The 144,179-nt window shown below is 37.7% G+C and overlaps 1 protein-coding gene, 1 long non-coding RNA gene and 1 pseudogene across 4 annotated transcripts; 1 reads left to right on the plus strand and 2 right to left on the minus strand.

The window, feature by feature from the left end:
• Nucleotides 1-23,498: 23,498 nt before the first annotated feature.
• Nucleotides 23,499-49,046, minus strand: LOC132522339 (uncharacterized). The gene is made up of 3 exons (XR_009541171.1): nucleotides 48,898-49,046; nucleotides 45,748-45,834; nucleotides 23,499-23,672 (listed from the first exon to the last, which is right to left on the minus strand). It is a non-coding gene; the product is annotated as an uncharacterized LOC132522339 (long non-coding RNA).
• A 222-nt stretch (nucleotides 49,047-49,268) lies between these two features.
• On the plus strand, nucleotides 49,269-116,020 carry SLC38A11 (solute carrier family 38 member 11). 3 transcript variants are annotated; one of them, XM_060152746.1, is made up of 13 exons: nucleotides 49,269-49,496; nucleotides 49,979-50,096; nucleotides 51,854-51,928; nucleotides 58,120-58,281; nucleotides 59,127-59,192; nucleotides 62,650-62,756; nucleotides 64,759-64,838; nucleotides 85,325-85,395; nucleotides 86,414-86,575; nucleotides 89,608-89,720; nucleotides 93,305-93,436; nucleotides 101,591-101,880; nucleotides 115,506-116,020. In XM_060152746.1, exons 1-13 carry the CDS (start codon nucleotides 49,458-49,460, stop codon nucleotides 115,546-115,548), a joined length of 1,458 nt encoding a protein of 485 aa, XP_060008729.1. In that variant the 5' UTR covers nucleotides 49,269-49,457; the 3' UTR covers nucleotides 115,549-116,020. The 3 variants fall into 3 exon arrangements, with proteins under 3 accessions (XP_060008729.1, XP_060008730.1, XP_060008731.1); XM_060152747.1 differs by lacking the exon at nucleotides 115,506-116,020 and having other exon boundaries at nucleotides 49,275-49,496; nucleotides 101,591-101,990; XM_060152748.1 differs by lacking the exon at nucleotides 115,506-116,020 and having other exon boundaries at nucleotides 49,277-49,496; nucleotides 58,120-58,254; nucleotides 101,591-101,990.
• On the minus strand, nucleotides 110,806-110,999 carry LOC132522338 (NADH dehydrogenase [ubiquinone] 1 beta subcomplex subunit 1-like; annotated as a pseudogene).
• Nucleotides 116,021-144,179: the final 28,159 nt, after the last annotated feature.

Below are 144,179 nucleotides of genomic sequence, written 5' to 3' on the forward strand. Positions count from 1 at the left end.
ATACTACTTCAGAGAAATTATGAAGAGTGTGTATGGAATGTCTCACTTTCCTTTATGCTGATTGTTCAGAAGTTAAATTGTTAGTTAGGCTGTGTTAATATCTTTGCTTCACAAAACTTTTGGCTTCCTGATATTAAAGACATGGACACTATCAATTCAAACATTTGTTATTAGAACAGCATTATTCTTACAGAATGGCAGAGACTATTCAGGGAATAGCTTTGAAAAAACAATTGTTACCAGAATACACCTTGACCCTAGATTATGCAAAATAATTATTCATCATATAAAAATCTCAGTGGAATCCAGAAGTTTTAATTGGTCAAGGCAAAGGAGAAAAATAAATGAGGCAACATTTCCTAGATAAGAGTCCTGGGACTTGCTTGCAGGATAATTAACTTTTAATTAAACAAAAGGCAAAAGAAGTGCTATTGAAATCAAACTGGGTGAATAGGGAAAGGGATCTAAAATATACATTTATGCTGACATATATATGGTCTTGGAAAATGGGCGAATTATGAGTGGGTCGTTTTGTATAGTCAGTGATGTAGATATTTCATAAATAAATAACGTTTTATCAGTCTCAGTGGAATGGACCTAGCTAGAAGTCATTTTCACTCTCTCATCGTATCCCAAATGAAGCATTAATGTCTACAACTCTGTGCTTATAATAAAATTTGCATGGGTTTAGCCCCATATTTGAACAATCTAAAACTTTCCCTGTAGGTTTAATTTCCTTAGCTCCCCGTTTTAAAGACTTTTTTCAGTAAAGAGAATTATGGTGGTATGAATTGTCTTCATTTGGCTTGTTATTATTCATTTTTCCCACAAAATTGCTTTGTGAGAATTCTCTGGTGCTTAGAGCTTTCTTAGAATAAATAAGCATGCTCCTTTTTATTCTGCCCTATATGCTTTTTAAGACGGAAGTAAAATTTGAAAAAATTTTATTCTAGCAAATGTAATATCCCTCCACATTCTTTTTAGCATGCTAAAACAATTTGATTTAAATAAGCCACATATTAAAATCTTAAAGATCAGATAATCTGCCTTCTATTTAAACTATTCCATACAACAGAAAAAATAAATTCCCCCAATTAATTTTATGAAGATATGATGAGCAAAATTTTTAAATCCTGATAACATAGTTTTTATTTTATTTTATTGGAGTAAAATTGCTTTACAATGTTGTGTTAGTTTCTGCTGTACAATGAAGCGAATCAGCTATGTATACCTATAGCCCCTCCCTCTTGGACCTCCCTCCCACTCCACTATCCCACCCGTCTAGGTCATCACAGAGCACCAAGCTGAGCTCCCTGTACTAATACAGCAGGTTCCCACTAAATATCTATTTTACACATGGTAGTGTATCTATATCAAACCTAATCTCCCAATTCATCCCACCCTCCCCATCCCTGCCATGTCCACATGTCTGTTCTCTACATCTATGTCTCTATTACTGCCCTACAAATAGGTTCATCTGTACCATTTTTCTACATTCCACACATAAGTATTAATATACTATATTTGTTTTTCCCTTTCTGGCTCACTTCACTCTGTATGACAGACTCCAGGTACATCGACATCCCTACAAATGACGCAATTTCGTTCCTTTTTATGGCTGAGTAATATTCCATTGTATTTACGTACCACATCTTCTTTACCCATTCATCTATCATTGGACATTTAGGTAGTTTCCATGTCCTGGCTATTGTAAATAGTGCTGCAATGAACACTGGGGTACATGCGTCTTTTTGAATTATGGTTTTCTCAGGGTATATGCCAAGTAGTGGGATTGCTGGGTGATATGGTAGTTCTATTTTTAGTTTTTTAAGAAATTTCCATACTGTTCTCCATAGTGGCTGTATCAATTTACATTCCCACCAACAGTGCAAAAGGGTTCCCTTTTCTCCACACTCTCTCCAGCATTTATTGTTTGTAGATTTTTTGATGATGGTCATTCTGACTGGTGTGAGGTGATACCTCATGGTAGTTTTGATTTGCATTTCTTTAATAATTAGTGATGTTGAGCATCTTTTCATGTGCCTCTTGGCCATCTGTATGTCTTTGGTGAAATGTTTATTTAGGTCTTCCCCCACTTTTTTTTTTTTGCGGTACGCAGGCCTCTCACTGTTGTGGCCTCTCCCGTTGCAGAGCACAGGCTCCAGACGTGCAGGCCCAGCAGCCATGGCTCACAGGCCCAGCTGCTCCGCGGCATGCGGGATCTTCCCGGACTGGGGCACGAACCCATGTCCCCTGCATCAGCAGGCGGACTCTCAACCACTGCACCACCAGGGAAGCCCCCCCCCCATTTTTTAATTGGGTTGTTTGTTTTTTGATATTGAGCTTCATGAGCTGCTTGTATATTTTGGAGATTGGAGATTGTCAGTTGCTTCATTTGCAATTATTTTCTCCAATTCTGAGAGTTGTCTTTTCATCTTAAGTTTTTCTTTGCTGTGCAAAAGCTTTTAAGTTTAATGGATCCCATTTGTTTATTTTTGTTTTTATTTTCATTACTCTAGGAGGTGGGTCAAAAAATATCTTGCTGTGGTTTATGTCAAAGAGTGTTTTTGCTATGTTTTTCTCTGAGAGTTTTATAGTGTCTGGTCTTACATTTAGGTCTTTAATCCATTTGGAGTTTATTTTTGTATATGGTGTTAGGTAGTGTTCTAATTTCATTCTTTTACATGTAGCTGTCCAGTTTTCTCAGCACCACTTATTGAAGAGGCTGTCTTTTCTCCATTGTCTGTTCTTGCCTCGTTTGTCATAAATTAGGTGACCATATGTGCATGGGTTTGTCTCTGGGCTTTCTATCCTGTACCATGGATCTATATTTCTGTTTTTATGCCAGTACCATACTGTCTTGATTACTGTAGCTTTGTGGTATAGTTTGAAGTCAGGCAGCCTGATTCCTCCAACTCCGTTTTTCTTTCTCAAGATTGCTTTGGTTATTCGGGGTCTTTTGTGTTTCCATACGAATTGTAAGATTTTTTGTTCTAATTCTGTGAAGAATGTCGTTGGTAGTTTGATAGGGATTGTATTGAATCTGTAGATTGCTTTGGGTAGTATAGTCATTTTCACAATATTGATTCTTCCAATCCAATACTGTGGTCTATTTCTCCACCTGTTTGTGTCATCTTTGATTTCTTTCATCAGTGTTTCATAGTTTTCTGAGTACAAATATTTTGCCTCCTTAGGTAGGTTTATTTCTAGGTATTTTATTCTTTTTGTTGTGATGGTAAATAGGATTGTTTCCTTAATTTCTCTTTCTGATTTTTTGTTGTTAGTGTATAGGAATGCAAGAGATTTCTGTGCATTAATTTTGTATCCTGCAACCTTACCAAATTCATTGATTAATTCTAATAGTTTTCTAATGGCATCTTTAGGATTCTCTATGTATAGTATCATCATCTGCAAACAGTGACAGTTTTACTTCTTCTTTTCTAATTTGGATTCCTTTTACTTCTTTCTTTTTTTTTTTTTTTTTTTTTAATTTTTGGCTGCACTGGGTCTTCGCTGCTGAGCACGGGCTTTCTCTCATTGCGGTGACCGGGGCCTACTCTTCGTTGTGATGTGAGGGCTTCTCATTGCAGTGGCTCATTTGTTGCAGAGCACGGGCTCTAGGCTTGCGGGCTTCAGTAGTTGTGGCTCATGGGCTCTAAAGCGCAGGCTCAGTAGTTGTGGGGCATGGACTTAGTTACTCTGCAGCATGTGTGATCTTCCCGGACTAGGGCTTGAACCCGTGTCCCCTGCATTTGCAGGAGGATTCTTAACCACCGCACCACCAGGGAAGCCCGGATTCCTTTTATTTCTTTTTCTTCTCTGATTGCCGTGGCTAGGACTTCCAAAACTATGTTGAACAAGAGTGGCAAGAGTGGACATCCTTGTCTCATTCCTGATCTTAGTGGAAATTATTTCAGTTTTTCACCATTGAGAATGATGTTTGCTGTGGGTTTGCTGTTATTATGTTTCCCATTTTCTGGAGAGTTTTTTAACATAATAGGGTGTTGAATCTTGTCAAAAGCTTTTTCTGCATCTATTGAGATGATAATATGGTTTTTATTCCTTAATTTGTTAATATGGTGTGTCACATTGATTGATTTGTGCATATTGAAGAATCCTTGCATTCCTGGGATAAATGCCACTTGATCATGGTGTATGATCTTTTTAATGTGTTGCTGAATTCTACTAGTATTTTGTTCAGGATTTTTGCATCTCTGTTCATCAGTGATATTGGTCTGTAATTTTCCTTTTTTGTGACATATTTTTCTGGTTTTGATATCAGGGTGATGGTTACCTCATAGAACGAATTTGGGAGTGTTCCTCCCTCTGCAATTTTTTGGAAGAGTTTGAGAAGCATCAGTGTTAGCTCTTTTCTAAATGTTTGATAGAATTCGCCTGTGAAGCCGTCTGGTCCTAGACTTCTGTTTGTTGGAAGGTTTTTAATTACAGTTTCAATATCATTATGTGTGATAGGTCTGTTTATATTTTCTAATTCTTCCTGGTTCAGTCTTGAAAATCGTACATTTCCAAGAATTTTTCCATTTCTTTTTGGTTGTCCATTTTATTGGCATATAGTTGTTTGTAGTAGTCTCTTATAATCCTTTTTATTTCTGCAGTGTCAGTTGTGATTTCTCCTTTTTCATTTCTAATTTTATTGATTTGTGTCTTCTACCTTTTTTTACTTGACGAGTCTGGCTAAAGGTTTATTAATTTTGTTTATCTTCTCAAAGAACCAACTTTTAGTTTTATTGGTCTTTACTATTGTTTTCTTCATTTCTATTTCTGCTCTGACCTTTATGATTTCTTTCCTTCTACTGATTTTGGGTTTTCTTTGTTCTTCTTTTTCTAGTTGCTTTAAGTGTAAGGTTAGATTGCTTATTTGAGATTTTTCTTGTTTCTTGAGGTGAGATTGAATTGCTATAAACTTCCCTCTTAGAACTGCTTTTGCTGTGTCCCATAGATTTTGGGTCATTGTGTTTTCATTGTTATTTGTTTCTATGTATTTTTTTTTCTTCTCCGATTTCTTCAGTGATCTCTTGGTTATTTAGTAGCACACTGTTTAGCTTTCATGTATTTGTGGGTTTTACAGTTTTTTTCCTGTAATTGATTTCCAAACTCATAGTGTTGTGGTCAGAAAAGATGCTTAATAAGATTTCAATTTTCTTAAATTTTCCGAGGCTTGATTTGTGACCCAAGATGTGATCTATCCTGGAGCATGGTCCATGTGCACTTGAGAAGATAGTGTATTCTGCCACTGCAGGTGGAATGTCCTATAAATATCAATTAAATCTATCTGGTCTATTGTGTCATTTAAAGTTTGTGTTTCCTTATTTAATTTCTGTTTGGATGATCTGTCCATTGGTGTAAGTGGGGTGTTAAAGTCCCCTACTATTATTGTGTTACTGTCAATTTCCCCTTTTATGGTTGTTAGCATTTGCCTTATGTATTGTGGTGCTCCTATGCTGGATGCATAAATATTTATAATTGTTATATCTTCTTCTTGGATTGACCCCTTGATAATTATGTAGTGTTCTTCCTTATCTCTTGTAATAGTTTTTATTTTAAAGTCTATTTTATCTTATATGAGTATTGCTAGTACTCCAGCTTTCTTTTGATTTCCATTTGCATGGAATATCTTTTTCCATCCCTTCACTTTCAGTCTGTATGTGTCCCTAGGTCTGAAGTAGGTCTCTTGTAGACAGCATATATATGGGTCTTGTTTTTGTATCCATTCAGCCAGTCTGTGTCTTTTGTTGGAGCATTTAATCCATTTACATTCAAGGTTATTATCTATATGTATGTTACTATTACTATTTTCTTAATTTTTTGGGGTTTGTTTTTGTGGGTCTTTTTCTTCTCTTGTGTTTCCTGCCTAGAGAAGTTCCTTTAGCATTTGTTGTAAAGCTGGTTTGGTGGTGCTGAATTCGCTTAGCTTTTGCTTGTTTGTAAAGCTTTTGATTTCTTTGTCAAATCTGAATGAGCTCTTTATTGGGTAGAGTAATCTTGGTTGTAGGTTTTTCTCTTTCATCACTTTAAGTATATCCTGCCACTCCCTTCTGGCCTGCAGAGTTTCTGCTGAAAAATCAGCTGATAACCTTATCAGGATTCCTTTGTATGTTATTTTTTGCTTTTCCCTTACTTTTAATATTTTTTCTTGAATTTTTGTTAGTTTGATTAATATGTATCTTAATCAAAGGTGTGTCTCCTAGGGTTTCTTCTGAATGGGATACTCTGCGCTTCCTGGACTTGAGTGACTATTTCCTTTCTCATATTAGGGAAATTTTCCACTATAATCTCTTTGAATATTTTCTCAGATCCTTTCTTTAACTTCTTCTGGGACCCCTATAATTCGAATGTTGGTGCATTTAGTGTTGTCCCAGAGGTCTCTGAGATTGTCTTTATTTCTTTTCATTCTTTTTCTTTATTCTGCTCCTCAGCAGTTATTTCCACCATTCTGTCTTCCAGCTCACTTATTCATTCTTCTGCCTCAGTTATTCTGTTATTGATTCCTTCTAGTGTATTTTTCATTTCAGTTATAGTGTTGTTTATCTCTGTTTGTTCTTTAGTTCTTCTAGATCTTTGTTAAACATTTCTTGTATTTTTCTCAATCCGTGCCTCCATTCTATTTCTGAGATTCTCGATCATCTTTACTATCATTACTCTGAATTCTTTCTCAGGTAAGTTGCCTATTTCCTCTGCCTTTATTTGGTCTTGTAGGTTTTTACCTTACTCCTTCATCTGTGACATATTCTTTTTGTCATCTCATTTTTTTTTTTTTTTGATGGGTGGGATTGTGTTCCTGTCTTACTGGTGGTTTGACCTGAGGCTTCTAGGACTGGACTTTGTAGGCTGTTGGGTAGAGCTGGTTCTTGCTGCCGAGATGAGGACCTCTGGGAGACCTTATTCCAAAGAATATTCCCTGGGGTCTGAGGTTCTCTGTTAGTCCAATGGTTCGGACTCAGAGCTCCTACTGCAGGAGCTCAGGCCTGACCCCTGGCTCAGGAACCAAGATCCCACAAGCTGCATGGGCCAGCAAAAAACAAAAAAAAGACAAAGAAAAAAAGGAGCAGAACAATAACAAAGAGTAAAAAATAAAATAAGATTAGAAAACTAACAGATATGTTAGAAAGAATAAAAAATAAAAATACAGATGAAACAACAACCAGAAGGTAAAACAGAACCACAATAGTAAAAAAAAAGGAGAAAAAAGCCAGAAAAGGCCTTGGCTGTGGAGGGCGGGGCTTAGGCAGAGACTGGGTTTAGGTGGTGGTTGGGGCCTATGCTTAGGACCCACAGGGTTGGAAAAGGCCCTGGAGGGTTGGGGAGCGGGACTTAGGCTCAACACAGCAGGAGGGGCCCAGGAGTACCTCTGGCCTTGGAGGGCTGAGGACCAGGTCCAGGATCACAGCAGGCTCACTGGGCCCAAGTGGGCAGGGGAAAAGCTAAGCGTGTTCTCCCTTGATCCTCCACCCTGGAGGGCCCCACCCCGCTGGCCTCTCTTCTTCCCCCCCCCACCCATGCCCCCCTATGTCCCTAGGACCCATGCAGCCGGAGGGGGCCCTGGAAGGCAGGGGACCAGACCTGGAAGCCCAACAGGCTTCCTGGGGCTGTGGGTGGGGGCTTCCCCTGATCCCTTGGTCCTGGAGGTCCCCCCCCACCGTCAGCCTCTCCTCCTCTTCCCCCCCTCCTCCCTCCCTCCTATGCCCCTAGGACCCCTGCAGCCAGGTGGCGGGGGGGGGCCTCAGAGGGCCGAGGACCAAGCCCAGGAGCTCAGCAGGCTTCCCAGGGCCCAAGTGGATGGGGGAAACACCCGCCGCACCTCCCCTGACCCTCCAGTCCTGGAGGGTCCCCCCCACCGTTTGCCTCTCCTCCTCTCCCCCCTTCCTCTCTCCCTCCCATGCCCCTAAGGCTCACGAGGCTGGAGAGGGCCCCGGAGAACAGAGGACCAGGCCCAGGAGCCCAGCAGGCTTCCCAGGGCCCAACTGGGCAGGGGAAATGCTAGGCACGCTTCCCCCCGATCCCCCAAGTCCCCAAGGGTCCCTCCAGGCATGGGAACCCCTCCCCACTCCCAGCCACCCCTCAGGGGTGGGTGCCAGTCCTGTCCAGCCTCCACTTCTCCTCCCCGCTCACTCCCCACCACGTCCTACCCAGTTGCTCAGGGTTCCTCCCATCTCCTTGGGCGCCAAGGTCCCCCCCAGCATCTGGCAAAAGCCCTAGTTGTGAGGAGACACAAACTCCGTGTCCTTCCCCCACCGCCATCTAAATCCTGATAACATATGGGTTGATCGATATCTCTTACAAATTTGGATGCAAAATTATAAATGAAGTAATAACAAGTCAATTCAACAGTACATTAAAAGCCTGATATGATGATAAAGTAGAATTTCTATTAGCGATAAAACTATTGTTCATAAATGGAATATGTAACATCACATATACAAATACAAGCAAAAGGTATATGACCTATATTCCAGCTCAACTGGAAATTCCTACAGTTATTCCTGTGTAAAGAACTCTAAGTAAAATATGATTAAGAAGAAATTAAATATGCTAAAGACTAAAAGAAACAGAGAGAAAAAAGTAAAATCCTGAAACCATTTTTATTAAAGTCCAGAATAATGTTGGAATACTTACTAGGACTATGATTATTTAAAATTTGTTTGAAATTTCTAACAATTGCAATAGTATAAAAAAGTAAAATATTTGCTATGAATGTTGGAAGAAACAAAATCATCTATACGTGCAGATGAGATGTAGCTAGCCAAGAAAGTCTATTGAAAAGCATTAGAATTAATAAGAAAATTTGATAAGGGGCATACAAAATAAATATGCTACAATCAATAGTTTTACTATTTTATCATTAATACAGATAGAAATGAAAATTAAATCAAAACATTCTCATAACAACAGAAGCGTGAAGTTCCTAGGAAGGTACAAGGGCTATATAAAGAAAACAATAATATATTACATATTATATCCATATTATAACCATTCCAAATTAATAAATACATGTACCGTAATTCCACAAACATTAAAATTTACTATGAAGCTACTGAACAGAAACTCTCCATTTCTCCTCAGTAGAATTCATTTTTGTCATTCCATGTCAGTAAAATTTTAAAAAATTCAAACTAAACAAAAACAGCATCATTTTTCAGTCTTCACATTCTCAATTTAAAAAGGAAAAAGAAAAAGGTAACCCCAGTGCTGGCAAGGATGCGGGGAAACCAACACTCTTTTACATCAATGCTGGGAGTCTAAGTTATCACAAACATTTTAGAAAGAAATCAAGAATTATCTATTAAAATTAAAACTTCACAGGACTTCCCTGGTGGTCCAGTGGTTAAGAAACCACCTTCCAATGCAGGGGACACGGGTTTGATCCCTGGTTGGGGAACTAATATCCCACACGCGGCGGGGTAACTAAGCACGCGCACCTCAACTAGAGAGAAGCCTGCATGCTGCAACAAAAGATCTTGCGTGCAGCAACGAAGATCCCTCAAGGAGCAACTAAGACCCGACTCAGCCAAAAATAAAATTAAATAAATTTTTTTTAAGTTTAAAAAAAATTTTTAAATTTCACATACTTTTGACCCCCAAATTCTATTTTTTTAAATGTATCTGACAGAAAGAAAAAAAAAGGCATTATTATGTAGTGGTATTTCTATAATGAGTTTACTGAAGTATTATTTATGGTGATAAAAATTAAAACTGAAGATATTTATATGTCTATAAGCTAGGAAATACATCTTAGTGATGTGTTTTTCTACTATTTTTTTTCAGGCAAAGAAACATATATTTATATATGTTTATATATGTTTATGTGTACCAAGAACAATGCTGGAAGGATATACAGCATATATTAAGTTGATTACCTCAGGAGGTGGGGAGGTAAGACTGGAGACACTAGAGTGGGGGATGCTACTGTTTTTCCTTTATTTATCCTGGAAATCTTCCACTTGTTAAAAGAACATGGTAGGACTTCCCTGGTGGCGCAGTGGTTAAGAATCCGCCTGCCAGTGCAGGGGACACGGGTTCAACCTCTGGTCCGGGAAAATTCCACATGCCCTGGAGCAACTAAGCCTGTGCGCCACAACTACTGAGCCTGCACTCCAGAGCCCACGAGCCACAACTACTGAGCCCGTGTACCACAACTACTGAAGCCCATGTACCCTAGAGCCGTGCTCCACAAGAGAAGCCACCACTCACCGCAACTAGAGAAAGCCCGTGTGCAGCACAAAGACGCAACACAGCCAAAAATAAAATTAAACTTAAAAAAAAAATTTTTTAAGGTGATATTAAAAAAAAAAAAGAACGTGATAATAAATCATGAAAATTTTTGGCCAGAATAGAGTTTAAAGTTATCTTGTCCATTCACCTTATTTTACAAATGGGTAAGTAAAGCTCAATGTTCAGGTTCCCCAGGTTATACAGCCATGGCTCAAAAGGAGAGTTTTGACTCTCAGATCAGCACTCTAACTCAAAATATAAAATCAAATTCTGAAAATAAGTTTCAGCTAACTCTATAGCAAACTCTTTTATGAGCCATTGCATGATACTACTAATTGCTTGTCTTCTGATCTGCCTATGTGATTTACACACGACACACACACATTCTTTCCCTAGCGTATAATGTGTTAAAATTCCAATAAGTTAATTTAAAAATCAATACTCCCTTAGATAAATGAAGTTATCTCTGTTGTCAGAAGATAAAAGACAAAGGTGATATTCAAAATATTTATCAGTAGGTATAACACAGCCTTGAACAATCAGCCCTTAGACACCAGCCCAGTCAAAACAGGTACCAAAGGTCCAGGTGTAAACATCTGTTAGAAACAGCAATATCAGACCTGCTTAATGCTTAAATATGCTGACACATTATATCTTTAAAAGGATTAGGATATTTTACTTGAAAATCTCATACCATACTAAATCAATTTTCCTACTAAAGCACCATTTTTTTTAAAGAACCATTTCTTTTAATTAATTAATTTTATTTATTTATTTATTTTGGCTGCACTGCGTCTTCATTGCGGTACGCAGGCTTCTCAATGTGGTGGCTTCTCTTGTTGCAGAGCAGGGCTCTAGGTGCGCGGACTTCAGTAGTTGTGGCGCACGGGCTTAGCTGCTCCGCGGCATGTGGGATCTTCCCGGACCAGTGCTCGAACCCATGTCCCGGGCATTGGCAGGTGGATTCTTAAGCACTGCGCCACCAGGGAAGTCCCTAAAGAACCATTCTGACAAACATTTTGGTTGTCACTAAGAGCCAAGCTGCTAATGGATATGGCTTCGTAATACTATTTGACATAAATAACACTAATAGTAGAATTTAACTGATTTACCTAACAAGGTTTTCATGTATAGAACAAGAAATATAAATATTCACTCCACAAATATTTACTGAATGTATCCCATTTCCCAGGTCCTCCCCTAGGTACCGGGCATGCTGCAGAACAGATTTGATTATTGCCTTCATGGGGTTTACGGTCTATGAGCAAGACAGTCATTGATCAAGTAAACAAATAGGTGAGTATACAATTCCAAATATGAACAGGGTGCCATGAAATAGAGTAATGAGGAAGGGGGTTCATTATGTAGATTAGGTGGTCAGGAATGGCCTGTCTGGGAAAATGACATTTCATCCATTAGAGTTAAGAAGTCAACCTTATGAAAGTAGGGAACAAGTTCTCCAGCCAAGGCAAGTGGTCTGCTTTTTACTTATGAGACTGGCTTATTTTTTTTTAATGAATCACAATGCCTAACTGGTACTTCACTGGTGCTCAATATATATTTACTTATTGAATCTAACTATTGGATCCTGTGCACTATTCCATCCTCTTAGCAAAGGGCTGTTTATATGTTGAACTATGGTACGATGGGGCACTTTAAGAAGAAATAAAATATTTTGAAAGTACTATAAGTTTCACATGTTTATTTGCCACTTACACACTGACAGTAAAAGACCTAAAGCATATATACAAATAATAACATAATCAAACATATATACAATTAACCCTTTATATAGTTCTGTCTTTGTGGTTCTCATCCTTTTTCCCCAATGTCCATAATATTCACAGTTCAATACCTCCCCTTCGGTATTATCTAATTACATGGAATGATTCCCATCTGGGAAAAGGAGTTAAGAGGGGTCACAGAGGTCTGCATCACAATGAGTGAGGATCCTGTGCAGTTTGAAAAGAATTCCTTGGATACTGTGTTATGCTGTCTTCTAGGGAGTGTATCCTTCTGCTCCTTCCCATTTAAGAATAACTGTGGTGTATTATGACTATCTCAGTTCAGAGCATTGATTGCTTACCTATCACATGCTTAGCACTGTGCTTGGCTCTGTGGAGAACCCCAAAGCATGTTCATGCCTCAGCTCACTACAGGCCATGTTCAACCCCTATGGCTCTTTTGAACAGGGCCTTCTAGCTGCATAATGCAAGTCTTACCTATCTTCTCAGACCTACTATTAACTGAGCTCTTTTGACCACACCCTCCTCTTGAATCTATATTCTCCCTTGGCATCCATGACAACAGTCAGGGACCCTTTGCTTTCCTGGCTCATCTTCCTTTCCTTGCCCCATGGAATGCTGGTTTTCCCTGAAGTTTCACAATTAGTCCATTAATGTCGGCAATCTCTTACCCACTTGGAGCTTCTACCATCACACACACACTGGTGGGTCCCAACTCTGCATCTGTGGCCCAGATCTCTCTCCATATTCTACATTCTGACCTCCTGTGCCCTCCTGACATCTCCACTTAGATGTCTCACAGATAGTTCATGATAAACGCAGACTCTTTTACTTTGCCCTGGATCTATGCTTCCTCCTCTAACCCCTACACTTATAATGGCTCCTTAGACCATTCAAGAATCTGGAAGTTATCCTAGTCTCTTCCCTCCTTCTCGCCTTCCATATTCAATTGATCACTTGATCCTGAGAGTCTTGCCCTCTTAAAATTCCTTTATGCTTTTCTTCTTTTCCTTGGTTAGGCTCTTAAAGTGAATTTCCTTGGAGAAATTCAACAGTAATTTTAAACTAGTCTCTGCCTTCCTAATTACCTTCTCCAACTACAAGTCATCCAATGTATCTTCCATAAGACCACCAAAGGGACTGTATTAGAATATGAAAGTACAGTATCAAGTTAAACTTAGTGTTTAGTGGCAATATTAAGGGTTAGAAAATTCAGGAAAGAGAAAACTACATCCACTTTCCTCATCATGGACTCCCTCCAACAGGATTAGGTTTCTAAGAAACAATGTCACCTGAAATACCTCGCTTGTGAACTCTACAGGAACTCTGACCAAGAAATTTCCATCATTGGGCTTCCCTGGTGGCGCAGTGGTTGAGTCCGTCTGCCGATGCAGGGGACGCGGGTTCGTGCCCCGGTCCGGGAAGATCCCACATGCCAAGAGCGGCTGGGCCCATGAGCCATGGCCGTTGAGCCTGCGCGTCTGGAGCCTGTGCTCCACAATGGGAGAGCCCACAACAGTGAGAGGCCCGCGTACCGCAAAAAAAAAAAAAAAAAAAGAAATTTCCATCATTAAGATTGGCTATGGAGACTTCCCTAGTGGCACAGTGGTTAAGAATCCGCCAACCAATGCAGGGGACATGGGTTCGATCCCTGGTCCAGGAAGATCCCACATGCCGTGGAGCAACTAAGCCCGTGCGCCACAACTACTGAGCCCGTGCACCTAGAGCCCATGTTCCACAACAAGAGAAGCCACCACAGTGAGAAGCCTGCGCACCACAAGGTTTTCATGTATAGAACAAGAAATATAAACATTCACTCCACAAATATTTACTGAATGTATCCCATTTCCCAGGTCCTCCCCTAGGTACCGGTCATGCTGCAGAACAGATTTGATTCTTGCCTTCATGGGGTTCACGGTCTATGAACAAGACAGTCATTGATCAAGTAAACAAAGAGGTGAGTATACAATTCCAAATATGAACAGGGTGCCATGAAATAGAGTAATGAGGAAGGGGGTACGAAGAGTAGCCCCTTCTTGCCACAACTAGAGAAAGTCCGCAGGCAGCAACAAAGACCCAACACAGCCAAAAATAAATTAATTTAAAAAAAGAAAAAATATTGGCTATGTGTAAGGACAAAGAAAATGGAGTATAGGACATTGCTTTAGTAATTTACAAGAAATCATGCAGTTATGTTTCAGGGACTAGTCTCCACATTAATGCTCTGATTTGTGTCCTGATGAAATGAGACAAAAAACAGGAAAATTGGAAAGTGATATAGAGATGCAAGAACAGGCTCTAGGAATGAAATTGAAGGTCTACTATATAATTATAGGTCCCAAAGATGCCCTTCAGGTAATTCCCCGTCTAACTTTTTGCTTGTCTTGCTGATATCACCCTTCTTTTCACTTCATTCAGGAGATTTTCATTGAGCATGTCTTCTGTGCCTTATCCTGAACACTGTAGGGTATCAAAGGGAAATATAAAACATAGTTCCCATCCTCAAGGAGCTTACAATCTAATTGAGGAGATAACACATACAAGGCAAACACACATGAAAATATACTAAATGAGGAGTTACAAAAGTAAGTGGTAACAGAGGGCTTCCCTGGTGGCGCAGTGGTTGAGAGTCTGCCTGCCAATGCAGGGGACGCGGGTTCGTGCCCCGGTCCGGGAGGGTCCTGCGTGCCGTGGAGCGGCTGGGCCCGTGAGCCATGGCCGCTGAGCCTGCGCGTCCGGAGCCTGTGCTCCGCAACGGGAGAGGCCACAGCAGTGAGAGGCCCGCGTACCGCAAAACCAAAAACAAACAAACAAAAATCAAAAAATAATAATAAGTGGTAACAGAAAGTAGACAAGCATAGTAAGGATGACAGAAGAAGCAGCTCGCATGTGGGGTCCACCAGCAAGGCATGGTGAAAGGGAAATGGAACCTGCACTGGTGTCACTGCCAAGAGATTTTGTGATATGTACACATTTTTGTATGTAGCATATTTGAAGGGGGGCATTTAGAAGGTCCCCCACCCCAGAGGGTGATGATATAGACCAGAAAAAGTACATCAAAAAATGTACTTCAAAAGCAAATCATCTTGATGGGACTCTGTAATTATGAATTTCAATTTTAAATGTCATGATAACTTCTCAAACATGAAGACTAACAACTTGGTCTAATTATTTGGTTTTCTGCCTAAGTATTGGTAAAAGTCACATAGAATTATTTCTTCTGCTCTTTGAATATCAATCAGGGAGTGGTGGGTTTCATCTGAAGATCTTCCACACCACAAAGCCCTCCAGATACAGCTCTGCATTTTGTAGAGCAAATCTTAAAAGAAGTAAAATGCTACCCTCTAGTGGTCAATGTACAAAACTGATGAAAACTTTCATTGACCCTTACTCATTATTCATAGCGGCTGAGGCCTAGGCACAGAACAGTATTCAGGTTTTAAAAGGGTTTGCAATTTAAAGGACTAGAGCACTTTGATGTGATACAAGTAAACCCTTCAAGAAATGAAATTCTGAATCAGATCGGATTAAAGTGTTTCAAAATGGGGCCCAACACTCTAATTACCATGACAGCGTATAAAGAGATTTTTCCTGCAAGGAGTTCAAAATTTGACTTAAAATCCAATTATCTTAATTTATGATCCAATCCTTACCATACAGAGAACTATTTAGACTAACTGTTCAATAGAAAATGTATCAGAACCTATCTCTTGTTGTTCCCAGCCAGATGTGTTCTTTCCCTGATCCGAATTCCAGTCAGACTTGATTCAACATTTGTACAGGTCTTGTGTCCTGTTGGCAAGGAATATTTTTAGTCTTTTTGTGCCCTCTAGGATGGGCATGGCGCTTGGGGAGTACTTAATAAATGTTTGAATGAATGAGGAATGGACAGATGGATATGTGATCGAGGGTAGAACAATCACCCTTATTTAAGGAGAGAAAAAAATACTATTCAGTGCACAAATACAAATACTGGCTCAGAGGCCACAGTGCACAGCTTTTTTTAAAAAATCAGAAAGGCAAGAACAACTCCAAATCAAGCCTAGGATCACTACTGTACTCCGTTGACAGCAGAAATGGACACTGGCTCTGCCTGCTACTTCTGTAGGCCCTACAAGGATTATGCAGGTGCTTGAGCACAAAAGCAGAGGAGTAGAAAACTTGAGAAGGTTGCAACAGGTTCCTCACCCTACTACCGTTAGCTCAGGCACTGTTTCTGGTTCAGGTCTCTGTGAATGATCGGTGATGTTGGTGGTTGTGATGCAATAACATGTAACAATATTAAAAGCCTGCCTGCTTCAGACTGTTTACATGACCCCTGCTTGCCCTTGAAGGAGCCAGCTGGGAAAGTGTGGAGTCTACAGCAGGCATTTAGACTTGGCTCCAGGCTTCTCCACACAAGACCCCACTTGTTCCCTCCACTGCGGGTTGTTTGAAGCTTCCTGCTCTTCGGTCCCATTCCTCTAAGCTCAACTCCCATTTTCTGGAAAGCTATAGATAACTTGACTGGGTCATAGTACAACAGACTCCAGGGTAGTTTTTTGTATCTACCTCTGCCTTTCAGCACCACGGTGTGAATAAAAAACTCAGTGTTGTGCTCTGCTTGGGCAGTGTGACAACTAGACAACAGGCTTGCCTTTCAGCCAGGATTCCAGTTCCCTAGAGATCAGGAGGTACTGGAAGAGATAGGGCATAAGAGGCAAAAATGAACAAACTAAGGGAACGTGCCCCCCCCTCACACAGAACATATACAGCACAATCAACACACACACACACACACACACACACACACACACACACGTGCAATTCCAACTGCCAAACTCTCTTCTAAAGGATGTTTGAGACCAGCACCATTTTCTTACCGTCTACTAATTCCTTGACTTCCTTTTACCACAATACACAGACCTCTCTCTTAAGGAACTCTGGTGATCTTGGTGAATACCATGATCTTTTCTCAGTTCTTATTCTCTTTGGTGTCTCTTCAACATTGGACACTTCTGATATCTTTGATCACCCATTCCCAGAACAGTCTCATGATTTTCCTCCCAAGATAATCATTGGTTAGCAGGAGTCCAAACCACTTCCATTTTTTAATAGTCCAAACAATTTGGTATGTTTTAAATGTGTGCTGTTATTAAATTCAAAGTTTTAATACATACTCACAAAATACTGTGGTGTGATCTCACTTGGAGATCACATCATAAATCTAAACCTGAAGTCATGATGACTGTGAAGGCCCACCATGAAAGGACAGTGACAAGCGTGTCCTGCTTTTCTATCTGGCTTCTGCCTCTCCTTCAGTAACTCTTCTTCCTCTTTTTTGCTGCAAGATTCAGTCCTCAGTCCCAATATCAATTCACTTACATTCTGTTGGCCTACTGCTCCTGCCTTCTAATGCCAATGATCATTTCCTACTAATGACTACACAATTGATTTCCCAAACCTAACCTCTCACCTAAGCCTGGATTCCAATACCTCCACAGTTCCCTGCAGGACATCTAAACCTTTCTATCTGCAAACTGAACACATCACCCTCCTTCTGAGGAGCAAACTAGCTTTCCTATTTCTCCTGTCTTAAATCTCAACTCAGCAAAAGCCAAGGGTTCCGTATATGGCTACTTACCTGTCCTATTTGATGAGAAAATAGGATGCTGAGATAGAGAAATACAACTGAAGGAGCTTGAAGCAGAGAAATCTATCTGAAGGAAATTGGTAGATAAAGCTATTTATAATGTGATGGAAGGAAGTTGTTATACCATTCCAGAAAAAGAAAGCCCACAAAATAAAAGACAGAACTCTCAACTTTTATAAGGACACTGGGGCATAGGTTATGGGTAGAGAGGGAACTATTAAGGTTGTCCAAACAGTTTAGGTATCTCTTAACAAAGTAGGAAGCTATCTCCTTCATGCCATAGATCCAAGTCCTATTCCTTAATTACACACATGTCATGGTAATAAGCTGAAAAATACAATTTTAAAATTACACTTAACTTTTGTTTATCCCTCCATAAATTATTCATTCTGTGGATTTTTGTAGGCAATTTTTAATCCCAGTATTAAAATAATCTCTCAGGAAATCTCATTATAGTGTAAGGTCATCCAGCAGCACCATGTACAATCTGTCCTCCTCAAAGATGCACCAGAGTCAATCTTAAGCAAGTTATTGCAGCCACGAGTGTCTTCACTGAAGACACACTATGCATATTACCACAAGGAAGGAGATCATGTGATGTTGGCAACTTCCCTGTGAAAAACCCTTCTAAGATGAGAGATTATGATTTCTTGCTTTCTTTTTTTTTTTTTTAGATGTAAACACTTTTAACAATGTATGGGAACATGCCTCACAAAATGTGTTAGTAAATGAGGGTTTTTTAAATTTTTGTTAACTCTCAAAGGCCACTCACTGACACAATAAACAAGATTATCAGAGCAACTTTAGTACCATTCCTGAGCAGGTGAAAAATGCCTGGTATCAGCGCTATTTTAACATAGTAGGGAAAGTCCTAGCCTATATTGTTAGATATTAAAAACAAACTCAGAAGTATGTATCTAAAGAGAAAACAATTTTTCAAATTTACAGAATATATCTGTACATTGAAATCGCAAAGGAATCCACTATTAGACTTTAGCATGGTGTCCATATAAATAAAAAGCAATCGGGGAAACAAAGGCCTAAAAACAGAATTGACTGAATGGACCACCACCTCAAGGATGAGCAGGCTTTTCAATATTGGAGAATCCCTACAAAGGGTCTAGGAAACTGGATAGGTGGTGGGAAAGCATCCTATGGGGTAGACTCTCAACCCCAGTCTTGCCCTTCCAGCCTCTAAACCCCGCCCTGGGCCTGGTCCCGCAGCCCCGCCCCTGGGTGTGGGCAGGGTCTTCGGCCGGTAGCCCCGTATACAACACTGTTTCTAGCCTCTACCTCGTCCCTTTGGCCCGAACCTGTCCCCAGTTGCCGCGCTTAGCCGAGCCAAAGGCCCATCCGCATCCACTCCAGAGGGAGTACAACTTGTGTGAAGTGGTCTAACCTGGCTGATGCCCGAAGCCCCGCCCCTACTCTCCGAGGCAGGGAACGGAAGTGACGCAAGCAGTTCAGTCTCTTTCTGGCACCGAGTCTGTGTCTCCCAGAGCGATTCCACTTTCGTGGGGGTCAGTCCCATCCCGGCTTGGTGAGGCCCGCGCGAACGAGAGGGTCCTGAGCTGGATGAGGGCGTCCAAGAACAAGTTTATCCCAGGAGGCTTCAGGGGCCTCCTTGGGGCGGCCTGGCCCGCTCTGCTCGCGTGTGCTGGGACCGCGGGTCCTCCAGGTCCAGCTGTGACCTAGAGATCGCTCCTGTGATCGGCAGAACCGAGTTGGGAGATGCACCCAGAGAGCGTCCACCAGGTCTTTCCACCCGTTCTCTACCTCTGTTCAGAAGTCTTCAGAGTCAGGTTTGTTCATTTTTTTACGAACACGGCACGATCAGTACCTTCATGATAACCAGAAGGCGCAGGGGCCTGAGCAACCTGGCTGGAACAGCGGATATTTATGTCCTCATGGGCTAAAGGCACAGGCTTCCGAACAGGGAAGCACGTGCCTGACAGAACCCGTAGACGCCTCTTGCCGCACCTACGACCTCGCTGAAGGCGGGGGCTCAGGTCCGGGCAAACGTGAGAGGAGGGGCCAGGCCTGACCAAGGAGACCCCTCTGAAAGCCCGAGCCAAACCTGTCCTTTAATGCGCTCCGTACATCCCAGAGCACTCCCTTAACGCGGGCCTCACCAAGGACACGCTGCAACGCAGGATGACCAAAGCGACTCCCTCGTTCTTGCTTTCTGAAGTTTGCATCAAACAGAAAAATGAGCTTCTTAGAGTCACAATGAGTATTACCTTGACCTACCCTAAATGAGGTAAGATAATCGTGACTGGATATCATCATTGGACCACAATTTCTGTCCTGAGAAAAGTAATAAGGATTGAAACTTCCCCTTTAGAAGAGCCACCCATTCTTATTTCAGAAACCTGGCTGTAGGAAGTGGACCCTCTCTGCTTAAAAATCTGGAGTGGCCTAGGCTACTCAACCAATTTTAGGGATCTAGATTATTCAGATAACTGGAGATTCCTAACTTCACAGAAAACGCAGGAGCAGTGCATGAAATACCTGAGTATGGCAGGGCGTTGCATTTTGTAGGAAAGAAGGGGAAACTGAAACCCTTTGTACAGTCTCTTCCTCAGTGCACTGTACTTTCTCTTTTGTTGTAATAAGAAGGTCTGGCCCAGAGGAAAAAAAGCATCCCAAATGTTGGCATTTCCTAAGACACCTGGCCTGAAATTCCATAGCCATCCAGGGCTACATCATAAAAAAACACAAAAACTTTTAAGTATGAGCAAGATATAATTATGAAGGAGAATTTCCTTTTATATATAACAAATCAGTATGTATATGTTTCAAAACTAAAGGTAAGTTATTTTTAAATTATCCATTTTTAAATGCTCTGTACAAATATTCCTGTAGGACAGGATTTCTAAATATAAACTGTTAATTCTATTTACAAATGAAATATAATAGTGTATTGAACAAATATGTTTAATATGCAGGAATGTGAACTGAAGTTCAACTTTTACTTTGGGACAACAGCTATTTTTCCAAGAGATTTATCAAGATTATAGAGAAGGCTATGTGGCTGGATTCCTCCAGCAAATGGTGGCCTACCTCTATAAATTTCTATCACAGAGTTTTTTTGTCCTTATTCTAACCTGAACAAATTAATAACTCAATTTCCATCACAAATAACTCAGAAAGAAGCTTTGGTGAATTTACCTTGTAAGAGGAAAACTTGAAAAAAGAAAATAACACAATATTACATAATGTGTAACAACATTCACCAGGAAAATTCTACAATTAATATAAACCAAATATATTTAGTAAAATAAGAGTTTATTATTTATCATTCAGCTATCAGTTCTAATATATTTTCTTCACTCTTCTAATTTTTTTCTATTTTTAATACACCTATTCCTACAAACATGCCCAAGTCTCCATGAGCCAACGTGAGATGGTTGCTTGATGCTATCTTAAATTATAGTTTCATCTTCATCAGTCTCATCACATGCAAATATTTGCAAAGATACTGACTCTAAACATCTTTCCTCAATTTCCATAGTTCCCTTACTCCCTGGTTTCCATTCCTACAACTCTTTTGAAACTTGCTCATGAAGACTGTTACTAATAATCTAACTCTTGAGTCCAATAACATTTTCTCCATCTTCATCTCAGTCAATTTTAATCAATATTTGACCCCACTAATGTCTTCCTTTTCCTTGAAACTTATTTTTCAGCAGTTTTAATCTGGCTGATCCCCTGCATTTCTTTAATGGTAGTTCCCTTTCATTCCCTACCTCTCCCACTCACTGGTTCTCACTTCTCCTCTCATATACAACCCCTAGTTCATACAGCCCCATTTTGTATCTCCGCTCTCTCATTTTCCTAGGCTTAAACACTTGCAGAAATTTTCTCTTACCGCTCCCCTAAAATATGAGTTTACCTAATGGAGATTTAATAGAGCAAATGCTTTCTCCACAAAGATATCCTTGGACCTCTAAAAATTCAACACTGTTCTCAAATAAATTCTCTCCCTTTGTATTATTAATGGAAGGTAAACATACAATTCTCCAAAATGACAGTTCCCCTCCCAGAATTGCTTAAGAAAATCAGCCCATATAGTCAGCTGAGATCTAAGGGATGTTTAATAACAGAAATATCAATGCATCTCTGTGCTCCTTTTGGATATTGGCAGCAACTTTCATTTGGGGTCAGGGTAGATGCTTAAACATTTTAGCAAGATGATCTTTTTTTCATTGGCCAGGACTGATGCAGACTCTGCCCACTTCTTCCCTAAATTCACCCACATAATACTGAACTAACACTGTGATAAAGCAGGAATATACAAAAGCATACACCTAATAATTAAGATCCCAGCAAAGCTTTGGTGGTATAACTTGAAGGGAAACCCAGTCATTTAACAAGATTAGAGAGAAAAAAGTAGATTATAGTCAACCACAGATCTATTCTTAGTTTCAGTTCTATGCCATCAACAGTCCTGAAACCCAGAAGCAAAGGTTACGTGCCTGACCCTACCTGAAAACTTCAGTGTAGTCCAGTCTTAATGCAATCTTGAATTCATCCAAAATTAGCAACAATGGTCCCCCTCTTAAATAGGCTTTTATTGTCATTGTCATTTCCCCCTAAAGTCATTGCATTCACCCATTGTGTGTTTCATTTGGGAAGTCCTTGCCTGGGCTATGAATCTCTTTCCTCACTCCCAGTAGTTTTTTTGTTTTTTTTTTTCTTCAAACCTTCAAGTGTTCACTTGGGACTTGAGTAACTTCATGCTCAGGATATGTACAACGTGAAGGTAACTGCTGGACAAAGGATGGGTTCCAGGGATCCCGAAAGTTTGTGGGAGACCTTACCAAAGTTTAGTCCTAAAAGTCATGATGACCAAACATTTTATAGCTAAACAATTGGTGTTCCTACACCATAAGATCATCTTCTTGGTAGGTGACACTTTGACCAATATAAGTTATTATTTAATTCCATGAGCTCCTACAACTCATGCTTTCAGACTAGAACTTCTGGTTCCAGATCATTTGTAGAGATTCACGATTTATGCTCTTGTGATGGTTAATTTATCTTTAGCATATTTCCATCAGAAAAAAATGCTCTAAATCTACATTTTAAAATGACTCTATCATTGCAGCATTATTCACAATGGATAAAAGGTGGAAGCAACCCAAATGTTCATCAATGGATGAATGAATTAAAAAATGTGGTCTATACATACAATAGAATATTACTCAGCCTTAACAAGTAAGAGAATTCTGACACATACTGCAACATGGATGAAACTTTAGCACATTGTGTACAGTGAAATAAGCCAATCACGAAAAGAAGTTACTGTATGATTTTACAATACTTATATGACTTACCTGGAGTAGTCAAATTTATAGAGACATTAAGAGTGGTGGTTGCCAGGGGCTGGGGGAGAGGAGAATGGGGAGTTATTGTTTAAAGGGTAAGAGTTTCAGTTTTGTAAAATGAAAAATGTTCTGAAGATGAATGGTGGTGATGTTTGCAGAACAATATGAATGTGCTTAATACCACTGAACTGTACACTTTAAAATGGTAAAGATGGTAAATTTTATGTTATGTGTATTTTAAAACAATGAAAAAATTTGGGGGGGAAATGACTCTGGTGCCATATCACTATCCTAGGACAAGTGTGTACTTTTTCTTCCCAATGCAATGTTTTCTCATAAAGTACTCATCCTCTCAGACACCCCTATTCACACTGCATACATCCAGGTTCTGATTTCAAATATAATCATTCCAGTCATGGATTATATATAGTTAATTCTGAGTGGTACAGGTTGAAGAATGACTTACCAAACCTTCAGATAACAAAAGACAAGCAACAGAGTTTTAAAAAACCTAGGTGGTGATCACTTGCCCACCTGGTGTTTGTATTTACTCACCTCACTGAGTAGCCATCTCTCTTTTGTCTAGTGAACTTCAGTCTCATTAACCCACTTAGCAGCAAATACGAGCACAGCTGGCTCTGATCAAAAGGTGTTCCAACTTTAACGAGGGACTTTGGATTTGTACAGAGAAGTCTGAGTCCAGAGCCATGCTTTTAAGCCGCTCCACTATATTGCCTGGATGAAACATAAAAACACTTTAAAAATTATAATTTATATTATCAGCAATGTAGTCATATTAATTATAATCATTACAAAGATTTGAGTCATTAAATCTATGTAAAGAGAAAAATCTGAGATCATTAAGAGTAGTTTCATAAGGGCAAAAATGTGCATGTCAAATTTAGAAAGCCCACAGAAACAAAAAACAGTAAATTAACTCCTTTAAAATAGGGAGAAAGGGATAATTTATAATATCAACTTTGGAAATTTTTCCAGAACTAAAAGGAAAAGAAAATGTATTAATAGTTGAAGATAATAAAGAAATTAAGAGACTTGCTAAACAAATTGTGGAACATCCACACCCAGGAATACTACTCGGTAATGAAAAGGAATGAACTGTTGATACATACAACAACTTAGATGGATCCCAAGGGCTTTATGATGAGTGAAGCCAATCTCAAAAAGTCACATACTATTTGATTTCACTTATTCTCAAATTACAAAATTATAGCTATTGAGATCAGGCTAACAGTTTCCAGGGACTAGGGATAGTAAGGGGTAAGGAGTGTGACTATAAAGGGAAGGAGATCTTTGTGTAGGTGGACTAGTTCTATATCTTGATTGTGATTGTGCTTACACAAATCTATGTATGTGATAAAATGGCATTTAACACGGTATTAGATTCCTGGTTTGATATTGTAATATAGTTATGTAAGGTGTAACCATTGAGGGAATATGGATGAAGCACACAGAAGATTTCTCTCTACTATTTTTGCGATATACTGTGAATCTGTAATTACCTCAAAATAAAAAGTTTTAAAAAATGATAGATGTGCTCACTAAATTGAAGAGATCCGATACACATACATGAAGGAATGTGTCACATACATGAATCAAGAAGAAATAGAGGAAAATTATGCTAAGCCAAAGAAATACCTGTTTCTATTTTAAAAGGGCCAATCAGGCAAAATCAATGTAATGTAACCCACAGCTACAAATATATTTGATATTTACAGATTTCAAGGATAATGAAAATTCCTACAGGCAGAAACTACAAACAATACACAAAGGGAAAAATAATTCAAGTTGACATTACACTTTCTTTTTATAACACTAAATTTCAGTAGTGACTAGAGCAAATTCTACGCAAATAGCTTTTAAAATTTGAAATTACTTTGAAACCTTATTTAAAATACAGATTCCTGGACCGTATTTTTGTAGATTCTGAGGCAGATGGCCCAAGAATCATTATTTGAATAATACTGTTCTACTGAGTTTTGCAGAGAAATGATTTATATTAAAAAAAAAAAAAACCTGAAGCTAGTTAAATTTTTATTAGAAACCAGGAAAGCAAGGATCCTTTGACACTGCTTGGAAAAAAAAAAGTACTTGATACTTGAAAAACTACTACAGCTGACTAAAAGAACAAATAAAAATTATAAAATCTCAAGAGGTTATATATTTAAAAATTGGTAACATGTAATTCACCCATTAAAATTAGCATTAATATGTAATCAGTAGTTTTTAACACAACTGTGTTACATAATTATAAAAATATTTCTTGGGAAAGAGAATACATGATATTAAAAAAAGAAATTCTTAATGTCAAAGAATTTGATCTAAATAAAATCATTAATACATGTTTTTGTGGCTTTTTTTGGTGTTTTTATTTTATTTTTTTATTTATTTTATTTATTTTTTAACATCTTTATTGGAGTATTTACATTGTTGTGTTAGTTGCTGCTGTATAACAGTGAATCAGCTATATGTATACATATATCCCCATGTGCCCTCCCTCTTGTGTCTCCCTCCCACCTTCCCTATCCCAACCCTCTAGGTGGTCACAAAGCAGGAGCTGATCTCCCTGTGCTATGCGGCTGCTTCCCACTAGCTATCTATTTTACATTTGGTAGTGTAATACGTGTTTTGAGGGAGGAAAAAAGGGGAAAGTAAGAACTTTATGAGTCTTGTGTTATACAGGAGAATTAAGAGTAATCTTATATTCTTGTCATTGGTTTAAAATTACATATATATTAAGCTGTTTATATATAAAAATTATACATTTATGTAATATGTAGAAAATATATGTAAATTATAAAGCTAACACCATAGAACAGAAATGGGACAAACGCACATTCTACAAATACTTGTAGGAAAAAATAAGTAATAGGAAAAAGATAATTTTCAGTGACACATAATACACAGGTGAGAAGAAACAATAAGTAAAAACCATAAATTATAAAATAAAATGGCAATGGGAATTCCCTAGTGGTCCAATGGTTAGGACTCAGCGCTGTCACTGCCATGGCCTGGGTTTAATCCGTGGTCGGGGAACTAAGATCCTGCACGCCATGTGGCATGGCCAATAAATAAATAAATAAATAAAATGGCAAAATAAAACCATAAATCATTTGCCATAGTAAATGTAAATGGCTTAAGAGGAAAATACCGTCAGATTGGATCAAAAGGTAAAATTGAAGTCATTGTTAATTACAGGAAGCATACATATAAACAAATTGAGAAAGAAATGTTGGAAATTTCCCTGGGGTTCAAAGAGGTTCAGAAAGTTTCTTCAGTCAAAATAAATATTTAAAAGTCAGAGAAGCAGAGAAGTAAAAACATTAGAATCAAAGTGTCATGTATCATGGCCAAAAATATGAAATGGGAAAAAATTATTATTATATATCTATAAAAGTTATAGTGCACAATAAAAATATAGTAATTGTGAGTAATACATATAGCATAGAAATACATAAAATATAAACTATTAAGAAAGAAATCAAAATTTACTTAAAATTTAACATAACTTTTAACAAGTAGATCAAGGAGATGAAACAATTTCAAGAAGAATTATAAGAATTACAAGAAGAATTACAAAATATCAGTGATAGGCATAATTAAACTTGACATTATAAAGAATGCACACTTTTCCACAACATGCACAGAACAAATATTAAAATGCCTCTATCAGTTTTAATAAAGTAGCATTTTTATTCATCCACCCCAAAGGGTATATTATTTTCATATCCATCATGAAACTCAGGATGTTTAGAAGTAATCAGTATTCTCCAATCCTTAAAAGATCTTAGCCCTAAAGATAGGAGTTATCCCCGATTTGGTTGCTGTCTCATAAGACTCTTAGAGACCGCATGTAAATAAGTCACACCAGCCTCTTTACACACTTTCCCTGACTATACTAGACTGAATAAAGGCCTCCAAATTTGTCCCAATCCTAATACCCCGAAACTGTGAGTGTTACCATACATGGCAAAAAGTTCTATGCAGAAGTGATAAAGGATCTTGAGATGTAAAGATTATCCTGGATTATTCAGGTGGACCCTAAATATGATCACAAGTCTTTTTTATAAGAGGAAGGCAGAAGGAAATTTTACCGCGCAAGAGGAGAAAGCAATGGGACCCTAGGGCAGAGACTGAAGTGGTAAGGCCACAAGCCTAGGAATGCCAGCAGCCACTAGAGCTAGAAAAGTTAAGGAATAAATTCTCCCCTTTGGCCTCCAAAGAGAATGTGGCCCTGCTGACAGCTTGGTTTAAGTCCAGTGATACTGATTTCAGACTTCTGGCCTCCAGAATTGTGAATTAATAAATCTGTGCTGCTTTTCTACAAATGTTAGGACATTCAGACAAGTTTGAACAAGGAGATTCAAGCATTAAATTCAACCCTCTCTCCACATATATGAAATAAGAGGAGCTTAGTGATTTATCATACTCCGTATTTTATTGTACTGTCATTTTTTGTATATTAAGTTTGGTTAATACAATCTTGACAGCAGGGTGGAATGTAATTTAAATTTTAATATTTTCAGCTACAACAACAGCAATGTATTATTTCTGCATATGGAAAGATACCAGTTCTCTGATTGACTGATATAGCAGAGGGGACCAATATATACCCTCAGGTTACTTTTTAAAAATAGAAGTGAAAGATCATCTCTCCATGTCACCGATATCATGACATAATAGTTGGTTTGAATTATTCACTAAATTTCTTGGTGCCAAAGATCCCATCAAGTTTTAGAATATATATTTAGATATTTAAAATGGGGCTATAGCACAGGAAATATAGCCAATATTTTATAATAATTTTAAACAGAATATAATCTCTTTTTATAATAATATAAAAATATTGAATCACTATGTTATACACCTGAAACTAGTATAATATTGTAAATCAACTATACTTCACTAAAAAATAATTATTTAATTTTCAAAAAATATAAAAAATAAATCTGTGCCGTTTTAAGCCATCAAGTGTGTGTTTTAAGTCACCTGCCACAGGAAACAAATACACTGACCTTCTCACTGGGTATCTACCTAGTTCCTCTCTATGAGATTCTCAATGTATCAGCAATGATACCATTATTTTCCTTGTCATCCAATCACCATGAATGTCTCTTCTTCTTATCTCTATATCCAAAGTTGGGGTGGGGGGGAGAAATAGAGTGAATTTTTATCCCATCCCCTTCTTTTTTGGTGAATAAATTAAATTTTTAAAAATCTCCACAAGAGACAACTACATATCATTTAAAAGTGAAATCACCTCAGTTTGTATTCTTGTCCTCTCCTGGTGAAACTGCCAGAAATGAAGAAAGTATCTTAGCAACCTAAAGACAGTGGAGATAAAATAGATGCAAGAAAAGTACAGTGCTTAGCCAAGTCTTTAAAACAGTTTCTTACATCTCTTTCTTTTACCAAAACATTAGGTTGCTAATACACTTATCACTATAATTTTATTTTTCATTAATACTTTTGGTGGAAAAGTGACATGTTTAAGAGATGTAGAAGCTATAATAAAGCCATTTGCCCTAAGAACCAAGAAGCACACAATCTAATGTAGTACTTTTTTTAAAATTTTATTTATTTTTGGCTGTGTTGGATCTTCGTTGTTGCATGCAGGCTTTCTGTAGTTGTGGCGAGCGGGGGCTACTCTTCATTGCGGTGCACAGGCTTCTCATTGCGTTGGCTCCTCTTGTTGAGGAGCTCGAGCTCTAGGTGCGCGGGCTTCAGTAGTTGCGGCTTAAGGGCTCTAGAGCACAGGCTCAGTAGTTGTGGTGCATGGGCTTAGTTGCTTCGTGGCATGTGGAATCTTCCTGGACCAGGGCTCAAACTCGTGTCCCCTGCATTGGCAGGCAGATTCTTAACCACTGTGCCACCAGAGAAGTCCTCTAATGTAGTACTTCTTTAAAGATTTCCCGCACCTTGATTTACTTGGGACTTAACTTTCAAAAGATTCAAGTTGGCGGCTTCAATAAAAAAGTGGATCCTGTATTTCCTTCAATACTCAACCAAAAGGGACATAAAACAAACATTTTTTTGATGCCAGTATCCACGGTAAGAACTAGTTTGGGTCAGCTCAGTGAATGTATCCATGCTTATATTTTTCTTCCTGAATTGTTGAAAGCACTTTCACTGCTCTAAAGTAAATAGGAAGTAAACACTGCGGATTAGTCACAGTTTAACCAGAAAAACAGAAACAACTTCCAGTGTTCACAGAAGAAGGAATGGAAAATACACAGGTTCATGGAGAATGGTGAGGCTGAGAGTTTAACAGGGCACTATAAAATAACCCTGGCGACGGGCAATAGCAGAAAGTTTTATCTTTCTTAAGCTAGACGGATAATGGGAAAATAGGCAATTCCTGGAACCAAGAGGCCAGGATGACCCTATGGAAACTAGAAACTGTGGTGGGTCTGGATGCAGTGGAGGCTGGAGCAGTGAAGGAGATAAAAACCATGAGAGAAGCCATCTGAGGCTGAGAAGAGGAGGGGGTGATCTTGATTTCTTTCTCCTCCAAACTCAGTCTTTACCCGGCCCTCCAGTCTTCCACCATTGACTTAAGCCAGCCTCTCCCTGACTTAATCCTGCCAGATGTCAGCTAACACTGGAGCCTGGAAAAGTCACCTGGAGGGGATCATCTGCACCCTCGGAGTATATAGGAGAGGAGGATTGAACGTAGGGCAGTTGGGCCCAGGACCAGAACACCTCTGGTAAAATGATTTTATAATGTTAGATAACATAAAATACCATATAATTCAACCCTTTCGTTTCACAGAGAGGAAATGAGGTCCAGGGAGATTAAATCATTTACCCAAAGGCAAGCTTTTAAGTCCCAGCACACAGCGTGCTTTTATTAGGATCTACTATTTACCATGAAACGTTTTCTGTTTAATTGAAGCCACATGGTGAAGTGCTTGGGAGCTGGGCCCATTTCCTATTCATCCCTAGTATCTGTTTCAGCAGCTGATGCACAGAAAACACTCAACAAAATATTTATCAAACTAACACAAATTAAAAGAGAAAACATAGCCCATTGGCTGATTTAAGGTAGTTTGAAATATTTTCAAATTAATATGAAGTCCTGCGCAATTAAACAAAAGAGACTGCCAAAGCTATACCTCTTAAATGTTTTAAAGCAGTGGTCCCCAACCTTTTTGGTACCAGGGACCGGTTTCATGGAAGACAATTTTTCCACGGACCAGGGTGGGGCTGGTGATTTGAGAGGCCACTTCTCAATGTACACTAAAATTCAATGAAGAAAAAAAGCATACACAAAGCAAGTACTTCAGAATAAGAAAAAATCAGACTTAAAATGAGCTGTCCATGTAATGTGCCATGTTAGAGAGGAATAATAATTAAAATATGCCTCAAAGGCTAAGTGATTTTTTCTGTTAAAGAATACTACAAAGGAGGAGGTTTGGGGTAAACAATTCCATCAAAATGGCCAAATCAACATGCTTAACAGGAGTTTCCTGTTCTTGACATCTGAGCCTTATTAGAATGCTCTATTTCCTGTATTTCCTTGCCTAAATAGAATCTTACTTCAGGCAACTTTTTGTCTGAACTTCTGTGTGTAAAAATCAGGGACTTTTATCAAATCTTTTCTCACTGGCTACTTAATGTTAACAAAGCACTGAAATGGACTGATGCCCTGGGGTGTGCAATGGAGTGTCCCAGCCTATCAGTTAGCTGCACATAGCACAAATACAGCTCATCTGAGGCAACGCTAAATGCAATTACAGAACTGAGGGGTAATACACAGAGCACTGTCTTTTTAGGCAATTCACCTCTGAAATGCTTATGAAATAATTGCTTAAAAAATAATAAGGTAGGAAACAAAGATACTACCTAATATGTAGGTCTCTCCAAATAAACACACATTTAAAGGTTCATTTTTTAATAAGTTATCTGAAACCTGAAATACATTTTCATGAAGGGCAATAAATTCTGAGTGATGGTTAAGTTTTTATCACAGAGCTAAAGAAATAACTGTGGCAAAATAGTAATTGAATAAAACATAAATTCAATAAAATGGTATAAATATCAATGTTTTTAAATTAATTTTCATTGGAGTATAGTTGCTTTACAAAAAAAATCCATGTTTTAAATTTATCTTGATTTAAATATAAAGAGAATTAAATTGAGAATGAGCGGCTTTTAACCTTCATTCTGGCACTACCTATGTGGCCTTGAGCAATTGCCTGGAGATCATACTTGACAGACAGAAGAGAACATACAATTTCTTTTAAATTCTTGAGAATTAGTTTTAGCTCCCTCCTTTCATAACTTGCTCAATGACTCATAAATACCAGAGAATGCTTTAAACTTTACTCAATTCCTGAGATGAGTGACATTTTCTATATCCAGTTAATACAAGCTCAACAAAAATTTATTGAGGGTCTTTTGAATTGTGGGTACTGTGTCTGAACAAACTATTTTAAAAGATACTTCATAAAAGTCATCAGTAAAATGCAAATTAAAATCAAATGAGGTTTCACTAATATCTACTAGGTTGTCTAATATTTTAAAGCTGCCAATATCAAATATTGGGAAGGATGTAGAGCAACCGGAACACTCATACACTGCTGATGGGAGAGCAAAACTGTACATCACTTATGAAGCTAAACATACATTTACCATGTTACTCAAAAATACCACTAAGTGTTCACCAAGTGAAAACAACTGTCCATACAAAGACTTGTACACGAATGGTCACAATAGCTTTATTCATAATAGCTGAAAACGCGAAACAACTCAAATATACAAGTAAATTGATAAACAAATTATGCTGTATCAATTAGTGGAATACTACTGAACAATAAAAAGGAATGAACTAATGATACACTCATTGACATGAATGAATCTCAAAATCATTATCCTAAGTTAGCGAAGCCAGACACAAATGAATACATACTATATGATTTCATTTGCATGAAATTTTACAGTGGAAAATCTCATCTATAATGACAGAAAGCAGATTAGAGGTTGCCTGAGCTCAGGGCTGGAGGAGGATTGACCATAAAAATGTACCAGGAAACTCACTGGGGTGATGGAGATATTCTATATCCTGATTGGCAAGATCGTTACACAGATGTATGGCTTTTTCAAAACTCAGAGCATACACTTAAAATGAGGACTGCCAAATTGCCAGGAGCTTCTGAGGGAGTAAACAACCTTGGTGGAAAAGTTCTGAGACCATAAGAGTCTATTACCTAATTGTCATAGGGGCTATTGGAAATACCATTTGGTAATGAGGGAACATTTTCCTACTGAATAAATTTGAAGCGGAGAAGCAAGAAACAAAAATGAAGTTGTGTTTTAATTACAGTGTTTGCTACGCCAATGCAACTTTGAAACAAGCAAGGTAACACCATGACCATCCCCTGGCCTCCAGTCACCTCCTCACTGGTTCCAATCAGATTGCCTAGAAAATGAAGCTTCCATCAGTTACGACTGAGACCAGAGTTGTTTTGCTAAAATGTAGATGCTGCTGTTCCTTTCTTTAAAATGTGTGTAGCTATTAAAAACTAAAATGGTAGAGAGAGGATCTTAAAAAGAGCATATGGAAACTGTGCACATGATTTAGACTGTAAGTAGCAGCTGACAGTGTTAAGAAGAGTTAGCCTTTTCTTGTTCTACTGTGCACAATAAGAAGCACCTAAGTTCTTCTGCGTGGAGACAGTAAAGAGTCCACATCACTACACCCAGACTGGAACCTAGCCTCTGGGAAGAAAGAGGAAGGAAGAATGGATTGAGGCAATTGGTAGAGGGAAGAAATTTTTTAAAATAAAAAAAAAGAGGGAAAAAAAGGAGAATTCCAAGATTCCTGAGGTAGACTCTATTAGGGCTGGCTGGTGACATGATGATAAAAGTTTTTAAATATTTGTACCATCCTCTGGACCCCAAATGTAACTCTCTAGAGATGCTGTGTAGCCAAACTGACTACATAGAAGTCTAGATGATCAGATGTCCCCACAATATTGATCCCAGGACCTGGGCTTCCTACTTCTTTAAGGACTAAATCACTGGATCTTGCAAAATGAATTATGAATCATTTAACCACCAAAGACCATGTTTCTCTGACTGTTAATATTTTTATTATCACTGGAATCAGTGAAGGGGTTGCCTCCCTTGAATCTTAGCAGCAGACACATCATACATAAAAAGATGTCAGTCGGGCTTCCCTGGTGGCGCAGTGGTTGAGAATCTGACTGCCAATGCAGGGGACACGGGTTCGAGCCCTGGTCTGGGAAGATCCCACATGCCGCGGAGCAACTAGGCCCGTGAGCTACAACCATTGAGCCTGCGCATCTGGAGCCTGTGCTCCGCAACAAGAGAGGCCGCGATAGTGAGAGACCTGCACACGATGAAGAGTGGCCCCCTCTTGCCTCAACTAGAGAAAGCCCTCGCACAGAAACGAAGACCCAACACAGCCAAAAATAAATATAAAAATTAATTAATTAATTTTAAAAGAAAAGATGTCAGTGGCTTATCAGAAAAGTGACTAGAGGTCATTTGAATCAAAACAGAAACCTATCACAAATGGATTATGGCATAATAATAATTTCAGAGTTTGGTGCATTTTACATTTCATTTTTTAACATCATTTTTAATCCTACCTTTACCCATAAATAATTGGGAAGTTGATAAATGAGACTTACATAAAACAAGTATATATAGTCACATAATGCTTAAAAGAGAAAATTATTTCAAAAGGAATTTCTAAAAGGGAAATATATCTTCAAGTAGGGTACAGAAAAATGGACAAATGACAAAAAAATGCTGTTGTTTTTCCCTCTAGCTGAATCAGTGAAGAGTTATGGGTTAGGTTCCAATCCCTCCTCCAGTCAATGGCCAGACCATTGGACTAGCTACTATGGCTTCCCTGCCAAACACTGGGGAATATGGCTGAGGAAAACAGTTTGAGCTAAAGGGGGCCCTGAGCCATGGCCTGAACCATAACCAGTATACATGGAAACACTACATAGTTTTCAGTTTCCTCTGGAACCTATAATTCCCCAAATCCTGATGCAAGGTAGGTTTGGAGGTGGACCTTGATCATTAAAAGTAAGATAAGGGTGTGGTTATGGCAATTCCCCATATGGGAAATAAGACAGAAAAGAGCAAAAGTGTACATGATTTATTTTCATTTTCTTCATTTAATTTGGGGTGTGTGTGTGTGTGTGTGTGTGTGTGTTTGGGGAAAGGGATGCATTAAACTTATCAGATTGCTCGTATTTTTCCCTAGAAGTCACCCGTGGGGAAAATTTATAGACTTTTTGATAGGACATACTCCATACCAAAAAAATTCTCTGATTTTTACATTAAATTTTAAAACACACACACACACACACACACACACACACACACACACACATACAGACACAGTCTTATGTCTACTTACTCTGGTTGTTGCTACTATTCCACATTTCCAATCATTAAGTCCATGGGTTCTTCCCTTTAGATAATTTACTTTTTAATTGCAGTATGTTTTACATTATTAAATTACCATTTTTTCTGCCTTTGTAGTAGGGACACTTAAGGCCAGGACAGCATTATGCATACAGAGACTCAGTAAGGGCTTTGCTGTCCTGTGTTTCCCACCACATCTGGGTCAGGTCCCTGCAAAGCAAGGTCGTGAGAATGTGACCGCCTTCTGCGTTGCTCTTTTTCTGGCCCTTAGGGAAATGCAGGTCCTTTTGGACATTAAGCTGAAGAAGGTAGTAGTATTTAGAACAAATATGCATGGATTCTTATCATTCTTGCCTGTACTATTTTAAAACTTCTTTTTATAATTGGGCTGAGTTCCTGACTGGCTATGTGGTAAGAGGACACTTTGTTTACACTGACATTTTTCTAGAAAACATCATAGAGTCTCATATTGAGAAAGAGATAGGTTGTAATAACTGTGGGAAAAAAAACACAGCTGAGGAAGGGAAAATTAAAGCAAAATGAACTAAAATTTAAAACAAATGCCTTTTTTAAAAAAAAGAAAGGATCAAGTAAAAAATGCTTTGTTTCATTCTTGCTTTCACTCCATTTTCCCACATGACTTTTAATGTAGAGAAATCAGCCACTAATAAGAATGAAGCCACTTACTACAACATATGATTTTAACTTTATGAAATATTCATAGTGTTTCATATTTTTAAAAAATATTTTACATCTCGACAAATTGAGTACCTTCTCTACTTTTTGTTTAGTAGTATATACATGGTACCTCCACAGTTAACAGGAGGAAAGTATATAGTAAAGGTCAATATTACAAACTGAAAAATAATGAGAAATAATAATAAAACTAACTAAAATCTGCTTTTCTCTCATTCCAAACACACTTTTTATTTTTATATTATTTACCCCAATAATACATGTTTCCACCTTATTTTTCATATCAGGAATTGCCATAACCTCCCCTTATCTTACTTTTAATGATCAAGGTCCAACTCCAATCCTACCTTGCATCACAGAATTGGGAAATTACAAGTTCCAGAGGAAACTGAAAAATATGTAGTGTTTCCATTTATACTGGCCATGGTTCAGGCCATGGCCCAGGCCCACCTTTAGCTCAAACTGTTTTCCTCAGCCATATTACCCAGTGTTTGGCAGGGAAGCCATAGTACTTAGTCCAATGGTCTGGCCACTGACTGGATAAGAGATTGGAACCTAACCCAAAGAAAACTCATCTCTAGGCTGGCAACTTCCCAGGAGGAGGTACAGCTCAAAAGGCTGTGCTCAATGGAGGTGAAGGTATTTAGCTGAACCTGTCAAATTCACTTCCTCCAGAATTTGCCCAGGAAAATTGAGTGACTAGCTGGCCAGTTGCAAGAGAGGAATGGATAGATCCACAGAAAGAAGCCAAATTTCCATGAAATAAAGATCACTATGGCCATGATAAACACAGAAAGCAAACAGTCATGGCTATCTGGAACACTGCCAAGTTTCTAGTCCTAAATCCACTATGTAAATTCTTCTAATAACCACCTCTCCTCATTCCTAAGAAAGCTCAAGTACGTTTCTGTTACTTGCAAGCAAAGAACACCCAGCATCCTTCCTATCCTTCATCATTCCTCACACACTCTAACATGCAACATCCCTGCCCATGGTCATACCCATGTTTAAACATCTGCAGCAGAAATTTACCACTCAAGTTATCCGAGTATATCTCTAGGTAATTAGATTATAAAGCCATTTCCTATGTTGAGTAAATCTTTACTTCCCTACTTCCCTGAATCTTATATTCTCCAGCTATTTAAAGCTTCATGAGACCATTCATCATTCTGATTACTCTCTTCTGAAAATGTCACAGCATATTTGTAAATTTCCCAAATCATGGCTTCCAGAGCTGAAAACATTTGTCCATGTGTGGTATGACCAACACAGATGGCCTGGACTACCACTTTTGTTGTTCTGTGTAGTATGTTTCAAGTACTGTTGGTTAAAACTGTTTTCAATGACGTTGTTGAAACATTTTAAACTTACTGTTAACCAAAAGCACTAACAGCTCATTTTGAAATGAGTTTCAGATAACCTACATGTCCCCCCGCCATGGACCTATGTAGTTGGGTTTTAGATCCAAGATCAGGATATTTAGTTTATGAGTTAAATTTTGTCTTTGCTGGGCTAAATTTTATCAGTTTCCAGTCTTCCATCAAATGTCCCTGACCATCCACCCCAGCCTTTCATGATCACTTGATCCTCTATATTGCTGTAGCAAATGCATCTATTGCATTCATTTGGTGCATCATTTATACAACTTAGTCAAGTTATTTATCCTTTAGTGAAGGTTGACTTCAAAGTGCAGAGCTGATGTATCTTATTTTTGGAACCTAGAGAGTGCTATACTCAAAAACTTTATTTGTAACTAGTAATCGAAAAATGAATATTGTAAGCATATCCAGTGGGTCCTACACTGTTTTTCTGGTCAATGCCTGTGAGCTTACAGATATGTGACAGGAGTGGCCTTATGCAATGGAGCCTTGTACATTCTTTCTCATTATGGAGGATGAGTGGATAATCCTCTTGAAACATGAATGGATTTTTGCCTTCAACTGTTAGTATTTTGGATGTCCTTTGCATCTATTTAAAATATTTCTAGCAAACATTTGTAAAACAGCACCTGTCATAGGTAGTTGAAAGGGTCATTTGGCTTGAGTCTTCAAGGTTTGAAAATTCTCAGAATTAGACATTAACTCTAAATGAAGTTGTACATACAGCTACAGAGATACAGTATAGAGGTTAAATTATGTCACTCACAATAAATTTTAAAATCATGTCTCATTAAAACGCCACTTCATTTTCATGCATTAGGAATAAATATATTAAATATTAATATATCCTATAATTATTGTATGAATCACAGAATGACAATGCACTGTATTTTGCAGTTAAAGACAAAGCATTAGTTTGTTAAATGGAAATATTTAAGATTACATCACAACTTTGTATCACCCTGTTCCATAATTTCTTTATTTTTTCCAATATTCTGGTTGCACTAATAAATGGAGATGAGCCAGCACTTTCTCAGTTTCACAGAGGCCCTCGAGGCAAATGAGCATCATAATCTCATTACTGAAGTATTCTCCTGATGGTCCTTATTTCTGGCCACATTAAACTTATTCTCACCTAACAACAAGGCTTTTTACAAGCTGATTCCTCTCAAGATTGTTTCTTCCATTTGGTACATTTTTAATGAGCAGCAGCAATTGTATGAATCACTGTGCTAGGTTCAGTGAAGAAAAAAAAACATCATCATCAATAGATCAAAATAAATGTGATCCTTTCCTTTCCCTCAAGGAGCTTATCATGCCCACTGATAAGTTCCAATTACCAACAGCACAAAGTAAAGCACTGGGTATTGTATTTTAGGAATAAATAAAATGTCCTGAGACCAGAGAGAAGGAGACATAAATCAGATTAGGAGATTTGGGAAAAGTTGGCCGGCTCCATATTTCTATACTATGGGCAATCCTGGCTCTAGTCATAAAGTTCTTTTTTGTGCCTTTGCTCCCACTTCCTGATTTTAACCCCACTTGCCATTCTTGGCGAGAAAGAATATTTCTGGTGCACATCATGCAGGAGGCTATGCCCCAGCTGGGAGAGGATACAGAGTCACAGTTGTCGCTAACAATTCTGCTGCCGAAATTCCACCCTACTCTTTGCTCCAGGACTGCAAGTTCTTGAACTGATATAGTTGAGAGTACTATCTTGCAGGGTCTCTGATCTTCCTATCCACCCACTTGAGGGGTACACAATATCCTTTCTCTCAGTTTAATTCAACTGACATGGGGCTAAAATATTGCAAATGAAACTTCATGAAAACAAAAGGAGAAGAAATATCACCATAGGTGAATGAGCCCTTACTTATTTTAGTGCAACCTTCATAGATGACCTTGACTGGAAAAGCACTAAAGGGCACACACACCCAATTTCATTTCTTCAACCCTGTCAATGTGAGTGTGCTTCCTCATCCAAAACTGTGAGCATATTTATTAATAAGTGATAAAAACTGGTACTCTTTGATTATAAATCTCAGCTTGCCCACCTTTGTCATGAATTATGTTATTCTCATTGCGGTGGACATGAAGGGACTGAGCTGTAACAGCCATTCACATCCAGCTTCTGGAGCTTGGGAAATGGTTCTGATTTTACAAAGTAAATATTGTGAGCTGCAAACATGAAGGATCAAATTTGAGTTTGAATTCCCAATAAAAAGATTTATTTCCATGCAACATTGTAAATCAACTATACTCCAATAAAATTCTTTTAAAGATGCAAGGAAGACTTATCAATTAAAAAAAGAGGAATATTTGTTTCCATAGAGACTTAAAATTGCATTCTCTATCACAGATGCAGAGATGACAGGCAGTAGAGCAGAATAAGCTGAGCATACACTCAAGTCAAAGTCAGAGCTGCTGTTTTGCTGGGTCAGTTCTCGGGATAATGATTAAAGACTAAGAATCTGTGTGATGAGTGAAGCAGACCCTGAAACAAGACATTGACAACCAGTACTTTCCAGGGCCCTAAGGATCTAAGGAAAGGACCAACACAGGACACACAGAAGAGGACCAACATCGTATTGAAGAGAGCATATTCCCAGCCATATTAGCCAAGGTTTCTTACCAGTTCATTAGTAAGGCAAAACTAAAAATATCAAAATCTAACAATTTATAGTTTATTTTATATGCTTGTAATTGTAAACTGTATATATATATTAATACAGAGTTTAATTAAGCACAATAAATCCTCCTATCACTTCCACAAGGAATTCGGTTAAAGGACCACATTAGGTGTTGTAATAGAGAAATATCCAGATTGAATGAATCTTATCTGACTATCAGAATGATAGTCTTGGTACCCAGAGGTTGTGTATTAATGAGGATTAGATTTGTCTATAAGTGACAAATCCCAAATAAAAGTACTTTAAACACGATCAAAGTTTTATTTTCATCTCACATCACCTGAACAATCCAGATCTGGCATAACCAGCAGGGACCCAGATCCTTTCTATCTTGTTACTCAGCCTTGTTTCCAACAGGTGGCTGGCTCAGGATAAAGCTCCAGTTTCATCCATTGTGTCTCTGTACTCCAGCCGGCAGGAAGGAGCAAAAGAGAGGTAAAGGTATTACCCTTTCCTTTAAGAACTTATATTCTGCCTACATTCTTGATCCTAACTTAGCCACAACCAGCTGCAAGTGAAAAGGTGAATTTTATTCCTCTTTCTAAGTGGCCATGGTCCAGACAAAAATCCTCTGTCATGGTGGAAGAATAAAGACGGTTTCTGCTGCAGTAGCCAAAATTCCCTCTACCATATATAATTTTAGCCTAACAAATTATTTTTCTGTTTGGATATAGCAGGAGCAAACATTTATTGAGAGCATATTCTGTGCCAAGCAATTAACTAAAACCTTTAAAAATACTGTTATAGGCTGAATTCTGTCCTCCAATTAAGATATGTTGGATTCTAACTCAAATACCTTAGAACGTGACCTTATTTGGAAATAAAGACCCTTATTGGGTCTTTATTTGGGTCTTTCCAGGTGTAGTCAAGTTAAGATGAGGTCATTAAGGCGGACCCTAATCCAATATGGTTAGTGTCCTTATAAAAAGGTGAACTTGGACACAGACCTACACAGAGGGAAGAGTAAGTGAAGAGTCACAGAGAGAATACCATATGAAGATGGAGTAATGAAGTGATGCATCTACCACCAGAAGCTAGGAAGAGGTAAGAAAGGATTCCCCTACGTGTTTCAGAGGGAGCATGGCACTGATGATACCTTGATCTGGCTAGACTTCTAGCCTCCAGAACTGTGAAAATAAATTTCTGTTATTTTAAGTCACCCAGTTTATGGTACTTTGTTACAGCAGCTGTAGGAAACTAACACTAATAGGTTATTTCATTTAATCCCACAACTACTCGTATGAAAGAAGTAGTTATTTTTCCTTTTTTACAAATAAGGAAATTAACTCAAAAAGTGAAGCAACTAGCAAAGATCCCTTGAGCTTTGAATGACCCCTAGGTTTTTCTGATTCCAGTCCCTCAACTCCTAATCTGCTATACTAACTAAAGAATTAACAAAGATCCTTGTTTTTTAAATCTTCCATCCCTTCTCAGCTTGGACACCACTGGAAGAAAAACTATGAATTGCTATGCAAATATTTCGATATTATTATCCGCCAGGTGTCTCTGTAGCATGATGTTGTAACTGATCCTCAAAACTGGGACACTTTGGAGAATGCGATTATGCGATTCATAATTACAGTGGCACAAGAAGCCTAAACCAGGACTATCTTGGGCAAACCAGGTTTTACAGTTACACTAATTTTAACTCATTCCTGAGTGCCCCGTCCACTCTGACTCCTAACCAAAAATATCATTATAGTGGCTTACAGAATTCTAATAATTAGGTTAGAAAACATCAAAATACCTTAACTATGCAATAATAATAACATAGTACCACAAGAATAAGATATTCCTGGATCATGAGTAATATAGAGATCACAGAATATAGTTACAAGAATGATTTTTTAAGATGATAAATCCATTTTAAAAAGAACATACTTTGATTATTTAGCCAAAAGTATCTGAGCAGTCCTTCCAGACCTCTAAAGACTGAGGACCCCACCTTTGGAAGGTTAAAAGAAGCAAAAAAGAAAGGTTTATCTTGTTTCAGACTCTGCATATTAAGGCTCTACTAATGCTAGTAGAATTAATAATCTAATACTGTGGAGCATAACAAGCATTCATTTTTACAAAAAACAAAATTACTCCTCTTCTAGACTCCTTTCCAAAGTTGAGGAAAAAGTAACTTCCCTGGGGATGTGGGTTGAAAATTGTTGTCTTTAGTCTCATCCAAACTTGAACCTTAATGTCAGAAAGAAGTCAGGTTAGCTATCAGGGAGAGCTTTGTAAATTCACACTTCTGCCAAGATACAGCCTTCCCTGATTATTTCTAAAACAGCCAGGTGCTCTTAGAGGTCACCTAGTCTGGACTGTAACCAAATAATGAAGAAAAGTAATAATTCTACCTAAGCATAGTATACTACTTACATAATTATACAATCTGATAAAAAGCTCAAATTTAGGCTCTCTAACATTCCTGAAAGTCTGGCTTCCATGGCCTTTATCTGGGGCTAAGACAGGCTCAAAAACTGTTTACCTGCATGTGAACATTCACTTATCCTCTACTTCAAACACTGTATAATCTGAGTAAAATGCAAGGCTCTAAATGCTCACTGTGTTTACCTCTGCATGGAAGGATTTCCAGTGACTATGTGTTCTATTCTTTCTTCCTCATGTTTTTTCATTGAATAGAGTACTTTTGAAATTAAACAAATAATATTTTCAAGCTAGAAAAAAAAGATCTCTAAGAAAGATCATTAAAATAAGTATAAAGAAATTTTGGTTTCTGATCCAGCATATGAGAAGCTGGAATATGTCACTCTGTCTTGAAAAAACAAGTAAAAATCTACCCAAACTGAAAAATCAACAACTCTTCTGAGACCCTTCAGAGAAGTAAGGCCACAGGGCAAACCACTGCCCCCAAAATTAGACAGACCAACAGACAAATACAAGGAATCACAAACCTCCAGGGGAACCAGCACCAGACAGGGAAACCTGAGCTGTAACTGAAGAATTTCTGGAGACTTAACATTACAAGTCTGAGAGATTAAAAAGTCCAGGGGTACCTAGTCATAAGGGGCCCCCACACTTTTGTGAATTTTACTTCCAAGAGCTCAACCAAGTTCTCACAGTAAATACTGGAGAAAAATCTCCTCTTGCTTCCTGCAGGAGAAGGGGAAAGGAGCTATTTTGAAACACTCCAGAGCATTCTGTACTTCTTAACAAAGTCTGCCCTCAGGATAAACTATTTAACTAGAGCCTAACCTGCTGGGGTTTTATCAGAGTTTAACTGACCTGGGGGAAGAAAATACACATCTCCAGCCTACTATAATCATCCTGTTCCAACTACGGGGGAGGAGAGTATTGAGAAGCACGCATGGAATTCACAGTCCAGAGGTACAGGCTTACTAAAAGACTGAGACCTAGTCATAGGACCATAGAATGCTTCCTCTCCCTCATCTTCACCATCATGTTACTAAAGGTCTATTTACAGCAGTTCCTTTTACCCAGTACATCATGTCCGGCTATCAAAAAAAAAAATTATGACATACTAAAAGCTAAAAAAACAGTCTGAAGAGACAGAGCAAGCATTAGAACCAGACTCTGATTTGGGAGGGATGCTGGAATTATCAGACCAGGAATTTTTAAACTACAATTAAGATGCTAATTATTCTAATAGATAAAGTAGACAACATGCAAGATGGGCAGTGTAAGCAGACAGACGGAAATCTTAAGAAAGAACCAAAATGAAATAATACAAGTAAAAAACACTGTCACAGAAATGAAGACTGCCTTGATGGGCTTATTTGTAGACCAGATGTGGCTGAAGAAAGAATCACTGAGCTTGAGGATATCTAAACAGAAACCTCTAAAAATGAAACGAAAAAAAAAAAGACTGAAACAAAAAATACCATCCCAGAACAGAATATCCAAAAACTGTGGGACAACTACAAAAGGTGTAACAGGGCTTCCCTGGTGGCACAGTGGTTGAGAGTCTGCCTGCCAATGCAGAGGACACAGGTTCGTGTCCCGGTCCAGGAAGATCCCACATGCCACGGAGCGGCTGGGCCCGTGAGCCATGGCCGCTGAGCCTGCGCGTCCAGAGCCTGTGCTCCGCGTCGGGAGAGGCCACAACAGTGAGAGGCCCGCGAACCGAAAAAAAAAAAAAAAAAAGGTGTAACAGTTGGACAATAGAAATACCAGAAGAAGAAGAGAGAGGAACAGAAGAAATATTTGAGAAAACAATGACTGAAAATTTCCCAAATTAATATCAGACACCAAACCACAGATCCAGGAAGTTCAGAAAACACCAAAGAGGATAAATACAAAAAAATACTACACTTAAATATCATTTTCAAACTACAGAAAACCAAAGATAAAGAAAAAATTCTGAAAAAAAACAGGGGAAAAAACAACCACCTGACTTATAGAGGAACAAAGGTAAGAATTATATCCAACTTCTCCTCAGAGACAACATAGTCAAGACGAAAGTGAAGTGAAATCTTTAACGTGCTGAGAGGAAAAAAACCTATCAACCTAGAATTCTGTACCCTGCAAAAGTATCCTTCAAAAGTGAAGGAGAAATAAAGACATTCTCAGACAAACAAAAGCTGACAGAATTTGTTACCAGTAAACCTGCCTTGCAAAATTTTAAAATAAGTTATTTAGAGAGAAGGAAAATGATATGCCAGAAACTTGGATCTACATAAACAAGAGAGGAGCATTGCAGGAGTGAGTGAAGGTAAAATAAAAACTTTTATTCTTTTCTTTTTTAATTTTAATTTTCTTTTTATTATTTATTTTTGGCTGCACTGGGTCTTCGTTGCTGTGCACGGGCTTTCTCTAGTTGAGCAGGGGCTACTCTTTGTTGCAGTGTGCAGGCTTCTCATTGCAGTGGCTTCTCTTGTTGTGGAGCACAGGCTCTAGGCATGTGGGCTTCAGTAGTTGCAGCAGGCGGGCTCAGTAGTTGTAGCACGCAGGCCCTAGAGCATGCAGGCTTCAGTAGTTGTGGTGCGTGGGCTTAGTCGCTCCGCAGCATGTGGGATCTTCCTGGACCAGGGATTGAACCCATGTCCCCTGCATTGGCAGGCGGATTCTTAACCACTGCACCACCAGGGAAGTCCCTTTCTTTTATTCTTAATTGATCTAACAGATAACAGTTTGTTCAAAATAATAATAGCAACGATGTATTCAATCATATGTGCTTATGTGTATACTATTAGAATGGTGAAAATGTAGAACACTGACAACACCAAATGCTGGCAGGAACTCTCATTCATTCATTGTACCATTCAATATAAAAGCCACTTTGAAAGACAGTTTGGTGGTTTCTTACAAAGGTAAACATAAGCTTACCATAGGATCCAGCAACTGTACTCCTTGGTATTTACCCAAAGGAGATGAAAACCTATGTCTACACAAAAACCCACACACCGATGTTTATAGCATCAATATTCAAAATTGCCAAAACTTGGAAGGAACCAAGATGTCCTTCAGTGGGTGAGCGGATAAATAAACTGTGGTACATAGACAATGGAACATTATTTAGTGCTAAAAAGAAATGAGAGGGGCTTCCCTGGTGGTGCAGTGGTTAAGAATCCACCTGCCAACGCAGTGGACATGGGTTCAAGCCCTGGTCCAGGAAGATCCCACATGCCGTGAAGCAACTAAGCCTGTGCACCACAACTACTGAGCCTATGCTCTAGAGCCCGTGAGCCACAACTACTGAAGCCCAGGAACCTAGAGCCTGTGCTTTGCAACAAGAGAAGCCACTGCAATGAAGCCCGCACATCACTACAAAGAGCAGCCCCCACTTGCTGCATCTAGAGAAAGCCCGTGTGCAGCAAAAAAGACCCAATGCAGCCAAAAATAAATAAAATAAAATAAATAAATTTATTTTAAAAAAAGAAATGAGTTACCAAGCCATGAAAAAAAAAGGGAGGAAATTTACATGCATATTACTAAGTGAAATAAGCCAATCTGAAAAGGCTACATGTTGTATGATCCCAACTATACGACATTCTAGAAAAGGGTAAACTCTGGAGATAGTAAAAATATTAGTGGTTGCCAGGGATTTAGGGGAGGGAGGACAGGGATAAATCAGCTGAGCACAGAGGATTTTTAAGGCAGTGAAACTATTCTGTATGATACTATAATGGTGGATACATATCATTATACATTTGTCCAAACCCATAGAATGTACAACACCAAGAGTAAACTTTAATGTAAACTACGAACTGTGGGTGATGATATGTCAATGTAGGTTCATCAGTTGTAACAAATATACAACTCTGGTGGGGAATGTTCTTCATAGGGGAGGCTATGGATGTTTGGAGACAAAGCATATATGGTAAATCTCTGTACCTTCTGCTCAGTGTTGCAGTGAACCTAAAACTGTTCAAAATAAAATAAATTCAAAAATGCAAATTAATTAACAAAAACTAACCACCAAAAAAAAAAATAGTATAGAAATCCTATCTTAGTTTTCTATCATCATGCAACAAATAGACCCCAACTGGTGGTCTAAAACAACAGTAAACATTTTTGTGGATGAGGAAGGAGGAAGCAGGTTGGTTGAGTGGCCCTGGCTCAGGTTGCATCTGGGATGTTGGCTGGGGCCAACATCTGAAGGGTTGAGTGGGGCTAAGGGATCATTTTTCAACATGACTTACTCACATAGCATTGGCAGAGGGTTCAGTTTCTTCTATGAGACCCTTGAATGTCCTCATGACATTGCAGCTGGCTTTTCCCAGAGGGAGTGATCTGAAAGAGAACAAAGCAGAAACCACAATGACTTTTATGACTTAGTATCAGAGATGACACATGTCACTTCCATCATACGCAGTTTATTAGAAACAAGTCACTGAGTCCAGCCCACACCCAGGGAAGGGAAATGAAACTCCACTTCTTGATGGGAGGAGTATCAAGAATTTGTAAACATGTTTTAAACCACCCAGAGAGCCCTATTCACAAAAAGGAAGTCACCACTGTCACATACACAGACAAATATTTAATATATTGAAAAAATTTATAAAGTTATCACTGAAAGTAGAAATACAAAATTTATTAAAAATTCTCCATTTTACTTTACTTTCTAGTTTTAAAAATCAAATATAGTTCTTTGGTAGATTAAAAAAAGGAAACTTTTACAAGCTGTATAAATTTACACCATAGGTGTTTGTGGTCAATATGGTGAAACTAATAGTTTTTAATCAATAAATCAACTTGGACAGAATTGATATCTTTGGAATATTTAGTCTACTTATCCATGAATTTGGTATTTCTCTCCATTTATTCAAGCCTTATTTAATGTCTTTTGATTGTTACAGTTTTCTCTGAAGAGTTTGCGTGTCTTTAGTTGAATTTATTCCTAAGTATTTGGTATTCTTTGACACTATTATAAATTAGCTTCTTTTTTCATTATTATATCTAGTTGTTTGTTGCTGCTGTAAAAATTAATATATTTTCAGGCAAATCTTATATCTATTAAGCTCCCTAAATTCTCTTATTGCTTCTAATATTTTCCTTTAAAGTCTGTTGAATTTTTCTTTTTAAACAATTTCATCATCCCAAAATGACAGCTTTATTTCTACGTTTCCAATTCTCATACCTATAAATTCTTTTCCTCTTCTTATTGCTTTAGGCTACGGACTCCAACATCATGTAAAATAAGGGTCATTATCATGTGCATTTTTGTTTCATTTCTTAGTTAAATGGAAATGCTTCCAAAATTTCCCCATTAATGAAGATATCTGCTATAGTTTATCAGTTTAAGGAAGTTGTCTTCTGTTTCTAATTTACAAAGAGGTTTTCTCCAATCATGAATTCAACATTATCAAATGTTTTATTCTATATCTAGTAAAACAATTACATCGTTTTCTCTTGTAATCTGTTAATGTGGGAAATTACAGTTTTTGGGGGGTTAACCCATCCTTTCATACTTGGGGTATACTCAACTTGGTCATGATATTGTTAGCTTTTTCATACACTGTTAGCTTCAATCTACTAACATTTTATTCAGGATTTTAAATCTATATTTTTTAGTGAAAGGGCTATAATTTTCTTTCTTTTAATGTACTTGTATCAGGATTAAGATTACTAATTTTAAATATTTCAAAACTGTAAACTTTGCATGAAAAAAATAGCACAATTTTAGAAGAAAGAAGCTGGAAGAAGATATGTACAAAATATGTAACTGACATACAGTTGGCCCCCCACATATATAAATAACTCTTACAGATGAATAAGAAAAAGACTAACAATCAAATCAAATGGGCAAAGGATAAAAAAAAATGAAATTAACAAAGAGGATAACCAAAATATTTAATTATATTCATTAAACATTATAAAAAGATCCTCAACATCACTATAGATTAAGAAAATACAAATCTATACAATATTTATATACCATTTTAAAACTCATCACAACGTCAAAACTTAAAAAGAAACTAAGTCCTGATGTTAACAGTGCAGAGCAGGAATTCCATCCCTGCTGGTGGAAAAATAATTGGGGCTATCAATTTGTAGACCAGTTTGGAAATATTTAGTGAAGTTGAAAATATGCATGAACTACTTCCTCATAATTCTACTTCTAGAGAAACTGTCATTTAATATGCTCCAGAAGAGTACAAAATTAGAAAAAATCTTAATGTCTTTCTGTAGGAGGATGGCTAACTGAACAGTGACACAGATAAAATGAATATACTGTGTATCTGCATGAATCTATATAATACATCTTGAAAACAGTACACTGGGTAAACAATAATGCTAGGAGGAAAATAGTGCAGTATGGGACCATCTTTGTAAATCTTGAAAATACTCAAATCATTGTTATATATCATTTATGGCTACAAATGAATGAATTAAAATATAAAGCATGAATACAAAAGATATACACAAACTTCATGAATTGGATGAGTCTAGCGACGTAGGGAAAGGAATTCGGAAGGGTAAAGGGGTTTCTGTTGTGATATTAAATGTTTATTTTCGCAATTTGAAGAAAATATGACAAAATATTAGTATTTGTTCCTTTGATAGTGGAGAGTATATGAAGTTTATAGTTCTCTTTAGGTTTTTCTATGTTTTTTAAATGCTTCATAATTTTATATAAATGTTTATGAAAAAAGAACCACTTGAATTATTTGAGAAGTAGATGTTGCGTTATATTACCGCTCTAACTATCCTTGAAATTGTTCTCTACGTATTGTCTCTTTGTGATTGAATATTCTCTGGGCCTGCTTCCTCACCTGTAATGTAAGAGGGGTGAACAGATGGTCATTTCAGATTCTTTGTAGCTCAGATACTCTAAGTGCCTTTCCTTCCCCATCCGCTGACACCCCGTCCCGCCACCATTTTTTTTTTTTTTTTTTTTTTTTTTTTTTTGCGGTACGCGGGCCTCTCACTGTTGGGGCCCCTCCCGCCGCGGAGCACAGGCTCCGGAAGCGCAGGCCCAGCAGCCATGGCTCACGGGCCCAGCTGCTCCGCGGCATGTGGGATCCTCCCGGACCGGGTCACGAACCCGTGTCCCCTGCATCGGCAGGCGGACTCTCAACCACTGCGCCACCAGGGAAGCCCCCGCCACCTTTTTAAGGTTCGTTACCTGACTCCATCTTTCTTTCCATTCTCCAAGTCTCCTTTTCTGAAAAGTCACCCGGAAACACTTGACCAAAGAATGCTCAGTAATCAAATTTGCTAAAACTCGACAAAAGCTTTTTAACAGTTCCACATTTTCATCTGTCAGCTCTGACGGAAATTGGTGTAGGGAGCAGCAGGAGGAAGCAATAGAAAAGACGCTCCCTGGGAACAGGTGTGCTAGTGCGTTCTTACCTGGACGTCAGACTCCAGACAAGGAGCAGATAATTTGGGAATGGACTATAAGGCCAGCTTAACTCTGTACAATCCGAGCAAGTCAGCGTGGACGCAACATATTGTACTTTGCAGCAGTTGGTTGGGTGGGAGGCGAGGGGAGAGAGGCCGCAGCTGGAGGTTTAAAAAAAAAAAAAAAGGAAAAAAAGGCGAGGTGCTGGGAGAGAGGTCTGCCCGAATCAGAAACACCCTGTAGCGTCTCCGCCTCAGGAGGAAGGCGTATTTCGCAACCTCCGAGGGAAATCGCCTCGGCCGCGGCGTCCAAGTGAGCTGCGGCCGCAGCCCGCGCAGCCCGCGCAGCCCGCGCAGCCCGCGCAGCCCGCGCAGCCCGCGCAGCCCGCGCAGCCCGCGCAGCCCGCGCAGCCCGCGCAGCCCGCGCAGCCCGCGCAGCCCGCGCAGCCCGCGCCCAACTCGCCCGCCGCGCGCTGACCCCGGGCTTGGAGGTCGCGGAGGAGGGTGTTCTGGCGAGTCGAGTACCCGCGCCTGCGAACCTTCCACCTGCAGAGGACCCGGGTGCAGCCATGGGCTACCAGGGGCAGCGGCCCGTCGTCCCGCCACAGGTAACGAGACTGGGGCTGGTTCTGAAGGCAGGTCATTCGTTCGTTCACCCTGCAACAGCGTTTAGCTACCTTCACCCAGCGTCTTGATGTAGCACCACAGAAGGTTCTCCAGGAGAAAAAAGAAATTTTGCCTTGATCTTTTTTTTTCATAGTGGGCACTTTTCAATATAACCCCTTTAATTTCACAAAAATCACATCCTTTGCTTCCTAAGAGATTCTAAAGTACTAGGATTTCATGCAGTAGTCCACGAACTTGGTGCAGCTGTAATCAGGACATTTGAGGATGGAGTTTGTTCACAAGCTCTGTTTGAATTACTAGATATTGTTGTTACTCTATTATTATCCTCATTTTCTTATCGTTATTGGCATTACTTATTACTAATATCATGTTAGTCTCCTAAATTGCATATTTGTCTTACCGTTTTCTGAATTTTTGAGCTAGTTAAATATTTTTTTAATTGCACTTTTATATACTAAAATAGAGCCATCTAGATGACAGAGAAACCCTCGTTTCTGAACATAAGGACAAAGGGAAAACTTGTCGTCAGTCTGCTGCTGTTTTTAATGTTGTCAACTCGATTATAGGATCTGGTATAATAGGTAAGGTTTTTTTTTTTTAATTTTCAGTGAAAAGGCCAAATTTAAGACACTTATTATGTTGCTAGTATTCATAGGTTAATTTTAAAGGAAAAAATCTTAAATGATAAAATTGGTAATTGTTTTTTCATAAAAGCCTTCCCTTTTTTCCAACGTAACAATGTACACACATCAGTCTCTCTTATACTAAAAATGGGGTGGTGATTCACACTCTTTCCACATTTGAGAGCATCCTCCATGTGTGATAGATTAAGGTGGAGCTGCAGATGGGAGATTGCTGAATTTTTTTTTTCATAGGCTGCATGGTCAAGTGATAATGTTACCTAATTTACTTTTTTCCCTGTTCCTGGAGTAGCCAACCGTTACTTGAATCACCTTTCCATAACCTTCTAGAGGTGTAGAACCTCCAGATACTTGCAAATATTGGAGATACAAAAGTTTAATGTGAAAACATAACAATCGTGAAGAATCAAATCCACGTAATATTTCCTTACCCATTTATAGAGTATTAAATTTTAAAGTACAAACTTATTATGATATATCAGTTGTAAATATAATTTAATCAATAAATAGAAATGGGTTTTTAAATGATTTTTTAAAACAAAGGAGCCAAATAATCAGAATTGAAAGAAATGAGCCTCTCATATTTTCCCAATTTGAAGCAAAGGAAAAGTTCAGAAAAAATTAAGTGCGTTGCGTTATAATAATAAAGGCAGTTATTTTTTCAGCGCTTTTGTTATTTGAAACATCCAATTTAAGAAAAAGCAAGGACAAAACAAAATCCTGCAAATACTCATTGAGAATATTACTTTTTCCTGTAAAGTTATGACATTTTAGTCTCAGTCATCTGGATTGAGTTACTTTTCTTAACTTTCACAAGTTGATGTATTTCTTGATTTTACTTTCCATATACAGACAGTTTTTTTTTCAAATGGTAAATAAACTGTAGGAACCTGAGGCAAAGTAGTAGCAAGTAGGCGTAAAGACTTTTTTGAAATTCAGCCTCCATGTACCATAGAGGTGTAGGCCGAATTCCAGAGTTAATTCCTGATATGAACACTTTAAGCTGATTCATGTCAACTTAAAAAGTACTTCTTAATTAGGCTCAGCAGATTTTTGAAAGGGGAAAGTTTTCAGAGAATAAATATTCTGGGTGGAATTATTTTAAGTACATTTTATTTTAAATGTTTCATTGTCCATAATCTAAAATTGCCCATTTCCAAAAAAGATTCATAAGAAATAACATTACATACTCCTTTCAGCTTTATAAAAAATACTTTTGCCTTCTCATTTTCCTCTCCTTTTCCTACAGAGTTGCCCATTTTGACCCCAGGGTTGGTCTTTCCTCAAATCTCATAACCCTTCTATACTCTTGTTATCATCTCTGTTTTCCCGGCCAGCACATAAGGAGAGCTCTGGGTCATTACTCTCCACATATTCTAGGTCATATGTCCCCCTCACCCTGAAGGGAACATTATTTGTGTGAACTGTCATCTGTTTTTCATTTGATGCTCTCTTACTCTTATTTTTCCACCTCATAAACTTGCTCACTTGACATGCCCTTAACTTACAACATTTTATTCTGAAATAGGTGTTAATATGCTAACATTTAATTTTAATATTCATATACACTGTTTAAAACTATGTCATATAAATATGTCAATTTACTTAGCCTATTATATACAGAAATTGGGGGAAAACTTCCGTGTTTCCATATGTTTTATTAATGTGATGGGTGGGACATTTTATGTTTTTTCCAGGATTGCCTTATTCAATGAAGCAAGCTGGCTTTCCTCTGGGAATATTGCTTTTATTCTGGGTTTCATATGTTACAGGTAAAATGCTATGTAATTGATTATTCCTGCAATTTAAATTGTGCAATGACTGTTTTACACAAACACACACACACACACACACACACACACACACGCCCTGTAATTGAATTTCCTAATTAAAAAGTGCATCAAAGAATCCTAAAGAATTTAAACATTTGTATCTGAGGAGATTTACTTTCCTTGCTAATCCTCTGAACAGATTAGAAAAGCATTATATATTACCAAGCCTAAATCCTTTTCACGTGCCTTTTCACTTTATGCCAAACGTGGTAGATAGAGGAGTCACTTTAAAGACTGATTAAGGCCAAGACCGTACTCTGAAAATGCAGACATCAGGGATTCCTTTCCCACAAAAACCTCGGGCAGGTGCACACAGATGAACAACCTTTTTGAGCTCTGTTTGTGCAGGTGGCACCAAGAACCCCGGTGCTCAACCAGCAGGGATCCCCACTCCCTCCCCACCTTACCCCGCCTGCCCAGCCTCCTGCCTGCCACTGTCTTCAAGGGCAGCAATAAGGTGCTTCTGTATCGCTTCTTCTGTTCTGCTTCCCGCTTTCCGTGTAACATGTCCATTCACACCCATTCCCCTGTCTAAGTGCAGGCTTCACAACTCCTAATCACCTTCTCTTCCTGTTGTTCTCACCCCTGCCCTGTTGTCCCCCCAGTTCACCTCAAGGCAAACACAAGGTCTTTCCTCTACCTTAGTATCACTGTGAAAGAGGCAGCAATCACAAACAGACACCCACTGCAGTGGTTGCTGCTAGGGGGCTGCTATGTGTGATCACCTAGATGCCCTTTACCAGGTAATACAAAACACCTCAGCTGTCCCCTGCTCCAGAGTGGCGACCTGGGCCTTAACAGTATCGCCTTCCTGTGAGGTTATGAACCCCAGCCACCATTTCCCCAAAGACTGAGTAACAGAAACCCCAAAGCTGTCCTCCTTGCCTCTGGGAGGGACCAATGTGCAGGGCAGTTGGAGCTCCAGAGCGCCACCACTGCAGGGCTTGGGCTTGCAGCTGCTCTCCCCCGAGATCGAGTCCTGGTGAGCTGTTCCCCTGCCCTATCTTTTCACTCCCCTTCTCCTAAGAGCACTCCCTCAAATCTCTTGCCCAAGAATCTCTGTCTCAGCTCTACTTCTAGAGACTCTGACTAAGATGCCATCCCTCATAAAATCTCAGGCTTCCAAAACCAGCCTGTAACTCAGCTGTTTTTCCTCAGGCTCAGGAAGAAAGTAAAGCATGCAGCAGGTACCAAAGTCAGAGCTGCAGAGGCCCTCAACTCCCTTCCTCCCTGCTTCTCACCACCCACCACTCCCTAAACCTAAGATGCTTTTAGCTTCTACAGCTCTTAATTTGTAGCTTAAGATCCATAATTTAGTAATGTGGAATCTGTGACTTTGTGCTTATTCAGAGTTGCTGATGTTTAAAAAGTGTATTTTATTTATGAGCACATTTATCACACTCAAAAACCCTATTCAAGGATTTACCCTTGTCGTTTTTAATTTCCTGTTTTCCAGTCAATCAGTACTGACAAATAATTAATTTCCTCCCAGGCATAATAACCAAGGCTTGTTTAAGTGCATTATGAATATGTACACACATTGTAAACCAGTAGACAGAAAGCATTTAAAAATATATATCACCTAAGGATTCAATCAATAATTAAGGAGAATGAATAGTTTCTTAAAGCCAAGTCACGTTATACATACATAGATCATAATGTGAATAACTCTCTCAACTGATGCTATACGTAAACCTACAGCAATGTCTGTGAGCAGTCCTTTGCAAAGTCATATGTTGCAACTAATCAGCAGAAATTAGTTACTCAGTAATTTGGCTGCATGATGAAAATCCTTAAATAATTTTGATAAATTAAGGATGACCACACAGACACAAAAAATAATTATAGACTGTGATTCATTTTGTTCCTTAATTAGGATTTTAAGAGCAAAATCTATAAGTAGGGTTATAATATTGAATTGTTCTTTAAATTGACACTAATTATACAGTTGTTTGTCTCTACAATTATTCTTTTGTCTTTTTAAGGCCTTTGTCTTTTCAATGAGTTATGTCCAGTTCAACAAGTAGTGTTTCTAAGTTCTGTTTTCATGTTTGTGAAATGTTGGAGAACAAGAAAGAATTGTAAATATTTACAACAAATGATTTTATTTTAATTTACTTTAAGGTTCTCATATTTGTTGATTAGAGTAAAATAATTTTTATTGTCCAAGTATACATAATGATGTAAAAGAAAATTTTCCTGTTAAATAACGTACACTCATTCATGGATTATCTAAAATTTGCATACAGTACATTTAAAGGGAGATCAAAATGTTATAGTGATATTTGAGATTCCTAAAACTTTTGAGAGCTTTATCTATAGCCCGTATAGCATTTGTTATTGACTAAATTCTTAGCAAATTGTTACTTTTAAGCAGTACATTTTGAACTGTTGTACAATTCAGCAGTCTCATCCCAAGCATACAGTTCTTCACCAAAACTTTACAACATCTGTGAAACTGGTTACCTCCTGTTACTCCAGTTCTCACTGATTCTCTTCCTTGGCCAATAAGTTGCTTTTCAGTTTTCCTGCCTTTAGCATCTGTCTTTTGCTTTCTGATCCGTCCTCCATATTACTGCAAAAGTTATCTTTACGAAACCTCAGCCTGATCTGATATTCCCCCAGTCAAAACGTTCCAAGACTCTATAATGACAACAGAAAAAAATTTATTGCATTTAAATTCTTTCATGGTTCGGCCACAGTCTGCATTTCTGGTCTTATCTCCCACTAATATGACCTCTCTTTCACCCTGTCACCGACACTGCCCTGTGTGGGACTTATGTTTTAGCCATTCTGGACTATTCCATTACCCACATGTAGAATATACCTTCACACTGACTTCCCATAGATAGTCCCCCTGCTTGACATTTTTTTTTTCTTCTCTACCTGGTGAAATCCTGTTTATCCTTCAAGGCACTACTCAGCTCTTCTATGAAGCTTTTCCTAGTTTTAAACAAAGGATATAGGATGAATTACTATGTCATTTGTGCTTGCAGAATATTTTAAAATATATTTATTAAGTCATTTATCATATTACATTTGAATCAGATATATAGACACCTAGCAATCCTGCTTTATTGATCACTGATTCATTCAACAGATATTTACTGACACTGCTGCCATTATAACAATGATAGCAATGATAGCTATAGCAATGATAGCATTATTCCTGCCCACATGAAGCTCACAATGTAGTACATTCGGCAGAAAAAAACACACATAATTATAATACTTCATGAAAAATACCATAATACAAATATGTGCATGACAATAGGGATACTGGCATTTAATCCAGCCTTAAAGGAGCAGACATGTTTTGGGGAGGAAAAGACAGCTTCACTGACTGTTTATGAAAAAATGTGAGAGAGCAAAGAAAATGGAAGGGTACTCCAAGCAGACGGTAATGTGGAAATGCAAGAGAGAACTATGTAAGTGATTCAGCCTGGCTAAAGTATAGGGTTGATGTTGGTAAGTGGAAAGAGATGAAGTTAGAGAGGTTTGCAGAGGCATTTTTGAAGGCTCCCATGTAATGATAATCATTACCATTTCCTGAAGACTGGCTAGATGCCAAGCATAATGCAGCCACTATACTTAATCCTTCTGACTCCATAAAGTAGGTATTCATGTTCTACTTTTTATGGAGGAGGAAATTGAGACCAGTAGGTTAACATGATGTGCCCAAGGTCTGCAGTTACTGGCAACAGAGTTGAGATTTTGGTTAAATGCATGGATTCTGGAGCTAGACTACCAGGGTCTGAGTCCTGTCTCTCCTTTATTCTGTGAAATTTAACAATTTACTTAAGCTTCTGTGCCTCACTTTTCTCATCTATCAAATGGAGGATCATAATGGCACCTACTTAGGGCTGTTGTGATGATGAAACACGTTAATATACATAAAGCATTTAGAAAAAGGTCTGGCAGACAGAAAGTGTTGTGAAGTATTTGCTAGTGTTTTTGTGGTTTTTATCATCGTTACCATCATTATCATCAGACTCCAAATACAATGTTTTTCCACCTCAACACACAGCCTATAGAAGATAACTAAAAATAGCATGAGTTCTCATTCATTTAGCCTCCATAGTGTGCCAAGCATTGTGGTAGGCATTTAAACATCATCATCCTCATAGACTCTTCAAGGTTGGGGTATTGCCTTACTTTACAGATGAAACTCAGAGTCCTTCATCCAAGATCCCACAGCTAATAAATAGTTTTTTTCTGAAAAAAAATTATGAAAAAGTGTTGTTTTTTATCCAAAGGCATCAAAGTATTCCCCTGGAGGATTTTAAGCAGAAAACATGGTCAAATTTATGCTGTGGTCAGATTCATCTAGTACAGGGGGGAGGTCAAGAAAGTCTTAGTAGGGAGGGGATAGTGGATGAGAGAACTAATAGGAGTTTTTGCAGTAATCCAAGCAAGAAGTGATAAACGCCTAAGCCCTAAAGTAAAACAGGTTAGAGACTAGAAGTGAGGAGGTATAGTTGAATAATTTATGATGCAGTAGTTAATGGACTTAGTGACCTAAGGAAAATAGAAGGTGATGGATAATGAGAAGTCTAGTGTGATTCTCAAGTTTATCTTGATATTATTCACAGTTTGGAGAAATGTGAATGCAGAAGCAGGTTCCAAAACAAATATATAAATTCTAATTTGGATATCTAAAATCAAGATGCCTATGAGGTCTTCAAGGTAAAATGTTTATTAGGCAGCTAGATATAGAAATCTGGAGTTTTGGAAGAAATCTGGGCTGGAAGTACAAATTTGGGAGTTACTAACATCTTTATGAAAATTGAAAGCATGACCATGAATAGGATCACATTAGGACATCTTGAAGAGTGAGGAAAAAGTCCAAGAATCCAGGGTTTGAAGAGAATTAAAGAAACGTGAAAAACTAAATGGCCCAAAAGATAGGAGGAAATCCAAGAGAAAGTGATGTCAGAAAGGCCAAGGGAGGATGGTTGAGAAACAAGGGAATGGTAAACAGGGAGAAAATGCTACTGAAAAAGCAAATATGATTAATATTTAGGAGGTATCAATTGGATTTATCCACTTGGAGCTCATTGATGAACTTGTTAAAAGAAGTTTCAGTGAACTGGGGGTGGGGAATCAAGGTGGAAACAACATTGCAATGATTTGTATTTTCTTCTTTGTATTCTAGTACATTTCCAAATAACTTGATAAAAAATTCACCTGTGATGGAAGCATGAGCAAGAAAAAAGAAAAAGCAAGAATCACACCCTCTGTGTAGCTGTGTACCCAATACAACTGCAGGGTCATTCACTAGGTGTTCAAAAAACATTGGGTTAAATGAAAGAGACTTTTAGTTATATATTTTCTGTATATTTGTGTCTTCAATTTCAACACTAAAAGTGGAACTTGGGAATTCTCTGGCGTTCCAGTGGTTAGGACTCCGAGCTCTTACTGCCAAGGGCACGGTTCAATCCCTGGTCAGTTTACTAAGACCCCACAAGCCACACGATGCGGCCAAATAAATAAATAAACAAAAAGAAAATTGGCCATCTCTGTTTTTTAAAAAAAAAAAAGTGGAACTTAAATCTCTAAAATGTAAATTTCAAAAAAAATTCTTAGAGTGCTCTCTTAACTATAATAATAATATAGTAAAGTAAACCATAATAACTATAAAGTTACTAGTTGTACTTTGTTATAAAACAAATGATCTGATTCTCCTAAATCTATTTTTTCTTCTGAATGCTTCCAGCACGTTTTATTCTCGGTCTTCACACGTTGAACGCCTATGAGATATTGGATTACCTACATTCTGTTGCTTGGACAATTGAGCCACATCCTGTTAATAGTCATCGCACTGGTTAGGTTAAGGAAGTAAAATGGAAAATTGAAGCTTTAACTCTAGTCTGCATACCCTCATCTGTCCAGTTCATTGCATGGATATATGAAGTCTGTTTGCATCTCGATTGAAAAATATATAACTGGAAACAGTACAGTTTTATGAAAGATAAAGTTTTATGAAAAGAAAGTAAGACTTGCCATGCTGATTTACTGTAGCATTAAACTCTTCTTTAAAGTTCTTTTTTTCTTTAAGTCAAAACACTAAAAAAAAAAAAAATTGTACTAAATGTAATCTGACATTTGTTTAATGGTTATTTTTGCCACAGACTTTTCCCTTGTTTTATTGATAAAAGGAGGGGCCCTCTCTGGGACAGACACTTACCAGTCTTTGGTCAATAAAACTTTTGGCTTTCCAGGATATCTCCTACTGTCTGTTCTACAATTTTTGTATCCTTTCATAGGTAAGGATGAATATGAAATTGAATATTGTAAGTATTTTCATAAACGGCCATTTCTGAATAAAATAGTTTTAATAGTCATTAAAGAATACTAGTAGTTGAAATATTTTCCACATTAAGTGTTTATCTTTAGCCATTTTTCCCTTGTTTTCTGTTCCTTCTGGTCAGTTTTCTGAGTATTTCATTGAAATAAAGTGAGCGTGATTCTGAGTTAATGCTTGTGATTCCCTAGCTTGATGAAAAATAGAACGATAGATTTCTTCTAAGGCTAAAATTTTTTTGAAAACCTAAGGATTTGTGGAAGTCATGTCCAAGGCCAACGTGCTGTTTAAAGTTTGCACCCAGCACTTCTTAAATAAGCAAAATGTTAACATTCATCAATGGCCAAATTGACTTCATTTTCAAAATAAGTAATACAGAAGCTATTGTTCAAACTAGTTTCTTATGTCTCTTCAGAAAGCTAAGAACATATTTCTCCAAAATTTTACTTTTTCAAATGAGGTGATATTTTGGAGCCTTGACAGTTTTCTATTATTGTTCCTCACTTTGAGCAAAATATGTGTTCCTAAAGAGTATTTGGAAACTGAACTTTAATAACAAAACAAATTGCGTTTTAAATGACTACCAAAACTCACTATTATTTAAAGATGTTCTGGAAAGAATCAATTTGTGAAGTGAAAATCTTTTTGTAATACAAACTGATATTCTCCCACAAATCTGCTGTCTAGTTATTTTTAAAGTTGTACATATTTGTAATCACAATATATATTTGAAAGTAGACTATCTGGGAAGTGATAACTGATTACTTTCAAAATATTCAAGATGCAATATGTGATGGCTTGTTGGTGACTGTATTGTTTTAATTATGTGTTTAGCTATGATAAGTTACAACATAATAACTGGAGATACTTTGAGCAAAGTTTTCCAAAGAATCCCTGGAGGTAAGTCAGTATATTTATTTTATATAGTTTTTCATAGTTAATGTGATTCATAATAATTTAAAAATAAAATATTTGCAAGTGGAGGAATTGGATGACTTCAAATATCCAGTAATATCCATGATCCAATCTGATCCTAAAGTATTAATCTCTTATATATAGTTTATTTCTAATTTAGCTGTTTAAAAATTATTATTTATATAATTAAAATACTTTATATTTTAAATATCTTATGTATCACTATCTGTAGTATCATTTTTTCATGTAGTGTTTATACTACATCATTTCTTAAATAAGCAAGCTAATCTTTGTCCCCATTATTTGTATTAAGCTACAATTTAATATAGTAAAATTACCCCTTTTTAATGTATAGTCCTATGAGTTTTGACACATGCATATAGTCATATAACCACAGCCACAATCAAAATACAGAACCATTCCGTTATCCCCCCAGATTTTCCTCATTCCCCTTTGTAGTCAAACTTTCTCTCATCTCCAGCCTTAGGGAACCACTGATCTGATTTCTCTTCCTACTTTTGCTTTTCCCAGAATGTCAAATAAATGGCATCTTATAGGAGCTAGCCTTTTGGGTCTGGCCTCTTTCACTTAGTATAGTACATTTGAGATTCTCCATGTTTTGGAGTTTATTAGTAACGTGTTCTTTTGTGTGTGTGTGTGTGTGTTCTTTTTTTTTAATTGCTGAGGATTATTTCATTATATGGATATAAACATTTTATCTATCATCCAGTTGAGGGACATTCGGGTTGTTTCCTGTTTGGCTTGATTCTGAAAAAGCCGCTGTGAACATTTTAAGCAGACCTTTTCAGCATGTGCCACAACACCACTCCCTGTTCATCCTTTCACCATATCATGGCTATTTGAATAATTCAGAGATCGTGAGTCTTTTTGCTTTGAAGAGTTCCTCGTCCAAGCCACATAATCCCCATTTCATAGTCACCTAACTTTACAGTTATTATTATCCTTCAAATTGATACAAAAACACCTCTTCTCTTAGTGTGTGAATCACCCATCCTAGAAACATGCCAACAAAATGAAACAAAACGTAAAACTGGAAATTGTGCCTATTCCTCTCACAGGGTTTAGTGGAAACTGAAACCAAGGAGATTTGAGCATCAAATCACTGACCCACTACTTGCTAGCTGTGTGACCTTGAGAAGGTTAATGCCCTCGCTGAGTTCTAGCCCCTCATCTCTAAATTATGAATTAGAGTATCACCTGCTTCATAGAATTATGGTGTGAAACGAGAGACAACGCAGACAGTGCCTAGCATATAGGAGGTGTACCCAGCACTGTTAGCTGTTATCTGTAGGTGCTGTCATAGCCCCCAGCCTCCAAATCCTGTTTTCATAAACTGAGATTAGGTGAGTGGATAGAATGTTAAGGAAAATGAGAAGAATATAATACCATATATACAATATGATCTAAATTATGTAAATTTTCTATTTCCATAAATAAGGGGAAAAAAAACATATTCACATATAAACTGGTTATCTTTTAATTGTGCGATTCATGGGAATTTTTTGTTTCCTTTGCTATTTTTTCAGTTTTTCAAAGGAGCATTATTAATTTAGAAAAAATTCTTTCTTTTTTCTTATTTAAGAAGTAATACATATGTATGAGGAAAATGTTAGAAAACATAGCATAGTCTCTTTCTCTTGGGACAACCAAGTAGGCATAATCCTACTAACACTTCCTTCCTTCTTTCCTTTTCTCCTTCCTTTTTAATCTATACTTTCAGAATTTTAAGGATACATGTAACTTCAGACATCCATATAAATAAGATAACACTATATTAGTAGAGCAAACAGTTTGAAAGGGTAAACAGACCAGATACACAAATAATTTAATTCATATTATGTTCACCAGAAATATGTAAATAGTTGAGTTCAAGGGTTTTGGAACTTGACTTTCCTGTTTTATTGTTTTGACTCACAACGTTATGATGATTGTTTAGTTATGACTGAGTTAAACAAAAACCCACGATTAATATTTCCATTCTGGTATATACGTGTGTGTGTTTGTGTGTGTGTGTATAACTTATGCCATTTTGAAATTCCCACCTTGGAACTTCCTTACACATTAGTTTATTAGCCATATAAGAAAACTAGTCTTACTCTTCAGAGTAATAGCTCTCTTTTTTTGTTTTTGTTTTTTACCACATTCACTTACTTATTTGACAGACTTGGCTTCTACAGATTTTAGATTTTGCAGAAATTAATGCACAAAGACTTCGTACCACTGAGGACATTTCAAAAGTATAATCACATGATCTCTGAAGGAATGCAATATGAGCTAAAAATTTAAACAATAGTGTCTTCATTGGAATAGATACATAGCTCCTAAAGTGAATACTGTGATTAGCACAGCTTTAAATATATATATATATATAAATCCTTGTAAGTATGTTTTATTTTATGTTTACAAATTTTGTTTGTATTTGATCTCTCTCTCTCTCTCTCTCTCTCTCGCTCTCTCTCTCTCTCTCTCTCTCGCGCACACACACACACACACACACACACACACACACACACACTGTATATATATATTATTTCCTTGTTTTGATAGCCAAAAGTCTGCAGTGAATGCCAGGTTTCAGCAGCTTCCCTATGACATCTTCCCTATCCAAAAAGTTGCTTTGTCTGCTTTCCTTCAGGGAAATCACTTCTTTCTCAATAGAAGGATAGAAATAGAGTGAATATTTTTATCAAAACCTTGAGGTTTGAAATTTTAAGTTGTACTGATCAAGTCTCTCTGGAATACAGAAGTTAGAAAAAAAAAGCCACAGAACATACCATTTCCCCATGTTGCTTACTTTATGAATGAAGGGTTTTGCCATTAGAGGGTTTAGGCCAAGGAGTGACATAATGTCTTTAGCCTTTGGAAAGGATCTCTGTAGTTTCTAGGTTAAAAGTATACACTAAGGGGGCTTCCCTGGTGGTGCAGTGGTTGAGAGTCTGCCTGCCAATGCAGGGGACACGGGTTCGTGCCCCGGTCCGGGAAGATCCCACGTGCCGCGGAGCCTCGCGTCCGGAGCCTGTGCTCCGCAACGGGAGAGGCCACAACAGTGAGAGGCCCGCGTAACGCAAAAAAAAAAAAAATATATATATATATATATATATATACATATATATATATACACACACACATACACTAAGGGGACAAAGGAAGGAAGAAGCAGGACAACTGATGCAGAGGCTACTAAAATAATTTGAATGCAAAATATTATAACGTTATTTGAATTATAGGTTCGTCCTTAAGTTACTTTGTATTTACATTTTTCGTGAATTATTTCTGTTTTTACATGGTTCTATGGAATTTATTCAAAATTGTCATTTATGTAGCGCTTTGTATTAATTAAGTCATTTTTTTAATTAAATATTTGACTACTTGTGTCACTGGTGTTACTCATAAACACTTTATAATATTTATTGTGTTTTAGTTGATCCTGAAAACTTGCTTATTGGTCACCATTTCATTATTGTGCTTTCCACTGTTGCCTTTACTCTGCCTTTGTCCTTGTATCGAGATATAGCGAAACTTGGAAAGGTAATTTTTACGTTTTAAATAGGAAAAGAAATGCACTTTGTTACCTGCATTAATTTTGTCAAACTGCTATCTCTATGGCCAAGTTCTTAATTACAGTATTCATCTTTAGTTTCTTTTAGTTTACTTATAATTGTATTGGAGTAAACTATGTTTGATATTTTATCTTATTTGGGGGAACTGATGGTTAAATACTTGATGACTATGAAATAAATAGTTCCTCTCTTTTCTTTTTTTAAGGTAGATACTCTGACACAGACAGCACACTTTAATTTTAGAAAATATAAAGAACTCTATTTAAACCAAGTCTATTTACTGAAAAATCTAGTCTATTTTCTATCATTCTTTGTAGATAGTCATTTAAACAATTTAAAATTACATTAACTTTAATAAAGTAAGAATGAATCACTTCATTGGCTTAAAATTTTTTTGTAAATTACAATGTCTATTGTGCCCATTTTTTATCCAGTGAATTTAAATGTCAATATTTGAGTGATTAATTGTTGAGAATTTGGCCAATATTTATGATTCTTATTGCTAAAGAGAAATGGTTATTTATTTCTAATGAAACCAACCAAGTACGTATTCAACTCACCACATATGCTTATCTGCATGCATTAGCCTTTATCTGGCTGTATTTTATTTCCTTACTCTCATGAAGTGTTTGTATTTTACTCAGAATATTATTGGTGTTGCATCCTCATTATGCCAAACATTCTGATAAAAAAAAATTTTTTTAAGTTATTCATGTGTTTTTACATTCTATTTTGAAAAATCCAACAGTTAATTAGTTTTACTTTTCACTGTGATGTTCCGTGTGTATCCACAGTGATGAAGCCCCCTCTTCCAGGTAGAGCTGAGAATGGGGATGATATTCCAGAGTTTTCTGACCATGCTCCTTCCTTCCATAAGAGGCATCTAGAAATAAACTGAAGTGTATTAAAAGGAACTTTTTTGGTGAATTTTCTGAAATGTCTGAACTGTTTTCCATTCCACATGCTCAATGTAGACATAAATGCTTCCTTCTGAGAGCAAAAGGCAAGGCATTTATGAAAAGAAAGCTAATGTTCCATCATATTACTAATACTTGAACATTTTGACCCTAAGTGTCCCTTAAAAATGTCATGTTGATGTATTTAAATAAATCTCCCATGAGCAAAGCAGAGTAGTTAGAAAACACTGATCTGGAGTCAGGCTGAGCATCTGAGTTCCCCACGGGCCACTTTCTAGCTATGTGACCGGATTCTTTCCCAATATCTGTGTGGATCAGAGGACTTATAATAGAACCTTCTCTCTAATTAAAAACTAATAACCCAGGAAACAAGATTAATGACAATCAAATGAAATAAAAGCAATTTTATATTTTTCTTATCAGACAAAAATTTCTAAATTGTGCTTATCCATTTAAAAAATTAAGAGAAGAACACAGATTTAATGTTAAGAGTGCAAAGAACACATATACACACAGACCAGTTTATATTGTAACCAGTTAAAATAGTGACAGAAGAGAGAGGAAGTAGCAGAGAAGACTCTAGAAACACAGACCAAAGGACAAAACCACAGAGGAAAATTAGACTTAATAGAACTAGAAAGCAGCAAGGAAAAAGCAGAGGCATCCCAAAATGTGTGTGAGTGGGTGGGGGGACGTTGTATAGGAAGGGGCAGGGTAGGATAACGACAGAAGCAAGAAGCAATTATAGATTAAAAAAAGCACAAGTCAACACTAAAATAAAACCTGAAGAAAAATGGAAACATAATTTCTCTTTATGAAATAGTCATATTTGGTACTTGTTCTATTTGGAGGGAAAAGAACTAAGACCAAGATCTAATAAAAAATTTACCTGCCTTAGATTATCAATACCAATCTGTAAGAATAAACTACTAAAGAATTGTATTTTAAAAACTGTACATAAGTTTACTCAAGTAAAAAGTGAATCACCTAATATTTTCAATAAAATTGTCTCTATTCTAAACTGACCATATATCTTTACATTTTCTTTTTCAGATCTCTCTTATTTCTACAGTTTTAACAACTCTGATTCTTGGAATTGTAGTGGCAAGGGTAGTTTCATTGGGTCCACACATGTAAGTTTTGTTGCTTCATTGGTTGATATTTGATTTATACCCATCATTCAGATGTTCATATGATATAAATGCAGAAACATAAAGTTATAATGGTACCAGAAGCATCATTTATCTTCAGTATTTGACAAAATGAGAGAAAATGATTACGTTTAAGTAGTAGCTGATGGGATTAAACTGAGTTTGCTTATTATTTTAATGGCCTGCCTAAAGAATTAAAATAAGGAAGGGATTTTGAATAGTGAGAAATAGGAACAAGGTAGAGAAGTGGTAGATGGCAGAAAGAGGAGAAATGGTAGATGGTAGAAATTTCTGTATCTATCTCACAGATGGATTTGTTCTTAACAAAGTTTTCACCAGTCTAGGTTGAAATGAGAAGAGTAAAGAATATAGTGGATGTTTTTCTCTATTTAATGAAATGTGGCCACCTTGAAAACCACCCTTTAGTCTCTACTAAGATTATTTTCTTTAATTGTGTTAAAATGCTTTGTCATTTGTGAACTAATAGTGATAGTTGGTAATGATATTTATTTGTTTTTTACATTATTATTTGGCCAAATAAAATGTTGGGAACTTGGCATTGGTTCCACAAATTTTAAAAATGTTACTTAGCCGTGAAATTCAAAGTAGAGATTCTACTGATCTAAACCACACTGTTCTATGCTTTGATTATAGAATAGATTTATCAGATAAGGACTGGGTAGTTTGTATCCACAGTCCCAAGAGAATGCCGTAATGAAACTAGCTTAAAATAGCTTTAAACACAAAATTGGGTTCCCACAATGCACAATAACTATTTGTTGAATAAATTAATAAATAATACATTATGGAGTTTCCATGACACCTTAAATATTTTCTTTATCCTACATAAGACAAATAAAATTAATTTAAGACAATCTCTAACATAGTGCAAGGAACATGCTGGGTCTTCAGTTGTTATCTGTGAGGAAAAAAAGAAACTTGGTGAATAGCTATAATTGATAATGCCATCCCCCAGGTAACTTATTTTTTTCCTACTGAACATTGTTCTGCAAAATCACTTCATCTTCCACTATATATGACTTATGTCAGGCTTCTTAATTTACCAGGAAAATACCAAAAATTATGCCTTAAATTTATTTGAAAGGAAGTATGAAATATCTAGACTAACTACATTTCATGTGGTCTTTTCTTTTAAAAAAAAACTTTTTTTAAGGTTTTCAATAAAAGGAGATAGCATAAATATCTGTAATGATTATATTAATGTTATCTTCAAATAACTTAATCCCAGTTCATAGTTGTATTAGTCAGTTTGGCCTGCTGGAACAAAGTACTACAGACTGGGTGACATGAACAACAGATATTTATTTTCTCATAGTTCTGCAGGCTGGCAGCTTGGTTGGGTTCTGGTGAGGGATTTCTTTCTGACTTGCAGATGCCTGCCTTCCTGCTGTGTCCTCATGTGGCAGACAGAGGGAGAGACAGCAAGCTCTCTGGTGTCTCCTCTTATAAAGGCACTAATCCCAGTAAGAGTGTCCTACCCTCATGACCTCTTCTAAACCTAATTATCTCCCAAAGTCCTCATCCTTACATACCATCACGAATTTGGGTTAGGGCTTCAATATGAATTTTGTGGGGAGCACAATTCAATCCATAGCGATAGTGTTTTTGAAATATACCTGGTTCACTTCAATATGGCCATTTATTCCTTCATCTAGTAAACACTTATTGAGTACCTATGGCTTCTAACTACTTTGCTGTGCAGCACTTACTGCACATTGTTCACGATCAGCTATGGATGAGGGATTTATTTTAAAAACAAAAAAGAAAAAGAAATGACAATACAGTATTAGGAGTGCAAAATAGAAGCATAAATGAGGGGCAGTGTCAGCACCGAAGAAGAGAGTTCTTGATAGTCTGAATTAAGGAAGGCTTCCTAGAGGAAGAGAAATATGATCTGGACGTTTTGAAAGAGGAATCTGAATTTTTCCAGGTAGATAAGTGTGTAAAAGGCATTACAGGCCTGGGAAAGGTAAGCTTAAAAGCACAAAAACACATATTAAATTCTACTGGATGTATTTAACATCTATAATATTGGTACTGTATTCTGCTCTGGTTTTCAGAAGCTGAATTCACAGCAATGAAAGGCTAATAAGTGTATTGAACAAAATACACATAATTTTTGCTTAAAATTTTTACTTTTATAAGCCAGAACTATTTTAATTGAAGCCTTTATTATGTAGAGAATAAATCAAGTTATAGTAAAAGGTGTTAATAGACTTGGGAAATAGAGTACTATGAGGGAATATTGAGGGGAAAAAAAGCAAGCAGCTAAAAGTTGGAAGTAAATAAATAAGCCATTAGTTGAGCCCAAGCAGAACAGTTTAAAGCAATGATTTTCAACTCTGGCTTCACATTAGAATTACCTGAGTAGCTTTAAAAAATGCTGATGCCAGGGCCCTACTTGCAGAGATTCTGAAGGAATTGATGTAGGGGTCAGGCAACTGGATTTATTACTTAATGGTTTTGAGTTTGTGAACAAAGATCTAGAGTCTCTTGGTTTGAAGAGATTAAAATCAGGAGTACACATTTTAACTGACACATTTCTAAAAATAGGCCAGAGATTTTGTTATTTTAGTTACTGTTGTGTCATTATTTTTCATGATTCATCCTTAAGTTATTTTTTTCAGTGTCTTCTATATACAAAATGTGTGTGAGATACTATTGTGAACACAAAGAGGAAGTATCTCTGCTCTGAGGGGTGCACAATTTAGTGGGGAAGATAAGATGATACGAATGACTGTCATATAGGCAGTGTATCTTGATACAAAGGAAAGAGGAAGGAGAAGCCACTTCCTGGTGGTGCTAAATGAATTGATTTTTATGGCCAAGAGCTATTTATTTCTGTTATAAACAAAATGTGACCTGTATCTTTTTAACCTTCCTCTAGTGCTGATAATCATATTTTATCTGAGTCTTTGAAATTTTTCTAACAACAGGGATTATTTAGTTAACTCTTTCAATATTTAAATGTTAAGGAAGTGTGTTTTTTAATACTGTGCTGCCTTTTATTTCTGTTTGAATACTACTGCAAACAACTTCTGTTTGTCCAGATTTACAATCAGGCTAATCAAATCCCATGTTTAGGGGCTGGCATAGTAGCTAGTCAGGCAGGCTTTTCTCTGAAAATATGACAGCCACGAATGCTTATAATCCATAAAACATGAGAAATTCAATACTCCATGTGTGTTTTTCCTCATTTTTTTGTTCAGATGAATGATCAGAAACCCTATACTTTTTCATAGGACTTTTAAAGTGGTATTTGAAAAAGATCTTTAAACCCAGTATCAGAAAAGACGAAGGTCTGCAATGGCGACTGGTATTGACCTTGTTACTATGGAAACACCTTTGTAGTGGTTGTGTTTTAAAAATAAAACATACAATTCAATTTCCTTTTCCATAACTCATAGGGCCATAAACTCTGCTTTTTGATATGATTTCAAATATCTCACAGTCCAATGACTTTCATTTCTTTTTGGAAATAATGTTCAGTTTTATTGTGTTTTCTAACCTTTTGCTTTCTAAAAACTGAGGTGACAACGCAATCTAATTGCTTTCCAGAAAGTGTGCTAGTATCAAAATGCAATAACACATTTCTCCCATTTTTTTTCAAACTACAATCAGAGGCATTATCACTGTGAAAACCTTCATTCTGTGCCTCATTAATATTCAATTCTTTACATTCAGGATGGAAATGATAGCATGCAGTCCAAATTTATAACTAGTCTCCCTTCATATAACATCTCTTTTACAGCATTTTAATCAATAGTGTAGTGTGTTCCAAACATAATTTCAAAAAATGTGTCTACACTTTTAACAGGTATTTATGCATATAAAATGTGCCTTTTCCAAGGATCTCAATACATACTAGTTTTGTTACCCCTTATTCATTCTAACCCTGAAATTCCACAATTATAGCTATATATAAAGAGGAACTAGAGGGGATTAAAGAAGGATCAGAAAAAAATGGGTAAAGACAAAGGAATAGTGCATATTTGAAAAGGGAATGATTAGTTCTGGCAGATACCAGCCACTGATTTGTTTTGATGGTGCATAAATTATTGCCATTTTTGTTGCAGACGACAACAACTATAGAACCATAACTGGTTGAGGCAAGAGAGGATTTATTGACACACAGCTATAAAGTTCAAGGCTATTTCTGTTATTAGGTTTGGTTGGATTTAGGAGCTCAGTCAACAAAATCATAGTTTTTCTTTTTTTATCCTTTGGCTTCATATCCTATTTTGGCTCTAGTGTCTGAAAGACTTTCCCCTTATTGTGACAAGACGGCAATGGCAATCTTAGCCTACATCTATTCAAGTCCAAGTCCATAAAAAAAATCTTTTATTTTACCTCAAACCTCAATTCCAGTATTAGTTCTGATTGGCTCTAGTGAGGACCCATGACGATCATGCCTTGTACTGAGTTGCTTATGTTTATGTTACATGACTACCTTTGAAGCTAAGGATGGGATCAGCTCAGCTAAAGCACACAGACTCTGAGCAGAGGAAAAGGTATCCCAAAGGAAATCAAGGCAATGATGATGCCACAGGAAGCGGGAGTAGACTGCATGGTGTAAACTACAGATGTCCACTTGAGGTGACAGGAGGTTACTGGTGACCTTCAGGCATTTCAATCAAATGATAAAGTTGGAAAGTAGCTTAGAGAGAATTAAGATCTAAGTGAATTTGGCCAAAAAAAAAAAAAACCTTTTGTTTTTTAAGAGCCTCAATGAATGAAAATCTCAGGACAAAACAGTGGCTTAAGGCAGTAAGAAGTCTAAAAACTACCGTTTTTACCATGGGAGATATGGAACATGTTATAGACCAAGGCAGAAGATGGAGTGAAAGTCCCCCAGGAGATCTTGAAAAGTTGGAATTCATGATATAGAGTGCTCCTTGGAGAGGATTGAAGTCATGAGATAATGAAAATGATCTTAGGACATTAAAAATTTCATACAAAAACATTCTCTGGCAAAGAAAATTTTGTTAGCTTCCATGCTAACAAAATTTGCTCACTCATTTGCTAAAATACCATTTGACTCTGTTCTGTAGCACTGCTAGAGCTAGTGTTAAGTTTTCCCAGACCAATTGCTGACATGAAGCAACAAATAGAACCATCATGTGACTTGAGTCTGCATGAAAATAGAAAAAAGCAGCTGTAAGACAATATGTTCTCCGAGGAGATCAGTCCAGTCCCTGTGTTAGTGGAGCTGAAGGAGCAGCCTGGGTTGCTCAGTGTTAAGGACTCATCCCACTCATCATCAATTTTCTTTTTTTTTTTTTTGCGGTACGCGGGCCTCTCACTGTTGTGGCCTCTCCCGTTGCGGAGTACAGGCTCCGGATGCGCAGGCCCAGCGGCCATGGCTCACGGGCCCAGCCGCTCCACGGCATGTGGGATCCTCCCGGACCGGGGCACGAACCCGTGTCCCCTGCATCGGCAGGCGGACTCTCAACCACTGCGCCACCAGGGAAGCCCATCAATTATTTTTTTATAAATGGCTGCCTTAGTGAAATGTGCCACCTGTGTGTTATTTCCGATTAGAAGCCAGACTGGTCTGTGGTACAGATTAACAACCAAAGAGCAAAAAAATCGAGTCACCTGTTCTTTCAGCTAATAAGCATTTATTAAATGTCTGGCTTATGCCAGTCACTCTTTTAGGTATTGAGGCTGCCAAGATGAGGAAAGCACAGTCCATGACCTCAGATATTTATAGTTTGTGAATGGGGAGACTAGACAGTTAATCTCAATATAATATTTAATAGAATTATGGCAAAACGCAATGGAAACAGGAAGGGCCCTTAGCCCAACCTGGGCAGGCAAGTAATATTTCAAGATAAGACAGTATGTGATCTGCTGTTTTTAAAACAATGTACTGGGATTAGCTGGGTCAAAAAAGGAGAGAAGGGAGGAGTGGGAAGCTACTGTTGGCAGAAATGAGTGAGGCCCAGAGGTGTGAGGTGTATAAGGACCTAAAGATTTAACGTTAACAGGAGGTACCTGGAGAAGGACACTGCCACTGGTTGGGGGAACTATCAAAGAAAATAAAAGTGCATCCCTTGAGAATTTTCTCAAAAACTCTATCTTGCTTTTATGTTTCTCCTCGAATATATATTTTATCATAGTTTTAACAATGGTCATGTCTCCATATTATCTCTTTTGAAAAACTGCCGAATATTGGTGCTTTCCTAATCTACTGACCTCTGCTCTCTCATCACCACCACCTGTATAGCTTCTGTGTTAGGGAAGTAACTAGAATGTTGGTGATCCTGAGTTGAAAGTTCAGCTAGAGAGAACGAAGAAATGATCGTAGAGAGGTTGGTAGAGACCAACATGGAAGGAAAGCTTTGCATGTAGTGCCAAGAAAGTTGGATTTGTTCTTTAGTTGATGGGACATTGAAAGTTCTTCAGCAGGACAGTAACCACAGCGAGTCTTCATTTTGGACTTCTTGCACCGCAGAGGTGAGGATAGATGGGGGTTAAAGGCCTGGGAGGAGGCTCTCTGGAGGCAAGCATCCAGGCAAAAGACAACTGGAACAGTATAAAGGCAAGGTTGGCAGAAAAGAAAAGGAAACAGAGGAGGGTGTTGCCAAGGTTTCCAGCTTGGACAACCAGAATTGTAGATGGTCCAGAACTCACCACCAAAAGGAGAAAATGGAAAAGTCTGTCCATCCAGTAAAGCATTTACTAAATGCTTGGGAACATCGATGAAAAACCCCAGCTTATTTTAAGTTGTTAACCAGGATAAAAAAGGTAGCAGGTCTGGAAAAAACATAAATTTTTAATTTTAATATCAATTTTGAGTAACCCTTGGGGTGGAGAGAGAGGAAAAGGAAGTTTTGGAAATGCAAGTTTAGAGTTTAGGGAGAGTCTGATATGAACAGGATTGTACAGGGACAGCATATAATAATAAGGTGGGGAATTCCCTGCCGGCCCCGCGGTTGAGACTCTGCGCTTCCACTGTTGGTGGGGAGGGAGGGGGGCACTGGTTCGATCCCTGGTCGGGGAACTGGGATCCCACATGCTGCATGGCACAGCCAATAATAATAATAATGTGAAGAGATTATTATTAGTAGAACCCCAATGGTAAATACAATTGACCCTTGAACAGCATGCGTTTGAACTGCTCGGGTCCATTTATTTGGGAATTTTTTTTCAATAGTAAATACTGCAGTACTACACAATCACAATTGGTTGAATCCACAAATGCGAAACTCAGATAGGGAGGGTCAACTATAGGTTATACTTGGATTTTCGACTGCTCTGAGGGTCAGTGCCCCTAAGCCCTGCATTGTTCAAGGGTCAACTTCCATCATCTGGAGTTCACATCTGAAATTACATTTATTTTAATATAAACCTTAAGCACTTCCGTTTAAAAACAAAAGGATCCGGGCCTCCCTGGTGGCGCAGTGGTTGAGAGTCCGCTTGCCGATGCAGGGGACGCGGGTACGTGCCCCGGTCCGGGAAGATCCCACATGCCGCGGAGCGGCTGAGCCCGTGAGCCATGGCCGCTGAGCCTGCGCGTCCGGAGCCTGTGCTCCGCAACGGGAGAGGCCGCAACAGTAAGAGACCCACATACCGCAAAAAAAAAAAAAAAAAGGATCCGTTTTGATTTTTAGGGTGATACCCAGGAAGAATGTTCCTGAACAGCTGTGTGTGTTCATGTGGACCACAGCTGTCTATAGAACAGACTCAGAAGAAAAGTGAGGTGGGAGCGAGGAAATGGCAGAGAGCTGTCAGCTGATGTGGAGCTAGGGAAGTGGGCAGATCTGCTTATGTCACTAATAGCTTGTGGTGTGACAGGAAACGTGGAGCCTTTGTGTGCCATCCAGAGCACTTAACTCCCAGATGTATCTGGTTGAAGAGGTTAATATGTAAGGCTCTCTTAAGAAAAACGCAGGCTCTGCCGAGATTGTCTGATTTGGAAGGTGCCTGTGTTTAGCTGAAAAGAGTTTGGTCAGGTACAACAGACACATGTGGTGTCCGACCTCCTGATCGGAGGTCAGATGTTCTGGTGATCAGAAGCAATCCCTATGCAGCTTGTTTTCTCCAGTCTGTGAAGACTGGAGATGTATTTGGTGGGACTTGCTTCCTACTTGCTTATTACTACAAATCTACTGTTATAAAGATAAGGAAAAGTATGTCTTTCAAAATAGGATGCAAAACCTGAATCCAAGAACCCAAACTGAGATAATTTTGCAAAATGAATTTAAGCCCCGAAAACCTCCCCACCTCGCACACATAAGGAAAAGGCTTCTAAAAATTTTATAACTAAGCATGTCTGGGTTTTTCAGAGTAAGAGAAGCAATCATTCTTGTAAAAGTATTTGCAAACTGCTACAAGCCAATCTGTATTCCTGTCAGTATTAAAATATGTTAAAACACTGGAAACATTGCTTCTTAAATGATCTGAACCTTATGATAAACCTTCATTATGTTGCCATGATTTATTTGAAGTTTTGTAAGACATTTTAAAAGATCCTGCCTCTTCCCAATATTGCTTTCATTTGGATTTATTTTTCTCAAAAGAATATTCACATATTTTTACAACATCAAATATTACAAATTGCTTTTAATGAAATAGAGCTGCCTCCTACCAAATCCTTTCCTATTTCAGCTGTATCTTTTGGCGTTTACATTTTTACTTCTAGGTAATGTGCTTGTAACTGCTATTTCTGGATTCTTACTGTTGTCATATAGTAGATGAGGATTTAGCTCTTTCAAATTATTTTTCTTCTTCTTCTATATCATAATATGTGAAGACTTAACACAAGTTTCAAAGTTAGTTATATTTCCCTTCTGTTACGTTTTTTCTAGAATCGAGACTTGCTTTTGGTTTTGTTTTTAATCATGTTTAGTTGGATGTTCAGTTTAGCTTTAAAAAAAATTAAAAAATTGATTTTTTCAAAGCAGTTTTAGGTTCACAGCAAAGTTGAGAGAGCGGTACAGAGATTTCCCACAAATGCCCTGCCCCACACATGCATAGGCTCCCCCATTATCAACATCCCCACTAGAGTGGTACATTGGTGACAGTTGATGAATCTAGGTTAGTCCATCATAATCACCCAAAGTCCATAGTTTACATTAGAGTTCACTCTTGGTATTGTACATTCTGTGGGTTTGGACAAATGTGTAATGACATGTATCCATAACTATATTATCATACAATGCATTTTCACTGCCCTAAACATCCTATGTGTTTCCTCTATTCATCCCTTCTCCCCCACCCCTAACCACTGGCAACTACTGATCTTTTTACTGTCTCCACAGTTTTGCCTTTTCCAGAATGAAATACAGTTGAAATCATATAGTATGTAGCCTTTTCAGAATGGCTTCTTGCACTTAGTAATATGCATTTAAGGTTCCTGTCTTTTCGTGGCTTGATAGCTCTCTCTTTTTAGTACTGAGTAATATTCTATCATCTGGATGTACCAGAGTTTACCCATTCACCTTCTGAAGGCCATCTTGGTGGCCTCCGAGTTTTGGTAATTATGAAGAAAGCTGCTATAAACATCGGTGTGGCAGGTTTTTGTGTGGATCATATGTTTTCAGATTCTTTGGGTAAACACCAAGCAGTGTGATTGCTGGATCCTATGATAAGAGTATGTTTAGTTTTATAAGAAACCATCAAACTGTCTTCCAAAGTAGCTGTACCAATTTGCATTTCCACTAGCAAAGAATGAGGGTTCGTATTGCTCTACATCCTCACCAACATTTGGAGTTGTCAGTGTTCTAGATTTTGGCCAGTCTAATGGCTGTACTTTTTTTTTTCTTTCTTTCAAGGTGTATAGTGGTATCTCAGTGTTGTTTTAATTTGCACTTACCTGGTGACATATGGTTTGGAGCATCTTTTCATGTGCCTGTTTGCTCTCAGGATCTATTCTTTGGTGAGGGGTCTATTAGGGGGTCAGTGGATCTTTGGCCATTTTTAAATTGAGTTGTGTGTGTTCTTATTGTTGAGTCTGAAGTGTTCTTTATATATTTTGGAGATAATGAGTCCTTTGTGAAATGTGTCTTTTAAAAATATTTTCTCCTAGTTTAGCTTTTGACTTTGATTATTTTTGTTACTCCTTTTCCAAATGCTCGAACATATAAGATAATCTACCAGTCTTGTTATTTTTCCTAGAGAGGAGTCTCAGAGCCTTCGTCCTCTTGCTCCTTTCTAGATAGAGTGATTTCTCAGTTTGCTGCCCCATTGTCTTTCTAGGACTTCCTTTCACCTCTTTTTTTGTGTTAGACACCCTACTTCCAGTTTCTCACCTCTTTCTTTTTATCTTTGTTTTCTCCTTTTGCTGGAGCATCCTGAGTAGCTTTCTGGTGTGTCTGAGTCCTTTATACACAGGGGTTTAGCAAAGTGAGTTAGCTCTTTCACATCTTTAGCTCCCTCTATGTCATTGTAACTTAACACCAAGAATAACCCTTAATCTATGTGCATGTGTGTATAGATAGAATCTTAAAAATGTAAAAGGATAATTTTATACTTTTTTTCCTTTCAAGTCTAAGATGTAATCCAAGTGGTGATTAAATAATCAGGCAATTTGCCTCTCTATCCATTTTAGATGTCCAGTATCTTAAGGTTTAATGAGTGCCCTCTTTTATTCAAACATTGAATTTATTCATTTTGAATTTATTCAAACAAAGATTCCATTGGTGGTAGTCTCCACACCACTGTAGCAAAATTTATATCAGCACAGAGAAGCTACAACTTAGCTGGGGAACTGATAGCTGGGCTAAGCTGTACCCTGGAGGGGGGTTGAGCAGCTCCACGTGCCCTGAGATTACCCAAGGGGTTTTCTGCAGCTGGAAGCTGCACTAATTTGGCAGACCCAGTTGTGCAGAAATCTGTATGGGGTATGGTGGGTGGGATGGAATACCGAACATGTATCTGTCAATATCTAAAGCATAAATGAATTTTTTCATCTTTTTCACCATAATCAAAACCAAACGGCTGCCCGTTTGGTTGCATTTGTACCATCTGTTATCAAGATTAAACGTTTGCTTATTTAAAATAAGATAGCTAGGGCTTCCCTGGTGGCGCAGTGGTTGAGAGTCCGCCTGCCGATGCAGGGGACACGGGTTCGTGCCCCAGTCCGGGAAGATCCCACATGCTCTTCTTACGTGCCGCGGAGCAGCTAGGCCAGTGACCCATGGCCGCTGAGCCTGCGCATCCAGAGCCTGTGGTCTGCAATGGGAGAGGCCACAACAGTGAGAGGCCCGCGTACTGCAAAAAATAAATTAAAAAAAAAAAAGATAGCTTGCCTTTCTCAAGGTCCCTTCATTCTCTAAAAGAATATGAATACCATGATGAAGATTGCATTTCATGAACTTGCAGGTCCTTACACCCAGACTGAGATATGTATTGTTACTTTAGTGATAACATGAGGAAAGGGAAAAAGCAGAAGAAGGCCCATCTAACACTGATTGTCCACTATATACCACACTCTCTCATTCATCTTCTCATAACCTTTGTGTCAGATATACAAAATACAATTAATATTGTCTCTGTTCTACAGCAGAAAACACTAAGACCAGTGTCATTAAGTAGTCTGCCCAAAGTCACCCTGCTAGTATATCATAAAGTTAAAATTTAAATCCTGCAGCGCCAGATGGAGGTACACGCGGTCACTGTGCGCGAGTGACTGTCCCCCTGGACACAGGGGGACCCTGCCAACCCCTCCCTTCCAGCAGATCACGGCAACCCCAGAGGAGACACGGAGCGACACAGTCAGAGCAGGGCCATGAGAGAGGGCTTTGGCATGGTGACCGCCAATCATCCCCTCCCCAGGGGTTTGTAACTGCCCAGAGGAATGTTCTCTTCTCCATGTTATTTATTTTGACTGTGTGCTCTATATTTGTCTCAGAGATGAAAGTTAAGTTTTGCGTTTACCGTTACAAGGAGTAAAATGACAAAACGAGAGTCAAGAATTGATAATAGTCATTTGCAGATCACAACCAGCTTTTCCCACGAAGTGACCAAATCTTAAAAGCCTAATTTAGGTCTCAGTGAGACATTTTTGAATGTGTCTGAAGGGTTGTTTGCAGAAGGAGGTATCTTAGGCATGACCATAGATGCTGCTCTCGGACGGTCGCTGGTGGAGACATTGCACAGCTGGGTCTGGTTTCTCACTTTCCTGTCTGATTCAGAAAGAGCTTTACTTCCCTGCAGGAGTGAGACTTCATTTGCACCTTTGGTTTTTATTTTATTTTATTTTGTTTTCAATAGCCATCTCTCCGTAGAATGTGTATATAAATATCAGAAAACATAATCTGATCTTTAAAGTTTATCTCATATTATTTAAGCATGACCCGAATTGTCTTTTTATTAATTGCCTTTTGAAAATCTGCAGTTAGGAAGTAATGTACGTGTAGGATTTAGGAATGTCAGTCAGAAAATTATATTTTAAGAAATGTAATTATTTTATTTACCTTCTAAAGCCAAATATTCTTAGGCAGAAGTTCTTTGTTATTTTAGTTTCACTTTCTTTTGAGAGTCTTTCCTTGTCATGAGTCCACAACGCCCACCTGTTTGACCCGTGGCCCTGCATGGCCTCACTCACCTTGGCCAACCCCCGGGCAGGCCTGATGGCCACCAGGACGCCCACACAGACACCACGGTCAGCACATGCTGACCTTATGCGGGAGGCGTGGGGCGAGGCCAGAAGAGAGGAGGGGAGGAGAAGCGAGGAGGAGGGGCAGGGCCAGGGCTCCCGCAGGCTCCAAACCAGGGAGCAGGGCTCCCTGAGGCCTCACACTTCTTTGCCCTTGTGTGGCAATGTCCACCAGCGCCTGTGTGGACATCAAGAGATATGCTGGCCTCTGGGTGGTGACAGCCTAAAGAAGGGTGAGAAGGCCCTTGACCCTCTCATCTGGAGAGCAGCGAAAGGGGCAGGTCAGCATGAGAGGGCTTCCGAGGCTTATTTGAAATCAGACACCCCAGGTGTGTGAGGTCCCACCTAGAGTGACTGTGAGACTCGAGGTTTGTAAACTTGCCCCTAGTTTGCTAAGATGATCTAAAATAATGTTTACTGTTCCAAGTTAGAGAAGAGAGAGAGAGAGAACGGGTCTGTGCGGCCCCCTGTGCAGGTCGGCTGGTCTGAAGATGAAGTCTGCCGTGTTACTGATCAGGCCAGACACGCTCGTGTCACCGCATCACCTGGGTCTCTCTTGTGCAGAAAACAGCACGGTGTTTTTAATCTGCTTGTGTTCCCTCACAGTATGCTGTTAGAAGGTTAATTGATAAGATTAAAGTAGCCTTAATCACAAAGATGTTTAGTGTTTAAAAAAATTCCCCAGCAAGTATTGGAACTTCTAAAATATGTATATCATTTGTACAGGGTTAATCTTGGAAATTATACTTGAAAACTTTATTCTACTCTTCATTTTAAGTTGGAAATTGTTTTTGACAAAACTGTTTTGTACCATTGGAAAAGAAAAATGGTAATTTATGTTCTTAAAAAAAAAAATTTTTAATCCAAATCCGCCTGACCCCAAAGCTCATTAACTTTTTCCATTTCAGCTCTCTGTATTCCATATGTTTTTCCTTAGTTGAGAGAAAGTTCCTTCACAGTGGAAATTAAGTTCATTATTGTTCTAGTTGTCCCTTATTGATAATATTAATCACAGTTTTATCTATAGCCAGCAAATAATCACATTAAATGAAAGAAGCAGGTAGGAGCCAGATGGGGATAAAGAGCTGGTTTATGCATTACTAGGTAACATTAACAGTTGCTGAAGAGATGCTATCGACCGCAGTGGACTAACTTCAAAACTGTTGGCTTCCATTGCAAACTCTAGACACACACCAGTAAATGTGGTTGGTTTCAGTTCTCAGGGAAATGAACTTTGACGGTGCCAACAGAAGAATCTAAAACAAAAAGAAACCAGAGAGTAGTTCTTATTTTGGGGTTTCTTAAGAAGAAAATTAGCCTCTCTTTGTACAAAAGAAATACTCCTGAAGAGTTCTATGTTAATATGTTTGATTTTGAAAAATCATTTGAAAACCATTTCCTGTTACAGGTTACTTATTGTGAATTATCTTTAAAATTAAAAAAAAAAGGAAAGTGCTCATCCTATAATTTAATCACTTTGTAATAACAGATTAGTCTTTACTTGGTTCATATTTAATAATATTTCAATATGACTACTATGTACTCTGTTTTCCCCCATGTCTGTATTCATAATGACAATTTTGATTTGTTTCTCCCAGTTTGTTATTTTTTTGCTTTCTTCATCTTCTTTTTCTTTTCTTCTTCTTGTTTTTTTCTTTCTCAAATTCTCTAGTAGCCATGGTTCTTTATAAGTTAACAAAGTATTCTTCTTGTCTACTGTTACACTCATCTCCTCCATTCTTCTTCTTGCCTCTCAGGAAGTTCAGTTGGTAAATAGCTGAAACTTACCGCATAAGCTACACTGCAGGAAAAATAAATCCTCCTTAAGTAATTTCTTTAACTCTTCTAGACCATTAGAAGCTAATTAGGTTTTCTGCAACAAAAGTTACCTATACCACTCCTTTTAGATCTATGTTGTCCAACACAGTAGCAACCAGCCACATGTGACTATTTTTTTTATTTTATGATTTTTTATTGAAGTATAGTTAATTGACAATGTTGTGTTAGTTGCAAATGTTAATTTACAGTGTTGTTTACAGCAAAGTGATTCAGTTATACATGTAAATGTATATATATAAATATATATGTAGTCTCTTTCAGATTCTTTTCCATTACAGGTTATTATAAGATATTGAGTATATTTCCCTGTGCTATACAGTAGGTCGTTGTTGTTTACCTATTTTATATATAGTAGTGTGTATATATGTTAATCCCAAACTCCTAATTTATCTCCCCCTACATGTGACTATTTAAATTAGATAAAATTAAATAGAATTAAAAATTAATTAACTCTAGCCATACTATTAAATGCTCAGTAGCCACATGTGCATAGTGGTCACCATATTGCACAGCACAGATGTAGAACCTTTCCATCAGCACAGAAAGCAATTGTAGGGGAGCAAAATTCGCCATGCCAAAAGGTGTCTCTTTGGCAGGTGGATTATTTCAAGCTGAAAACGAGACCCAAAAGACTCAAGAAGTACCTTTGACCTTCTTCCTCACTGCCTAAAAGAATTCAGATAGAGGGACGTTCCTGGAATAGAGCAATCACCAGAGATACCTGCAAAGAATATGTGCTAGGTGTGGTGGAGAAACTTGGCAAGGGCTAGACATCAGGGTCCGCTAAATGTCCCATGTCTCCACATGGCCCAGCAGACATTTCTTTACCAAACATTTACTTTTCCACCTTCATGTGAATTGCCTTCCTCCCCTTCGAAGTCCCAAACCACTACCCCCAACATCCTTGTTTGCCTTTAGCTAAAGATGGTATTTAATGTGAGGGCTTTGGCCATTTTGGCGAGTTACTCAGTTCCCTTGAGTCTCTCCCATGTATACCTGTCATTAAACTTCTGTTTGATTTTCTCCTGTTAATCTGTCTCATGTCAATTTAACGCTTAGAGCAGCTAGAAGAACCTAGAATAGCGGAAAATGTCTTCCTCCCCAACACACTATTGTATGCTGCTATTCTAGATTATCATACAGAATAAAAAATATTTGACCTCTTTGTTTTGTCTTTTTCTCTGCAGCATTTCCAGTGGCCATAACACTGATTGCCACATTGGTAGTGTTCAGCAAATATTTGTTGAAAATTGAATGATTTGAATGACTTTCCAGTAGGAAGAATGTAATTTCAGTTATAGACTATTTATGGAAATTTAAGCTTAAAAATTAAGTTCAAATCCAAAAAGGTTTCATGTAGAAAATATTGTATAATTATATAAAGTTCAGAAAGTTTTAAATTGGGCTAAATCTTTTTGAAATAATTTTCTATATTTGGTTCCAGTCTTTATCAACAATAGACTATCATATTTAAAAGTCAATGTACTTCTCTTTCCATAGCAATAACTATAATTCTTAAGTTGAATTCATTTTTCTTTTCCCAGACATAACTATTATTCTTAAGTTGGTTTGAATCATTCCTGTTCACGCTTCTATACTTATACTATGCATTTACATATTAGTATTGATTAGTATGTTTGTAAAATATTCATAAATAATCACTATGGTAAAAAAAATGTACATTCTCTAATATAACTCACTATTTTTCCCTCAATATTGTATTCAGTATATTTCCATTTTGATAAAATTAGCACTGGGTGACTCTTTTTAATTGCTCTACAGCATACAATCTGATGGTTTAGAAATTTAGAAATGTAATTGTTTGCTTATAAGCTTTGAGTACCTTAAACTTTACTAGATATTGCCAGGATCTTCTCCAAACTGTTTTATAGTTTACAGTTCCCTCCATAATAATTGTATCTTGTCCTAGCAACTTCTCAACATTGCTATTATTGAATTAGGTTTAAAATTTTTTTTTAATGTATTTCATTTGAATTTTTCTAATTATGAAGGAGGGTGAGCAACATACAGCATATTTGTTGGCCATTCTCATTTCCTTTTCTGTCAATTACCTGTTGTCTATTGTTCATTGGAATATCTTTTTATTATGATATGCAGTAGCATTTAATATACACTGGATAATAACCCTTTCTTGGTTATATGCAAGACACATTTCGTCTCCCAATTTTTAGCTTTTCTTTATTTTTTAACTTTGAATATGGATTATTTTATTATACATTTTATATTAATATTTACCTTCCATTGATTTTATCAGGTTTATCAATTTTTACCTTTATGGTTTTTGCCTTTATAGGTTTTGTTTTGTTTTGTTTTTGTGGTTCGTGGGCCTCTCATGGTTGTGGCCTCTCCCATTGCGGAGCACAGGCTCCGGACGTGCAGGCTCAGCGGCCATGGCTCACAGGCCCAGCCACTCCGCGGCATGTGGGATCTTCCCGGACCGGGACATGAACCTGTGTCCCCTGCATCGGCAGGCGGACTCTCAACCACTGAGCCACCAGGGAAGCCTGCCTTTATAGGTTTAAAACAATCTCTCCTCCATCGATATTATGTTTTATTCTTTGAAATTTAATATTAATTTGGAGAGAATTGACATCTACATGATATTGTCTTCCCATTCATAAATATGGATATGCTATATCTCTCCATTTGTTTGTCTTTCAATAAAATTATGTCATGACATTAATATTATGCATATCTTTAAAAATAGTGTTTTTGTTGTCACTGCCATTTAAAAAACATTTTAACTGGTTCTTTTTTGTATACATCAACCCTATTAATTTTTGTATATTGAGCTTGTATCCAGTGAAGTTGCTGAATGCTCTTATTAATCCCAATAGCTTGTCAGTAGATTCCCCTGAATTTTCTGTGTACATAATTATATTGTGTCCAAATAATTTATCACTTTCCAATGATTACATATCTTATCACTGTCTTATTTTATTGCATTAGCTAAGAGTTCCAATAGTATATTCTGAAAGCAGTGATAGTGAACATCCTCATCTAGTTTCTGCCTTTAATTGTAATATTTCTAATTTTTCACTTTTAAATATGTCACTTGCTATAGGTTTTGGTATATATTCCTTGTTAGGTTAAGGAAGTTCTACTTTAATAATAGCGTGCTTAGCATGCTTGTCAAAATAAATACTGGATTGTACGCTTTCCTACCTATTTTGAAATGGTCAGTCATAAGCTTTTTTCTCCATTAATCTGTTAATGTGATGACTTATACTAATAGATTTTTCTATTACTGAACTACTCTTGCACTTATTGGAAAAAACTCTTCTTAGACATGATTTTTTTCTTAAACATTGCTTGATTGCATTTGATAATATTTCATTTTCTATTTCAGCATCTATATTCTAAAGTCAGAGCGGTCTGTAACTTCATTTTCTCATCCACATTGAGTATCAATGTTTCATAAAATATACCAAGAAACTTTCTCTTTTCTTTTTTCTGTGGAACCATTTTTCTGGAACTCAATCCCAGGCTAATTTATAAAAGGTTGGAAAACCATATTCAGTGTCTCTTTCCTCCTCTTTATCTAGATTTGGACACACATTTTTTTCCTATCTGTAACATGTTTTTGGTATTTTCCATCTTATAAAATCAGCATCATTAAGCTGAACACAGAAAATCCAAAATCATCATAGGTACTATTTCACACTCCATCTTATCTAGGAATATCAAGGAACCATATGGACCAGGAAGAACCTTTTAAACTTAAATGAAAGAAGAAAAATAAAAATAAAACTCCTACCTTTTCATTACTAATACAAGAGTTAAAAAGTAGGGCACCACCGCAATCTGTACTGAAGGGAAAAATGAATATTATTCACCTGGGAATACCCTACCAGGGAAAGTAGATCATTTAAAACATATTAGAAAGTTAAAAATCTTCAAGCTTCTACAATTATTAGTGCTGCCTTTTCTCAAAAAAATGTTTAAGGACTGTGGACCAAATTTGTATTTTTCCACATTAACATTGGAATTTGACAGGTATGCTGCTGTCGGCAATGTTCACTGCAATGAGTAGTGGAAGCAGCAGGTGGCAGCAGCTCCCACTCAACAAACTATGGGTTACTGAGCAAGCACTGTAACAGCAGGAGGACTCCCTTGCTTGCTCCTTAGTTCTTTTGTGTCTGTAATGCTCATTTCAAATATGGAAAGAAGTAATATAATGCATAAATCCCACTAACTTTGACAAAACAGATGAGACATTTTTGTGTCTACGTTGAGAATGAATAACAAACTTAGGAAATAGATGGATTTATACCTAGTACCTTTATGCTTTCTAGGACCCTTCTTCCCTGTCCCCCTCTTCTATCTTATGCCTTTTTTGGATCTCACTGAAGCCTTTCCTTTTCAGGGAAGCCGGCCATACTTTTGGACATTTGCTACCTTCTATTAAATGAAACTGTATAATAATAACAATGTTAATACATAAGCTGATAATACTAGTGACCATTTATTGAATACTTACTGTATGCTAGGCTCTCTTCCAAAGATTTTTTTTTTGTTTTGCGGTATGCGGGCCTCTCACTGCTGTGGCCTCTCCCATTGCGGAGCACAGGCTCTGGACGCGCAGGCTCAGCGGCCATGGCTCACGGGCCCAGCCGCTCCGCGGCATGTGGGTTCTTCCCGGACCGGAGCACGAACCCGTGTTCCCTGCATCGGCAGGCGGACTCTCAACCACTGCGCCACCAGGGAAGCCCTCTTCCAAAGTTTTACGTATTTTTCTTATTTAATTTACACAATAACTCAGTGAATTTGGTACTATTATTATTATCCTCATTTTATAGATATCAAAACTGAAGCACAGAAAGGTTAAGTACTTTGCCTAAGATACATAGCTAATAAGTGGATGGGGCCAGATCACACAGGCTGTCTGACCTTGGAGCCTGTGCTCTTCACTGCTACTCAGGGATTTGTTAAACAGGGAGACCAATCCCTGCCTATAGACAGGTTGGCAAATATTTTAATTCCACTAGGAAAGAGACTTATTCAAGCTATTTAAAGTACATATATTTCTAAAACCTCTTTGAGAAGTGTATATACAGGTGGGAATTTGAGGCGACTGGCAGTTCAGTAAGGAAGAGACAGACCAAAGAGACAGATCTCAACTTCTTTACTTACTGTTTGTGGAAGCTTGACCAGATATGTCACCACCCAGAGCTTGACTTTCCTAGTACATTAAATGGTGATAATAATACTTAGGTGTTATTGTGAAGATTGAGATAGCATAGGATAGTTCCTAGAACATGGTTAAGTACCTTTTCAATTAATATTAGTTCAAGTCTACCTTTCTCAATAAACTGTAGCGCCAACTGTGAATTTCCCTTGGGTAGGATGAACCTGGAAGAGTTAAAGGGAAATAAAGGGCAGCATTGAGGGCTTCCCTGGTGGTGCAGTGGTTGAGAGTCCGCCTGCCGATGCAGGGGACACGGGTTCTTGCCCCGGTCTGGGAAGACCCCATGTGCCGCGGAGCGGCTAGGCCCATGAGCCGTGGCTGCTGAGCCTGCGCGTCCAGAGCCTGTGCTCCGCAATGGGAGAGGCCCCAACAGTGAGAGGCCTGCGTACCGCAAAAAAAAAAAAAAAAAAAGAGCAGCATTGATTAACTGAGGAAGAACTTTGCATTATTAATGTTTGAATCTCCCTCAACAAGTATCTCAAATGATGAGTGCATAACAAATGTTTGTTGTTAAATTGATGAGTAGATAAAGTCACAGAGTTAAGTGGTCAATTCTAAATATGCAAAACTAGAGTCCCTCCAAGTCATGGGCATGCATTTTCAAGGACTGAGGTTAACAGTAACATTGGTATTCCCAGGAAATTTATTTACAATTTAAAAAGATGAATGGGAGCCCCTTATTAATTTCTGACTTAAAGACGTTCAATTTATAGTGTGACATCATTTCTTGTTTTCTTTTATGCTTATGCTTGCATTTGTTTAATCATTCATCAAATTAACTGATTTCTCTTCTAGACCAAAAACAGAAGATGCCTGGATATTTGCAAAGCCCAATGCTATTCAGGCTGTTGGTGTAATGTCGTTTGGTGAGTAGATGGTTTCCAAGGCCCTTTCTCAATATGGAGTCTTCTGTACCAGGAAAAAGTGCTGTGGGGCTTCCCTGGTGGCACAGTGGTTAAGAATCCGCCTGCCAATGCAAGGGACACGGGTTCGAGCCCTGGCCTGGGAAGATCCCACATGCTGCGGAGCAACTAAGCCCGTGTGCTACAACTACTGAGCCTGAGCTCTAGAGCCCACAAGCCACAACTACTGAGCCCACATGCCACAACTACTGAAGCCTGCGCGCCTAGAGCCCATGCTCCACAATGAGAAGCCACGACAATGAGAAGTCCGCACACCGCAACGAAGAGTAGCCCCCACTCACCACAAGTAAAGAAAGCTTGTGCACAGCAACAAAGACCCAACACAGCCAAAAATAAATAAGTAAATTTATTTTTTTAAAAAAAAGGTGCTGTGTGTCTGGAGAGCAGACGTCCTAAGTTTTAGACTTCCCATTAGCAGCATATGATCCAGTTTGTGCCAACATAAAATAAGGCTCAAACTTTTCTCACTCATCACCAGAATGTGCTTCAATTTGGACAAGTCTCTTCCTCATGCAGAAAACTCATTTAAGTCTTCTTGTTTCTTAACTTGAAAATCTAGCAAGTGTTATGGACTTCTTCAAAACCTTGCACACAAAGTATTGTGAATTGGCCATCTAAAGTTACTCTGTTATATCCCAGATGGGAAAGGAAGCCCTGGACTGAAAATATGGTGTTGTTTAGATTTCCTTTAAGATTGGAAAGGCCACTAGGAAATGGGAGAGAAAGTTGGCTAGGCCTGGTTTATATCAAGAGTGACATGAGGAGAATATAAGCCTAATGTGAATGAAATTTCTCATTCCTACAGCTGTTAGAAAGATTATTTCTCACATATTTAGTAAATTAGTATACCTGAACTTCAGTTCATTAGTATTTCAAAGTAGCATACATCTCTGAATTTTCTGAAGGAAAGGGAGAACTATGGTGCTTGCTTTAATAATGCTTTTTTTTTCTTGTATTGCAGCATTTATTTGCCACCATAACTGCTTCTTAGTTTATGATTCTTTGGAAGAACCCACAGTAGCTAAGTGGTCTCGCATCATCCATGTGTCCACCTTGATTTCTGTATTTATCAGTATTCTCTTTGCTACATGCGGATACTTGACATTTACTGGCTACACCCAAGGTAAAATGAAAAATTCAGTATTAGCATATTTTGGTGTTCATATGGAGTGGTGCTGTCACTTCTCATTTTAAGTACAATTATACCCAATGTTCTACTTCAGAGTAGAACCCATTCTCTCGCCTACCTTCCTGCCTCTCCTAATTTTCCTAATTTTCTCCTTTTTAAACTGCTAAGCTTCTTCTGTAGTCCATTCTCCCTCCTTCCACGGTATCACTTCAAAGCACATGAATTCCAGCTTCCTCTCTACTAGTCCACTGCAGTTTCACTTTCGAGGACACCAATATCCTCCCACTCTTCAAAGCTAACAGTCTTCTTGGTTCTGATTTTCACGGACCTCTCTGAGTCACTTAACAGTTCTGTACATTCTTCCTTTCCTCCCGCAGAGAAAAGAGCACTACCATACCATCCTTCACTTCCTTAATATTTTTTTCTTTCTGAGTGATTCATCTTTACTTTCTCCTACCTCCTCTCCCTCTCTCCCCACAACCCCCATTAACTGGCTCAAGCAAGTTGGCTTTTTTTCTCTCAACAAATTCTTGGAGATTTTCATTGTTTTAACTCTAGTCCAGAACTTTCTTTTCATCTCCAGCCTCTTGCCTGCAGGACATTTCTACTTAGTTGTTTCACTCTTGCCTTAAACACAAAATACATCTTTCCCACAAAACCAGGCCTTTCCCTCCTCACCCCGACTCTCATCCCAGGACCCCACACTGAATTCACTTCTCTTTTCTTCTGTTCATCCAGGCCCAGCAACAGAATGGTCATCTCTTCTACATCCTTGACCCTTACATTCACTCATCTCTGTAGTGTGAGAGTTAGGGTATTCTGACAGCCTGCTAAATACTATGATTCATGCATTTCACAGCTTTTGCAGGTTTGTTATCTCATTTGACCTTCAGACAACCCTAGGAAGGTAAGTGGAATAACTAGTTTTACCCCCTGCCTAGAACACAAAGAGGCGGAGTAACTTGCCCAAGCTGGCTGCTGACAAAGTAGAAAACACATCTCCTAACTTTCAGTCCCATTTTCTTTCCATTCCATCTTGTCATCTACCCCATTTTGGATACATATGGCCCATTAAAAACTGTCTCTTAGCCTCTAGTTCTCTGCTTAGCTTACTTTTCAGATGACACTGAAGTACTCTTGGGTGGGTGGTACATTGTTCCAAATGCAGGTTACAGGTGACTATGATTATAGGGAGAGATTTCTCAAGAAATAAAGAAGATGGCTTCATAAAAGAGTGCTGAATAACAAAATCCCAGTGCCATCAAAAATATAATACCGGTGTGTGCCATTAGAGTGCAGTAATGAAGTGACCTTGAAAATCTTGATTAAAATTGTTTCAAAACATTGCCATGTATCACTATTGCTACATAGTTTGCAAGGACAAACAGCCTGTAGGCTCCAGTCTGCACAGGACCTTGGTTTTAAATGCCTTTTCTATAAGACATAAACCCTTTTTCTTAGTCACACCTACCTGGTGTTTTTATCATTAGTAATTGTGCAGATATAATTAAGTCTTTATATAACAAAGCTGACAGGTTGGTTTTGGTTTTGGTTGTCTGTTTTTTTTTTTTTTTTTTTTTTTCTTTCTTTTCTAGCTATAATTCCCTAAAATACACTTAGACTCAACCTAGAATAAGCTGAGGTTGTTTCTTCAGGCCATTTTGCCTTAGGCAAATCTAGTCTTGTTTGCGCACACTGCATGCTTCTTTTCCCTTTCATTACATAAACTCCAGCTTGTGAGGCAGTGAGAACTCTACATTGTTCTTGAATTTCCCAGTGACTTTTGAAAAGGTACAGGGCCTGTTTTTTAGTGGAGGTTAGTGAACAGGGAGCTTTGGGCCTTTTTTCTCAGAGTGTTGGAACCCTTTCAATCAACCTTGGATGAACCTCTGCCACGACTGCTTTGTGATTTAATCTCCTTCTGCCCAAAAGGAACACTAAAAAGTTATGTACATTTACTCCAATTAACAGGGGGAGGGGAAAAGAGTCACTTAAAGTAAGTCTTGGGAAGAGGCAGGTCATTTAGTCTTTTAATGAAAAAAAAAAGTACAGAAGTATTATTTTGTTTTCTTTGTAAACAGTGTGGTAGTGTGTGACTTTTATCTAATTTTCTAGTCAGTCTCATCGAAAAATGTGACCAACATTTTAAAATGTAAGCATGTTATATTTAGGAAATAAACAGTCTCAAATATTCTTTGTTTCTATATTGGGAAACTTTTTGCTGACATGATCTGTGCCCTCATTAGATCCCTGCATTTCCTCACAGGTGTCTAAGAAAATACAGTCTCTAAATAAGAATTGGTTCAATGTATATATGGTCCATCGTTTAGTTTGGAACTAATTAAATATAATACTCTGCCTGGGAAATAACCATATTTTCACAGTTTTGAATCAGTGCATTTACCTCAGACTCATCAGATAACATGGAAGATAATGTATGTTTGGAATTCCTTGCTGTGGCCCTGAGTTTGTGATTAAACTCTATAGCATGATATACAGGAAATTCAGCTCCCTACATGTACTAGTCTACTGTTCCTTTCAGGATTGTCCTTGATCTAAGAATAATATTTCAAAAGGAAATTTGTTTATTTTAACAGACTTTTTTTTTTTTTTTAATAATGAAGTCACTTACTTACCAGAAACAAAGACCAGAAGCAAGTTTATAAAACCAGTGCACAAGAATTTAGGGAGTTGATTCTGGTGTAAGAAGACAATGGATAAAAGTATTTTTCAGAACTTGGTACAAATATAAGGCTAATCTTCTAAAAACAAACACTGAGAGTAAGAAAAAAACTATTAGTGATGAATTTGCTTTCAAGTGGAACATGTGCTACTTTTAATACCCATCAGTAATTATATAGTTTTTGAATGCAAAATTTATGTTTAGATTTGGCAGTCTGTTCTATTAAATTAAATGACGTTTATGTAGCTTCACTTATATAATAAATATCCAATATCTCATTTATTAGATATTTATCTCAATACCCAGTATCTATTAAATACATCTATTTTATATTATTCTCTAGGAGACTTATTTGAAAATTATTGCAGAAATGATGACTTGGTAACATTTGGAAGGTTTTGTTATGGAATCACTGTCATTTTGACGTACCCGATTGAATGCTTTGTGACTAGAGAGGTAAGCACAACTTCTTTCCAACACTTTACCTAGGTCATCTCTCTACTGCATTAATTTGGGGCGATTTATAAATCATTTGATTTTGCAAATTCCCAAGTACATGACAAGTAATATAATATAATTTTCTCTTTTAACCAGTTTAAAGATAAATTCATATTCAAATGTTTACAAGATATTTTTTCAAAAGTTGGATTTGAAAATCATGTTTGGTAGTTTAGTTTATATTAACGTAAGTATAAATATTAATACAACTGCATTCCAAAGTGAATGCCAGCATTTAATAGAGTCAAACCAAGATTTTATTTTACTCATTCTTTTTTTTTTTTTTTTTTTTTTTGCGGTGCGCGGGCCTCTCACCGTTGTAGCCTCTCCCGTTGCGGAGCACAGGCTCCGGACGCGCAGGCTCAGAGGCCATGGCTCACGGGCCCAGCTGCCCCGCAGCATGTGGGATCTTCCCGGACCGGGACACGAACCCATGTCCTCTGCATCGACAGGCGGACTCTCAACCACTGTGCCACCAGGGAAGCCCTATTTTACTCATTCTTACAAAGAAATTAAGTACTAAGGTTTAAAACATGTTTTACAAAATTGTTTTTTGGCTAAAATGTTTTATAAGTCAACATGTTTTAAAGGCACCACAGGACAGATTTGATGAGTTTTATTAGTTTTAAAAAACTAAAATATTTTATTTTTCATGAAAACCCAAAATTCAATTTAAATCATTCGTTTTACAGATATATTTTATTCTATATTTATAAATTTATAAATGTTTATGTTTATGTAAATATAAAATAAACATTTCTTTATTCATTCATAAATTTATAAATATGTTTATTATGATAAATATATTTATCTATTTATACTTATATACCATATAAAATAATAGAGTATATTATTTACTTATATCTGTATATTCAGATATTTCACTTATAAAGTCAACTCCAAGTTATGTTACATAGCCCACCTGAATTTGTAGAGGAAGATTAGGTAAAAGAGAACTAATTCTTTTTGTGTAAAATTGGATAATGTGGCTTGTCAGGAATCCTTTATACAGTATGCTAAAACTCCACTGTACCATTTAGCAGAAAAACATGATCCTGCTTCATAGTGGTTCTTTCAGGAATCACACTGAAAAGGCTTAGTCTTAGGATCTATTCCTAGAGGCTGTTTACACAGTGCACCATGTCAATGGGTCTAATGTGTGAAGCGAAATGCCTACAGAGATTCAGATACACTAACTAATGGGCAGGCTTCTAGAGGCACACCAGTGCTTACCTTATGCCACTTCTGCAGATAGGGAACTGCACAAGAAAAAGGAATGAGGAAATGTTCAGCACTATGTATATCCTTTGCAGTTAATCACTTGTCCTCACTTACAAATGTATAACTCATAGGCCAGCTCTCCTCAAATATAGGGAGCAGTAGACAGAACTTGATGAATATCTTTTAAATTGAAGAGCCTTTAAAATTTTTGCCAACTATTGTTGGATGCCAGAAATGGTTTTATTTTAGTTTCTGCCCAGTACTTTAGGTTCAAATCTGATCTCTAGATCAGCAATAATAAATGGTGCATTCTCATGTGGTTTCTGGTGAACTGCTTGTGGTCTGTCAGAGTCACTCCACCTGTATAGCTTATGTCTTCAGTACTTAGAACTTGTGTTTCCTTTCTAGCTGCCATGACAGGAAGACAGAACTGAACCAAGATCTCTGCCATGGTAGCAAATACTAGGCAGAGGAACTTTGCATATACCTCACCCGTTCACTTCCTTTTTCTTTCTCTCCTTTCTGCACACACACACACACACACACACACACACACACACACAAATATACAGTTGGCCTAAATATAATCAAAGCTGTTTCTATTCACAGGTAAAGTAGCCAGCCAAGTACAGGGGTGCCACAAAGCCAGTCTGTGCCTAATAAATACTCTCACTAGCCTGCCCCACTCAGTGATCTTCATCTATAAGAATGAACTTCAGGGGCTTCCCTGGTGGTGCAGTGGTTGAGAGTCTGCCTGCTGATGCAGGGAACGCAGGTTCGTGCCCCGGTCTGGGAAGATCCCACATGCCACGGAGTGGCTGGGCCCGTGAGCCGTGGCCGCTGAGCCTGCGCGTCCAGAGACTGTGTCGGAGCCTGTGCTCTGCAATGGGAGAGACCACAACAGTGAGAAGCCTGTGTACCGCAAAAAAAAAAAAAAAAAAAAAAGAATGAACTTCAAATTAGATAATATTTGGAAGGACATTACCAATTGTAAAACCATAAATGAGTAAGAGTGATTAGTATCCCCATTTAATTATTAACAGTTATGGCAGTATCCCGTCAATGGGGGACTGTTACTCAACTAGGAATGCTACTTATCACAGTTATTAAGGTCCCCCAGCATCTGACCCTCTCCCACCATTTCCAATACTTGTCTCATGGTTCTTTTGCATAAAGCTACCACCCTATTCAGGCTGTCTCCTCCTTGTCCCCCATAGGTATCTTTACTGTTCTTACCTCTTTGCTCTTTTTCACACTGTTGCCTTGGTCTATAATTCTGTTCTAAATCCCATCCATGTTTCAAGTCCTACCTCAAGCCAAGGTAGGACAAGCACATTTCAGGAATACTGTAAAGCCAATTACTCTCAGGGAATCAGATCTAGATAACTAAAGCACTGTCTAGTTCTGAATTGTATTTGATCTTTTTAATCTGTCAAAAATTGATCACTGGGGCTTCCCTGGTGGCACAGTGGTTGAGAATCCGCCTGCCGATGCAGGGGACACAGGTTCGTGCCCCGGTCTGGGAAGATCCCACATGCCACGGAGCGGCTGGGCCTGTAAGCCATGGCAAAACAAAAAACAAAAAACAAAAAAACAAACAAAAAAAAAATTGATCACTATTTGTTTCATTAGATTGGTTGGATCTCTCCAATTAGGATGTTAATTTCTGAGACTAGGAATCATCTCCTAGACATTTTCTCTTAGCAAGTCAGTAAATAAGTAACTGTTGATCGATTTCCTGATCTGAGTATCAATGGAAAATGGTAATCAACTCTTCTCCATTTTTGTTGAGGAAAGGCGAGATAAAATAGACTTGGCTTGTATCAAATAGGATTTAGATTATATGAAATTAATTTCCTGTTAGTAAAGGATATTACACACCCATTATTATTAAAGGATATTGTGCTAACCCCTTCCTTAGAGGTCATTCAAATAATCTAAATAGCATCTGTAGTTTGTGTAAGTGGTAACCTTGTTGGACTCAAGGAGGAAGGATAAGGTAACTTCCCAAGGTCTCTCTTACACTTGAGAAATATATTTATACACACATTAGTATGCCGTGTTCTGAGTCTGGAATGTAATCCACTGCCTGTCTGATAGTTCAACAAAGAATACTTGTTATTGATATGTGTGTGTGTCTTTGTGTAAATACTTTGGAAATGATAGAACATTCATTCATATGGCTTTGGCTTAAGATTTGATTGATTGCCTAATTGGTAGTGTTTTATACAGTCCTAACTACTATAATATAAAATACTCTCTTAATAAGTCCTGCACAACTCTGAGACTCCCTCTCTAAATAATCTGTTTATATTTGGCAGGTAATTGCCAATGTGTTTTTTGGTGGGACTCTTTCGTCAGTTCTCCACATTATCATAACAGTGGTTATCATTACTGTGGCCACACTTGTGTCATTGCTGATTGATTGCCTTGGAATAGTTTTAGAGCTCAATGTAAGTACATTTAAAGATTCTAAGAATCCCTTTTAAAATAATGTTTACATTTAACATGAGATGTATTTTCCCTTAACAAAGGCGTCACTTTCTAAAGTGGAATGAAAATGTGTTTGTTATATTATAGTAAATATTTATAAAGATATATTGTGTACTTTATAGGACTATATTTTTAGAGCAGTGGTTCTCCAGTGGGGGAAATATTGCCCTTCCCTCTCCACCTGCAGGGGACATTTAGCAATGTCTAGAGACATTTTTAGTTGCCACAACTGGGTAGGCTGGTGCTAGTGGTATCTAGTGGGTAGAGGACAGGAATGTGGCTAACCATCCCATAATGTGCAGGGTAACCCCTACTACAAAGAATTATCCAATCCAAAATGTCAGTAGTGCTGAAATTAAGATACTGGTTTAAAGGACTTTTTTCATATTCTGTTTTCTGTAGAACATACATATTACTGAAAATAACAATAAATTAAACGGGTCTGGAAAGTCCTATGCAGAGTGAAGATAGGTCTAGAGAGATTAATTAAAATATGTAATGAAGAGACTTATATCCACACCCCACATTCACTTACCCTGGCGCAAGTTCTTCTTTTTTTCTTTGAAGTGTTTTTTTCTCCCTCTAGACTTTACTTTGTAATCTCTACTGCTGCTTCCCAAATCTAGGTCCTCATCATATCACATCTGAATTAGTACTGGCGTTTTGCTTCAACTAGCGTATATTTAAGCTCTGCTTCCAATTTATCACCATCCTGCTTAAAAATCTCCACTTTCCTACCAACAAGCATAAAATCTGTTGCCTTTATGATCTGACCCCAAACCTTCTATGGAAAGTTTTTTACCATTAACTTCCCATAATCTGCCCTCAGCTCTAGTCGATCTTATTTTTGACCTACGAGTAAGCCATATTAATTCTTTCTTTTATCATTTGGCTTATGTTTATTCTTTCCTGTAATTATTATTTTCCTTTCCTTTCTATGCAAATATTACAAAGATTTAAAATTTAGGGCATTTTCTAACTTGTTTATTTGTTGATCAGATATATATTGCATAATTACAGTTGAGCCTTGAACAACATGGGTTTGAACTGCACAGGTCCACTTGTGTACAGATTTTTTTCAATAAATGTGTACTACATGAACCTCAGTTGGTTGAATCTGCAGTTATGGAGGAACCAAGTATGTGGAGGGCTGACTATAAGTTATACACGGATTTTCGACTGCTCAGAAACCCCTTAACCCTTACATTATTCAAGGGTCAAGTATACTGTATTCCACACAACAGAGATACAAGGATGGGAGGAAATCAGAAAGGATCCATGCTATCGTGGAGCTTACAATCTCACAAATAAAAGTTCAGCTGCTATATAGGCAATGAAGAAAAGAAAGAGGTATAAGTAGACTCCGAAAAGACATTTTTGAGAAAAGATTGACAGAATTTGGTAACCAATTCAACTGGGAGGACAGGGGGATAGAGGGGCACATCAAGAATGACTTCTTGGGATCCAGCAATTCCTCTTCTGGGTATTTATCCAAAGAAAAACAAAAACACTAATTTGAAAATATATATGCACCCTGAAGTACATGGCAGCATTATTTACAGTAGCCAAGATATGGAAACAACCTAAGTGTCCATCAATAGATGAATGAATAAAGAAGATATGGTATGTATATGCAATGGAATACTACTTGGGCAAAACAAAATGAAATCATAGTTGGATCCAGAGTGTATTATGCTAAGTGAAATAAGTCACACAGAAAAAGACAAATACTGTATTATCTTACTTATATGTGGAATCTAAGAAAGATTAAAAAAAAAATGAAAACAGGCTCATAGATACGGAGAACAAATGAGTGGTTGCCAGAAGGGAGTGGTGAGGGGGGTGAAATAGGTCAAGGAGATTAAGAGATACAGACTTCCAGTTATAGAATAAATAAGCCATGTGTATGTAATATACAGCATAAGGAATATGGTCTATAGTACTGTAATAACTTCGTATGGGGACAGATGATTTACTAGACTCATTGTGGTGATCATTTTATAATGTATGTAAATGTCAAATCACTATGTAGTACACCTAAAACTAACATAATATCGTACGTCAACTATATGTCAGTTTTTAAAAGTGACCAAAAAAAAAAAAAAGAATGACTCCTTGGTTCTACTTTGTGGAAGTAGGATAATGATGGCATTTGGTGAAACATGAATAGAAGTGAATCTACCACTTTAGAGTCTTTCATCTTCCCCTTCTACAGTCCTAATGAAATTTCTACTCAGAATCACACCACTTAGCATTTATCAATCATGCACCCACAGGGAGGGCAAGCTTTTCAGATGGAATCCCAAGTTATCATTTACTCACTCCACTGAGAGTTAAGGGGAAGGGGAAGGTATTATTGTCAGTGCCCGAGACACTGTTCCCTCCAAATGCCATTTGGATTTGAAGGTCCAGGCAAAGGTAGTGGAAAATTCAGTCAGGAACACTATTGGGAATTTTCCTGCATCAGAGTATGTGGAAAGTAGGGAGTAGGCAGCTCCCCTGAAACCGCATGGGACTAGGGAAACATCTATTCCATTAAGAATGGAAAGAAGGCTCATAGGAGAGATGGATCATTATCAAAAGTAACTTTTACCTACATCCTAATTTTGCATAGGCCAAAGGCTAGTAGGTTCACTCAAAATCATTTCATGTTCCAACCTTGGTCTACATAAAGGGATGACTGCTACCTAAATGTGCTAACTTGATTTATGTATTATCTTGTATTATGTATTGTTTGGACTGTCCATAAGCTTGCCTTGCCTACCTATGTGCAAGTTCTTTGGAGACAAGAATGGTACTTAGCTGCCTCCTCCATCTTCCACAGTATATAGCACAGTGCCAAGAACACAGTGCTCCAAATTACTGCATGGGCGATTGCCGTTGGGAGCACAGTTGAGGAACTATTTCTACAAATGCCCCTGGACATAAGAGACATTCTTAGTGTAGCACCAGGAAATTAAGTGTTACAAAACATTGTTGGGGTTGACAGTAATGGTAACCCTCTAATTATGCTGGGGACATGATCGGCATGACTCCCAGCTCTGTTATTTCTTATTTTGTGAAATGTCTCGTTTGAGTTCTCATGTTTGTTTGTTTGTTAGAATATTGTAGGATTGTCACATGAGAGAAAATGTCTTTATCAAGTGCCTTGCCACTCACTATTTTGATAGCCTAAGAATGTTTTGTTCCCTTTAAGTTAAGCAAGTATACACATATTGCTTATGTTTCAAGAATGATATATTTTTGTAAATTTGACCATTACTTTCTGTTCACTGTGAATCACACTCACACAATAAAATTATAAGCACATAATCACATTAAATATTCCCTGTTATGTTGAAATTTTTTGTGGTTAAGACAGAATTCTGGTATTGTAGTCAAAGAATAATATTTGGTGAATATCTGTTATAAAGTCAAGATCTGAGCTGGCTTGGAGGACTATTTTTAAAAATTTAATACATGATTCTAGATCCTTAGATTTTTTAAAAACCTGGTTATGTAAACATTCATAAAAAACAGAGTGTTAAATTGTCATGATCTGATAACTCAATTACACTAGTTTTAAAGCACTTTGTAGGAATTCATAAAATCTAAGATCTGCATTCTCTTCCAGACCACTTGAGTGCATATTTTTCCAGTCAACAAATGTCTTTTGGTTAGCACAATATCATAGTCAGGTCTTTGTTCAACTCCGTTTTGTGTGGGCATTTGTCATGTTTCATAAAGCCAGATCAAGCATCATTTCTGTCAGTAATGCAAGCCAGGTCACACAACACTTTAGAAGTAGCTAAAGCATGTGGTGTTCCCCTTCTGAGCAACAGTGTGAGCTAGCATGTAGGGAGCATTTACTCTGTGCCAAGTGTTTTGCATGCATTATCCTCTCAATCTGTATTAATTGTATAGATGAAGAAACTGAGGCACAGAGTGACTGGAGTGATTAAATAGGTCACACTAGTTTTTTTTTTTAATTAAAGTATAGTTGATTTATACTAGATTACTTCCAGGTGTACAACATAGTGATTCAATATTTTTATAGATTATATTCCATTTAAAGTTAATATAAAATAATGGCTATATTTTCCTATGCTGTACAATATATCCTTGTAGCTTATCTATCTTATACAAAATAGTTTATATCTCTTCATCCCCTTCCCCTATCCTGCCCTTTCCACCTTCACCCCTCCCCACTGGTAACCACTAGTTTGTTCTCTATATCTGTGAGTCTGTTTCTTTTTTGTTATAGTCACTACTTTGTTTTATTTTTTACATTCCACATATAAGTGACAACATACAGTATTTGTCTTTCTCTGATTTATTTCACTAAGCATAATACGCTCTAGGTCCATCCATGTTATTGCAAATGGCAGAATTTCATTCTTTTTTATGTCTGAGTAATATTTCTCTGTGTGTGTGTGTATGTGTATGGATACCACACCTTTTTCCATTCATCTGTTAATAAACACTTAAATAGGTCACACTAGTTTTAAGTGGTAGAATCAAGAATAAGTAGAGGGCTTCCCTGGTGGTGCAGTGGTTAAGAATCCACCTGCCAATGCAGGAGACACGGGTTTGATCTCTGGCCCAGTAAGATCCCACATGTTGCAGAGCAACTAAGCCTGTGCGCCACAACTACTGAGCCTGTGCTCTAGAGCCCGCGAGCCGCAACTACTGAGCCCATGTGCCACAACTACTGAGCCCATGTGCCACAACTACTGAAGCCCGCGGGCCTAGAGCCCGTGCTCTGCAACAAGAGAAGCCACGGCGAGAAGCCCACGCACCAAAACAAAGAGCAGCCCCCACTCGCCACAACTAGAGAAAGCCCGCGCACAGCAACAAAGACCTAATACAGCCAAAAATAAAAACAAATAAATAAATTTATTTAAAAAAAAAGAATAAGTAGAATATGGACCTTTACAAATGAGATGTGTAATAGAATCAGACCTTCAACTTGCAAAGTTAGGGGAATGCTGTTACTTAGTATAACTAAAATAATACAGAATAAATTATTCAGGGTTATATTAGTTATTTAATAAAAAGCAAAACCCCATTTAGAACTTAGCTTCCCTTTTATTTTATTGTTTTCATGACAGCAGACAACTACATATTTTCCAAGGCAAATGCACCCTCAATTTTAAAGGATTCATTTTAGAAACAAATAAAATAAATGTAGCTTCCATTCTTGGTAATAAGAATCCAGCATCTTGGCACTGACGTTGCTCTTAGAGAGAAGAGGCATCTGCAGTAATTGGGTCCTATGGGTTTCTACGTGCAGCAGAGCAAAGAGAAGAGATGAAGCAGCTGGTGCTTGTGGTCAGAGTAACCAGCCCAGCAAACACTGTGTGCAGCTTACAGTGGAAGGAGGACAGCAAACCAGTTACCCAGCAAGAGCCCACATACAGAGTGAGGGAGCCATAGTCCAAGCTGCCAAAGACCTGTGAGCTAGAGTTTCTTTCTAAGGTATAGGAACACATTTCATGAGTCCAAATTGATTACTGAGTAGAAATTTTCAATGTGTATAAGCATTCTTTTATTTAGTTTTCAACTTCCTTGCATAAATGAGAGGTTTATATTCAGGTAGGAGAACTCAGATACTTTTCCAATCTGTATTGCCCGTAAAGATCTTCAACACTTTCTGTTATTTCCCCCTTGCAAACTACAAAATGCACTGGCATCTGTGGTGTTATTATCAAAGGATAGTGCTTTCCCCCCACCCTTTATAATTAAGGCTATATTTTCTTGTCTCTTTGATAAATTGTTATGGTATTTATGTCCTGTCAAGAAATTTCAAAAATTATCCCAAAGATCCCAGTGGTGTAACCTCAGGCAAGGCTATATTAGATAGATCAAATTAGCTGGACTCATTTGTAGGGAATAGAGCAGATGGAACTGTTCTATCATTTTACTGATGATCTTAGGTCCTAACAACAATCTCTAGCAAGACGGAGCTCTCAAATATTAGGAAAGTAACCGCTATCAAGACAAGATACTCAACTGGACTTCCTCCAGTACAAACATCAGCTATACAGTTTTCCCACTAATTCCCACTACTTTCTCAACCCTTAAAAATTATGGCATAAACAGAACACCCATTACTTTGCACTGCCCAGCAAGTTAGGTTTGGAAGAGTCCCAAATGCTGACTGATGACAGCTTCTTAGCAGCAGCTGGTGGCAGTTTTCATCCTGATAGCACTTTCACACTCCACAGTTCCAGATGAAGTAGCTTCACATGTTTGTTCCTATGAAGAGAAGAGACTCTCTCTCTCTCTCTCCACACACACACACACACACACACACACACACACATACACGCATACATATATAATTGTTTCCAAAAATTATTTCATAGAAATCAAAGGATAATTATTGTAAGCACAGATTGAATTCTACAGTATTTTTTATGACTTGAAAAACATTGTCAGTTTCAAGTGACATGATGGAGCCTAAGGAATCCATAATTCATTTAACTCTGGCCATATGAAAACTAATCCTTTATATGCTGTGTACCTTTGTAGGTAATCATTTGTATTCATGTGCTATGAATAGCAAAATTATATTGTCCATATATTTTAAATTAGAATATGGTACCTCTTAGAATTTTCTCATTCTTATATCTCTGACTGTAGAAATATTTTCCATGAAGTGTGGTCCCTTCTATTCTTCCCCAGATTTTTAGATGCTGCCTGGCTAGTCTGACTTCATAATTTGTCCCCCTCAATTGATATTTCTCCAGACTTTTGCTGTTTTCGTAAAAATAAAAAAGTTACATTTTTGAAATCATAGTCATATATTTCTTGTATGAGAGTAGTAATTAGTGTAAAATACAGTAAACTTAGTAAATGGTGATACTGAGAAAAATCTTTCTTTTAAAACTATTTTTAAGGTCTAATCTGTTCTTTTACATCATCCAATTTCAAAATCAGTTTTCTATGATTTTTCCCTAGGGACAATCTACCAAAATAATGTGTCAAAAGCTTTCAAACCATAGTGATAGGCATATAGGGTTTCATTATACTATCCTTTCTACTTTTCTGTATAGTTACAAATTTCCATAATAACTTTTTCAGGTATGGAAAATATATTTTTTATGGAAAGCTTCTTTTGTATTCTAAACCATATCATATTGGTTATTGTGTGTTTTAAAAATTTTCTGTATTATGGTTTAAGAAAATATCATTCGTCATTTGTCTCATCATATAAATATATTTTGTTAATAATATGTGTTATGTTTTGTTTAATATATAATTAATTTTTAACATAATTAGAAAAAATATTACCTAAAGTGCATTAAATTTTAACATTACTTCATTCACAGAGTTACTAGTGCAGATTTGGCCTCCTCAAGGGGAAAGTCTCTTTCCTTTGAAGTCAGTAACTCTTGGTCTTTCTATAATAGACAACACCACTTCCCATAATTTTCAATCTAACATTCCTCCTCAGGTTGGACTTATCCATAAGCCAATGTGGGGGAAGGGTGAATGAGTCATAGTTATTTAGTTCTGCTGTCAATTTTCTAGGGTAATAATGTGTTTAGTTTTACTTGAAAGAGGATTTAGAAATGCTACTTCATGCTAAGTACCCTTAGGGGTACAGTTTTCCTTTCTCATACAGACAGGCACCTACTTTAATACAAAGTCAAGGAAAGAGGAGAGGAGAGATAAGACGTTATGCCCTATATACACCTCCCAATAGTCCCCTTTTGTACACAGCTGACAAACAGACGTCTCAGCTTTGAATGGCATAATAGATAACCAGCAATTTGAAATGAAGAGTATAAGGAAAAATGATGTGACTGAAAATATGGGAACTTTTAAGAGTTTGCCAGGAGTCAGTCTTACCATCTGCTTTATTTTATATTATTTTCTGATTATTATTTAAGCCTGATATACTATTATATTATTTTGCTTTTCTCATTTGTAAATATACCATCAGTAAGGGAAAAACCTATTCCTAAGTCTTTCTTGGAATTATTTTTCTTTCCTCTGTTTGATTTAACTGAACCTATCGAACTTTTAACATGCATGATGACAAATACATTTTGTAAATGTTTTTTAAAAACTGTCTAAGGAACGCTCCATTCAGTAACATTATCTTATTTCTTGTTTTGAATACGCAGGGTGTGCTCTGTGCAGCTCCCCTAATTTTTATCATCCCATCAGCATGTTATCTGAAACTGTCTGAAGAACCGAGGACACACTCAGATAAGATTATGTCCTGTGTCATGCTTCCCATTGGTGCTGTGGTGATGGCTGTTGGATTTGTCATGGCCGTCACCAATCCTCAAGACTGCACCCACGGGCAGGAAATGTTCTACTGCTTTCCCGACAATTTCTCCCTCACGAACATCTCAATTTCTCATTTTCAACTGACAACACAACTTTCAATTTTAAACGTCAGCATCTTTCAGTGAGTTGCGTGCTTTAAAAAATAGGTATTTTTCATAGACTTCTAAACTGCGCAATAACATTCACACGTGTTTTAGTCTCTATATTATAAAAGTATTACTTTGGCATTTATCAAGACTTGGTTTTTCTTTACTCTTTAGTCCAGTATAAAAGATAAAAAGTCCCTAGCGGCCCAGTGGTTAGGACTCCACGCTTTCACTGCCGAGGACCCTAGTTGGGGAACTAAGATCCCGCAAGCCACACAGTGTGGGGAAAAAAAAAAAAAAGATAAAAAGGAAAAGAAAGTTGAATGTATTTTATCTTAAACTGGGACAAAATCATGTTTTGTTCTAATGACGGGGCTGCGCTAATCTTAAATGCAGGAGGAGCAGTGAAGCCTGTGGCGTCTGCTACCAACCTCCCAAAGCAGTATTCTCTTATTTAGTATGTGAGCCAATATATTGTGCTGTGAAATGAGTAGATGATTGTGGGTTGCAATGTTGTGTATGTGTCCATTATGAGAAAAATACGTTTTTTGTCTTAAAAGAAGGACTCAAAGGGAAGGAAAACTCAAGAGCAGCATCCCTTGTTTAGAGGAAAGTGAATCCCTGGAGAAATGAGTAAAGTCCTTCACATGTTACAAAGTGTGACTAATAGACTAGGTATACAGAGCCAGGTGTGTGAGGGAGCAAAATTACCTCGCAGTTTTGATCCTGTGGGAATATGATGGTGGTACCATTAAATGAATTATAAAATGGGGGGAAACCACAAGTTGTTCTGAGGCACAAGCTTAAAGAGATCAGCTCTGCATCAGCTTTGGACCCGTTGAATGTGAAGTGCTGGCAGGAATAAACAACTGGAAGCTGAACTTTCAGACTAGAGCCTTGAGAGAAGAATCAGGGCACAAAAGAGGCAGTCTCACTACTCTGGGGGGTCCTCAGAGAGATTCTTGGGCGCTCTCGTTGACTAGATTCTCCGGAAGCAGACAGTTAGATGGAGTTTGGCCTTCGGGGTATTTATTAGGGATTATAACTAGTGGGACAGAGGGGGAAAGCAGGATCAGGTGGGCAAACGGAACTGCAGTGCAGGCTGGCAAAGCCCCAGCCACATCCATAAGGAGTCTGGAGCATACGTGACCCATCAGAGTTGTCTCAGTTCAAATGAAATAGCCAAGTTTTAATACTGCTACTTCCATCAGTCCTTGAATGTGGGCAGCTCTTTGCAGCTGAGCAAACCCCAAAGGGACTGAGAGCTAGAGGTGATCTGCTGGTGGCTGGGACACTAATACTTCCTTGTGCGGGGTCTGGGAGGCACAGCTGTGTTTGCCACAGCTGACCTCAGTTTTTAATGAGAATTTTTTTATATCTCTTAAGGGGGATTTCATATTTTCATATCTATGACAATCTTTTAAAAGTAACAAGAAAATTTGGGCCCATCTGGATTGGTTACCTTAAATCAAGTAGATTTAATTTCTCACCTTTTCATCTGTATTTCAATCAAGTTGACAATCCATAGTACTGTTTCAATTGTTGTCAAATAGTGAGAAAATATCACAAACAGAGAATACACACCTGACATATCTGTAAAAATCACAGGCCAAAAAAAAATATTCCCACAGGCAGTGTAAAAGGGATAGTTTCACAGCAGTTTGAATACAGATGTGGTGAAAGCTGAGTTGTCATGTGACTAATAATAAGAAAGGCCTCTTGAAAGCAAAAGAAGCTGCCCCTTAGCTGGCAGGGCCGTGCTCAGGCTTTGCGTGGTAGCATTCGCTTCAACAAAACATCATCCGGGTCACTAAATTAATTTAAATTCTATTGGCTGTATAGCTTTTCTGTATTTCATTTGTAGAGTTGTTTTTTTTATAGTTGGTTAAGAATCATAAGGTGATTTGTGTCCATTTTTAGATCAATACATGTTTTGGTAAAATGCTTATAAAAATACTTTCATTCCATACTGAGGGAATGTAAGAAATTTTTGCAGCAGTCCTTCTCTACATTACTCAGGACTGAGAAACACTGACCTACATAGTTGTTAGATAAAGTCATGAGAGAGATTTCCAAGGGTGTACAAAGAAAAGTACGTCAAGGATAACGTAATTTAGTACTTAACCTTCTATTATCTTGTACTCTTGCTATTGCTTCAGATACATTAACCTTGATTCAAGTAGGTGAAAAGCTCCGGGTAAGAACTGAGTGCTGCATTAATGCCTAATATATATTTGTTCTGGTTTTGTGTGTGTGTTTTCCAAATCAGCTGCAGAACAAGACTACCTTGGGCCCAGTTATTAGCTGTAAGGATTACCGCTTTCAAATTATGATAGAATAAATGTTACAAACACATCTATTTCACAGGAATACTTACGTTTATTTTGCCAGTGTGCATAACTTTGAGAACCACCCCCATCAATTTAATGAGATTTCCACTGAAACTCATTCCTTCCCTGCTACTTCTTGCCCTTAACAAAACAACTTGAATATTTAATCCAGTTTTTGAAGTTGTCACTACATTTGACCTTATAAAGTTCTTCTTAATTTTAAGGAGGAGGGGAGGGAATAGTATATTTATACTATTATATTATAATAATTATATATATTAATATATATTATATAATAATAATATATATCTAATAATATACTACTATATTATTATACTAATGCAAACATCTAGCAATACATTTCCTTTAAGGATACAGATTGGATGGCATCTGTATAACTTACAAATCGGGTCGTTATGCATGTCACTTATAATTGATTCTTTAACCGCAACCCAAATATCAGAACAGGTAGACTGCTTTGCCTCTGACCAGCCCCAATGGTGTCAAGCAATAATTGTTGACTCTTGTCTTTCCTAAAAGAACTCTGAAATCCAGGTTATTGAAGTAGGAAAATCCCAACTAGTCCTTTGCTGGAGTCATACTGCACACATCTACTTAATTAGATGAGCGATAAAAAGATAAATATATTGGATAGCAGCAGGCCTCCTTCTCATTGATCTGTGGCAGTCTTCTCAGGGAAGTGGTACTAGTCCATTTTTTAGTATAGCTGGCCGCTGACAGGACCAGGCGTTGTCAGGTATTCTCAAGCATGGACCAACCAATGACCATGAGGTAAGGTACCCATAAATGCTTAACTGACTTTGATGGAGGTAGTAATTAGCTACACCAATCAGATAACCTCCTTGAAGAATTTGTAATTATTCTAAAAAGAGTATAAAGGACTTGCCCAGATTACAGAGTAGACACACAGAGTGGACAAGAGGCACCATGACCTAGAGAACACATAGACTGGAAGACAAAGAAAACAGTACAGTCATTCTCTAGAGCAATGGTTCACAAAGTTCAACACGTGTCAGAATCATTGGTGGGCTTGTCAAAATGCAGATTGCTGGGGCCCACATGCGGAGTTTCTGGTTCGGTGCTCTGGGGTGAAGCCTGAGAATTTGCATTTGTTCAGAGTTCCCAGGTGATGCGGTTGCTGTTGATTCAAAGGTCACATTTGAATAAGGATGGAGGTTGGACATAATAGAGATGCCAGATGGGGCCATGTGTTTAGAGGCTGGGCAGGGCGTAGAATGCCAGGTTGGAGGTCAGGAAGAAACTGAGAGTGGAGACAGAAGGGAGAGCTCTTGTCAGAGAGTAACTGTACTTATCCTTCATCTCTTTGAAAAATCCTTTGGCGAAGCTTACAGAGAGGAGAGGAGAGACCAAGACAGCGAGATTAGGGAAGAGTAATGACAAGGGAGGGGAGGAGAGTTAACAAAGAAGAAAACAGAGATTATGGTCTAAAGTCAACACAGCTGCAAACCTGGTTTGGAACCTACAGGCATTCAGGGAAGATTGCATGAGCTTCATAGCTCTTATGAGAAGGAAGAAAATATACCAGTTCCTCAAAAGTACAGCAAGTTTTCCTAGGACTAAACTCAATAAAATGTCTTACTTGGAAAAAAATCTTATTTGGAACATGAGTAAAATTGGGTTATACTCATAATAACGTCATAACATCATGCTGATAAAGAATTCATGTGGCTATCTTTATAGGACATTTCAATAGTCATTTTCTAATATTTGCTCATTGAAAATGAAGATTATGAATAAATTTAGCTTTGGAATTTTTATTATATTGTTCACTTATAGCAATATGCTAAATGTCTCATTTAAAAAAAAAAAGGCACATACAGATTTAATCTGTCCTTCACTCCTAACACCTACCTGATTCTGGTCCTTACCAACTCACACCCAGACTAATGCCACAGCCTCTTACCTGAGCATTCTGCCTTCAGGCTCTCCTCCCTTCAAGATGATTTGTGTATCACTCCAAGAATCACCTTATTAAACTGATGCTTTGATAACACCAAATGCTTGCTCAGAAGCTTTTCGTGACTCTCTTGTGCTTATAGGATAAAGTACAAACTCCGTGGCCTGTATTCAAACTTTTTATAGAATGGCCTCAACATGTCTCGCCTCATCTCCCATGACTGCAGGAAGGAACCCTTTTTTCTGACATAACTAAAGCACTGTTTTACACTAAAATTGCTTTCTGCCCCTTTTGCCATTGCCCTTGAATTCTTGCCATCCTCTCATCTGAAGTATCCAAATCTTCCTTTCCCACCCTCATCAAATTCTATCAGTCCTCCAATCTTCTCCCTGTGCCATCCCTGACAACTCTAGCTGCAGGTTAATTTTCCTCCTTTGGAATTCTGTAATTCTTATGTTATATGAAGAAACCATGTCCTGCCAACCAGACTAAAAGTTCCTTGAGGACAGTGTGTTTTAAAGCCTCTTTTTACTCTTAATAGTCCATGGCATGGTACCTTGAATGTAATAAACACTTAAGTATTTGAAGTGAGATTGGTAGTATAGAAGGGAAAATGGCTGATTGTACATATAGCCATACATATTCTTTTAATAGGATTTTTCTATCTATAATGATTGTCATTCAGTAAAGTAGCAAGTTAATGTGATACAGTCATTCATCCAACAAGGTGGTTTAGATAATTGAGTTTCTCGTTTTGCTTTATTAAGCATCGACCCTTCAGAGAATTTATTTAGAATATTCTTTTTTTTACATATAAGCACATACGTTTATTATTAATTTTAATAATATTAAAGACACATAATTTACAAATAATAATAGAGTATTCCGTACTGTATCATAAGTTCTTTATAGCCAATTGAATATTACAGGGTGCTTTGGTTGATTGATGCTGAACTCTCATATCTGTAAGCAACCTATGATTGTAGTTCAACCATGATTTGACAAATGGAGTTCCATTCCAATTCACTCATTCCCCAATAAATTTATTGTCACTAAATCTGAAATGTGATCTACTATTAATCTATTTTTATCCTCATATAAACTATACTCATTAAATTGAAATTTCTTTCAATTTTAGCACTACATTATTTCAGAACCTCATCACCTGTCAGTGAAGTGAGTGACTATTGTGTTGAATTGCATAATAGTTTTCAAATACTGGAAGAATATTTCCTTAATGTTCTGTGCTATTCATAATGTGATGGCCACAGACACACCACACTTTTAGTTTAATCTGCATTTTTTACATTTTTCTCAATTATTTTCTTAAGTTTAGACTATTTGGAATATTCTTAAAAGGTCTCTTCAAGTGCATACCAGTCAGCACATAGTTTTTCACTTGTTTTGACTGCTAAATAAAAATTTACTTGTCTCTTTTTTTTTTTTTTTTTTAATGCGGTTCGCAGACCTCTCACCGCTGTGGCCTCTCCCGTGCGTTGCGGAGCACAGGCTCCGGACGCGCAGGCTCAGCGGCCATAGCTGACGGGCTCAGCCGCTCGGCGGCATGTGGGATACTCCCGCACCAGGGTACGAACCTGTGTCCCCTGCATCGGCAGGCGGACTCTCAACCACTGCACCACCAGGGAAGCCCTCATCCCTTTTGTAATTACAAGTTCTTTGAGACTTAAGACCATGTCGTATTTAGTTTTATTTTTTGCCAGTGTATGCTCATATATCTTAGTAATTTGAGTTGCTTGGGTAAACATTTAATGACTTGAATTTACCTAATTCCGATGTATTTAACTGAAATTTATAATTTACCAGGAAAACTTACCTTAATTCCTTCATTTAATATTATTCCTAAAGAAATAGTCAAAACCTTAAAGCAAAATGTGTTTATGGTTCAGATACAATTATCACCTTGTTTAATCTCATCTGACAGCTCAGTAATTTGATAGAGCACAAAAAAGAAGAGGTGGTTTAGGAACATGCAGGCAACAATTTAAGAAAAACACCCCAGACAACAAATGAGTTTGCAGTTTAAAATTTGAAAGACTGAAAACTTTTATTTCCAAGGCACAGTGTATTATCTTTTAATTTTGTGTTGCCGGAGGACAGCAAGGCCAGTTCCAGAAAAATAAATCCAGTCCAGGCTTCTTACAGTCACGTCTCTCTCAGAACAGTATTGTTCTTTAAATCTTTAGGTTCTGGGAGAAAAAAATAGTAAAGCGTCTTCTAAGACAGAGGAAAAATTATTGTACCCGAGAATGGCAGCCTTTAGGTGACTTCTGACTTTTCCTACACCACTTTGCATTCTTATAAAGTCCTAAAAAGAATTTTCTAAGTTATACCGTTTTTTTTGTTTTTGTTTTTGTTTTTTACATCTTTATTGGAGTATAATTGCTTTACAATGGTGTGTTAGTTTCTGCTTTATAACAAAGTGAATCAGTTATACATATACATATGTTCCCATATTTCTTCCCTCTTGCGTCTCCCTCCCTCCCACCCTCCCTATCCCACCCCTCCAGGCGGTCACAAATCTAGAAACAATAAATGCTGGAGAGGGTGTGGAGAAAAGGGAACACGCTTGCACTGCTGGTGGGAATGTGAATTGGTACAGCCACTATGGAGAACAGTATGGAGTTTCCTTAAAAAACTACAAATAGAACTAACATACGACCCAGCAATCCCACTAAGTTATACCTTTTAACTGTTGCTTCTCCACGTGCAAGACATAGACAAACTGGAAGTTGAGTGATGCGACCTTGGGTTTTATGTGCTTTATGTTTCAAAGCATTTCAAAATGAATTTAGATTTGTTTAAAAAGCTGTAAGAATAGACAGGGAAGGAAATCAACATTAAATATTTAGAAAAATAGGGCTTAGAAAAACTTTGGGTTTTGTAGAAGTGGCTAGTTGATTGCACAGACACAGCGGGAGATGCTCCCTATTCTAGAAGACAATCTGACCCTTCAAAATAGACATTTTAAACAAGAGATTAAGAAATTTTAAAATATTAGCTTGAGGTAGAAATTTGTCTCGGAAACAGATGATTTTAAATGTGTAACCTAAATGCCAGCTGAGGACTCCTCGCCCCCAAGTGAATTGGTTAAACTTGATCTTAAACCCCATTCCACACTCAGGAGCCTACTCCATAATTCTGGTAAATTAGCCTGGTTTACATTCTCATGCTTCTCTATGCCACCATAAAGCAGGGTTCTTTTGCGCTGTACCTGAAAAACTCCACGATACTCCAGATGCAAAACACACAGTCCCTGCGTCATTTTCCATAAAAATCTATTCACATCATGTATTGTGTATTTGTTGTGTTGTTGTTGTACCTTTTGAAGATTTAGAGTGCTTAGGAGGAAGGGTCACACCCTGGGGCATGGCCTTCGACCAGTCTTTAGGCTTCACCTCCTAAACATCTCTACTCTTCATTTTTCATCTCCTTCAGATTAACAAGCAAATATTTCCCTGTGACTTTCTCAGCGAGGTCCCAGAACCTCCAGGCCTCTAGAAGACCCCTATTCCACTTTACCCCATACCTTGTCATTGTATTTTTTTGACACAAATGCCATTCTCTTCCTAAGAAGAATTCAGGTGGAAGCTGTCAGCACATCCATATTTTTCCATTTCCTGACATATAGGTACTCTGTCATTTATATTCTGAATTGCACTTCTGGACTTCACTCTCCTTAAAAAGAGAAACTAGGGACTTCCCTGACAGTCTAGTAGTTAAGACTCAGGGTTCCCAATGCAGGGGACACGGGTTCTGTCCCTGGTCAGGGAACTAAGATCCCGCATGCTGCATGGCCAGGCTAAAAAAAAAGAGAAACGAGAAGACTTCTGCTTGCATAAAGTTAAAACTCAGTTCATGGCGTTAAATAAGAGCGGTTCCATCCAAATGGGTAACACAAGGTTGACCAGCTCCCGCTGTGGTTTCCCAACACAGTGAACCCTCATGGCTTAAAGCCGTGCTCCCACAAGCCCCTCTTGTGTATCTCCAGCCATTGTAGTTTCTCACCTCAACATCTGTACTATTCTCCAAACAACCGCTGTGTGTCTGCCTACTTCCTTTGCACGCCAGATAAAACTGGCCTTTCAGAATTAGATTACTGCAGGCCCAGCTGTAGTAGGTGGATAATCATCTGCTTTATAAGTGAGGAGAATATGAAAAGTCCCTCTACTCATTTTCTCAAATACCTTGTGTAAATGATGCCATGGTATCTGACATATTGTTGATTGCTCTGCATTATTTAAAATAGAGACATCCCTTAACACGGGGGCATTAATTAGGGGATCCAGATTGACAATTAGAAAGTGTAACTCTAAGAGGATGAGAATGCTGCCTCCCCACTTCTGTCCGTCTCCCTAAATTCTAGTAGCACTTAAGATTTTGCCCAAATGCCTCCTCCTCTGAAAGTTCCCCCCAGCCATTTCCAGCAGACCATAACTTTTCTTTTCTTTTTTTTAAAATAATGAATGTGGGGAATTCCCTGGCAGTCCAGTGGTTAAGACTCAGCGGTTTCACTGCTGTGGGCCTGGGTTCGATCCCTTTTCAGGGAACTAAGATCCCACAAGCTGCATGGCACGGCCAAAAAAATAAATACATAAATAAAATAAAATAATGAGTTTTTATTTCTCTCACAATTTAAAAAATGTAAACATTCTGTAATTCAGCCACAGCCTTTATTTCCAGATGACTTCTTCATTGGGCCTCAGTTCCTTTTAAATAACAGACTCTTGTTCCAGAAGCCAGTTAGCTTTTCATCATGTTTTCTGTCTAGACAACATCCAAAGACAAATCCCAAAGGGGCAAGTATATGTACCCAGTAGTCACGCACAGTCTGAAGTAAGTTCATCATGAACGCTGGGGCCTTGGTGCCAACAACAACCCGACGACCAAGGGCAGCAGTAAGCCCAGCCACCAGCCAGACCATGACTTTTCTTCTGCAAGACAACAGGTATATGTCTGACAATTAATAGAAGGAAAAATCTAGTGTAAATAAGAACTTTCTAACAATTAGAGGCAACGGATGTCAGCATGGGCTACCCTGGAACTCAGTGAGCCTTCTGGGCCTGGAACAACTTAGAAGCTGGACAGACAATTGCCCACAGCTTGGTAGGGGCAGTTCATGTGCTGGATAAAAATTGAACTTGATCTTTAAGGTCTCCCCAAATGCTGAGCTTCTAGGTACAGCTTTGTGTCCTCTAATAAAATAAAATACAGAGTTGTTATGGAATTCCTTCATCACTTATTTTTGCACACCTTTTTTTCTAAATAAATATTAAACAGCTTAAAACCAGTGGTCCTTCATATTTTTTTCAGTGCTTAGACTGCCTTGCACAGAATCAGTGATCAGAAAAATTTATGGATTGAACCATGAAAGCTGGTTTTGAAGGGAGGTTAAGAAAGGGAAGGGAAAACAACCTTGAGAGAATAAAGCAGACATGAAGCAGCATCACCAAGCACCAAACGTCTAGGGATTAGGTCCCACTGAAGAATAAGAGCTCACAGGGAGTTAGAGGGATCCTTCAACAGCTTCCTTTGTTCTACCATCGGGTCTGCGCAGGAGTTACTGCTGCCACTGCTAACCAGCATGTGAGACCAGTTCTCATTCTCTTCTTGTCATCATTCCTGATTTTCTACTTAAGGGAAAGATATTTGCAGGAGACACTAAAAGAACTGTTTAATAATTGTGTCAAATAGATCCATAAATTCTTTAATTTCCCTCTTTGATTGGAGGAAATTCTCTAAAAGCAGAATAGAACCCAATTACAGACAAGATAAAGACAAATGCATCAAACCCATGATTGGGTTCACAAATGTGCAGCATCTATTCGTGGTGATTAAGAGCTGGGAGGTGGTTATACTGCCTTACCCTGAAAAGTAGGGTCTGTGGACCCTCAGCATTGGTATCGTTCCGGGAGCTCTTTAAAAATGCAGAATCTCAGGCTCCACCCCAAACCTAATGAACCAGAATCTGCATTATAACAAGAGCCCCAAGTTGTTCCTGTTCAAGTTTGAAAAGCACCAGTGTGCAAGTGGCCGTGTCCGTTGGGAAGGAGGCTTATCAAAATCAGCTAGGAATCTTAGTTAAATAGGAAACCACCTCCTGGAGAGTCTATTATGCCTATTTTAGGGCTTCTGTTACTGATGAGAATGTGTGATAACATATTTCTGGGAATTGGGGTAGGAAAAATAACTGTAAATCACTCATTTATGGCAATAACAATTAAGTCCATTTCTGTTTATTGTGTTTTTTTGGGGAACAATCATACATTTAAAAAATGATTTTTTCCAACATTGTCTAATATTGAACACACTAGCCATATATTTTCGTTAGCTCATAATAGCAATTTTTTGGTAACTGTAGTAGAAACAATGTTACAAATTAGGAAAACTTAAGACATCCTGTTGATTTCTACTTTGTATGTGAAGAGCCCTAATGAATGTCAGAAAGTTTTTAGCATGGAAATGTGCTTTCAGTTTATGATTATATCTGTCATAAACAAAGGGGGGGGTGGAGAGTAGAAATAAGTAGGAATATCTTGGCAATAAATGTTTAAAGCCTGAGCATAGTATTTATATTTGAATGCATAAAGAGGACAACCTAATAGATTAATGGATGGAAGTCACCAACAATACTCTTTCTGTTGCTTCTAGATTAAGTAGTTGATTAAACAAAATATTCACGGTCATAGACATGCTCTTTAATTAGACTGAAGAGCAGCCTAAAATACATTTTACTTTAATGAAGATGAACATGTAATTACTTTGTTAACATTAAAAACTTAATGAAAGGAGTATGCTCTATGTGGAACTAAGCAATAACTGAGTCATACAATTTAATTTAAATTTAGCGAGCGTCTGGTATCCAGAGAAGGGAGAGTATTCCTCATTCTAACGTCAGGAACTCTTGGGCTTCCCTGGTGGCGCAGTGGTTGGGAATCCGCCTGCCAATGCAGGGGACACGGGTTCAAGCCCTGTCTGGGAAGATCCTACATGCCGCGGAGCAACGAAGCCCGAGTGCCACAACTACTGAAGCCCGCGTGCCTACAGCCCACAAGCCGCAGCTGGAGAAAGCCCGTGCGCAGCAACGGGGACACAATGCAGCCAAAAATAAATAAATAAAATAAATAATAAATTTAAAATTTTTCTTAAAAAAAGAACTCTTGACTATGAGGGTGAGCCACAAGAAGTCATATCTAGGAGACTGGGTTTCCTCAGCCACAGGTGTGACAGGGCTTGAGATCTTAGTCCAAAGTTAGAAGGATGAATCTCAACTTTGTCCTTATTCTCATAAACAAGTGATTTAACCTTTCTGATCCTCACTTTCCTCACCTGTAAAATGAAGAAATCATAATATCCTAGGTTTCCATGAGAGCTTTTCCTGTATTTATTGACAATTTGAATTACTGTGTACTGTATTACACATACTTATTTTCTCCCATTGGAGTTTTTGCTTTTCTTCTTGATGAATTAATGATATCATGCCTTTATGAATAAGGTATTAACTTAAAAAATTTTGTTATTGATCATTTTACCTGATGAAACTTTTTTATTTTATATAGCCAAATATATATATTTTAAGATTTTTCAATAGTTTTTGTAAAAGTTGTTTTTCCACTTAAGGATACAGGTGGTCCCCGACTTACACTGGTTCTGACTTACAATTTCTTGATTTTATGATTATGCAAAAGCAATACGGATTCAGTAGAAACTGTACTTTGAATTGTGAACTGTGATCTTTTCTCAGGCCAGACATATGTGGTACGATCCTCTCTGGTGATGCGGGGAGTGGCAGCAGCTCCAAGTCGGCCATGAGACCAGGAGGGTAAACAACGATACACTTAAAAGCATTCTGTACCCATACAAGCATTCTGTTTTTCACTTTCAGTGCAGTATTCCATAAATTACATGAGATATTCAACACTTTATTATAAAATAGGCTTTGTGTTAGATGATTTTGCCCAACTGGAGGCTAATGTTAATGTTCTGAGCATGTTGAAGGTAGGCTAGACTCAGCTATGATGTTCAGTGGTGTATTAAATGCATTTCAAATTATACTATTTACAACTTCTGATGGGTTTATCAGAAGATGGGTTTAACCCCATCATAAGTTAAGGAAGGGTTTAACCCCATCATAAGTTGAAGAAGATCTGTAGATAATACTTTACACCAGTATTCTAGTTTTGAATTAATTACAGTTCACTCATGTCTTTTATTTTTATTATAAAATTATAAAGTGCACATTGTAAATTAAAATGGAATGACATAGCACAAAGGGAAAATTAACATCATCACACTGTTAATATTTTGGTTCACTACCATCCAGCCATTTTTCTATGTTATATTTTCTCCAAAGTTGGGACAATGCTATTGTGATATAATAAGAAATATATATTTGGTCTCGACCTCCAGTTTCTGACACAGAGCTCCTAAAACTGTAATTTCCTAAGTGATAGGGTGCTAGAAGCATCTATTGTCCTAATAGTTCGTCTTTGACTCAGATTCCTGACACCAGAGTTTTTAAGACCCTTGGAATCTTTAGAAAGATGAGTGTCTTTTTGTATGCTAATGAAAGGACTGGGGGCTAGGGGCCCCTAGATAGCTTCAGGTTGGGGGTTGGTCACCAGAAAGACAAAAGGTTGAACATTTATTGCCACCTTCAACCTGTGGGAAGGGGAGAGGGACTGTAGTAGAGTTAATCACCAACAGTCAATGATTTAATCAACCATTCTTTTTTTTTTTTTAATATATTTATTTATTTAATTAATTTTTGGCTGCGTTGGGTCTTTGTTGCTGCACACCGGCTTTCTCTAGTTGCGGTGAGCGGGGGCTACTCTTTGCTGCAGTGCGTGGGCTTCTCATTGCAGTGGCTTCTCTTGCTGCGGAGCATGGGCTCTAGGTGCACAGGCTTCAGTAGTTGTGGCACATGTGCTTAGTTGCTCCGTGGCATGTGCGGTTCTTCCCTGACCAGGGCTCGAGGCCGTGTGCCCTGCGTTGGCAGGCGGACTCTTAACCACTGCGCCACCAGGGAAGTCCCTCAACCATTCTTAAAACACAATAATTTGACTGTACATCCCCACAGTGATATGCTTTGAAAACAAAAGGAACATTAATAAAACCCCACACTACTTTATATTTTATTGTTGGTATTTGTGGTAGTGTAGGCATTGTTATTCCAAGGCTATTACATGGATATTGTGGCTGGATGCAAATGAGAAATTATAGCGGTGCCCTTAAAAATCAGGATTTTGGACATAGGATGCAGATATAACATCAATAAAATTCTGTAAAATTCCTGCAGTCCTAAAATTGAATTGAAAATATCTGTGTGAATTCAAAAAGTATTTTATCTTAAAAGAATTAACTTATTTTCTAGCTCTGACCACTGCAAAGGGCTAGAAAGAATGACCAGTGCATAACATATTGAGCACAGCAATACCAAAACTGTGTTCTCCAAGTACCTTCCCAATAAAAGGAACCAAGGCTCTTTGAAGAAATGGCTCAATGCAGAAGTGGAACAGAAAATGTGCAAAATAAAAATGGATGACCAAAAACAAAGAAGCAGAACTATCAAAAAAACAAGGAAGTCAGCTTGCAGAGCTCTGCTTCCACTGGTCAAAGACAGGATGATATGAGCATCAATCAGGATAATAATAGCAGTGGTTTAAAATAACTCCTTTATTATTATAAAATATTGGCTATATTCCCTGTTTTGTACAATATACCCTTGTAGCTTACTTTATACATAATAGTTTGTACCTCTTTGGGAACTAGTTTTTTTGAGTATTAAGAAAAAAATGTATGAGCTTGTAATCTTTTGGTCTTTGTGAAAGAAATTTTATCTGTACCCAACTTAAAGAATAGTTAGTATAAGATGATAGAGTTAGCTCCTGGAACTCAAATAATATTTATTAGTAATACTTTATTTTCCTGTTTGCAAAAATAAAATGGAAGTGAAAATATTATCGAGTATTTTTTTCTTAGCTTTCTATTATCTTTTTAATGTGACAAATGTAGTTGGCTAGAATACAGACAAAGCCAGCTTATCCTCTAATCATGTAGAAGACTTATCATTATTATCTGCTGAGAGGTTTTTTTTCATAAATATAGTTTGCCAGTATGCAAATGTGACTAAAAGACATACAGTTTCCAGATGGGACACTCAAATTAAGGCACAAATAAAAAGTCTCTCCTCAATGGGTGCCCTCAGACACTTGCTTTGGACAAATGTCTGGGTGATCACAAGGCAGGATACTCCCCCCAAGACCACACACGGAAGATCACCGTCTTTTTCTTTTTTCACTTTTCTTCCCAGTAATACTCAACCCTGGTGATGTCCACAGGAACACAGCACCCTCAGGATGCATAACTTACACAACTCATTTAGGATCACAGAATCATAAACGAAAACATTTGAGAAGGCTCTGAGTCTGTATTACAGTGTGAGAAAATTTCAGAATACAAATGATATAGTGTTGAGGTAATTTGCAAGTATACAGTCTCACATTCCTCAATAAACTTGGCACTGGTTTAAAGCTTTAAACAATCTGTTCTTGGATGGCTTCACTTTTATTCCCCTTAGATGCAGCTGGCCCCTCCTTTGGCCTTGACCCAGGGTCACTGTCCTTTCTTGCTAGACTTTACCATCATCCCAGGCCTCCTCTGAGTTTTACTTCTACTGATTTCCTAGACCCTTAGAGAACCAGGCTCCTTTCCAGTCTGGGGCCCAAGTCAAGCTTTCTGCACTCACATGAAAACTGTTCTGGTAGCTCCAAACGTGAGCTGAGAATTTTCTGCCCAACCTTCCTCTGGAGTCTGGGCAATGACAGTTTCCCTGAGCTAAACATCCTCCCATAATCAATATGTTCTGAGTTTCCTCTTAATTGTTTTACTTTTTTTTTCCTCTCTCCTTCCTATGCTTCCAATTTTTAAAGAACTTAATTATTATTCACTCCTGATCACATACACCTAAGGCATCCCCACCACCACCCTCCACATCAAATTCTAACGGCAGTTTCTATGAAAATGCCCAGGCTCTAAATGCATCCCTGGACTTGTGAACTCTACCTCACAGTTGAATGCTTTGGCCCAGCAAAACATGGAGAATCACATTTCCCAACTTAAATGCAGACTTATGGCAGAATATGGCTGTCGCCACATGTAGCACATATCCCTAGGGATCATTCAGATTCCCCTGGATCCTCTCTCCAAGAACTGACCTTGAGCTGTTGGAGCCCCTTCTGCCCTTGTTCTTTGTACAGAGAAGCAGAAGTTCCTGAAAGGCACTGCATTCCTGGGAAAACCTATAGCCAAGTACTGACTTGTGTGGGAGTTTGACAGACCATTCTTTGCCTCAGAGTGGGACAAATCTAAGATGTAATTTATGATCCAGAGTACCCTGTGGAATCTGAGACTCAGAAATCACGGGCAATTTCTCTCGCTTGTCTTGTTCCCCCTTTTCAGTCCTGCTTCCTCCACTTCCTTACCTGCTTCTCCCAGGAGCACTTCCTTAATAAATGTCAAATATTAATACATGAATCCTCATCTCAAGGTCAGCTTCTAGAGGGTTCAAACTGAGTCCATGCCATAAACATGCCAACATTTAATTACAAACAATCCCCCGAATTCTGTAAAACTGGTCATCCCGGGATTACCAAAATTTGAGAGGAAAAAGTTTGTACCTCCTTTCTAGTCCCCCCCCCAAAATCTAGGGAATAAATTATCCCCTCCTAGGGAATTCCCAGGTGGTCCAGTGGTTAGGATGCCGCACTTTCATTGCCGAGGGCATGGGTTCAATCCCTGGTGGGGGAACTAAGATCCTGCAAGCCATGTGGCACAACCAAAAAAAAAAAGAAAAGAAAAAAACAATTATCCCCTGCTAATTTTTTATATTGTATTAGTTTCTTGGGTATTGGCTTTTTAAAAATCTAGTGTTTAATTTCCATATTCTTAAGAATCAAAGTTTACCTATGTGGGTTTTTTTAGTAAAAGTTAAACAGAAAAGGGATGGATTTAGTTTATCCATATAGTAACCTGAATACAATCTCTTGCCCTATATCTTTGCTCCCAAATATTTTGGATTATTTTCCTTTATAACACATGGTTCAGAAATGTGATCAGCTCCAGAAACCACTTCAAACAATTGATCTGGTTTATAAGTCAAACCCTAACACATTTCCAAGTTTATTAGGTAATACTTAAACCATGTAACCATACATATAAAAGTTCATAATCTGAATTTTTTCACTTAATATCATATCTTTACTTTTTTATGTTACAAATACATTTTTAAATGCATGAAAATCATATCAATGAACACACATTTTTATGGTGGATAAATTCACCTTAATTTTATTTTTTCCAATTTTTCTCAATTATGAATATAATACAATAGAAACATTTTTTAAACTGTGTGTAAAAAATCTGGAAGGAAATACATCAAAATATTATATTTATGTTAGGATGTTTTTCTTTTTTTCTGCTTGTCTATATTTTTGAGATAATTATCATGGGAATATTTTATTTTCATAATGATAAATGTTAAATACAAATGGACAATAAAATCAAAGAAAATAGAAATGTTTAAAAAACAAAACTTCCTAAAATATGTAAGCTCAGATAATTTTTATAGATTTTTAAAGACATCTGCTACACGTTAACCCATGAAGAAAAAGTTCTAGATCACGGTTGTTTCTATTGAAAATCACAAGCTATGCTTCCTCCACCTAGAAGATTGCTTAATATTAGAGCACAATTCATATTTGCTAAATAAATGATATTTTATGGTAAAAAAATAGATTTGATTTAGCTTTGTGTTCATTAACTGATTAAGCAAGATATTTCACGAGTATCACTATTATTTGAGGCAGGGTTTTTGGTGCTTATATAACATGTAGATATTCAGAATTCATATTCACCTGTAAAAACGCTTAATCAGAAAAAGAACATCTACTTACATAAGCAGGTTGAACATTAAGCAAGATGCAAGAATTTAGTATTTGTCTTCCCTAAATGCAAAATAATTATTTGTGTTTGAGGTGTACACTTATTGGTAATCTGGCTATCATTTTATATATTTAGTCACTGCTTTTAATATCACAGTTCTAAGGAAAGCTTTTAGTCTAGAAAGTGCTTTATATACTGTTGAGTACCTTCAACTTCCATTTCAGACTCCTCATATTTCAAATGTGAACTTGTCTTAATCAGTTGGAAAGAATGTAGAGATTTATGGAGCTAATTTAAGAAATAGAGCACTTCTACTGAGAAAAGAGTTTTCTCATATCAACACTAGATTAAAAAATGACTCAGTTTGATATAAGAATTTCAGTCATTTATAGGAGAGTTTCTACAATGATTTTTCCCTTAAATTTGTTTCAAATAAATTAAATGTGACATCTCTATATCAACACTCAAAAGGCATTAAAGCATCTAAAATAGTAAAATATCACCAAACTTTATCTCCCACCCAATTTTCACTCAATAATCGCTGTCATAGCATTTCTTTTTTCCAGCTGTTCTGTCTGCCAAGATCAAAACCATAGCAAGAATGGGCATAATTCTTAGTAACAGAAATTAGACATGAGATAAACCTTTGTAGAACAAACAACCAAAAAAAAAAAAAAAGAAAAGAAAAAGATGATTAACATGAGACAGCTAGGCTACCATAGCAAGAGGCTCTGGATAGTCTGTCTCAGGGGGTCTGAACAACAGAATAACTGTCAGTGTTTAGTGGACCCATCTGGATTCAGGCTGAACTGTGTCATTTCCTGAAGACCTTTCCAGTAGCATGAGCTTGTGGTTATTCATGGAGGAAACTCTTTTGTGTCATCTACAAAATTTGATCTCTACAGCTTTAGCTTTATGGAAAAAGTGAGACAAACTTATTTTCCAGGCAATGATTTAAGAAGGAAAAATATTTATGAAGTACTAGATCGTGATGTCTTGCAATTCAAGGTGCAATAAAAAGTGTTTTCTTCACCTAAGAGGTATTTTCATCGATTCAGATAAAAATATATAAATAGCTATATACACGTGTACATTAATGAAGTATCTGAAGTTAATATTTTAAGAGCACATGTAATGTATTAATGATGTCTTGCATGAACTCAAAGCAAGAAAAGTCAGTGTGAACGACGTTTGAATTGAAAAAAAGGCAGGCTGAAACGTCCTCGGTAATTATTTTGGCTGAATAAAGTCTGAAGCAATGAAAGAGGTTTCAAAGTTCTTTTACAGAACCCACTGGGCTCAATATAATTCGTAAGCAGTGAAGTATTGGGAAGAATCATGGCAACTTATTTAGATTAAAATATAACAACTAGGGCTTCCCTGGTGGCGCAGTGGTTGAGAATCTGCCTGCCAATGCAGGGGACACAGGTTCGAGCCCTGGTCTGGGAAGATCCCACATGCCGCGGAGCAACTGGGCCCGTGAGCCACAATTACTGAGCCTGCGCGTCTGGAGCCTGTGCTCCGCAACAAGAGAGGCCGCAACAAGAGAGGCCGCGATAGTGAGAGGCCCGCGCACCGCGTTGAAGAGTGGCCCCCGCTTGCCACAACTAGAGAAAGCCCTCGCACGGAAACGAAGACCCAACACAGCCATAAATAAATAAATAAAAAGCAAACTGTCAACAAGTAAAAATAAATAAACACTATTTAAAAAAAAAGATTCATTTAAAGGTGGATTATTTAAAAAAATATATATATATAACAACTAGTAAAACATTATTCTAGTTGTATTCATCATGCAGAGCCCACCCTCTCCAACTTTGTGAAGCAATTAGAAACAAAACCAAAAACTTTTCTATAGTTATTCTAGTAATTTTGATCAGCTATAACTAATGTATAAGAACATCAAGTTTTATCTAAGATATTTTGTCATGCCCTTTATTTATCAGCTAGTAAATATTCCATATATTTACATATCAATTAATCTTCTTCCTTAGTTCTCAGAAATGTGAATGCCAAAGGCAGCACCAAGCTTTTCACACTGTCCCTTATTTGTTAATCACACATATGACACACCTAAGATATTTTGCTAGTGAAGGGCAGCACTTAGGTTGGAATCCTGGCATGGTTCATTGCCACAGGGCTGAAATGTAGAGTACCCTGGGGACCAAGCGCTTCTCCAGCATGTTAAGGCCCTCTGTAGCATTCGTTTAGCTTTCGCTGTTTGTTCAGTATAAGCAAGTAGATAAGCAAATAGTGAATTTAGCTCATACTTGTCCTTCGCCTGTTTTCTTTGCCCTAAACCCCTCTCCACTACTTAGAGATTCACCCCAGTTTCCTCTTCCAACTCTAGTCTGAGGAGTGCCCTTTGTTGCCCTGGCTGCCCACCAAATTTACCCAGAAAAGGCCAAAACAAATAGCACCACTGACAGACATTACAAAATGTCCGTCACTTTGCCAGGAGCTCCAGCAGACTCACAAGCCCCCAGGGGGGTTCCAGGGACTGAGTTCAGTCTAACATACAAATCTCCAGACTTTCTGGAGCTCTCTGCTCCCTATGGATCAATGCTCTTCTCATAGGCAGGAGGTGACGATGATTTCAGTATGATTTTTCTGAGCTTGCCCATGGCCTCTGAGTATAAGAGGTAAAGACAATGTCCCTTCAAGAGGAGACAGGTTGGTAAATAAATGGCTACCCAATCACACCAGGAAAGCAGCAGAACTCCAAACTATGCCTGTCCACTAAAAACCCATGGTATAATTTTTTTTTTTTTTTTGGTACGTGGGCCTCTCACTGCTGTGGCCTCTCCCATTGCGGAGCACAGGCTCCGGACGCGCAGGCTCAGTGGCCATGGCTCACGGGCCCAGCCGCTCTGCGGCATGTGGGATCTTCCCGGACCGGGGCACGAACCCGTGTCCCCTGCATCGGCAGGCGGACTCTCAACCACTGCGCCACCAGGGAAGCCCTATAATATTTTTAAGTAATGTAGAACTTTACTAACAATGGAAAACCACTGGAGGGCTTTGAGAAGAGGAGATGTATTTTTTTGTTTTTTTTAAGGCATTTCTTTTTTAAAATTTATTTATTTTATTTATTTATTTTTGGCTGTGTTGGGTCTTCGTTGCTGCACGCGGGCTTTCTCTAGTTGCGGCAAGGGGGTGAATCTACCCATCGTTGTGGTGCGGGGGCTTCTCATTGCGGTGGCTTCTCTTGTTGCAAAGGACGGGCTCTAGGCACGCGCAGCCTTCAGTAGTTGCAGCACGCAGGCTCAGTAGTTGTGGCTCGCAGTCTCAGTAGTTGTGGCTCACAGGCTTAGTTGCTCTGCAGCATGTGGGATCTTCCCAGACCAGAGATTGAACCCGTGTCCCCTGCGTTGGCAAGTGGATTCTCAACCACTGTGCCACCAGGGGAGCCCCAGGAGACGTGTTTTTAAAAGGTTATTCTGGCTGCTCTGCAGAATAAACTGAAGAGGACACGTATGGAAGTGAGGAGATGAGTCCAGAGTCCACAGTAGTGGAGAGGGAAGAGAAGATGGTGGCTTGGTTTAAGGCACTGGCACATGGGCGATGTCTATAAGGAAACAGTGCTCCAGTTTAGAAGAGTTTATCTGAGGACCCTCTTTGTGGCAATAATCACACAGCAGAACTTACCACAAAGGTCACTTGTAGTACCCCAAAATACAACTGTCACCTCTATGTAACAGCGTGCCTATTAGCTAACCTGTCTATTCTTCAACTTCCTCTTACATAACATGGGCTAATAGTAGTACTTTTGCCTATGAGGTTATCTTGAGAATTAAAAGCATTAATACCTATAAAGCTCTTAGAAAAATTTTGTACATAATACAAATAAATACAGCTATTATTATTAACTTTCTACTTTCTGTATTACAGAATGACAAATGGGAGGGCATAAATCAAAGTCTTTCAGTAACTGTAACATAAAGAGAAGGACAAAAAGACAACCTTGCTTTACCCCACTGGTAAGTATTATCTAATCTATGACAAGCTAATCCTTCCTACTCACTGACTCTGGTTTTGCAGCACTACAAATGTCTCTATTGAATAGAATTCAGTCTAGCTCACAGCTGATTCCTGCCCTCAGGGCCAAAACACAGGAGTCTTTAAAAGACACAAGCAAGATTTTGTTATCCTAACAGGGTCTTCATTACAGGGAAATGTTAGGGTATTTCATCCCTTCTCTGGTTGCATCCTAAAAAATCTCTGACAGTGTCATGTCTCTTCCATGGTTCCAGCTCTTGCTATTAGCACCCTCACCCTTTGCCCAATGATCACTGGTCCAGCTCTCATCATGTGCTGGCTGTAACCTGAGTCCAGCTTCTGCTGTCTGGTAACCACACATTCATCTGTTGCTTCCAGTCTGAGGGTGATCAGAGTTTCTCTGGGTTGCCTTCACCAACTCTTGTCTAGCTTCTCTGTTCTACATCACCTGGGTAACCAATTCCCTGTATTAATTCCCTCTATTTGAAAGACTGAGGGTAGTTTCTGTTTTCCTGGCCAGACACTGAATGATAGAACATTCATGGAGTTGATATATTCATGGAGTTGATATATTGGCAAAGATCAGAGTCCACTATGCACAGATATATATAAACATTTGGAGGCAGGAAATTTGGAAGGGGATACTTTAACTACCATGAGCTTTCACAATAATTTTAAATGACGCTTAAACTTTTGTTAGAAAGATAATAGCTGCTTATTTTAGAAAAAAACAGAAGTGTAAAACTAAAACCTTTTTTTATTAGTTACTATGAATATACCTCTCCTCTACTGCACTTATGTACTTCACAGTAGGATTTGGGATAGGGGACAGGGGAAAGCTGCATTTATATTTAACCAATTAAATTTCAGTTTGCTAGATTTGAGCTATTTAAGATAGTGTAGATACCAATTTCACATCGATTCTATGATAGCAGAGCTTGAGAGAAGTGGGAAGGAAAGGAATGACAATTTATTAATCAAGACTCATCTGACCCCCTCTCCTGCTAAATGAAAGACCAGCAGGAGGCAATGACAGTTACTAAGGAGGAACAAGCAGGCTTTGACTGTCTCTGGAACAAGAAAACACAGAGGGAGAGAGAGGTCCTGCCTTCCAGGGGCAGAATGGATATATTCCTTTGAAATACACTGAGATATCCAACCTCATATTCCATCTTAATTCCTAGATAATTCCTTTTCAAAGACATATCTTGAGCTTTCTCTTTTTATCCATAAGCACAGAGCACTGTTTGTACATTACATATAAGAATACCAGCTCAGGGCTTCCCTGGTGGCGCAGTGGTTGAGGGTCCGCCTGCCGATGCAGGGGACATGGGTTCGTGCCCCAGTCCGGGAAGATCCCACATGCCGCGGAGCGGCTGGGCCCGTGAGCCATGGCCGCTGAGCCTGTGCGTCCAGAGCCTGTGCTCCGCAACGGGAGAGGCCACAACAGTGAGAGGCCCGCGTACTGCAAAAAAAAAAAATACCAGCTCAATTAAATCTTACAAATCAATTATATTCTTCATGGCAATTGATAAATCCCAAGGGCCTCAAAAAATATAAATTAACTATCCAAGAATCTCTCAATCTGAAAGAAATTACCTCAAAAAGTATAAAATATTCTAAAATTTGAAAGAATGTAAAGAGTCTAAAACATCTATCATATAGCCAACCCAGAAAGTCTATATGCCAACCCAAAATCATTATTAATTAATCTATAAAACTCATCATTAGCATGCATTCCTTAATTTCTCTTCATTACATGCCTTCCTGTTAGTTAGTGTCTATTCTGTCACAAGATTCCAGGAAGGGGTCAATGAGCAAATGAGGGTCTTGTCTTCCAAGGGAAGAACTACCTTAAGTTTTACAAAGGCTGCAGACAGCCCGTCTTCTGTGCTGGAGCCAGAGAAGAGTGAAAACTCAGTCCCCTGATGGTAAGGCAGAGTTGGCAGCTCTCTCTTAACGACTGAATCCCAAGGCCAAAGAGCGCTGCAATGTCTCTTTGCATCAGCCTCAGTCCCGTGGAACACATTTGGAGTGTCCTATTTTTTAAAAGATTTAAAATAATAGTAGATTTTACAACTTTCTACTCTAGTAGTTTAAAGTCAGAATGTGTTATCAAAGCCTACCTCACTTTGAAGTCGATAGTAAAACATCAAAAAGTATTACAAAATTATAAACTGACCAACAGAAGACTGATATATGGTATAGAGTACTGACTGTGTATAAAAGAACCTGGTTTAATTATATTGCTCTTGTGCCTGAAAAAATACTTGACATTAAGTTCTTTCCACATTAATTCCTAAATAATTTCTCTTCAGAGACGTATCTCTTGAACTTCCTCTTCCTATTAAGAGCACAGAGCACTGTTTGTACACTGCATAGGAGAATACCAGGATATTACTCACAGGTCTTTAATTAAATCTCTCCTTTTCTCCCTTTTATTTCACTTCTCTTCCTTTCCATCCGCCTCTTCCTTCTTCTTCATGTTTCTTTATTTAGCAAAAACCTGGTCCCTAACACTCCCTTAAGTTCCAGCTCCAGTCCTGATACTTACTCCTTTCCTTTCTCCACAAAAATACCTTAAAAATGTATCTACACTCACTTGCTAGCTCTTTAAACCCCTTGAAATCAAGACTTTATTACCACATTTTAAAATTTCATTTGTTATTTGTGAAAATTAGTGACAGTGTCCCAGTGTCACTAGCAAATGACAAAATTGACAATAACACTGTTACAGTATTATTATTATAAAATTCATCAGCTATTGGAAACCAGTTATGAGGTACAAGATCCAGAATGTAATCTACATGGTTCCACTGCCTCATTCCCCATTCTTTTGTTGTTTTCTTTGAGGCAAAGTCTGGTTTCAGTTGTACAATGAGTAATTAGGAAAAGATCTACAGAGTAAAGGGGTAGTGAGAACAGCATTTCCTCCCCCAAGTCTGGAATGGGCAGAGTGGCAGTATCAGAAGCGGCCACTCAGGGAAAAATGAAGAGAAGTAGCAGATGAACCAACCAGAGGACTTTGTTTCTAAGAACCCCTAAGGCAATAAACTGAGAAACTTGCAGGAAGAGCTGAGGGAGCTCATTTCTGGCAGACTCATTGGGAGCTCAAATCAGTGTGGTTTGGGGTACATGTATGTTCCTAACAAACTTAAAGAAGATTAAAACAAATTCATAAAAGACTCAGATAATAGAAAACTATACAGTAAATTTTGTGGATTTTAATCAAACACAGTAAACATTCATTCAGTGTTTTCTATGTATAGGGAAGAAAGGAAGTAATAGACTGTATTCTTGAGAAATTTACAATCTACAATAAAAATTCCAAATAAAAAGAGGAAATCATAGGCCCTTAAAAGTAGCCCAGAATTTCATGAGAGTACATAAGAAAGAATCATTTATTTCAGAGATGAGGATTCAGGTAAGGTTTAAGTGGATTCAGGAAGAATGCAGTGATGATTCTCTAAAGGAGAATCCAGGTGACACAGATCTAGGTATGAAGCCTATATCCATCATGCAGCAGTTAAGCAACAGAAAACCCAATGTGTAAATTAAGCAAGTTAGGCTTTAGTCTTTTTACCCAACAAGAATTTGTGGACAGGTGACAGTGCAGCAGCTCCCACCCAGTACCATCAATGCCTCAGGTTCTTTTCATTGTTTTGCTCTACCCATTTTAGTGTTAGACTCCAAACTGATAGTCCCAAGATGGTCCCTGCTTTACCAGGCATCTCAGCCGTGCTTCTAAAGAATAAGGAGGAAGGAAGAGACTTGAAAGTGACAACACAACATTACCAAAATCCCCAGCAGATTGCCACATAAATCTTCTTGGCTCGAACTGCGTCACAAAGCACTTTTTGCTCTAAAGGAGTTGGGGATACACGCTTCTTTTGTGTTTTTTGTTTTTTTAAATCTGGTTACACTCTTCCAACCCTTCCCCTCCCCCAACCTCTCCAAAAAAATCAGGGTTCTGCTAAAGAAAAAAAGGAAGAAAGTATTAGGTTGGTAACTACAGGGATATGCCACATACCACTAGGGTACAAGTCACTGACACTTCTGAATGTCAGTTTCTTCACCTGTGAACTGGTTATAATAATATCTTTCTAGCAGGTTTTCTTGTTTTTTGCGGTACGCGGGCCTCTCACTGTTGTGGCCCCTCCCACTGCGGAGCACAGGCTCCGGACGCGCAGGCCCCCAGGCCATGGCTCACGGGCCCAGCCGCTCCGCGGCATGTAGGATCCTCGCGGACCAGGGCATGAACCCGTGTCCCCTGCATCGGCAGGCGGACTCTCAACCACTGCGCCACCAGGGAAGCCCTCTAGCAGGTATTTGAGTGGGAACTAGAGTTTAGGTATTTAGGATGTTCAGTATGGTCCTGATGTGGTAGGAGCACAGGGTAACATGGAGCTGCTTTTATAATTGCTTTGTTGGTTGGTTCGTTAGTTTCTTGGTTGATTGGGAATTTAAGGAGGTGTCGGATTTCCACAGGTAAATATTGGAAGAATAAGAAGCAAGATTGCAAAAACATGGAATTAGGGAAAATGTGTAAGAAAATTTAGAGTGTGTTTAGAAATTTTTGTATAGTTTAGGAAGACTGTCATTCATGTGAAAGAGAAAAAGTAGAGAGTAAAGCTAGAAAGGTGGAAACTGGATCATAATATGGGAAGAGGGGTGTAAGAGTCAAGTCAAGGAGTTTGGATGCTTGGGAAGGTTTTGAGGAACTATTGAAAGTTTCAATGCAAGATTGGTTTCAGTGCAAGATTAAGTCCAAGCTGTGCTTTATGCTGACCACTCTGACAGCAGTGCATGAGATATACTTGGGAGCTGGAGAGAAATCAAAGCAAGGAGAAGAACAGGGGAGTTAATTTATATCCGAGCAAAACATAATAGAAGCCTAAAGTAAGGTAGTAGTAACAGAATGGAAAAGACTGACTCAGGAGTCATTTTTAAAGCATTAAAATTACAGAATTTGGCATCCAATGGAATATAAAAGGTCAGAAAAAGATGGTGCCAAGGTAATGAGCTAAACTTCAAGCTTAGTGGTGTCATTACCCAGGCTGTAGGGTAAAGAGCAGGCCAGGGAGAAAGAGGACCAAATTTAAAAAGCAAAAGAATGGCGAGGGAAGTTAAAGGGAGGGGAGAGATGAAAAAATACTGAGTCGAAATGTTTACCCATGTAAAAGTAAGATGTGTAAAAATGGTTATATTCTATGCGGTTGTTTAATCTGCAAAAAGAATTTTCTCAGGCAAATTAATGCATCTGTAACAGTTAGATGCCTAATCCTAGTCATGCGCTCATCTGGCGGTGAGGGGAGCAACACCCATGTGTCTTTAGAATGCTTCCTTGCTGTTGCAACTGCATTAGCATAGAAATAGTACAAAAGTATGCAAACGAGTTGCTAAAGAATTCCCACTCGTTAGTTTTTCACTCTCATTAGGATGTAAAATTATTCCTCTGGAAATATTTGGACACAGTTTGTCCTTCCTAAAGGCAGAGGGATGAGTTAATTTACCTCTTTGGTATCACTTGCAACGTTCAGATCCTGTGATCCTCGGTTCTGGGCTCGGTTTCAGCAGTTAACGGTCACAATGGAAACCCAAGGAGAAAGCAGACTGGGGAATCACTGCTGGAATCAAGGCACTTTGTCACTTTGAGAAGAACAGAGTAAGGAACACAAGCGGTCTATTGACAGAAGTGTTTGCTTATCATTTTTAGCACCAGACATTTAAAACTGGGCAGGAAATACCTTTGAAAAATGATAATCCCAAACAGTTTAGAATTATAGTGTGCTTTCATCTCCATTTCTGGGATTTTTGGTTATGTAGATTTTAACATTGTATGTAGCCTCAAATCATCTAAGTACATTCTTAAATTTGCAGAAAGGGATAATTAGATTCAAGAACCCTATTTTTGAAGAGTTAGTCTGAAAATGATTTTAGTGCAAGCTTTTATACACTCAATCCTTTTCATTAATTATTCAGTATTATTTCAAGTAAAATATTACTTCATTTTAAGCTTCAGAAACCTCTTTGAAAAATGACATCATATGTGTTTCTTCCAGCATTTTGGTTTACTTTAGTAATAATCATTTCTCCCTAAATAAAACTCCATGGGAATTTACTACAGTATTTAATTTAGTACCTGCTCTGCCTCAGGCACTTAATTAGTACTGATGTAAAAAGGCACAATTTTTATTATCCTAAATCATCTCACTTGTAATGTGTGATTAGGACTAAATAGTTTCAGGAGTCAAAGTGGTCGTAAATACATTCACGTTAGAGGACTGACTGATTAAAAATCATGTTTTCCTCATCTTTTTGATTTTGTGAGGTTACAGATCCCATGAGCTTATGGCACTTAACCTAAAAGCAGTAGAAGTGCTAAACTGGGTATTATATGATTTTCATAAGTCACCTTATAATAGAAAAAGACTTTGGCAAATCCTGAAGTTGGCAGCCGTCTGCAATAAAACTAAGCAGTCTTCTTTCCTCCTCCAGATTCATGGAAGTACTCTCCTAGTCTTTGAATCTCACTCTGAGGTTCCCAACTGCTAAAGGAACAATGTCTTGAATGTATATAGAACCTTCCTTGTAGAGTTTTTGGGCATAAATACCAGTGAAGGAAATAGGAGAAGATATCTCCTACTATAATCTCCTTTTACCTTGCCATAACCCAATATTTTATAGACTTACAAAGTAAAGAAGGGTTAAGTCAAGGTCATCCAGTTAGAGATTAATTTTTTAACACAAAGTTTAATGTTCCATTCATTACCTTATCTTTATTATCTTAAAAATAACACTCAGCACTTATGTCTTATAAGTTTAAACTTTGTAAATCACAGGTTAATATATGAACCAAGGTATCATGCCTTACAAGCAGCTTGCTTAATAAGCCCATTTGCTCAGCACCTAATGCCAAGTTAAAAGAATTCAAAGAACACAGGTTTGGTTGCTTTTAGTAATTCTCATTATGACCTACTTAATTAAATTACAAACTGAATGCAGCTGAAATAACTCTGTAACTGGTGCTGTTATGGCTAATGAAAAGGTTTCCATCTCTAACATACATCTCCAGAACATTTATTTTCATGAAAGTGTCAATCTCTAACACACATCTCCAGAACATTTATTTTCATGAAAGTGTTCCAATTGCCAGGTACTAATGAGACATGTGTAGGGCTAAAATTTGTGTTTGAATTCTTAAGAAAAATTATAGCACCAAACTCAGAGAAGTGGGGATAGGGATGAGATTCCAGTTAGTGTTATTCCAATGAGCACTGATTTCAGTTAGTGCTGTTGATCTTCAACTACATGCCAGAGGCTGTGCTAGGCCCCTTCATGAACACGGTGACATCTAATTCTCCCCCAAACATGGTGGGGTAGGCATGGCAATCTCCACTTCACAAATGCTGAAATTTCAGGATCCTGAAAATTAGTTTGATGTGTCCATAAGCTTCAGAGTAGCAAAACACGTTGCTGTTGTCTGCATCTGGCATTGGGGCCCAAGTATAAGGTAGTATATGATGAAATTTTAGTATCTATCATGAATTGGTTAATTCATTTATAAATTGGGCTGATATTATTAGCAAACAAATGAACTTATGCTTGAATAAAATGAAACCAGCTGGGCTGTGGCAATGGAATATATCATGGAACTTTATATATTTCTATATTGTTTAAATGTTTATTAGAGTAAATATTAATTGTAACCAAAAAAGTGAGATATAAGAAAATGGTTGGTTTTGGCTAGATTTCTTTAAAATCTGGCAATGTCCACTTGTTTTAATTTGGTGCTGGGTCTCCATAATATGTGTGGTGGAAATTAATAATAACAATAACAAAAATAATAATGGTAAACATGTATGTTCTATATATTCAAACATATTACTATATGCCATGTATGTTCTATATACGTTAACTCATTTGCTCCTCATATCTCTTTGAATTAGAGATTACTATTATCCCCTTTTTACAATGAAGAAATTGCAGAGAAGTTCAAGAACTTTCCAAGTTTATACATGCAGCAAAGTGATACACAACCCAAGCAGTATGCCTCCTGAATGCAAACTCTTTAACCCTACTCTTTATTTTATTCCTGTTTAAACTCCCGTGTGGCGTAGTTCAATGACCTATGAGGTTATGTATCATTTTGATAGCTGTGTTTTGGCATTGAAGTTCCAAATTCCTACTCCATACCTGATTTAGAAATTAGAGAACCAAATTATATTCAGTTCATTTCAACACATATTTGTTGAGAACCTGTCAGATGCCAGGAAGTCTTCTGGATGCTTGGGATATATCAACTCCTTTTGGACAGCTGAAGTGGTAGAAGATAGGAAAAAAAAAAAATCTTCACTTGAATTCTCCATAAAGCAAAGCCTGTGACCAATGGTTAATTAAGCATAAGTGGTTAATTTAGGAGTATGATCTCAGTGGATAGGATTTAGAGATGGGAGGGGGCGGGGGGAGGTGGGAGGTAGGGGATGGGTGGAATAAAAGAATGGTGGAAGAATCAATTAATGGATGCAGGAAGTTGGCCACCACTCTGGTTGACTGTGTGTTCTATCCCTTGGGATACTTTGTGTAAAGCGTCCAAGAATGCTTATCAGTTATAGATAAATAAAAGCCCACACTTTTTTTTTTTTGCACATCTGTATAATAATGAATTTTTTACCCTACAACTAAAGCAGATACATCATCCCTAACCAGGAATTAAAATACTGTGGTTGATCTGAAACCAACCTAATTAATCAATTCTTCACATGTGACTTCACACGGATCATTATAGGGACAGGATAGAATTTCAGCTCCGTCCGGGGTCTTAGGGTCTACACTTCTGAGAAAAGTTATGTAGACAAGAAAAATAAGCTTTTATAATTATGTAAATGTTGGCTTTCAACATAATCTGGAGTGTATCAAATATAAAAATATATATGTATAAAAACTATACACATAGTTTAGTCTACTTTCTTCTTCTATGGTTTCAGTGAAATTCAGCATATACTTTCCTGTATATTCTTCGTGTGGCCAACCAACACCCAGCTTAGGAACTGATATCCTAAATTGTTTCCAAATGGAACACCAACCAAATATACAGTCCTGTGACTGCAGGTAAAAAGTACAAATCAGGATATCTCTTCTATTTTATTTTTTCTGGCCACTCCACGCAGCTTGTGGGATCTTAGTTCCCGGACCAGGGATTGAACCTGGGCCCATGGCAGTGAAAGCGCCAAGTCCTAACCACTGGACTACCAGGGAATTCCCAGGTTATCCCTTAATACATGTAATATTTATGAATTAAAATATTTTCTTGGAAAACGATGTAAAATATCTTGTTTTTATTTAATGGCAGTTTCTTCTTTTAATTCTATGTTCATCTGGGAAAGACTAGTTCAATGCCATCGGTAACAGGATCTCAGCTTTTGCATTGATCATGTAATAAAGAAATTTAACCTGTCATTTGCTGAATTTAATTGCTATTTTTGAAATGAAAATGAGTTATATCCTGTTGTTGTTTTTTGTTTGTCAGTAACTGGTTAGAAAGAGTTTCCTGGCTGAGCAATTAAGCTAATACCATAGTAATTACTTAAATTATAGATTGGTGTCTAAGACTTACTGGGGAAAATTGATGGTCACGAAGACTTATTGACTAACCAAGTTCAACTATTCTATCCATCTTATAAAATCTCTCTCCAGAATAAGGCAGGCAAGAATAATTTCAATATTATTTGACAAAATATAATTTGATCCACGTTCAAGTCGTTTAAAATACTGTAACTGGTTTCATTGTGCACATAAAAATTAAAGACATTCTATAAGAAATCCAAAGGGAAAGCAAAATATATACATATTTCATGTTCTTTTTCCATGTGCAATTTACTAAAATAATTAGCTCCTTTTTCCCATGAAAAATAATTTAAAAATAAATTTCTTTTCACTAATATCACTGTCTACCTATTGCTCCTACTGACCACATTCTACACTCAGCCATTGATATTTGCTCTTCTTTAGTACCAGCTCTCACCCAATTTCAGTTGCTCCTAAGCAAGTAGCATATTATACTCAAAAAGCATGCTCTCTCAGGTTTCTTCAGTGTAAAACTGACTAAGGGAATGTTGATGTCAAAGCTATCGATGAATTCACTGGTTGGAAAATACTGTTGTAAATTTAAGACAAGTAAGGCAATGACAAATTAGCAAGAAATAGATCTGGTGATTTTTATGGTGAAACAGAGTGATGACCTAAATTAACCAGTTGATTTAGAGAAATATAATCTTTTCCTCTCATTAAAATTATAGAAATTTCCAAGACCAAGAGCAAGTTAAGCATCAAATTATAGCATGTTTCCTTTAAAATTTTAAAAGCTAATGGTTTTAAAAGAAAAGTTAAACAATCTTTATGTTGTAGTAAAATCTCAAAATTAAAAATTATCAATCAAACTTAAATTATAAAAAGTTAAGCGTGCAAACTGAAGTGGATTAAATTATATTTTTGATAATGTATCATTTTCAAGAAGTTGAAAACATGACTGCAATACAAAGTTAACTGAAGAAAAATGCACCACCTAAAATTTGCAAGTTAAGTTTTATTAGGGGACGTTATTGAGGACCATAGCCTGGGAGACAGCCTTTCAGAGAGCTCTGAGGAATTGCTCCAAAGACGTAAGGGAAGAGGTAGGATATATAGGAGTTTTTGCTGGGAAAAACAAAAACAAAAGTGAAACAAAACAAACAAAAACCCATGTAGTCAAACACCAAAAGATTACTGCTAATCACAAAAGACAAACATCTCAAGTTAATGATTTTAGTGCTTTTCTATGTATGGGAAGAAGAAAGAGTCTGCGCTCATTGAAATTATTCCTTAGGTATGCATCTTAACCCTCTAGGGACAGCATTCTGTTTTCCTCCATCCTGAATTCACCTCCCAGGGCTCACCATCAGGGGGTGGCTGCAGTGGGCAATATTGATTTTTTACTAGAATGGCAGGCAACATTTTTTTGTACACAATAAACATGTGGAAAATATTTATTTAGCTCATTAATTAAGAAAACACAATGTTAAATCTGGTTCCAGGGGCAGAAATACCAAAATTTACCATGCAGGATCTTAAAAACTTATTCTTTTTAGTGGGCACAAAATATTTTCCAATCCACTTGAACTCACAAATATACAAACAAAAAACACAAAACAAGTAATTCCCAAAGATTATTCCTGGAAACAAAAGGAGGCTGGTCTCATTTTATCTTGACATGTGGGTATAGCAGGAGGTGTTAATTAACTAGATAAGTCTGCTTGCTGTGGTCAGCTAATCTAGAGCCAAATAGCATTGAAAAATTACTCAGGTCAGAAAATTAATTTTTGTAAAAATTTCATAAAGAATCTCAGATTATATTTTCAGATTATATTATCTGGAATAATATATGTATTAATATTATTGCAGATATAGTTTTTACATTGTTCATATTGACTATTTTATTTGAGACTAAGAAAGCAAAACCAAGAAATTCATCTCAACAAAGTGCACCTGTAAGAGCTATAAATTTGGGTAAATTCATCTCTCCTCAAGGTCCCTAAAATACAGTGGGATCTTTGGCCTACCAAGGAGTGACATTATTTACAGCCTGTAAACTCTAGAATGCATATCAGACCAATCTTCTGGGATTGTTTTATGGGTATTGGTTTCACCTTTGTTCTTTCCTTGTGGGCTTGTCAGACCTGGAGAAATGAGATTTACTCTCATATATGACACTTCCAGGTATTGTCTGGGTTGCACAATCAATTTATCCAATTATGTCCTGGTAAAAATAAGAACAGATTTTTATTGAACTAGTACAATTAGCAATCATTCCCATAATAAATGCTAAAAGACTCAGGAAAGTGTGTGTTCCTGAATTCCAAAGCCTTAGGGAGAATTTACCATTTAAAGAATGTTTTATTTCAATTTGCAAAAGCATAGTCTGCTAAATTAAGAACTAGGGAGAGATCGAGAAAAAGAAAAAAGGTTTCCTCATATACTCAGTCAGAAAGAAAGAACACTAAAAATAATAACAATAAGATTTCCCTCCTATTTGAATCTTAGATATTAGGTCACAGTCTGCTTTCATGCAGTTGTCCTCTTCAGAACTAAAAAGAGTATTGAAAATCCTGAGTCTTTTAGTACCATCTGACAGTTGTCTAAGTGGTGACCGTTTAAGGTCCATATCCTACACCCATAAGTCTATATCTTGAAATATCAACAGTTAAGAGTACATGTACAATCTATATTCATTTTCTATTGCTGTATAATAAATTAGCACAAACATAGCAGCTTAAACCTTCCACTTGTTATCTTACCATTCTGTAGGTCAAGTCCTGGTGGACTCAATTTGATTCAATGCTCAGGATCTCATAATTCTGAGATCAAGGTTTTGGCTGGAACTTGCTCTTAACTGGAAGCATTGGAGAAGAATCCCATTTCCAAACTCATTTAGATTGTTGACAGAATGTAGTTCTGTGCAACTGTAGGTCAGAGGTCTTGTTGGCTGACAGCCAGCCAGCCTGCCTCTGCTCTTGAAGGCTCTCTGTATTCCCTTTCACCTAGTCCTCTCCATCTTCAAAGCAGCAACAGTGAGTTGAATCCTTCTCACACTTCAACTATTCCTGGCTTTCCGTTCTTCTATCAGCTGGAGAAAACTTTCTGCTTTTAAAGAGCACCTGTGATCCAGTTAGACCAAACTAGATAGTCTCCCTATTGTAGGTCAACTGATTACTATCCTTAATTACCTCTGTAAAGTCCTGTTTGTCGTGTAACATAACATAATCACAGACCTAATAGCTCATCACATTCATAGTCCTGAGGATTAAGAGGGAAAACTTGAGGGTTGTTTGGGAAAGGTAGCATTTTAGGATTCTGCCGACCACATAATCCTTTTCACAAGGTTCTGAGACTTTCCTTTGTTCTAGTCTATAGTTTAGAGAAGGCCTTCAAAGAAGGAAGAGAGGAAAGGAGAAGCCACATGTTGATAATATGACTGAATGCTTCAAGATAATTTATTATAATAACTAACAACATCTGAATAAAAAAGTAAAATCCTTTATTGGGGTGTAATTTATAACAATCTCAGATGGATTTGATCAATGTTTCTCCTAAGAGAAGGAATATATTATGGACAGTGTGGGCATTGACAATTCCAAGTGTTACAAATAAATTGCTATTTCATAATTTCACACTCAGTACTCCTTATCTATCCTTATCTAAATGATATTTTCAGAGTAGTCGAACTCATTAAAAAATATTAGTGTGAGCGATTTTTATGTTTCACATTGTTCTTAAACCTTTCTTAACCTCATGGAAGATGCTGGGTTTGAACATCAACCTCCTTCCCAATTCACAGCTTCCCTCCTCCAGCCTCTTTTCTGCAACCCCACAAAAGACTTCAAAAGAAAAAATGCTGTTAAAGGTTTAGCTACACTCCATTTTCTTTGAGTTCTTACTATTACAATCACCCCAAATCATTATTTTATTTTGAAAAGCCAACCAAGTAATAACAATTTCTGCTTCTTTGTTGTTAAAAGGAAAAAATGTTGCCCCTCAAACTCCTATTTTGTAGTCCTCGTTCTCTTCTTGCCTGTGTCTCCCATTTTTAATTCACAATTGTATTATCCCTCCACATCATCCACAGAGCACAAAATGCCCTACATTAGGGTAGAAAAAATACTGTTGTATTATTTTTAAGGGCTTTTAAAATGGTTGAATTGCTCTTATTGAGAGCTTACAAAGTAAGAGGTGCTTCAAAATATGTCATCTTTGCTTTCATCTTTGTTTATTAATTACTCTCAGTAGCATAGTCAACAGTAAATTAATACTCAAACAGTACTGATGAAATTACACAAATCCACCTACAGTTTTATATCCTGTATTTTTATGACTGCTATCCAAAATTCACTGTGAAGTCAGAGGTCATGAAACAAAGTGATCCATGCGAGGTAGAATCTATAGCCTTGTAAAATACATGCAGCATTGGATATGTTCACTGTCTTTCCCCAGAAAAGTATATTCCAAACCATTCTGCCTATGAGATTTGTTTTTTTTATCAGATTCACACAATATAAATGTTAAAGAGAAAACTTGATGTGCCATATTGACATGATAATTCACTATACCAGGGCTTGGCAAACTTTTCTGAAAAGAGCCAGATAGTGAATATTTTTGGCTTTGTGAATCATACACCTTCTCTTATAGCAACTATTTGACTTCGTTTCCCATGAACGCAGCCATAAACAATATGCAAACAAGTAAGTGTGGATCTGTTCCAAAAACCCTTTAAGGACATCAAAATCTTAATTATATATAATTTTCACACATCACACAATACTATTTTTCTTTTGATATTTTTCAATTATTTAAAAATGTGACAACCATTCTTCCTTGCATTTTGGTGAGCCGTCCACTATACCATGTATGTATTAGTTGAACCCTAAGCGTACTTCTCAAGCTGGCATCAAGGAATCATGGGGTCAGAGGATGCTCTCGTGGAACACTGCAGCCGCAAAACTCAACCTCTCTTTAGGGTTGATAAGAACAAACTATAGGAAGTCTGTTACCTCCATTCCTTGGATCTTTTTCTTATAGGGAAAAGTCAGTAAAGGTTAGTCATCCATATTATTTTATTTGTTATTTATTCACAAGTATTGTTAGCACTTACTAAGTACAAATCACCATGATAGGTATTTTGAGTGCCTCACATCAAGGACATATATATCAGAAAGGAATATGGGAAGTACAAATAAAGACAGGACTACCCATAATAAACTAAAGAGACTAGGCAGCTAACAGGAAGGTAAGAGCTCCTATGTTTGGGAATCAGGAGAGAATTTTAATGAAGGCTGCCTGAAGGAGGTAAGGTTTGACCTGGGTTTATAGAGGAGGAAAATATCAATGTTAAATATTGAAAAAGGACATTCTGGCTGTAATTTAGCTAATGAAGCTGCATAAAAAGCCCTGTGCACATGTCCAAATCCCCTCTCTGCTTAACAAATGATACTAATAATCTGTGAACTCATATATCAGAAAGCACAAAGAAAAACATCCTAGGTACCCTAAAAGCCCTAAAAAGCCACTGTGTATTTATAAAAATTACTGACATTTACTAATTATTACACCCAGAAAAACCTATCTAGTTTCCCCTTCAGTTCAGTCCAGTGTCTAAACAAATGAATTTCCATCTGCACAATACTTTCACTGTTTCAATTTGTGCTGTGAATATTTAGAATGTAAAAAGCACTAGCTCTATGGGGATGTTTCTACCAAACAATATCAGTAAACTAGGTGCTATATAAATAGGTAAGTTTTTTCATCTGTATATCGTAAATTTAACTTTGCTTTATGCATTAATGAATTCCATTAAATGCTCACCAAAAACAAACATCTGGGTATAATACCACATTTTTCATTGATTTACAGCAACATTTCAGAGATACTTAAACACTGAAGAAAATGTATCCCCAAATGTTGTTACAACACATTTAATCCTAGTGTTTACTTTAAAAATCCCTTTTACATGCACATTAAGTACATTCTCAAGATTTGCCTACATTTCCACTGACATTTTTCTCTAAATTAGAGAAAGTGGCTAACCTTTGAAAAACCTGATGGTAGTCACCCTTAGTTATGCAACAGTAGGTAACAATGTTAATTTCCCATAAGCACTATGTTAGCAGCATTCAACAAATATTCATATGACGTATTTTCATTAACATAAAGTTTGAATCATTTTCTAATTTCCCTAGTGATTTTTCACCTTTGAACTATTTGGAAGTGTGTTCATTTCCAAGTACTTAAGATTTTCTCTCAATATCTTGTCACTAATTTCTAGTTTGACTTCACTGCAGTTAGAGACTATACTCTGTATGATTGCAAATCTTTTAAATATACTGAGGTTTGCTTCATAGCTCAGCAAATGCTTTATACTGGTGAATATACCACATGCACTTGAAATGTGTATTCTGCATTTGTTGGGTCTACTGGTCTATAAATATCAATTAAGTCTTAATGGATTATAGTATTGTACATATCATCTCTTTCTTTACCGATTTTTCTGTGAGGGGTGTCCTGGTTAATTAGAACTAATTGTAATACATCTCCCTCTCTCCTTTTGCCCAGGCAAGTTTTTATAGGTGCCATATTTTTTTTAAAGGGAAAAGCAATATATGAGAAGAAAAACTAGCTTCAGACAGAGGTTAGAATGAAAAGGTAAAAGGAATGATTCATAAGTTGTTGAAAAATGGCATTTGGTTTTGTGGTTTGGTTTTTTGGTAAGAAGCCAGCAGCTGCTGGACTGTTTCTTAACTAAAAAAACTTTAACAACCAAAGACATCAAAGAGAGCCACCCTTGCTTCGTCAGCCAAACCTCTGCTAATTTACAGTCAGCCAAACCATGTCAAGTTGAAAGAGGACAGTTAAAAGAGGGTGAGCGTGGAAACAACTACACAGAATCAGAAGGTTGGGTACCAACTTCCTCACTCTTTGCTTTTCTCTCTCCAGACTGAAGCAAGCAGTGGCTGATCGTCCCTTTTAGTGCCCTGTGAAGAATAAGCATATTCTATTCGATGCTTCTGTGTGCTCAGTACAAGGATGGCTGAGTCATTCTAATCCTCATGAGCTCCCACCTGTGAGCGGCACAGCAAGAGGTGATGAAGTCACCATGCTGCCCCATGTATCACTTTAAATGATTCAGTCTCTTTCAAGTAACTGTTCAGCTTTTTAGATTTCTGTCTCTACAGTGTGGCTTCTGGGCATGTAGGGGCTTATGCGAACTTGTGAAGGAAGGGGATAGTGGTGCCAGTGATCCATACATGTGCAGTCTTCTGGATCCTACTGGGTCAGAATGATTCCTGTGCTTGTTACCACTATGATGCAACGGGATGCTTATTGCATTTGAGGCATCCTCACACATTAGCGCTCGGTCCAGGCTCCAGGCCAGCCTATATCAGCCCCCTGGATCTCTCAACACCTTCTAAGAGCTCCTAGCCAAGGAAGAGGGCATGACAGGAGTGCCATGTTGATCTTACTTACCTCACCAATCCTCTTCACCCATCCTTTTCACCGTTGCACCATATTTGTATGTCAACAAGCTGGCTCCTACCAGAGGCCTCAGGATGCAGGCCACACACTTTTTTTAGGAATTTTGCCTTATTTATTTATTTATTTTTGCTGTGTTGGGTCTTCGTTTCTGTGCGAGGGCTTTCTCTAGTTGTGGCAAGTGGGGGCCACTCCTCATCGTGGTGCGCGGGCCTCTCACTACTGCGGCCTCTCTTGTTGCGGAGCACAGGCTCCAGACGCGCAGGCTCAGTAATTGTGGCTCACGGGGCTAGTTGCTCTGCGGCATGCGGGATCTTCCCCAGGGCTCAAACCCGTGACCCCTGCATTGGCAGGCGGACTCCCAACCACTGCGCCACCAGGGAAGCCTCAGGCCACACACTTTTGTGTTTCCAGGTTATCTTACACTTATCTGAGTGTTTCTAATACATTCCTTTTTCTGGACTTTCCACCTTTAACGAGGGGAGGTGAGGACGCACAGATCTGACCTTGTCCCCTCTGGCTCTGTCAGTTTTTCTTACCCATTCCCTTAGACTGGAAAAGCTATTTTCTACTTGCCCTTCCTCTCTGCAAGCACTTCAGTTTAGTCACAGCCTATTTCTTCAAGGATCTCTTATCCTGTTGGCTTAGCTTTAATGCTAGGTGTTGTGTTTGTCAACTCAGTGGAAGAAAGCTTAAGATCTGGGCATATGAGGCATGTGCTCAGAAAGCAAGCTGCGGCATCACCAGGCTCTGATGATGACTAAGCAGGAAGATACATTGGTGTATTATGTCAAATATAGTATTTCTGTTACAGGTGTTTAAGTGTCCAGCATCCTTTGTAGTCTAATAGGGATTAAATTCCAGGCTCTCTGTAGCTGAAGGAGATTGGAATGAAGCTGATGGAGGGAGACCGAAGAGAGGAAAATATGGGAAGGGGTGATTTTGTAGGAGTACAGAATCGATTTATCTCTTTTGTGTCCTAGACAATGAATTCTTCTACCCTATCAAGGGCCAGGTCTGGGATCACAGAGAACGAGCAGAAGACTTCAGGGAGTATTTAGTTTATGAGGGAGTGATTAACCCTACTGCTATTAGGCTTATTTTATACCTATTTTTATATAAATGTGCAATAATTAACATTACAAAGATCCTGAGATACACAAGGAGCTTTAAGCCATCTAATCTGAAAGATAATTTTCCAGTGACTGTTTTTGCTTCATTGTTTGTTGATTACTTCATCTTTATATGTAACAGCACAGTTACATAGTCACCAGTCCTAAGAGATAGCAGTTATCCGACTGTAAGTCACCTTCTTATGCTGTTTGTTGTTCTTGTTGTTACAAGATAGAATTAAAAATTGAGTTTAAACCAGGATAAAGGACCTAAAAGTTGCAGATATATGCTTATATGCCATATGTAGTCTATATGTAAATATATTATAAACATATATGGTATAAGTTAGTTGCCTGGTTTTGGCCAAATGGAATCTCCAGTTTTATTCCCGCAAGAAGTAAGTTAATAACTAAACAATGTTGATAATTGTGATGGGGAGAGTATTATCCCAAACTACAGTTAAAGTTATCCAAGGGTTAGCTTTTGGTTGTATGAGAGTCATTTATGGAGTAAACATTTTTATAACCAGAAGGCAAACAAGACTGGTTGTCTTGGTTACATATGATACATATCACAATTGGCCTATTTTCCTTGCGTGACTTTTCATATTCTGAATCATGATTATTCATAATTACGTTAAATACCAGTAATCATAACTTGGCAGGTACAAATCAGCAGTGGCATGACTGTGATCCATTTTAACGTGTACCCTGCATCCAGCAAGAATCTTTTGGTGGAGGGAAATATTGCAGTTGGCAGAAGTACAGGGTATTAAACTTTAGTCAGAAGCGTCTACCTGAATTTATCACTAACTTAATTTTATTCTTAGTTTTATGACTAATCTTGGGAGCTAGACACTTTTGCTCATTTACTAAGTATACAACAGTAAATATAAAACAATAGTTATACAACTTTGTTCTCTAAAGTAGATAGTAGATAAATACCTCATGTGCTGCAGTACAACGTAGAGAAAAGTTATTATAATCTCTCAAAGAAGGAAAACTCCTGTCTCATATGTTTATGAAATGATTGTACAAGTATGGTCATTTATGCATTTTTTTTCTTGAGTGAATGTTACTTTTTTTAACGAGAAGAATGATTAATATTACTCATTTCGTTAATGAAAATAACAATTAAAAGAAAAATAAAACTTATAACTAAAAAAGAAGGTATCTACATGGCTTTTTGTTTGTGTTAGGGAGAAATCTATGAATATAACTACAAAATAAAAGGACATAATTTCCTATAATTGTACGGGTCCAGTATTGAGACCAGTGAATGAAAGAGACAAATCTTGGTAATAGAAGTCCAATAAACCCCTATCTTACATGGTAGTTTAAAAAGACTAGGCCTTTCTCTAATAAAGATCAACAGTTTGAGTAATAAATCAATGCAAATAGAGACCTCTCAGATATTTTTCTTTGACAATCTTTAAACTTACCCTATGGTAAAAGTGTGGGGTATGTCCAGTAAAAATTAGACAGCTAGAAATTTACCTGAGGGCTCTAAGCCCAGAATTACACAATAAAAGTTCAATTACATATTTAATTTAAAAAGAAGGTGGAAAAGAACAAATGTCATTCATTTCCATTTTTTTTGAAAATGCTTCCTTTATTTAAATATCTTATGTAAAGGCAATCATGGATATTTGATAAAAATACATTTGAATGAGTGTGAGACAGAGATGAAAAAGACTAGTGAAGGACCTGTCCTTTATTTGTCTGTCATGGGCCATGGCCTTCTTCTCTTGGATGTGAAATGCTCTGAGTCAATATTACTATTTATATAGAAAATCAATAGCATCATCTCATAAGAGCCTATTATAGTGCTGTGCTACCCACATTACATTTGTGAAAAAGATACTAGGGGCTCGTCCTTATTATACTATAATATTGTGAAGTGCTTTTTTGCAATGATAATTATGAATTTTCTCATCAGTAAAAAGAAGGTAATAATATTAACCACACTGTGTTTTTAAGACTCTTAAATAATGTCGACTAAGTGCTTAATACAGTGTCTGGAATCTGGAAAGTCAAATATATGGTAATTAGTTGCTATTGTTTTCTTGGCGTCTCTGTAGAAGATACACTACTTGAGATTGTTTGTTTGAAGAAATCCAAAAGACTGATTAAAAAGTGACTGCAAAGAAGCCAACTTGGAAGATTTAAATAATCTTTTTAGAGTTCTGTCCTCCCCAGTGCTGGCTGGCACTATCTATTACAATTCATTATGCATTCGTATTGTTCAGGGTTGCATCAGAGCTGTGTGTTTCTACAAGCAACTCTTTCAAGTGCCGAACCAGAGTTCTCTGAGGGCAGCCACAATTCTTGAGCACAGAGCTGGCCAAGGAGGACAAGTCTGTGTTCTTTAATAGAATCACAGCTGTGACTTACAAAATTAGTTAAATAGAAATGTCTTAAGTGAAAATTCTCCATTATTTTTTCCAGGTTTTCAAATATAAGACAGTGCTAGCCACGAAGTAAAGATTTTTGTGAAAATGGGTTTGCTTTCTTTCCTTAAACTTTTCCCCCTGGGAATCATTGTATAACCTGAGTCAGAAACTAATATAGGCAGGCTGATGCCTGTCTTAACCTCAAGTTCATTTCAATTTCAAGAGAGAAAATCTTTGCAGAGTCTACATGGCTAGTTTTTAATATCTTGTGGTAAAGAAAATGTGAATTTGTGCCTTCTGAGGATCATCTTATGGAGTAGTTCGCTTAGGTAGCGGTCAATGGCGATCCAGAGATGAGAAATAAAACGGCAAATGTTATCACTCGCAGAGACATTGAGATGAGGAAAGACCCAGAGAGTGTGAGGTTCAAAAACACTATGGAGCACATCAATTTCTATTTTAAGGCACTTTAAAAAGTACTTTCTGGGCTTCCCTGGTGGCACATTGGTTGAGAGTCCGCCTACCGATGCAGGGGACACGGGT

This window comes from Lagenorhynchus albirostris, chromosome 6, assembly GCF_949774975.1.
Source record: "Lagenorhynchus albirostris chromosome 6, mLagAlb1.1, whole genome shotgun sequence".
In the NCBI taxonomy this organism is placed as follows: domain Eukaryota; kingdom Metazoa; phylum Chordata; class Mammalia; order Artiodactyla; family Delphinidae; genus Lagenorhynchus; species Lagenorhynchus albirostris.

Coding starts and splice junctions, on each gene's coding strand:
- SLC38A11 (XM_060152746.1), top strand. CDS start 49,458: ATGGGCTACCAGGGGCAGCGGCCCGTCGTCCCGCCACAG. Junction 64,839..85,324: donor GTTTCATTGGGTCCACACAT/GTAAGTTTTGTT, acceptor TTTCTCTTCTAG/ACCAAAAACAGAAGATGCCT. Junction 101,881..115,505: donor TTAAACGTCAGCATCTTTCA/GTGAGTTGCGTG, acceptor CTTATTTTCTAG/CTCTGACCACTGCAAAGGGC.